General features: G+C 45.1%; 1 protein-coding gene across 1 annotated transcript; it reads left to right on the top strand.

Moving 5' to 3' along the window:
• Window positions 1-33998: 33998 nt before the first annotated feature.
• Window positions 33999-94198, top strand: LOC143987556 (sulfotransferase 6B1-like). The gene is made up of 7 exons (XM_077486358.1): window positions 33999-34246; window positions 60694-60803; window positions 65547-65636; window positions 72875-73001; window positions 74589-74683; window positions 87976-88132; window positions 92451-94198. The coding sequence occupies exons 1-7, from the start codon at window positions 34042-34044 to the stop codon at window positions 92579-92581; spliced, it is 915 nt and encodes a 304-aa protein (XP_077342484.1). The 5' UTR covers window positions 33999-34041; the 3' UTR covers window positions 92582-94198.
• Window positions 94199-144179: the final 49981 nt, after the last annotated feature.

The following is a 144179-nucleotide window of genomic DNA, read 5'->3' as shown; positions in this document are numbered from 1 at the left end:
ATGTGGCATTATAAAATGTGCGGTATAGAGGCAACAGAATGGGATCATTTTATTATTATGAGTGCAGAACCACTTTAAGCATCGTATATTCTATGAGGCATGGGCTGCAGATAGGTACTCGTCACTCTGATGCCCTGGTGACAGGTACTCGGGTACTCTGATGGCCTGGTGGCAGGTTTTGTTGCTATGGCCAATTTTGTATATTGTCTTGATAGCAATTATATAGTTACTTTAGCTAAGAGCATATGTTTACAGAGGCCCTTCCCCCTCCATTGATATGTAAATAACTGAGACAGGATGTTCTTTGCAGGAAGTTGGTTTATGCAGGAAATGGGTGGGAGGGGCTTGGGGAGTGGTTAAAAAAACATGTGTTTGGACAAGAGAGTGGTGTTTGGAAGTACAAAGAGGAAACATGGCTGCCAGAAGCTGGAGAACTTTGTGAGTTGGACTGAGCAAAAGGACCATGGAGGACATCTTGACCCCTAAGTTGAGTAATTGATTAGTTTACTTAATATGTACAAATTGTACATGCTTATATGTGTAGGCATATATTTTGTAAGCTATAAGTTGTGTTGTATTGTTCATCCTACAGTTTGTATGTGCAGATTTTTCCCTCTTTAGTAAAGCATTGATACACTTCAGAAGTCTAAGCTTCCTTGGTATTACCATAAGAACTAAATAGATAGACGAAAAGCTATCGGGTACTCTGATGGCCTGGTGACAGGTACTCGGGTACTCTGATGGGCTTGTGACAGGCACTCGGTTACTCTGATGGGCTTGGTGACAGGTACTCGAGTACTCTGATGGCCTGGTGACAGGCACTCGGGTACTCAGATGGGCTGTGATAGGTACTTGGGTACTTAGATGAACTGTGACAGGTACTCAGGTGGGCTGTGACAGGTACTTTGATGTCTGGTGACTGGAACTTTCATGGGTGGTGACAGGTCCTCTTTATTAGGGGGGCAATCAGTGTGGTTGGTGTACACTGTAAGCGGTAACGAAATGTTACTGCAATCTCCTTCTCACACACGATTGTTGTGTGAGGAGGAGAACCCGGTAACATCTCGTTAATCATGGTTTGTTGACATTCAGTGACCGGCTGTGATTGGACACAGCCAGTCACGTGGTAAAGAGCCAATTTAAATGGCTCTTTACTGTGATCGGGGTTGGGCTGTATCAGGATGACAAGCCTCATCCCCGATCGCCGCTCTGTGCACTCCCTAGGGACGTGCACGAGCATCGTTCACGTGGGCAGTACATGTGACCGGCTGTGATTGGACACAGTCTTCTCCCTTTGTTCTTCCTCTGATCTTCTCCCGTTACTCGCTCCCTTCACAGTCTTCTTTCTGCTGTCTTCTCCATCTGTTCTTCCTCCTATCTTCTCCCCATGCTTGCTCCCGCTTTAATGCTAGGTCCACCTTGTGCCATTACTTATATAGTCATGGGGTGTAGCCACCTGGTGACATCATCCAGAGGCCCTGCCCATTGTGGTTTAACTGCCCATCAAGCCTCAGGTGGTGATGTCACAAGGGGTGGGGCCTCCAGATCACATCACCAGGTGGCCACGCCCCATGGCTTTATAAGTAATGGCACATGGCATACCTAGCATTACAGTGGGAGCGAGTAACGGGAGAAGATCAGAAGAAGAACAAAGGGAGAAGACAGTGGAGGGGCGTGGCTTGCCTTGGATGAAGATAGCTGCTTAACTTCCGAGCTCCGTCTAGCCTGCGGCCTGAACTTCTGCTAACGGGGGACCCTGATAGCGTGATACCGCTCGGACCATGGGCACTTCATCCCGGAGTCGATCAACATCTCGCTCCCGCTCTCCGAGAGACCTGAGCGCCCGCACATCACCAACTATCCCGGAACTTTTCAGGAGCCAAGGATCAAACATGGCGGCGAATCCTCCCGCCCGCGGCCATGTCGGAATCACACTCACCCCTACAGATCCACCACCGATGTCAGGAACCACTCGCTCGCCACAACATCAACACCCTAGCTTACAAGATCTGAGGGCGGTAGCGACTGACATTAAGGACACGCTCACAGCCGCCATATCGGACCTCCGCCGGGAACTACAGGAGATATCGGGCCGAGTGAATGCAGTGGAAACTCAAGCCTTACAACACCAACAGGCTATCCATAGGACCGAACGTCGAGTGGACACCCACACTATGCAACTCCGTGCCCTTCAGCGACATGTCGAGGACATTGACAACAGAGGTCGCAGGCACAATCTCAGAGTGTGTGGCCTACCCGAAACGATTGATCAAGAACAGTTGATACCAGCGGTAACGTCTATGTTTAACCAACTCCTTGAGAGGCCTCAGCAGACTGTCATCGCTATGGAGCGTATATACAGAGCGCTTCGGCCCAAGGGCAAGGAGGCAGACCCACCAAGAGATGTCATATGCCACATCGATGATTTTTCGGTCAAAGAGGAAATCCTCAAGAAGGCCCGAGACCAACCGCGGCTAACGTATGAGGAACACCCTATACACATCTATCAAGATTTATCAGCGATAACACTGAGACATAGGAGGGACCTCCGACCATTGCTGGAAATCTTGAAGAATAGGGATATACGCTATCGGTGGAGGTTTCCGTTCGCCCTTCAAGCCATTCACCATGGACGCACTGCTACCTTAAGGGTTCCGGAAGAGCTGGATTCGTTCTGCCGTATGCTTGACATCCCATATGTTGATCTACCGAACTGGTATGCTGACTTCCAGATCCCGGTCCGTAGCGGCGGCTACCCGGGTTATGAGCACATGGAGATTCAGACCCCGATTTCGTGGAGGTGAAGGTCTCCATCTATGGACGGAACAGGAGGGGGATCCCGCGTTTGACACGTACCCGCGAGCCCAACAGCGGCACCACTACCGAGGAGAGCATGCAGGGATCGCTAAGCCGTTCCAACGGTCTTTGACCATCATCACTCCTTCCTGCTTTTATACTGAGACTCCCGACTATACCCTAATGCCCACGCCGAATACGTATTGTCTACTGGTTTATCATACCTTATCCCGGCTACATTGGATTACTTTTGGCAGGTACGTTTTCTTGCTATGTGAGACAGACAGCCCTCCTTAATGATCCAATACTCACCTACAGGGACCAAGATCCTCCCTATTGAGACCGTTCGTTTTTCCAACAACCCGTCGGTCTCTATAAAGGTTGCTCAACATCTGCAATCCCTTCGGATGATTCTCTTGTTACCTTTCTATGCAATCCTGAACGGGCTTGTGGACACACTAATGGGCTGATGACTTCAAACGGACCTCCTTTATACTTCAGAGGGAACGTTACAACGTTGGAGTTACCCCTGGTCCATCACTTAGGCAACTCCATGTTAGCACCCTACCTAATCCCGAGTGCTCCGATTAGGGGTCTCGGGCAGCAGAATGGACCGCATCCGACGGATTGGACAACATATCGGAACTGTGCTTACGGACAAGACACTCTTACAAATATTACCTCACACAGGAGGGCTTATATGTAGGTATAAGGTATAGCTATACATATGAGGTACCACTTTGTCTGGCTATGGACTGCTAGATTATGGGTGTACCTAGTCATGGATCCGGGATCTGCTCTGTCCTACCCCAACCCACCGGGTTGGAGGGGTCTGAGGTCTCTCCTCTCTTAGGGGGAGGGCCGAGACAAAACCCCCATGAGCTTATGCTGGGCTAACGAGAGGGACCAGAACAGTGGGGATGATGGTCGCCACCTCCTGGTGCCTCTTGGTTCCCACACTATGCCGCATGACAGACACTTCCGGGGGAAGTACACTTATTGACATAATAGGGATGTCTCTCGTAATATACCATTAAGCGTTTCTTTATATATGCTGCCCTATCCTTTGGTTTAGGCCGGGTTGAAACATAGTTATGCGGGAGGACTCTTACATTACCTGAGCTCATGGGAGTGATGAGGTAGTTTCTTTTTGTTCTACTTTGACATAGGTTATGTGCTGTGTTTCAAGTTTTTCGTTTCCTGTTCATAATGCACCAACTAGAGGGTGTTGTATGCACATACAAGGCTATCCTTGTACTGAGGTTATAGATGGCTGATATTTTTCAGGCTAATAGAGATGTTCAGTGTTGTTTATGACAATATATAAGTGAGCCGGGTGGATACTGTCTGAGCGACTAATATCTCTACGGTATTCCTCGCTCAGGATTGTCTCCCATGCCATGCCCTGGCTCGCATTCTAAGATACACTGACGCATAAACGACATCCCCCAAACTTTATAATCTTTTTTTATAACGGTTTCGGTTCTGGCAGCAGGCTAGACGGTTTGCAGTTGGTTTTGACACTTTACAGATCTAGTTCTAGACCACCGGTTTCCCTTATTGGTAGGTAGAGACCGTTGGCCTATCATAACATTAATAGCTACAATCAGGTGTCGATATCACTTGCATATTTCACTATATCCACAGTTGGGTCAACCCCACCGCAGTGGTACCTATAGAGCTCATAATACGATATTTTCTCCGACACCACTGACCTTACCTGGCTAATGTACATAGGTAGTCCCTTTGACCCTTAAGAGGTGCTAGGGGACTCCCCAACGCCAGTTGTACTTCAGTTCGACGTTGAACGGTCGACATCTTCCTAACCACCGAATCAGCTGTGCTCTATCTGCCTCCTATTTCCCAATTTAGACAGAGGCTTTCTCCAGAGTTACCAAGCTAAGTTACTAGTGTTTAATTATACTTTGATTAGGGATAGGTACGCACCCCACTGATACTGTTGATTGTATTAAAATTTGACTTGACAATGTCTTCTACCCCGAATCCAACAACCCCCCTCACGGCAAAAATTATCTCGCTTAATGCTAAAGGTCTGAATATCCCAGAGAAAAGGTCCAAACTCCTCCTCACAATGCATAGGAGTAAAGCAGATATTATTTTTCTGCAAGAAACCCACTTCAAGACAAACTCGGTCCCGAAACTCAGAGATAACCGCTACCCCATCGCCTTTCATGCAACATCTCCCTTAACGAAATCGAAAGGGGTATCTATATTATTTCATAAAAATTGTCCCTTTCAACTCACCGATCAACTGATAGATGCTAATGGCAGATTCATTTTCCTTAAAGGTCAATATGCTGGCACGACAATTACCTTAGTCAACCTATATGCCCCAAACACCCAACAGGTCCCTTTTTTTAAAGATATAACGACTTCACTAACCTCCTTCCAGGAAGGAATTGTAGTCCTGGGAGGAGATTTTAATGTCCCCCTTGTACCCCTCCTTGACACGTCCTCCGGGACATCCTCCCTCCCGTATAGAGCCTTGAAGACTATTAACTCCTCTTTGACTACTGTCCTACTTCATGATACCTGGCGCACTTTAAACCCCGACGGTAGAGATTATACATATTATTCGGCCCCTCACGATAGATATTCACGCATTGACTTTTTATTTCTAACGCAGAAAGATCTCCCGTTATTACAAAAGGCATCGATAGACCCGATGGTCCTATCGGACCACCACCCAATCTCGATCACACTACAATTCCCAATGATCAAATCTTCTGCCCCGATATGGAGACTTGACTCCTCTCTACTCACCGACCCATCCGTTATGCAAGAACTCACTACACAGCTGAAACATTTTTTCAACGAAAATAAAGCGGAGGACACTTCCCCTCTGAATAACTGGGCAGCGCACAAATGTACTATTAGGGGAATATTGATAGCAATAACGGCTAAGCGCAACCGAGACAGGAAAAAGCTGTATACTGACCTTACTGCCCGAATTAGGAGACTTGAGTCGGCCCACAAGCATTCCAGAGCTATAGCTACGCTTAAGGAACTTACAGAAGCTCGGGCGGAACTCCTAGAACTTCTAGATAAACAAACCAAACGCAAGTATATCCTTTACAAAAAATCATTTTATGAATTTGGCAATAAAACCAGCAGACTGCTGGCAAGAGCGATTCAAACCAGAAGGGCCTCCAACACTATCCATTCATTGACCGATACAAACGGTAACCGACTGCACAAATCTGAAGATATAGCCAATCAATTCGTTCAATATTATACTAAACTCTATAACCTCTCCAAAACGGCCCCGACTGCAGACCAATCAGCATTAAGACGAACTAAAATTAAGGAATTTTTGGGCCAATATAGCCCCACCCCCATTTCGGATGACATGGCTCAAGGCTTAGACTCCGCCTTAACGGCGGAAGAAATTGCTGTAGCACTAAAGCAGCTCAAACCGGGAAAAAGCCCTGGCCCTGATGGCCTCACAGTGGCCTATTATAAAACGTTTACGGATATCCTTTCGCCCCACTTTCTTTCGGCAGAACCTACTCCTCCCCCAGCAGAATTTTTACAAGCACATATTGCGGTCCTCCCAAAACCAGGCAGAGATCCCCTAGTAGTTACGAACTATAGACCCATCTCCCTATTAAATGTGGACCTTAAGTGGTACGCCAAAGCATTGGCCAATAGAATCTTACCACTCCTACCTCAGCTCATCAGTCTTGATCAGGTCGGGTTCATACCGGGCAGGGAGGCAAGGGATAACACCCTTAAAGCGCTTAACGTCGGCCACTGGCTATCAGTTTCTAAAACGCCTGGATTTATGCTGTCGTTGGATGCGGAGAAGGCGTTCGACAGAGTGAACTGGGACTATATGTTTGAAGTACTTACAGCTCTACATTTCCCTCCTAGATTGCTGAATTCGATTCTAGCTATTTATTCTGTCCCAATGGCAAAGGTTAGGGTAAATGGCCATCTGTCGGACGCCTTCTCCATATCGAATGGTACACGTCAGGGGTGTCCTTTATCCCCCTTGATTTTTATATTAACACTAGAACCCCTCCTACGAAGGCTCAGAGCTAACCCCAACATCAGAGGAAAAGACATTAAGAACCACACGTACAAGGTTGCTGCGTTTGCAGACGATATTCTCCTTTTCCTGTCAGCCCCCCTAACTACTATTCCCAACCTATTACAAGATTTTACTGAATTTAGGACCCTTTCAAATTTACAGATTAACTTTGACAAATCTAATGCCCTAAACATTTCCTTACCCAAACCATTATGCTCTTTATGCCGCACCAACTTCCCTTTCCAGTGGAAAGATACAGCAATTACTTACTTAGGAATCCAACTTCCAGCTTCCCTATCAGACCTGTACACCCAAAACTATGTCCCCTTGCTAAAGAAGATTAGTTCTGATCTTCAGAAATTGTCCCCGGAACGATTTTCATGGTTTGGTAGAATTGCCATACTCAAAATGAACATTCTCCCACGAATTCTGTACCTGATGCAGACTATCCCAATAAAACTTCCTCCCACCTTCTTTTCCACATATCGCAAATTATGTACACAATTCGTTTGGAACAAAAGCCGCCCCCGTATAAACTTCTCCAAACTAACTCTGCCTAAACTAAAGGGAGGAACTGGTCTCCCGGACATCCACAAATACCAGGTGGCTTGCCACCTTACTAGGATAATTGATTGGCATATTCATGCCCCATTTAAAGACTGGGTTCGTCTTGAACAGGCTTTATCCCCCGACCCACTGACCTCTCTTCCATGGCTCAACTATACGTACCAATCTCGAACATATAAGACCCACCCTCTGATAGCTCCAACACTGCATTCTTTCCGCTGGGCTAGTATTCACCACAATATTTCCTCTACGAACGGCCCAATGACCCCTCTTAGGGGCAATCCAGATTTTACTCCAGGCACCCATTTAACCTTCCCGACGTCGGGATGGCCATATGCTACAGCTAGAGCAACACATTTTTTCCGTAATGATACATTCCTCTCCAGGGAGGATCTGGCATCCATTGCAGCGCAGGAGACTTTTCCGATATGGACATACAGTGGTGTGAAAAAGTGTTTGCCCCCTTCCTCATTTCCTGTTCCTTTGCATGTTTGTCACACTTAAGTGTTTCGGAACATCAAACCAATTTAAACAATAGTCAAGGACAACACAAGTAAACACAAAATGCAATTTGTAAATGAAGGTGTTTATTATTAAAGGTGAAAAAAAATCCAAACCATCATGGCCCTGTGTGAAAAAGTGATTGCCCCCTAAACCTAATAACTGGTTGGGCCACCCTTAGCAGCAACAACTGCAACCAAGCGTTTGCGATAACGTGCAATGAGGCTTTTACAGCGTCCTGGAGGAATTTTGGCCCACTCATCTTTGCAGAATTGTCCTAATTCAGTTACATTAGAGGGTTTTCGAGCATGAACAGCCTTTTTAAGGTCATACCACAACATCTCAATAGGATTCAGGTCAGGACTTTGGCTAGGCCACTCCAAAGTCTTCATTTTGTTTTTCTTCAGCCATTAGGTGGTGGACTTGCTGGTGTGTTTAGGATCATTGTCCTGCTGCAGAACCCAAGTTCGTTTCAGCTTGAGTACACGAACAGATGGTCGGACATTCTCCTTCAGGATCTCTTGGTAGACAGCAGAATTCATAGTTCCTTTTATCACGGCAAGTCTTCCAGGTCCTGAAGCAGCAAAACAGCCCCAGACCATCACACTACCACCACCATATTTTACTGTTGGTATAATGTTCTTTTTATGAAATGCAGTGTTCCTTCTACGCCAGATATACTTGGACACACACCTTCCAAAGAGTTCCACTTTTGTCTCATCGGTCCACAGAATGTTGTCCCAAAAGTCTTGGGGATCATCAAGATGTGTTGTGGAGAAATTGAGACGAGCTTTGATGTTCTTTTTGTTCAGCAGTGGTTTTCTCCTTGGAACTCTGCCATGCAGGCCATTTTTGCCCAGTCTTTTCCTGAAGGTGGAGACATGAACGCTGACCTTAACTGAGGCAAGTGAGGCCTGCAGTTCCTTGGACGTTGTTGTGGGGTCTTTTGTGACCTCTTGGATGAGTCGTCGCTGCGCTCTTGGGGTAATTTTGGGCGGCCGGCCACTCCTGGGAAGGTTCACCACTGTTCCATGTCTTCGCCATTTGTGGATAATGGCTCTCACTGTGGTTCGCTGGATTCCCAAAGCTTTGGAAATGGCTTTATAACCCTTTCCAGACTGATAGATCTCAATTACTTTCTTTCTCAATTGTTCCTGAATTTCTTTGGGTCTCGGCATGATGTGTAGCTTTTAAGGATCTTCTGGTGGACCTTACTGTGTCAAGCAGCTCCTATTTAAGTGATGCCTTGATTGTGAACAGGTGTGGCAATAATCAGGCCTGGGTGTGGCTAGAGAAATTGAACTCAGGTGTGGACAACCACAGTTATAGTATGTTTTAACAAGGGGGGCAATCACTTTTTCACACAGGGCCATGATGGTTTGGATTTTTTTTCACCTTTAATAATAAACACCTTCATTTAAAAATTGCATTTTGTGTTTACTTGTGTTGTCCTTGACTATTGTTTAAATTGGTTTGATGTTCCGAAACACTTAAGTGTGACAAACATGCAAAGGAACAGGAAATGAGGAAGGGGGCAAACACTTTTTCACACCACTGTACCTACAGATCCGTCACTTTCTACTTAATCACAAACTTAAACCGCATTGGTCCAGAACCTTAACTTCCTTCGAAGAGCTATGCTCCAAGGAAGAACCCCAGCGCCATCTAATCTCCCACACTTACCCACTATTGTTTCAAGATAGTGATAAACAAAACCTCCAAATACAGCAAAAGTGGGCTAACGACCTCCAAGTGGAAGTTTCTGATATTGACTGGGATAATGTTCATAGGTATGTCCATAAGGGATCAGTCAACGCTAACACACAAGAGACTGCCTTCAAAATAGTATCAAGATGGTACCTTACACCCCATAAACTCCACATAATTAACCCCTCCATCTCCCAGATGTGCTGGAGATGTAACACGGCATCAGGGACATTTATTCATATTTGGTGGACATGCCCCATCATACAAACATATTGGTCGGAAGTGCACAAAATAATAGCAGAGGTCACTACCTATCATCTGGACAAAAGTCTGGCCCAATTTTTACTGCATCACTCCGATAAACCCGCCTGCTCTTATTATAAGTCTTTAGCTATGCACATGGTCAATGCTGCCAGAACATGTATCCCACGCAAATGGCGCTCTCCTGACCCCCCTTCACTCCAGGATTGGTTTAATCACATTAACACTATTATGACAATGGAAGATTTGATCCACCAAGCTAACGATACTCCTTCAAAATTTTCGACCACATGGGCTTGTTGGATTCATTTTAAGACTACTGATCCCTATAAACGACTCATGCAGGTTTGACTACATAGCTCCAAAAGCAGACTCCCCTTACAGGAAGATACCCAATGAATGGGAGCCTTTTTTCACCTCAGATTTCTCCGAATTCGTTAAATCTGCTCTAATGTTGAGTCTCACAAATTCCCCTGCATACCTCACAAATTTATGTAACTATGCGATCTCTTCATACTTAGAGATCAATGTCTCTATTAGTCATCCATCTCCTCTGTCTATACTTATGACTAATAACATGGCAGATATATTCATTCCAATCAAATAGCCTCTGAGATTCGGTGGATCCACTTGGCTGTTTAGATAATGAGATAGCTCACTAGACGATGGTTCATAGTTTCTTCTCTATGGTTTTTTTTTCAGGACATTTTTCCTTTTCTTTTTCTAGGAGTCGCATAATGTCTTAAAGGTTTTTATTCGTTTGTTGGCGGCTGCGTCCGCCTTTATACTATAGCAAATGTAACCGAACCATTGGTCCCCACTGACTATGTGCTATTTTGATCGTCTGTATTGATGTATAAACTTCAATAAAAATGTTTTGACAAAAAAAAAAAAAAAAAAGACAGTGGAGGGAGAAGACAGCAGAGAGAGGAGAACTGGCAGCAGAAGAAGACATCAGCAGAGGGAGAAGAACCAAACTGGAGGATGTCAAAGGAGGGAGAAGAAATCAGGAGGAAGAGACGCTGGAGCTGCTATAATAAATTATTTTGTCAAAACCTGTGTGCTGTTTTTATTTTTTTACACTTTTTTGGGGGTGAATGAGTAGGGGAACAATGTACCCAACGTACCCCTACCCTAAATCAACTACAAAATTAAAGACAAATACGTAAACCCAGAATAATAAAAACAAAAATAAGACACTGGGATTGTGAACCTTAAACACTCAAATATATAATATATTACCACATCTACTACAAAACAGAAATGATCCTGACATCTAAAACTATTTACCAAAAAGATCATCATAGAAAATGTCTACAAATGACATATCACTAACAGTGCACAGCCTATAAATATATGAGCCAGTATGTTGCCTTTACTGTCCTTCTTTCTACCACATGGAACATGAAAGCTGTAGCTGATTAGCACAGAAAGAACTAAAATTAATTGCTACTATTACAAAAATGGTTATAGTCCATCCCCAAGCACTTTGTAATCTACGTCTATTTGACAAAAAAAATGTTTAATGTCGAACCCCAAGTTCTTTGTGACCTCCCAGTCCCACCATTGGTCATTCACCCTGGAGGTGAGAGGGGTAGCAAAAGTGTCATTTTTTTCTTTTTTAAAAGTTAAGGGGAAATTCCCTGAAGCTGGATTTAGGCTATAATCCTGATTCAAACGTGTCCCTGTGTTTTGTTTTTTGCCAATTCACAGATGTGGAGTTAAGAAGGCCATAGCACAAGACTGATTCAGCACTGCGTCGCTTTAACTGACAATTGCGCAGTCGTGCGACCTGGCTCCCAAACAAAATTGACATATTTTTCCCCACAAATAGAGCTTTCTTTTGGTGGTATTTGATCACCTCTGCAGTTTTTATTTTTTGCGCTATAAACAAAAATAGAACGTCAATTTTGAAAAAAACACATTATTTTTTACTTTTTGTTATAATAAATATCCCCGAAAAATAGATAACATTTTTTCCCCCTCAGTTTAGGCCGATACCTATTCTTCTACATATTTTTGGTAAAAAAAAAAATCGCAATAAGCCATTATTGATTGGTTTGCAAAAAAGTTATAGCGTTTACAAAATAGGCGATAGTTTTATGGCATTTTAATTAATAATTTTTTTTTTTACTAGTAATGGCCGCAATCAGCAATTTTTATTGTGACTGCGACATTATGGCGGACACATCAGACATTTTTGACACATTTTTGGGACCATTGTCATTTATACAGCAATCACTGCTATACAAATGCCGTGATTCCTGTGTAAATGACACTGACAGTGAAGGGGTTAACCAGTCGGTAGTAGTGTAGGGGTTAAGTGTTCCTAGGGGCGTGTTACTAACTGTTGAGGGCTGGGCTTTCTTTTAGTGAACACTGATCTCTGCTCCAATCACATGGAGGAGAGATCAGTGTCACTTGTTGCTAGGCAGAACTGGGAGATGCTGTTTACAACAGCATCTCCTAGTTCAGCTGCCCCGTGAGACGATCGCAGGTTTGCCCGCGGCGATCGAGTCTGTTGGACCCGCGTCTGGACTCACGGGGGTCCCGACCGGCACGCGATGGCAGGGCGGCAAATTTAAAGGGATGTACAGGTATGCCCATTTGCCTGCCCGTGCCATTCTGCAGACGTTCATCGGCGTGCGCCGGTTGGGAAGTGGTTAAAGACTGGCTTGCTGTCATCCCTTCTCTCCTTATCCTGCTTGCTGTTCTTCTACTTGGATCCCTGACTTCTGGCCTGGCTGATTACCCGATTTGGTTACTGAACTCTGGCCTGGCTGACTACTCGATCCGGTTACTGGACTCTGGCTGTGCTTTGACTATGCTTACTCTAGTTACCTTTATTTTTCATTAATAAACAAGTGTGATTTAATTGTACTTCTGTCTCGGTCTGGTTCATGGTTTCTGACAGTAGGCGAAGGCCATGAATTCAGAATATACAGACAACCCACTTGTCGGTAATATTTTTTCCAGATTGGAAGATCACCACATGGATTAGTTTGCCATAGCATTACAAATGCTCCTGAGTCGCACGGCTCACCTGGAATCCCCCATTGTGGCTGCTCCGGTACAACCTGAGTTGCAGGCCATCCCTGCTGCTGCGCCAATCTCTGTGCAGGCACCCGCCTCCAGTATTACCTCTATAAGAGGTATGTCTAGTTCCGCTCTGCTTCCCCAGTGATTTGGGGGCGATCCAGTTCAATGCAGAGGGTTTCTCAACCAGGTTGAGATTTACTTTGAGATGCTTCCCCAGGCATTTCCCACAGACAGAAGCAAAGTAGGTTTTGTGATATCTTTGCTTTCTGAGAGAGCCTTGGCCTGGGCAAACCCTCTATGGGAGATGCAAAGACCTGTTGTTTTGAGTTACTCTGATTTTGTGGCCTCCTTTAAAAGGGTATTTGATGTTCCTGCACACTCCGCTTCTGCTGCCAAATACCTTATGTCCATCAAACAGAGTATGAGAACTGTTGCCAACTATGCCATTGAATTCCATACTCTGGCAGCAGAGGTTGCTTGGAACAATGAGGCCCTCGTGGCTGCTTTTTCTCATGGTCTCTCGGATTTCATCAAGGATGAGATAGCAGCCCGAGATATACCCACTGAGCTGGAGAGCTTGATCTCATTTGCCATCCTCATTGACTCCAGACTCATAGAAAGACTTTCCTTGAAAGAGCGCTTGCGGAAGCCTCCTGTAAATTTGCCTCCGAGCTTTGCAGCATGTTCCCTTAGTCCTTCCGACTAGGAAGCTGATATATTTGGTTGCTATATCCTCAAGGAGGGTTTCATAATTGGCTGCTCTTTCTTGTAAAGAGCCATATTTGATTATTCATGAGGACAGGGTGGTGTTACGCCGTCGTCCAGGCTTTTTGCCAAAAGTGGTTTCAGGCTTTCATCTGAATGAAGATATATATTGTCCTGCCATCGTTTTTCCCAAAACCATGTTCCAAGGAAGAAAAATCACTACATTGTCTTGATCTATTGAATCTATTTAAAGAAAACTGCTCAAATTCATAAGACTGAAGTCTTATTTATTCTGCCAAAAGGTCCTAAAAAAGTACAGGCAGCGTCGAAATCCACTGTTGCTAAGTTTCTTGGGCAGTGCATCACCAGGCCTCCTTTGCTCAGATCTGCAAGGCCGCAACTTGGTCTTCGGTCCATACATTCACAAAATTTTACCAAGTGGATGTAAGAAGGAATGAGGATATCGCCTTCGGGCGCAGTGTGCTGCAGGCAGCAGTATAAGTCCTCAAGGTCTGGGGATGACCTATGGGTTGTGACTTTCTCCCCTCAAGTAGCATTGCTATAGGACATCCCATTAAGTAAATACTTAAGGCTCTGTGTCCTATGATGTAAGATAAAGAAAATAGGATTTTTTATAACAGCTTAACTGTAAAATCCTTTTCTTGGAGTACATCATAGGACACAGAGGTCCCACCCCTCTTCTTTCATGGGGTTTAAGTATAGTGCTTGGCTACAAAAACTGAGGTACTCCTGGAAGGAGGAGGGGTTACATAGGGGAGTCAACTTCCTGTATTGGGTGTGCCAGTGTCAACACCTGAAGGTAGCTGTAACCCACTAAGTAAATACTTAAAGCTCTGTGTCCTACGATGTACTCCAAGAAAGGATTTTACAGTTGAATCCTATTTTGTGATGGGGGGGGGGGGGGGTGGATGTTGTGCCAGGAGGGGGGAATTTGAGGAAGAAGATTTGTGCTAGGATAGAACTAGATGCTCCGTGATTTCTAACAGCAGCCCTTCTCCTAGGACATATCACTGGTCCCAGGAGGCTGCATGTCTATTCAGAAAGTGCAGTGTGACTCACTCATGCACACTGGGGAGTCTGCTGTGAAGCCACAAGCAATCACAACTGGCTTCCCACAGTAAACATGGCGGCACTGGGGACCCGAAGTGTGGCGAAGAACAGGACTCAGTGCTGGATTCCTGGGATGGTAAGAGTCTTTTTTACTAAATGTCAGCATCTACAGTATTTGTAGCTGTTGACTTAAATTTTTTATTTAAAGAGACTGAATAACCTCTTTAAGTTACAGCTTTAAGTCTAATAGCATTACACCCAAGATGGAACCGCCTATCAGCAATTTCAAGGCTTTTAGATGTCTACACAAGGGAGAGTTTTAGAGGTAAATAAAGTACATTAAATACACATAAAATATTATGGGAAGATTGTTGTTGAATTTAATATTCTGGCTAGTGGCTACAGGCTATCTTTAAAGGTTTCAATGGTAAATTACACAGTCATGATATACTGTACAATCCTAAAATATTAATACTCTTAAAAGTATGAATACATATTGAAACTCTATATTATATATATTTTATATTAAAACTCTTGTGCACATTCTATAATTACAATATAGGAAGACTTCCCCTCTCCGTGCTTAGAAGCCACAATAAAAAATAAAATATATATAAATCAAACAAAAAACGAAAAGTGACCAATTCAGTGCATGTAAGATAACTAACACCTCAAATAGCCCAGCTCCAAGCTAATCGGCAGCCGCCCCCTGTATATATACGTCATTACATTGACATTATATTACTGTGGTTATGGCAGGAGCTAGCTGTCATAACCCTGGTATTTTTTTAAACAGCGGGAGATCCTCTTTCACATAAAAGTGGTCCCGGCAGTGGATTCGCCATGGGATCACTTTTAAAGGGCAGCGGGAGAGGTACCCTCCTTTCGCCGCTTTCCTATTGTTTCCCCCACTTACTGGAGCTGTCGGTAGTGGCAAAAATGTTCCGATCCTATGGAGCGATGGGCAGGAAGTCAAGTGAGGGCAAAATGGCCCTCACTCAACTCTATTCCCTTGGAGGACTGTAGCGACGTCTGATGTCACTTTTGTTGAGAAAAAATAGGTGGTACTTTAACCACTTCAGCCCTGGAAGAATTTACCCCCTTCCTGACCAGAGCACTTTTTGCGATTCGGCACTGCATCGCTTTAACTGACAATTGCATGGTGTGGCTCCCAAACAAAATTGACATCCTTTTTTTCCCACAAATAGAGCTTTCTTTTGGTATTATTCGATCACCCCTGCAGTTTTTATTTTTTGCGCTATAAACAAAAAAAGAGCGACAATTTTGAAAAAACGCATTATTTTTCACTTTTTCCTATAATAAATATCCCCCAAAAATATATAAAATTTGTATTTTTTTCCTCAGTTTAGGCCAATAGGTATTCTTCTACATATTTTTGGTAAAGAAAAAATTTCAAAAAGCGTTTATTGATTGGTTTGCGCAAAAGTTATAGCGTTTACAAAATAGGGGATAGCTTTATGGCATTTTTATTTATTTTATAAATTTTTTTTTTTACTAGTAATGGCAGCGATCAGCGATTTTTATCGTGACTGCGACTTTATGGAAGACACATCAGACATTTTTGACACATTTTTGGGACCATTGTTATTTATACAGCAATCAGTGCTATACAAATGCACAGATTCCTGTGTAAATGACACAGGCAGTGAAAGGGTTAACCACTAGGGGGCAGTGTATGGGTTAAGTGTGCCCTGGGGAGTGTTTATAACTGTGGGGGGGGGCGTGGCTATGTGTGACACGTCTCTGATCTCTGCTCCCGATCACAGGGAGCAGAGATCAGTGATACTGTCACTAGGCAGTTCGCAGGTATCCCCGCGGCGATCGAGTCTGCGGGACCCACGACCCGACTTACATTATTTTGCCTGTACGAGCCCTTCTGCCGACGTATATCGGCGTTCGACAAGCGGTTAAACACTTGCCGACTGCTGCATGCCAATATATGTCAGCACAATGGCAGCGGTGGGCAAAGGGGCGTACCTGTACATCCCCTTTAAGAGTCGGGGATAGCAGAGCGCACGACGCCGCATACATCGTGACCATGCCCATGGGACCGGCGGATTCACTGTCCGCCGGACTCTTGGCGATCATGTCACGGAGCCTCAGAACGGTAAAGTTCCTATGTAAACAAGGCATTTCCCCGTTCTTGCTTGTGTCATGACAGAGATCACCGCTCCCTGTCATCGGGAGCGGTGATCGCTGCCATGTGACTTGAAGCCCACCCCCCACAGTTAGAATCACTCCCTAGGACACAGTTTACCCCTTCATCGCCCCCTAGTGGTTAACCCCTTCACTGCCAGTGTCATTTACACAGTAAGCAGTGCATTTTTATAGCACTGATCGCTGTATAAATGGCAATGGTCCCAAAATACTGTCAAAAGTGTCCGCTATAATGTCACAGTCCTGATAAAAATCGCAGATCGCCGCCTTTACTAATAAAAAATAAAAATGCCACAAAACTATCCCATATTTTATAGACGCTATAATTTTTGCGAAAAACAAATCAATATACGCTTATTGCAATTTTTTTTTACCAAAAATATATAGAAGAATACATATTGGCCTAAACTGAGGAAAAATTATTTTTTGTAGATATTTTTGGGGGATATTTGTTATAGCAAAAAGTAAAAAATAATGCGTTTTTTTTTCAAAATTGTCGCTATTTTTTTGTTTATGGTGCAAAAAATAAAAACCGCAGAGGTGATCAAATACCACCAAAAGTAAGCTCTATTTGTGGGAAAAAAAGGACGTCAATTTTGTTTGGGTGCAACGTTGCACAACCACGCAATTGTTAGTTAAAGTGACACAGTGTTGAATCACAAAAAGTGCTCTGGTCAGGGAGGGGGTAGAATCTTCCTGGGGGGGTGAAGCTGTTAAATGACGTGTGAGTGTGCAGCAGCAGAAAAACAGTCAGTCTGAAAATACAATGTTTAGGCCTCATGCCCACAGACTTTTTACAGCCGCTTTTTTGAGTGTTTTTTGCAGCTTAAAAACTCCTCTCCATGTTAGCCTATGGCCTCATGCCCACCATTGCGTTTTTTGAGCTGTAAATGGCATAGCCATTTTTAAGCTGCAAAATAAACAGGACCAGTGTGTTCTGAGGCTCCAGCGCTAGAGCTGTAAAAATGTCACTCACCGGCAAAGGGTGTTAAACGTGATTTAACGAGGCTTAGGCCCCTTTCACACTACCGATCCGTTCAGGCCGGCCTGAACGGATGCTCCATAGAGCTCTATTGAGCGTCGGATGTAAGCGATAACATATCCGCTGAAATCCAACCCGCTCCGATCCGAAAAAGTGTGACGGAGGAAAAAGCTATTTTTCCATCCGTGATCGGATCGGGTGACGACGGACACTGCGGTCCGTCATCACCCGATCTCCCATAGGGGAGAGCGGCGCTGTGACAGGTCCGTCCCTGCGCAGTGTGCAGAGACGGACCTGTCATCTCCCTGCTCAGCGGAGATTGCTCCGGTGATCCCCGCTGAGCAAGCGGATATCCATGGGGCGGATCAGCACTGATCCGCCCCGTGTGAAAGGACCCTTAATGCTGTGTTAAGCCTCGTCCGGCATTTCTGTCTCTATTCAAAATCAATGTTTCCCTATGGGAGCCCATTGATTTGAATAGAGGTCGCAGCAGAAGTTGGATCAGGAGAATCTGACTTGCTGTGTGACTTGTGTGCTGAGAATCTTGAGGGAGGAACCCAGCAAAAATGTAAAAACAAATTTGCATGAGGTTCCCCCCTAAGACAAACGGTCTGGTATGGATGGGATTGTGACATCATAAGGGGCGGGGTCACTGTGACCCCGCCCCATGCCTATGTAAGTCATTGCGCACCGCGCACACAGCATTACAGCAGTAGAGCCCGTCGAGTCAACATCGGAAGAAGAGAAGAGGGAAGAAGACAACAGAAAAGACCAGGCAAGAGCTAGCAAAAGAGCAGAAGATAGAGTAGGAGACCAGCAGAAGACAGCGGAAGAATAGGCTGGAGAGAGAGCGGAGAAGTCGGAAGAGACTCTCGGAGCTGCCTAATAAATTAATTTAAAAACCTGTGCAGTGTGTATTTTTTATTGACACTTTTTTCCCCAGGTGAATAGGTAGGGGTATGAAGACCTATGCGTTTGGTGGATTTATTCCACTTTTCAGGGGAAAATGCCTCAAGTTTCTGTGAAAAAACACAAATATAAAAAATTTTATTATGTAAAATAGTCTATCAAGCGTGTGTGACAAAAAAGAGGAAAAATAGTAACCAAAGGGAGGAGATTGCGCCTTCTCCTTGGGTACTTACATGTGGTGAAATTGCAACCAAAGTTTGCTTTTAAGTGTAAGGCTGGGTTTACACCCCAGCATGGAGTGGCTCACAGCAGGGGTCCGGTGCGTCCCTGTTCACTATTTCAGGTCTAATTTCAGCCCAAGTTTTTGGCTGAATTCGGACCTGAAAATGACCTGAAGAAGCACAGGACTCCTTTTCGGAAATGTGTGAAATGGCTCCATAGAGAGCCGATCACAGTCTCCTGACATGCGAATTGGATGCAGAGAAACCCACATCCAATGTAAGAACAATCATAGTGGCTGTTCAGCTGCTTGATCATTCTTACAGGCAGCGGGAACCCCCCCTCTCCGCCTCCCCTTGGTGCTTCTAATGGCTCGTCCATGCGATCGGCAAGCCAGAGAAGGAATCTGCCCGATATAGGAAATGAGCCATAGAGGGTCAGATGGTCCCTGGCAGTCGCTATAACTCTTGGAGACCCAGGCACAATGTAATGACTTCATGTTCAGACTGGCGGCAGTAAACATTGTTGGGGACTTGGCTGGAAAGGCCGAGATCATTTTTCTTTTTTTATCTCTGGCTTTCCAGCCTGGAGGAAAGATCTTGGGTCTTATAGATCTCTCCATAAAGAGAACCTGTCATGCCCTATTCCTATTACAAAGGATGTTTACATTCCTTGTAATAGGAATAAAAGTGATACATTTTTTTTATTTTTTTAAGGTAAAGTGTAAAAAAAAAAAAGTAATAAAATAAACAATCAAATAAAAATAAGAATAATTAAAGTGCCCCCGTCCCCATGTGCTCGCACGCGGAAGTGAGCGCATACGTAAGTCACGTCTGCATATGTAAACGACATTCAAACCACACAAGTGCAGTACCACTGCAAATGTTAGTGCGAGAGCAATAATTCTAGCCCTAGACCTCCTCTGTAACTCTACAGGTAACCTGTAAAAAAAAAAATGTAAGCGTCGTCTATGAAGATTTTTAGTTACCGAAGTTTGGAGCCATTCCACAAGCATGCACAATTTTAAAGCTTGACATGTGAGGTATCAATTTATTAAAAAGCGGTCTGTTTTGTTTTTTTATTCATGAAAGTTTTTTTTTTCCACAAAAATTGCATTAAAAAAAATTGCTGCGCAAATACCATGTGACATAAAAAGTTGCAATGACTGTCATTTTATTCCCTAAAAAAAAGAAAAATAATAATAATAAATAAATATGTAATGTTTGGGGGTTCTGAGTATTTTTTTTGCACAAAAATTATGATTTTTACATGTAAGAGAGAAGTGCTGGTATTTGCGCAGTATGGAAGTGGTTAAACTTGTAAACAATAAATGTCAGAAAAAGGCCTGGCCCTTAACTGGTTACACAATTAATCATTTGTGCAAGCAAAGTTACAAAGTAAATGAATAACGGATACTGTTTCAAAACAGCTCCTGTATGAAAACTGTGTTCATCCAACCAGGTGCAAATGAAATTATAAACCGTGCTGTCCAACTACCCATGAGCACGCTGCACTCACGGAATTGAATTGTCTAACTTTATTCAAGAAAAGGAAAAAGAGACTGCAAAACGGTTATCCCAATAGTGTCATCTCAATGAGTTCCAGGAGGGTAGGAACCAGCTCTGTGAACTTGCATATTCACAACTCCTCTCTCTCAGATTAAATTGCCTAACTTTATTCAAGAAGGGTAACAGAGGCTCTGCAATAATTATATTTGCATCTGAGTGGATGAACACAGTTTGTTTTTCATGCAAGAGCTGCTTGCTTTTTCATCATGGACATTACATTCGTATTTGTGTTATATGGATACTCGTTTATATGTGTTATTCATGTTTTGAACCAGTATCTTTTATTCATTTACTTTATAACTTTGCTTGAACAAATGATTCAATGTGTTTAAACACATTGCTGATTAGCTTGATGCTTGGCTATGTAAGATGTTAGTTACTTTACATGCACTACCGTATGTGATGTTATCTTTTCTCTGAGGAGAACTGAGTAATCAAATTACCACCATTAAAGCCCTGTTCACACTGATCTGACACAAAAGTCACGTTCGATCTGACTTTGCTCTGTGACTCCGACTTCCATGCGACTTCCATGTGACTTTAATGAACAGGATCCAATTTTGATCCGACCTTGAGATGAGTGTGACTTGTCTTTTGACCAATCAAAACAATTCCTTTGGTTCTGGTATGGATGAAAACCTCAATCCACATTTATATAAAAAAAAATTATGTGGGACGCCTCCCCTAAATCTATACCAGGCCCTTTGGGTCTGGTATGGATCTTGAGGGTGAACCCCACACCAAAATTTAAAAGAAATGGCGTGGGGTCCCCCCAAGACCATACCAGACTCTTTGGTCTGGTATGGATTTTGAGGGCAAACCCCATGCCAAAATAAAAAAAGAGCATAGGGCCCCCCCCCCCAAAATCCATACCAGACCCTTATCCGAGCATGCAGCATGGCAGGTCAGGAAAGGGGGAGAGATGAGCGAGCCCCCCCTGAACCATACCAGGCCACATGCCCTCAACATGGATGGTGGGTGCTTTGGGGGGGCTCTGATGGGGACAAGGGCCTCTTCCCCACAACCCTGGGCTGTGGTTGTGGGGGTCTGCCGAATTTGGAAGCCCCATTTAACAAGGGGGCCCCCAGATCCTGCCCCCCATGTGAATGAGTTTACGGTACATAGTACTCCTACCCATTTACCCCCAAAAAAAGTGTATAGGTCATTCTGGAAAAATTGGTTGAAGATCAGTACTCACTATTAGTTATCACAACACTGGGTGTACAATATATCCGTGTGGTGTCCCAAGATTTGCACACCAATATTGGGTGTGGTCTCTGCAACTGCTAACCACCTGCTTTTTCTATCGAGGTTGTGTCTGAAAAACAAACAGATTAGCTCTGTGTGGTATGCAGGGCAAGAGAGTCTCAGCTACACATCCTGTGGCAGGCCTAACTGTAGTCTGAGGATGGGATGAACAACTTATTGCCCCAGGCACCGCATTCATGTGGGGGAGGGGGAAGTGCAGCACAACACCCCCTAGATCCAGCCATCGACTGCTTTAATGTCAGCTGTATGTAAGCCAAGTGAGGTGGGCGGAAACAGAGGCAGGCAGCCAATGAGGTGATCCCAGCTGTGCTCCCTCTCGCGTAGCCAGCTGCGACTGTGAATGCATGGGAGGTGAGTTCTCTCATGCCAGCATAAATGTGGCTGAGTGCCATATCTGGCATGCGTGCCAGGGGTTGCCGACCCCTGCTTTAAGTCATGGGAAACTGAACTTATCAAGGAAATCAAAAAGGCTGAACAAAGCTTTCTGACCAAATCCAAACTCAGACACACAGACTGTATGAATAGAAAAACAAAGGTTAGATGAAACTTTTGCATTAGCTACTGCTAAAAATACATTTTTTCCCCTTTTTTTACACAACGGGCCTACTCTGAAGAGAGGAATACACAGGCCACATTTTAGCACCTGTTGATTAGTCTCAACAGCCTCACACCTGCATCAGTGCTATATCAATTAGTGAGAACACCATAGTGACCTCCACCTTTGACATTCAAGCTGCTTTTTGGGTATTTTACAGACCTTTCCAGCAGCAAGGTCACATACAAACCAGATGCACTTACTTATTATATCCTATCATGCTCCTGAGAATCTGGGGAAGATAATGCCTTACCTCATTTATCAAATTGGAAGGACTTACTACAGCCTTAGAAGGCTCTCCCAGTTATAAAGCCCTAAGGGAAGATGGCCTGCCGGCATTCTAGCTGATAGTGCCAGGCCAGCTGATTGGCAATTCCATACTGCGCATGCGTGAGCACTTTTCAATGGCAAGCATTATCCGATAGAACACAAGCAGAGGGTTTTAAAGAATGTGGCAATGTTCCCCTCCCCTAGCTTCTCAAAATTCTTAATGAGTTATCCAATAAAGGTAATCTACCTCAGTCAATGAATGAAGCAATCATCATTGTTTTTCCAAAACCTGACAAGGGTCCCTTTCTCAGAATCACATCACTCAATTTTCCTTCTTATGACAACATTAAAGCATTAGTTAAATTTATGCCACACAGATTTTCCAAGTTGATTGGAAACCTAGTGCACAAAGACAACACAGGTTCCATTCCCAACAGGCCCACTGCCTCAAATATTAGAGACCATATCACTATTTACAAATTACTTTTGACAATTACTATTCTTGGGATTCCTCTGACTCTCTAACAGCTGCAATGTCAATGATTTCTAAGTTTGGGAAATTCTTAGGACTTGCCATTAATTGGAAGAAAGCAATATTGACCACCCCTCAGCAGCTATACAAATGGGGGGTATATAGGGATATAGATCTTTTACAATTAAATGATTGTCAACTTGAACAGAACACCTCAACTTAAAATAGAATAAAGTGAGTATATCACTATTACAAGTGCACATGTAAAAATCTGCTAAATACACAATAAAAACAAAAGTTCATTGCGCAAATAGCAGCTTCTAGAAAATCAGTCCATCATTATACATCTTGTGCTTTAAATCATGACTCATTCAAGCATTAGCAGCGCGCCTCAAGTGTAAATCACACTGCATGCCTTAGGAAAGTTCAAATAGTTTTACTGTTGTAAGTGTACAGATTATTATTATTATTATTATTATTATTATTCACGATTTATATAGAGCTAGCAGTTTACACAGTGCTTTACAATGTAGAGGGGGGACAGTACAATTACAGTACAGTTATACAGAAGGGCCCTGCTCATAGAGCTTGCATTCTAAAGGTAGAGGGTGGTGGTACAAAAGGTAATAGATGCGGGCAATGATTTGATGGGGGGTGGCTTGGGGACAGTTGTTTGGTGGGTGTGGGATAGGCTTCCCTGAAAAAGTGAGCTTTCAAGGATCTCCTAAAGGTGGACAGGTTAGGGGCGGATTGGATATACCGGGGCAGGGAATTCCAGAGGATGGGAGAGGCTCTGGAGAAGTCCTGAAGGCGAGCATGAGAGGCGGTAACAAGGGAGCTGGAGAGCAGGAGGTCCTGGGAGGAGCAGAGGGAACAATTTGGGCAATATCTGCAGATGAGGTTGGTGATGTAGCAGGGGGTAATATTGTGGATAGCCTTGTATGTTGTGGTTAGCATTTTGAATTTTATATAGTGGGGTAGGGGAAGCCAGTAAAGGGATTGGCAGAGAGCGGCATAGAGGTGTCTAACACAATCCGGTTCCCGAGATCATGCTGAGACTTCTTATTTCCATAAACACCTTCACCACACCTTGTGGGTTCCACTCCCTACTGATTGCACTCACCAGATCTCCAATATATTAAGCCTTATAAAATTGGACTCTCCATCTACGATAAACCCCACTCTGGATAGGATCCTCCTCCAAGTGCAATTCAGCTCACACAAGAAAAGAAACACACTCCATAGCGTAATTCTGTCAGATTTATTGCTAAAAACACCCCCTTTAATTTCACACTGACAAAGGCAATATAAAAGTAAGCATTAGCAAAAATAGTAAACACTGATCGAGTACACTGTTTTATCCGGGAATCAACACGAGCGTGGGAACATCAGCTAGCGGTAAGAGACAGCATTCAGGCTGATCAGCGTTTGCTATTTTTGCTAATGCTTACTTTTATACTGCCTTTGTAAGTGTGATTTTAAAGGGGGTGTTTTTTTTAGCAATAATCTATGAAGGAATTACACAATGGAATGTGTTTCTTTTCTTGTGTGAAATGAATTGCACTTGGAGGAGGATCCTATCTAGAATGGGGTTTATCCTGGATGGAGAGTCCAATGTTATAAGGCTTAAAGTGGATGTAAACCCTCACATATACCTAGTCAAGTGAAGTGAACAACCTCTGATGATACACAAAGATGAAACAAATCTCCCTACATAAGTTTTACATGTATATCTGCTGTCTTCAGCTTGCTATATTCTTTAGAACATGCACTTAAGCAAAGGAAGTAAGGAATGTGCAGAGCTGTGCTGTGAATAGACAAGCTCTCTGCTAATCTATTTATAGCACTCACCCCAACACAAATTCCAGGCTGGTTGTATATCAGTTGTATATCGGCTGTCAGAGAACTTGTCAGAAGTTATGCTGATAACAGAGGAACAGAACAGCAGAAAGACATGAGACTTAGGGCTTTGGAGAGAGATAAAAAAACACTGCAGATATATGTGCTTAGGTAAAATTGTATGGATCAGGCTTGCATCCACTTTAATATATTGGATATCTGGTAAGTGCAATATCAATAGAGAGTGAGGTGTGGTGATGGTGTTTATGGACATAAGAAGTTACAGCACGATCTCAGAGACTGGATTGTATTAGAAACCTGTACACTTACAACAGTGAAACTTTTTGAAATTTCCTAAGGCATGCAGTGTGGATTACACTTGAGTAGTGGTGCTAATGCCTACTGCTTAAATTTAAAACGAAGTGTGGGAGTTGGTTTAAACTACAACTGTCTATCATGGAAAGGGCAAACTTAGTCAAAATGATATGGATGCCCCAATTACTATACACCCTACATGATGTCCCTGTGAGGATCCCTCAAAATGTTTTAACCACTTCCCTACCTGCCCATTGTCATATGACGTCTGCAGATAGGATCTCCCATCCTGGGTGGGTGTCATATGACCTCCTCGGCTTCCCGGTGGTATAGGGGCCGTGCGAGCGCTGGCGCGTCTCCGAGCAGCCGATGCGAGTGCCTGGCGGCCTCAATGTCCGCCGGGCACTCTCAATCGCCTGTTACAGAGCAGGACCATGGATCTCTGTGTGTAAACACACAGATCCACGTCCTGTCAGGGGAGAGGGGGCAGATCATGTGTTCATACTAAGTATGGACACCGATCTCTCTTCTCCCCTAGTCAGTCCCCTCCCCCTCCAGTTAAAATCACTCCCTAGGTAACACATTTAACACCTTGATCGCCCCCTAGTGTTAACGTCTTCCCTGCCAGTGACATTTATACAGTAATCAGTGCATATTTATAGTCAGTAACTGTCAGTGGTCCAAAATAGTGTCAAAAGTGTCTGCTGCAATGTCGCAGTCACAATAAAAAAATCGAAGATCACTGCCATCACTAGAAAAAAATTATAAAAATGTCATAAATCTATCACCTATTTTGTAGGTGCTATAAAATTTGCGCAAACCTATCAATATATGATTATTGTGATTTTTTTTTACCAAAAATGTGTAGAGAATACATACACACAAAAAAAAATCGGATATTTATTATAGCAAAAAGTACAAAATATTGTGTTTTTTTTCAAACTTGTCGCTCTTTTTTTGTTTTATTGCAGGAATGGGCACTGCTGTGAAATATTAGATCAAGAATTGTAATTACATGTTCCTGTTGAACAGGGGCAGAAAAATTCTGCCTTAGACACTGGTACCACAACACTGCAACCCCTCACAGATACTCTAGTTGGAGTGCAGGAATGAGCCCTGCTGCAAAGTATTTCATCAAAAATTGTAATTACACGCCCCTGTTAACAGGAGCTGCAAAATTGGGCCTTAGCCACTGGTGCTTTTGCCACAACACTGCAACCCCTCACAGATATTGTAGTTGAGCGCAGCAACTAACCCTCCTGCAAAATATTGCATCAAAAATTGTAATTACATGCCCCTGTTAAACAGGGGCTGCAAAATTGGGCCTTAGCCACTGGTGGCGGCACCCAGAACCAAAAATGTTCTTACAAGCTATCAGCATGTTCATTGAGGAGGAAGAGGATAGTCACTCAGCATAACAGGGATCTGACATTTAAAAAAAATGAATCGGTTACATCAGCATCGGGTGCTTGGTAGCTGGTGGTGATCCAAGACTGATTAATTTTTATAAAAAAAAAAACATTAAGAAAACTGCACTATTTGCTAAAAACCAAGCTGCAACTCAAGACGTTATACAACGCCAAACAGAGATAAGAACAAAATGGAGCTGCGCTAAAAATAAACCAATTATTTACCAATATTGAGCAGTGAAGGTCACTCTAAATTAAGAAGGTAGGAATACCCCAATATTAATGGCATGTGAATCAAACCATACAAATAACTTATCCACACAAGTGAAATAAACAGAATATTAATTAACATGCATGTAAAAGGTCAATCCTTGAGAACGTCCCGTGCACCTCGGAATAGAAGGAATAGTCTCGTAGTTTTAGATGTTGAGTTCTCCACACATCCATCAGTTGATGTTGATGTAACTTCTTTTTTAATAATTTCCGCAATTCCTTCTCCGTCTGCTGTGTGTGGGACATGCTATCCATCGTGGGATCCATACTAAAATTAAAATCTCCTCCCATCAACACCATGCCCCTTTTAAACTTCATAAACTTGTCCACCACTCCCAGGAGAAATCCGATTGGGTTTCTATTGGAGCCATAAATATTAGCTATTGAGTAGTGGACTTCATTTATTCTGCCCTTTATAAATAGGTAGCGTCCCTCCAGATCTGCCATTATTTCCTCGGGATTAAACCTTACACCTCTCGCAAAGCCTATAGCGACTCCCCTAGCCAATTTGGTTGGGGCATCCCCATAGAACCAGGTCGGGTAATCACCAGACCTAATCTTAAAACTAGAGGCCTGTACGATATGCGTTTCTTGAAGGAGAACTATGTCGGCGTTTAAATGTTTCATTTCTCGTAAAATGTTGGCTCTTTTAATCTGGGTATTAAGCCCCCTAACGTTGTATGTTACTACCTTTAATGTGGCCATCTAAGCAAAATAATAACTCCCACCGACCCATCCTACCAATCTCAACATCCGATATTCCCAGGGCCCGTACCCCAAACTGATGGCTTCATGCCACTTCCCGACTCTGGCAGTTTCAGCCCTTGGTTGCCCCTTTTCCTGTACAGAGGAGAGACCACCCCCTACTCCTAAACACCCCATCACCCCCATTTCCCCCCCACCCTGTCCCCCATCACCAGAACAGGGGGAAATGCCTTGCCAAAGGCTCTGGGATCCATGGTTGCCCAATACCTTCACAGGATCCCTCCCCCCAAGATGGAGCTCTAATTGTGGTTCTCACAGCAGGCCTCTGCTACCCCCACCCATTCCACCCCCCCTCAGAGGGTGGTGTTCCCCCCTGCCCGTCCATTGCCCTTTTTCCTTCCCTTTTCTTTTTTTCTCTCTTTCTTTTCTCTTATTCTCTTTTTCCCTTTCCTTTCCTTCCCTTTTTTTTTTCTTTTTTCCCTTCCCTCTCCTCTTCCTTCCCCCCATTTCTGTCAGCAGCACTTTTAAGCCACATTTCTTATTAGTTCTTGGGGGGTTTCTTCCTTCTATCAATCAGATGCCATTGTTGGTGGACAGCACTACTTAAGGAGTTCACTTTAACTTCCCACTAGCCAGAAATATCTACCAACGCAATGTCTAATTTGCTGCAGAACGACTCCGTATCCTCCGGAAATCTCAAAGTTACCGTACGCCCCTTTTTCTTACCAATAAGGCAAGCTGGGAAACCCCAATAATACTGTATGTTGTTTTCAATGAGTGCTCCTAGAAGGGATTTCAGCAACTTTTTCCTCCTAAGTGTGAGCGGAGCTAGATCAGGAAAAATCTGTAAAAGTGACTCCTCATATTTCGCCGGTGTTACCTTTAAATTTGTCCAGATCCGATCTTTATCACTATAATTGTGAAATCTGACAATCACATCTCTGGGTGTTTCCCTTGCTATCTCTACCGGTTTACTAATCCTGTGGATTCTCTCATATTTGATTTTTGTTGGCTCCACTGTCCCCAACATCGGGCAAAAAATATTATCCATCTTCTGTTTTAAATCCTCACCTGCAATTTCTGGGAGTCTTCTAATCCTTAGATTTTTCCTTCTGCTGTGATTTACCTGGTCTTCCAATTTGTACCAGAGGAAATTTTGCTCCCTCTGCATCTCCTCCACCTGTTCTTTAAGCTCTGATATGGCCAGTGTCTGGGAATCAATTTTTGCCTCTACCTCCTCCACTCTTTTAAGCATGCCATGCATATCTTCATGAATAGAGACTAACTTCCCTTGTATAGATTCTTCCAACCTGGCGAACATCTCAGCCATCATGTCTTTAGATGATAAGTGCTTATCAAATCCTACTACGGGGTTTCCCTCCTCACCCTCTAACTCTACATTTTGTGATGAGGTGTGTATACCCACTAAAGATCTTCTTTCTCCTCCTGAGGTTTTACTTTTAGCCCCCAATAAAATTTATGATAGAAGGGGAACGAAAGGTGGCGAACAGGTGGAGACTGAATGAAGTCCTACTGGAAGACATGGAGGTTGTAGATAAGTTAAAAACAGAATTGGATTTTTTTTTTCCACAAACAGCGGTAGCATCACATCGGAAGCCACGGTACGGGAGGCACATAAGGCCTATATTAGGGGTATCTTGATCTCAATCGAAACTGCAAAGAAAAAGGCTAACGTACAGATCAGAGACGGGTTATATAAAGAAATCTATGTGTTGGAGCAGAGATATAAAAATGGTGGAGGAATTGGAGTAGAGCAGGAATTAATTATTAAGAAAGAGAGATTAAAATATGTTATTGAACAAGAAAACCGAACAATTTATTACCGGCTTAAGAAAGAGAGGTGCCAGTGGGGGGATATGTCAAGCAATTATCTCGCTAAAAGGTTAAAACAGAAAAATAATGTCAATTTTATAGAGAGTATACAAAATGGGAAAGGGGTGAAGGTCTTTTCTACCCCAGAGATTGCCCAGGCCTTCCAAGAATATTATGGGAACCTTTACTTATTAAATCCAAATGAATCCCCAGATACAGTTTAAAAATAGATCAGAGAACACTAGGGTCTTCTTAGAAGGTTGTACACTGAGGAAATTACATCCAGATAAAGCTGGCCCAATGGAGGAGCCGATAACAGAACCAGAACTATTTAGAATATTAAAAGATATCGCCTCTGGGAAAAGTCCAGGCCCAGATGGGTTCACGGCAGCCTATTACAAAAAATTTAGTGATATCCTGGTCCCAAAAATGGTATCCTATATGAATGGGATAGGTGGGGATTGGGAGATACGATGGGAAGCACTTGAGGCGGAGATCACCATTATCCCCAAGGAGGGGAAAGATCCCTCGCTGTATTCTAGTTACTGGCCCATCTCTTTGTTAAACGCCGACCTAAAATTATACGCAAAGATTTTAGCCAACCGAATGAAAACTGTATTGAATGATCTGGTGCACACAGACCAAGTGGGATTTGTCCCGGGCAGGGAGAGCAGGGACAATGGTATTAGAACCCTTTTGGTTACGCAGAAAATGCAAGAGAGTGGATCCCCAGGGCTGCTACTGTCTATAGACGCCCAGAAAGTATTTGACAGAGTAGACTGGGGATTCATGTTAAACTCTCTGGGGGCATTTGGGGTAGGCCCGAAGATGTTAGGCCAGATAAACGCTCTATATAAACACCCCACAGCAAGGGTCAAAATAAATGGGTCCCTATCACTGCTCTTTGAGATGTTCAATGGGACATGGCAGGGTTGCCCCCTATCCCCTTTATTATTTATTTTATCAATGGAACCACTGCTGACAAGGATTAGATCGAACTCCAAAATTAAAGGTCTGCAGATCGACAATAAGGCCCATAAAATAGCTGCGTACGCTGACGATGTCCTGTTTTATGTTACAAGCCCGGGGACAACCCTCCCGTGTTTATTGAACATCTTAAAACGGTACAGGGAAGTATCAAATTTTAAGATGAACCCTGCAAAATCGGAAATTTTGAATATAAATCTTACCCCACCGGAGGTTCAAGGGCTTAAACAAAAATTTCCTTTCATGTGGAGGGATAAGGAAATTAAGTATTTAGGGGTTAAAATAACTGCTTCACAAGACAAGTTATACCAACACAATTTCCATCCGTTAATGAATGATATCAAAACACAACTAAATATTATGGCCCCTAGACAGAGATCTTGGATTAATAGGATAAACTGTTTAAAGATGATAATACCCCCCAAAATACTATATAAAATCCAAATGTTACCAATCCCGATTCCCGATTCATACTTTATTAAACTAAATCTGCTATTTCGTAGGCTCTTCTGGTGGAATAAAAAAACGAATAAGTCTGGGGATACTCTCTAGAGATAAGACTCAAGGGGGCTTGGGGGCTCCAGATATTAAAATGTATTATCATGCAATATTATTGGCACGGGTGGTGGACTGGGTAAAGGATAATAAAGAAAAAAGGTGGGTTAAGTTAGAAATAGGGATAAGTAATACATTATTAGGCAGAGTGATTTGGATTCCGACACACTTAAGAGATTTAGATGCTCACACACATATAATCACTCGCACTTCTATGGTAATATGGGATAGGGTTCACGAAAAACAAAAATGGGATTACAATTTCCCGTTAATACCTTTATGTGATACTAACTATTTTGCACCTGGGAAAGACAGGGCATTTAGAGGGTGGATTAGTAAGAGGGAGGCACAAGTAAGGGATATTATGAATAATGGGAAGATTTGCACGTTACAGGAATTAAAGAAGCAAAAAGAGGTCGTAGAAATAAATTGGTGGAGGTACACTCAGTTGAAACATTTCATGGAGTCCCTCCCACATCCGATCAGACCCGCAAACGACCTACTCCCATTAAAGCAGCTGTATGCGGGGACGGATGGAAAGAGAGTGACCACAAAGATATATAAAATACTGATGGGTTTAAAAATATCGGAACCCCCCCACATACATGAAAAGGTGGGAGGAAGAGATGGGGATTAGAAGTTCAGAAAGAGAGATAAAGAAGATCCTACAGATGCCGCACGCAATTTCATGGGATTGCAGTATATTGGAAATGAATTATAAGTGCATGTCCCGGTGGTATATAACCCCGAATAAAATACACCACTTCCAAAAAGGGCTCTCAAATTTATGTTGGAGGGGATGCACAGAGAAGGGTTCTGTGGTCCACATCTGGTGGGCATGCCCTAAAATAAATGTTTTCTGGCAGACTGTATTATCAATAATCAAAGGAATTACCGGTCTAAAAATCTCAGAGGACCCTAGGGTATGCCTACTGCATGGGACCACTATGCCCATCAAACAATATAGGCAATCATTGATCCCAAGTTTATTAAATGCCGCAAAGAGTTTAATCCCCTGTTACTGGGGAAACCCCAAGACCCCCTCTGTGAAAAGATGGTTTAGTAAAATGAATAGAATTCACAATTTGGAGTACCTAAAGCACAGTGGAGAATTAGGGGAATCGGGATTTGTTAAGAGATAGAATGCTTGGGAAAAAGCATGGGTGGACCCGGTAGCTTACCTGATACAGAGGAGAGACCATGGGGGGGGGGGGATAGGGGATTGGGATGGGGGAGGGGGGAAGGGTGGGTACATTTTTTGTAAAAGAATGACCAAGGGACGTACATAAGTGGTGCCCATCGGATTGGAGAGATAAATGCTACAATGATGTTGAATAGAGTCGGGGCTACTATGAGCGGCAGAGTTGATTTGGGTCTCCCAAACGTGTTCACTGATGTGACAAAAAAATATAAAAAAATAAAATAAATAAAAATAAAAATATAAATGTTGAATCCCAGTGAAAAAATCAAAACACAAGAGGAGTCCATATAAATATGTATCCAATAGAGAACTGCGAGGTAGTCTGTGCACAATGTGTGAACTTGATCCCGGTGAGAAATTCAATCAAACACCCCAGAAGCGTGCAGTGAATTGAACAGATGCCTCCACTTACAGACACATTGCCGCTTACCGGAACTGTATGGTCCCTAGTGACAGAGGACCTAGGAGCGCAAATGGCTATCAACCCAACCTAGGGGTCTCAATCAGGGTTGGTGGAAAGATTTTTGACAGCCTAGGCGAAACCTAATTTTGCCGCCCCCATTGGCTCCACCCCCTTTGCCTTGTCCATGTGACAGAAGGGGACAGAAGGGGTCGCTATACAGAAAGCATCAGCTGGCTCCAGTGCTGTGCTGCATCTCTAATTACACTACCGCTCAGACTGAGATAGTTACATGTACCAGTGCTATCCTCTTGTGGACAACTGCGCTACTCACTGCCCAAGAGATTGCCAATCACTTCAAAGACAAGATTGATGCAATTCGTGAGGACACCTCCGCTGTGCGTACATCTTTCACCATCAAGGATAGTGTCTGTAATAACATATTATCCCCGATTATTTATACACACAATCACAACAGTTTCACTGGTATATTGTGTATCTGCTATTAAATTAAGGTGACCAGAAACCAGTGGCGACCTGTCAATTAGGGGCGCAGGCCCCTGATCCATGCACTTGACCCCTAATCTGCATGCCTGAGGCTCTAATTGGCTAAAAAATGGGTGGGCTCGGGGTGCAAAGCACTGTGCCATGAGCCCACCCAGTTGTGTGACAATAGCCAAATAATATTCGCTATTGTCTTCCTGATTCCCTTCCTGGCCAATCAGGAAGCGGCTCCTGTGACCCAATTGGCTGGGAAGTCTTAGGTCTCCTGGCCAATCGGGTCTCAGGGGGACCCACTTCCTATTCGGCCGCGAGAAAAAGCAATGGCCCAGGCTCTTCCCTGGAGCAAGGAGCAGCATCAGCATCGGCCTCCTAAAGTAAGGCCACTGATCGTCGCGTTCTGTCTCCCGTGGGGTGGGGTGGGGGGGTACACTGATCACCGCCGTCCCTCTCCCAGGGGGTTGTCAGGTTTGTTTGCTGCCCCCCAGAATATTTAGCACCAGCTGTCACTGCCAGAAACACTGTCTATAGAGTTTGATCTGTTTAATACCCCCCTCTTTTTTTTTTAAATGCCTATTTTCAAGTAAAATATGTATGTAAGTATGTAAAATAAACCATTTGTTCAAATAGAAAATACCTGATTAAAAATAACAAAATAAGATGTTGTAATGTATAATCATTTATGACAGATAATCTTTCATCAGTAATAGGGTATTTATTACCTTAGCAAAAAGACTAAGCATTTTTGGCACCTGACCCTGGATATTCTTGTCCACAATGTACAAACACACCCTTTGCCTGTATAAATAGGGAGAACCACAACTGCTGACTATTCCAGGTATTATTCACAACAGTAAAACATGGCTCAATCTAAGCAGAAAACAAATCGGGAAATGTTACTGGACACATTACAGTCAACCGAAAAAACATCGGCTGAGGATTTGCTGTTTAATTATAAAGGGATTCTATACCCCAGCACCATCTGCAGTAAGGAGATGTTTGAGGCGCTGGAAACATTTGAAGCCAGAGATGATGATTTATTGATTGTCACCTACCCCAAATGTGGTGAGTAGACTTTTTAAATAAAACAACATTACATTATAAAGGCTAAGTTCACCTTTAAAGCAGTATTAAACCCAAAAGCAAACATTTGTTATATTGCAGCTTACCAATTCTTAGATTCAGTGGCTTTATTCATTTCCTTTTTTAGGCTCAGTTCCCACCTATGCGTTTTTTTATGCATTTTGCTTTTTAGAGAAATTAACTACAGTCCATTTAACATGGTTTCCTATGAGGCATGTTCACACCCATGCTTTTTTCAGCCACTGTGTTTTTGGAAAGGGACATGGACTTTTTTAAAAGCAAAATGGTGCATTTTTGGTTCAATAGACTTCAATAGAGATGCTGTAGAAAAGCATGTAGTGTGTTTTTGCTGCGATTTTCCCACTATTTGTGTTTTTTAACCACCTTAATACAGGGCACCTACCCCCCTCCTGCCCAGGCAATTTTTCAGCTTTCAGAGCTGTCACACTTTGAATGACAATTGTGTGGCCAATGCTATACTGTAACCATGTGAAATTGTTATCATTTTCTTCACACAAATAGATCTTTCTTTTGGTGGTATTTATTCACTCCTGGGTTTTTTATTTTTTCCAAAAAAAAGACCAAACATTTTGAAAACATTTTTTTTTTCCACAATTTCTGTCAGTAAATTTTGTAAAGTAATTTTTCTCCTTCACTGATGGGCACTGATGAGGCGGCACTGATGGGCACTGATAGGCTGTACTGATGGTCAAGGATGAGATGGCACTTTTGGGCACTGATGAGGCAGCACTTATGGGCACTGATTAGGTGGCACTGATATGTGGCACTGATGAGCACTTATAATTGGCACTTATGGGTGGCACTGGTGGGCACTGGGCACAGATAGGCGGCACTGGTGGGCACAGATAAGCGGAACTGGGGGCACAGATAGGCGGTATGGATAGGCAGCACTTATGGGCATTGATGGGTGGCATTGATGGGCAGCAGTGATGAGCATTGATGGGCAGCAGTGATGGGCACTGATGGGCAACACTGATAGCCAGCACTGACTGGCATCGCTAATGGCCACTGATTGCTGGCACTTGGGGGCACAGATTGGTGGCAATTGTGGGCACTGGTTGGCACTGATTGCTGGCAGTGGTGGACAATCATTGCTGGCACTGGTGGGCACTAATTGTAATCAGGGCACTGATGATCAGTGCCCTGATTACATACCAACTGTCCCCTGTGAGGAGATGCCACTGATCGGCTCTCCTCTCCTCACACTCTGTCAGTATGAGGCGAGGAGCACTGATTACCGGCATCTCAGTGTTTACATGTGACCGGCTGTGATTGGACACAGACGATAACATGGTTAAAAAGCCGCGGTTCTTTACACAGATCGGGGTCGCGCCGTGTCCTAGCAATGCGCCGTGGCACCGATCACTGCGTTTCACACCCCTGGGGGTGTGCGAGCGATCGTTCTGGGAGACCATCATAAAACGTCCACCCAGAACGAGAGCCGCACTGCCCAGGCGTCATTTGACGGTGGGCAGACAGCAAGTGGTTAATCTGCCCAACAACAAATTGGCTAAAAAAAAGCATTAAAAATGCAAAATGCAGCAACAAATGCAAAACACACTGCAAAAAGCACTGCAGAAATGGATCAAAAACAAACTGCACAGGTGTGAACCATACCTTAGGCTTCTCTATTTTTTTCTGGTGATCCAGCCAGTAAGTCTATTGTTTTCATAGCACATTCTCTCCAGCTGAATGTATGAGTTTATAGATGAGAAAAACCGCTTAGGCTCCGTTCACATATCCGTGTGTGGGGGTGACAATCGCGGTAAAAACACGCAAATAGAATCAATTGAGGGACGCCCATCGCCAAAAAGAAGCTCCTGTATTTCCTTTGGGCAACAGGAAAATTGCGCTGCATTTGGGTGCTAAAAAAATCAACAGGCAACGCACAGGCAACACACGGGCATCCCGCGATTTTCCACGAATGTAAATTGCAGGCAGAATCGTGGCGATTCCACCCACAATTCGGAATGCAGAAATGTGAACGGAACCTTATAGAGGAGCTCCAGTCATTTCTATGTTTATTAAACGTCAGCAGCTACAAAAAAAAGTGTAGCTACTGAATTTTAATAAATACACGCTCACCTGCCCCACTATCCATTGCTTGTCTCCCTCTTCTCTCCCCGGCATCGGCATTTCAACTGTGGGCACCCGGCTGTGACAGCTTCACAGCCAGGTGCGCTCTGCACATTCACGAGTCGCGCTGCGTGTCTTGGATGGTCCGGCAGTCATCTGTGACCTATGACGTGTCCCAGATGACTGCAGGGAGGGAGGGTGGAGAGGAGAACTTCCGCTCAGATTGCCTAGGCGATCCGAACAAATGTGCCAATTGGTAGGTACCTGCTCCCCCTCATAAAAATGTCATGCCTGCAGAAGCCGGTGATGAGGGGTGCAGTGGCACTGCCCCCCCTAATTTACATGCAGGGTGCTGAACTCATAGGTTTTTATGATTTTTTTTTTTTTTTTTATTGAAGCACATATTTAGAGCCTGAGGCTCTAATTGGATTCAAAAGGGTTGGGCTCGGAGTGCTTGTGACATTAGCGAATCATTATTTGCTATTGTCCTTCGGCTTCTCCTTCCGGCCAATCAGGACAAGAGGCGGATCTTAAGACCAGATTAGCCGGGAGGAGAAGCCGCAACGGTGGATGGGGTGAGTGAGGATCTGGTGGGGGGGGGTTGTTTTACGCCACCCCCCCAAAAAAAATTTGAGCACCAGCCACCATCATTACATGCCAAAAGTGGCAGGGCAGGGAAGTAGTACTTAAAACGGAATTTCCCCTTTTGGGTGGACCTTCACTTTAACAATTGCAGGGGTGAATAAAATGATCATCTTTTATTTATTTATTCATGCAAACCTTTATCCCAAAAGGAAAAAAACATGTTGCTGTGACTGATTATAAGTGTGAGATAGAGTTTGGTTGCAGTTTTAGTGGTTCTAAATCTGCTAATCCATTAAACACTCCACTCCCCCTCAGACTGACAATGCTGCTGTCTGTTGTGCCTCCTGTCCTCACTCATCCAGAGATATGTCCAGGCCAGGATTGGGACAAAAAATAGGCCTGGGCATTTTAGACTGAGCAGCCCGGGGGGTGGGGGGGGCACTCATGGGAGTGGTTGATGATGGGATGTGGGGTTCCAGGATGTGTGGATTTTATTACTTTAACTCCGGTTTTGATGGAGTCCTGAAAATAGAAGGAGGCAGCACAAGATGAGGGTTACTCTAATGAAGGGGCAATCTTTTGGGCATAGTGTGGCGAAAAATGTTTTCAAAGAAATTGAGAGTGCCAGATACATAAAAAACAAAACAAAAAAAACCTGTCAACTGCACACGGAAATGAATCTTAAAAGTAAATGCTGTAAACCACTTGAATAATAGTAAGAAATCAACTGAGGATTGCACCCTCACACCTCAGATCAGCCCCAATTCCTGCACTTTCAGAATTCACAAAAGGCAGCGCAGCTAGCCACTCATAGGTGTCAAAAACAGCAGTAGGAATCAGCAGATACCTGCCCTTGCCATTTGCATTGTGCCCAAACACGTGTGCAAATGTAGCCTTAGAACAGGGTTGAGTAGTAGAACTACTACTTTAGAAAAAAACCCTGTTCTAAAGTGCAGTTCTCTTTTAAAACTTCTAAAGTAGTGGTTACAAAACCAGTTATAAAGCATGGCTCACAAAGCCAGATATAATGGAGTACTCACAAAGCCAGTCATTAACCACTTCAGCCCCGGACCAATTGTCAGCCTAAGAACCAGAGGTCTTTTTACAATTTTGCACTGCACTGCTTTAACTGGTAATTGCTTGGTCATGCAATGTTGTACCCAAACGAATTTGATTGCCTCTGCGATATTTATTTTTTACGATATAAAAGGAAAAAGACTGACATTTTTTCAAAAAAATATATTTTCTACTTTTTGTTATAAGAAAAATCGAATGAACTAAATTTTAGTCATACATTTAGGCTAAAATGTATTCAGCCACATGTCTTTAGTAAAAAAAATGTCAATAAGCGTACATTTATTGGTTTGCGCAAAAGTTATAGCGTCTACAAACTAGAGTACATTTTTTGGAATTTACACAGCTTTTAATTTATGACTGCCTATCTCATTTCTTGAGGTGCTAAAACGGCAGGGCAGTACAACCCCCCCCCCCCCAAATGACCCCATTTTGGAAAGTAGACACCCCAAGGAAATTGCTGAGGGGCATGTTGAGCCCATTGAATATTTTTTTTTTGTCCCAAGTGATTGAATAATGACACAAAAAAAAAAAAGTTTACAAAAAGTTGTCACTAAATGATATATTGCTCACACATGCCATAGTTATATGTGGAATTGCACCCCAAAATATATTCTGCTGCTTCTCCTGAGTACTGGGATACCACATATGTGGGACTTTTTGGGAGTCTAGCCGCGTACGGCACCCCGAAAACCAATCACTGCCTTCAGGATTTCTAAGGATGCAAATTTTTGATTTCACTCCTCACTACCTATCACAGTTTCGAAGGCCATAAAATGCCAAAATAACACAGCCCCCCCCCCAAATGACCCCATTTTGTAAAGTAGACACCCCAAGGAAATTGCTGAGGGGCATGTTGAGCCCATTGAATATTTTTTTTTTTGTCCCAAGTGATTGAATAATGACACACACAAAAAAAAAAAGTTTACAAAAAGTTGTCACTAAATGATATATTGCTCACACATGCCATGGTTATATGTGGAATTGCACCCCAAAATATATTCTGCTGCTTCTCCTGAGTACAGGGATACCACATATATGGGACTTTTTGGGAGTCTAGCCGTGTACAGGACCCCGAAAACCAATCACTGCCTTCAGGATTTCTAAGGGTGCAAATTTTTGATTTCACTGCTCACTACCTATTACAGTTTCGAAGGCCATAAAATGCCAAAATAGCACAACCCCCCCCCAAATGACCCCATTTTAGAAAGTAGACACCCCAAGCTATTTACTGAGAGGCATGTTGAGTCCATGAAATATTTTATATTTTGCCACAAGTTGCAGGAATATTACAAAATTTTTATTTTTTTGCACAAAGTTGTCACTAAATGATATATTGCTCACACATGCTATGGGCATAAGTGAAATTACACCCCAAAATAAATTCTGCTGCTTCTCCCGAGTATGGGGATACCACACGTGGGGGACTTTTTGGGAGTCTAGCCACGTACGGGACCCTGAAAACCAAGCACTGCCTTCAGGATTTAAATATAAAACGCTACCAAAAAAAACTGTTAGCGATCGCAGGGATCAGGCCTGACTCTGCGAACGCTGCAGTTATGTGTTTAGTGTTTTGTAAGTGACAGTGATCGATCGATACTGCACTTGGGTGGGCTGGGCAGAGGGGCAAAACGCAGGTGCTAGCAGGTATCTGGGCTGATCCTGCTAACAATGCGTTTTTTTGGAACCCTAAACTGCTGGGACGCTAGTATAGATCTGATCAGATCAGATATAGATCTGTTCAGATACTATGCCACTACGGGACATGTATGCTTTGCGCATGGGTGTTAGCGGTACTGGCACTAACCTAGCGCTGCCTGGGGTGGCGCAGACCCTTACCCTAAAACCTAATTGATATCACCCGCCGGGTGATCAGGGGGTTAAACCTTTATTGGGTAATAAATGGTGGGTGCCCTGATGCTATCAAAAGCGAACTAAGTAACCAGAGTCACCCGTAACACTTATACGGTGATCACTGGTGAAAGGGTTAACTAGGGGCAATCAGGGGGTTAAAATCTTTATTAGGTAGTATATGGGGGTCCCTGACGCTATATAAAAACCTGACGGGGAACCTAAATAACTAACTGGCTAACCAGCATCACCAGTGGCACTTATATGGTGATCGCTGGTGAAAGGGTTAACTAGGGGCAATCAGGGGGTTAAAACCATTATTGGGTAGTATACGGGGGTACTAACTACAAAATGTTAGTACAGCGATCACCCCTGCTGAGCTATTGTGTTCTAACATGGGGGATGCCTCCCGCCAGAACACTCCAGTCAGCGGTCTCAGCCATTGTCTAAGAATACGGCTCTTTTTCAGTCACGAGCCTTCGACAGAAGCCGGGTTGAATGACCGGCTTCTGTCGGACCGGTTGCCGTACACATGGGCCGATTGTCGGCTGACATTCAGCTCATGTGCATTAGGCTTTACTTACTGAGTGAGTTATTCAGCAAAACTCCTTTATAACTGGCTCTGTGAGTAATGCTTTATAACTGGCTTTGTTAGTACTGCACAGCCAGTTATAAAGCATTACTCACAGAGCCAGTTATAAATAATTACAGAGACAGCTATAAAGGAATATTTCTTTATAACTGTTTTTTAACCATTAGTTCTACTAGTGCTTCCAAGGCCTGTGAAATACTTCATCCAGTTAAGGGTAGAATTTTTTTTTCCCTTTCATCTTAAGCCTGGCACAAGAATGCTGAGGGAGAGGAGTGCCCAAAGACCGCGGGTGCACAAGGATTAATTACACTGCAGTTACTGAAGAGATAAAAATCATAGCTATTATTAGCAAAATCAATGCTCTCTGATCTGCAGCATCAGATCTGATCTCTTCACTGGCAGGAATGGAGACGGGTGTACACCAGCCAGCAGCCGCACTGCTTTCCCTATAGGCGGCCACAGGAACCTTGCTGGCTTTCATGTGCAGGAGGTGGGTCTCAGTAGGTGGTGGTGCATAAGGCCTCTTCCTCTGCTCTTCCTCTGCTTCTCCGTCCCTCCTCCTCTCCTGGCGTCCTGGTTGCCAGGTGACCATCGGCTCACCTGGCATGCGCGAACACGGGCTTCCTGTTCAGCAGTGGCCCGGGTTGCCATGGATCAGCTTGGTAATGAAGAGACTCTTTCCACTCCTCCCACCACCACCCAGCATATGTGGAAACATCAGCGGCCGGCCCTGCATGTTGAAACCTGTAACTGGATCTGCATATCACACCCAGACATGCAGCCCGTCAGCCCCCGGCTAACCAGGCAAATGCCCATGCTGCCCTATGGCCAGTCTGGGCCTGGATGTGTCTCACTAATATTGGAGGTGTATTAGTGGTCAGATAACCAGGTAAAAATAGAGGGAACAAAAGCCAAAGAAAAGAAAAGGAATGCAGCCACCGCAACTAATGATTGGTAACCTGCAATATATTACATTTTTGGTTTTGGGTTTAATACCACTTTAAGTAAAGAAATAATAAATGCACATATTTTTGCAGGTGAAAATGTGCATTTATGTATTTTTTTTTTTTACACAAGAGCCTGCAAAGTATTGCAACCGTGATCAGTGGATCCTGGGTGCAATGTCAGGCTTCTGCACCCTCTCCCTCCAGCTCTTTGCAGCTTAAGGGGGGGGGGGGGTGTTAAAATCACAGCATGACATCATCTCTCCTTCGTTTGCTCACAACTTCCCACTCCCAGAACATTAAAACGTTTGTTAGCTGGCATTCTCCTTAGTGCTGAATCATTGTTAGTAATCTTGGTTAGGGATGGCCTTGCGGTTCGCCCGTCGGTCGGTTCGTGGCGAATTTTGCTCGTTCGCGATTCGCCAAACCGACAGACTTCTGCCACTGTTTGCGTGGTGGACATATGTGTTTACATTGTGAAAGAACTTTGACCCATGATGACACATCCATCATGGGGTACAGGACAGCCAATTGAGACATTTCAGCACATGGACAATTGGACATACCCCCTACCTTATAAATAGACCTGATCTGGCGGCCATTTTACATTCTGTCTTTTGTCAGTGTAGGGACAGGATGCTGTGTGGAGCAGGGACAGTCAGTTTAATCACGAGTTATTACTATTAGGTCCACAAAGGTTCTTTTAAGGACTGGTATAGGTGTACAGTATATAGGGTTGTACACGTATAATATACTTTCTTTCAAACGTAGAAAGCATATTATACTTGACTGCTGAGCTGAATGCTGACTGATTCTGCAGCTGTCTTTTATCAGTGTAGGGACTGAGGGACAGTCTGCAAATCACTAGCTACTAGGTCCACAAAGGTCCTTTTATAGGTGTACAGTATATAGGGTTGTACACGTATAATATACTTTCTTTCAAATATAGAAAGCATATATAGTGCACTGCACTGCTGTGCTGCTGACCGATTCTGCAGCTGTCGTTTCTCAGTGTAGGGAGGGACAGTTTGGTTTTTGGAGCAGGGACAGTCTGCAATTCACTAGCTACTAGCTAGCTACAATTGGGTCCACAAAGGTCCTTTTAAGGACTGGTATAGGTGTACTATTTGGTGTGCAGTATATAGGGGTGTAATACACGTATAAAATACTTGCACATATAGAAAGCATAGTATAGTGCATTTCCACTGTGCAGCATTGTGACTGCTGAGCGGTTCTGCAGCGATACTACAAAGAGTGACAAACGCAATTAAAAAAAAAGTATTATACCGCCAGGATGCAGGATCGGTTGGAAGCGCATGATGTGGTTTGGAACCCCTGGAACCTCAGGGGCGATCGGCCCTGACAGACAAGCGGAATACTTAGGATGACTACCCACCTCTATTCTTTCCTTTTCCTTCTCTCCTTTTCTTTACATCCTCTCTTCGCTCCCTCTTGCCCTTTTTTTTTTTTTTCTTCTCTTTTTTTCCCCCCTCTCTTATTTCTGTCTTTCTTCCACACTCTCCCAAGGGAGGGTGTTTGAATAGGTTAGTTATTAGTACAAGTATATCACACATTTAGTTGATACCTGCAACCTCGGCATGCCACTCTTTACTAGAAATAGAGTTTTGAGGACTAGCTTACTATTGGTTGGACTTTATCTCTGACTTGCTTAAGTTGATGAACATACTGCCTGTGGATAGCTCTGTCTGGCCTGGTTTGTACCTGCTCCAAGTGGCTTTCCCCCGCAGGCCGATAAGCTCTTACTGTTCGTTTTCTTTTCACTTTTGGCTCCGCCACTGTTGCATTGAAGTGTATGATATGTATTGTTTGCCCCTATAATAATAAAAAAGTTACTTGCCAAAAAAAAAAAAAGTATTATAACTGGTGTGATAGACCAGGGGCCCCCGAAAACGACAGATTGAAGCGGGGTGTTATATATCTCCTTCCACATACATACTGCACTTCTCTAGAGACTTTTGTCACAGGGTAATTTAAAAAATGACAGGCAGAGGAAGAGGCAGGTCCTTCTGCAAGGGTGGTAGGGGTAGGGCAGGAGCAACAGGCTTGAGCCAAAGTGGCAAATTGCAGAAGGTGCGTGCGATTACGTCAAAGGACACACCAGACTTGGTTGAGTGGCTCACTCAGCCTTACTCTTCTGCACCCTCCTCATCCTCTCGATCTGCACCCTCTTCACTCTCTGCTGTGTGCACCCCAAAGACACTACCACCAACAACACCACCACCATATACCTTCCGCTTGAGTCACATGAATTATTTTCCGATCCATCACAAGACATTTCCAATGCGCAGCCATTCTTGGCATTGGATCAGGAAGAGGAGGTAGCAACAACCGCCACTCAGCAGTCTGACGACAGTACCCAGATCAGCCCAAGGAGGTTGGTCTCCGCTGTTGCTGCCTACTCCGAGATCTCTAATTATAGCGGTGGGGAAGGTGACGTCGATGATAACGTGTCTAGTGATGTCACATGGGTGCCCACAAGAGAGGAAGAGGAGGGGAGTTCAGAGGGTGATATGGACCAGCAGATAGGGGAGAGAAGCAGGGGGAACTTAGATTGCACAGGAGGGACAAAGCAGACTGCTATGTATCAGGAGCGAGGCATCAACCATGTACGGTCACATCTGGCGCTCCCAGGAGCAACGGAACCCACAAAGCCACACTCCAGGCTCTCACCGTTCAGCCTTGTCTTCTACTTCTCCTTCTCCTCTCTCCTCACAATTGTCCTCCACTCCACCTTCCATCATGCCATCCTCACGTTTTTCTGGAAAAAGGCAGCCTTCCGTGGGCCAAATGTTCGAGCGTAAAAAAATGATGATGCCGGATAACCCTCTTGCCCAACGGTTGACGGCTGGCTTGTCAGAACTGATAGCCCGTCAACTACTGCCATATAAACTGGTGGACTTGGAGGCCTTTCAAAAATTTGTGACCATTGGAACACCACAATGGAAGGTCCCAGGAAGGAAGTATTTCTCACAGAAGGCCATCCCAGAGCTATATGGCCATGTTCAGCGGCAAGTGAATGTATCTCTGGCACACAGTGTCGGTGCCAAGATACATCTGACTACAGACACGTGGTCTAGCAAACACGGGCAGGGAAGGTATATAACTTTACTGCCCACTGGGTGAACCTTCTGACGCCCGTCAAGCATGTAACCCATGGCACCCGTGTAGATTTGGTTTTACCGCCACGGATTGCATGCAGGCCTGCCTCTTCTTCTCCTCCTCCTACTCCATCCTCCTCCCTCTCCTCCTCGACTAACTCCACCTTTTCCGCTGCTAGTCTCTTCCGCTGTGCCGCCCAAGATCCCCAGAACCTATTCGACATGCCAGGTGAGACGTTGCCATGCTGTGCTGCGTCTGTTGTGCCTGGAAGCCAAGAGCCACACTGGCCCTGCACTCCTTTCAGCTTTGCGTTCACAGGCAGATCAGTGGCTAACACCGCTCAATTTGACAGTTGGTAAAGTGGTGTGTGACAACGGTGCATTGAAACAGGGCAAAATTACACACGTGCCATGCATGGCACACGTCTTAAACTTGGTCGTGTGGTGATTCGTTGTCAAATACCCTAGGGTCCAGGACATCTTGCGGCAGGCAAGGAAAATCTCGGCCCATTTCACAAGATCTTACATGGCCATGGCTCCCTTGCTGACATTCAGCGGTCACACAATCTGCCAGTCAGGCGTCTTATTTGCGATTGCCCGTCGCGATGGAACTCAACCTTCTATATGCTTGATAGGCTGCTCCAGCAGAAACGTGCAGTTAACGACTACCTGTACGAACTCTGCGGCAGAACAGGTTCTGGGGAGCTTGGTTTTTTTCACCGTGCCAGTGGCTGCTCATGCGTGACGCATGCAGACTTCTGTGGCCATTTGATGAGATCACCAAACTGGTCAGTCGCAGCCATGGCGCCATCAGTGACATGGTACATTATGCCTTCTTTATGGTGCGTGCATTGCGTCGTGTCATTGATCAAGCCGCGGAGGAGCAGGAGCAGGAAGATGAGGAAGTCACAATGTTGGATGAATTCCCAGGGGGGGCTACTCTATCTGAGACAAGTCAACAACAGGAGTCTGAAGAGGAGTCAGAGGAGGGTGGTGCCGGGGCGGATGAGGAGGAGCAAGAAGAGCATGCTTTAAACCTTTCTGGGATCCCTGTTGTTGTGCGTGGATGGGGAAAGGAGAACGAGGAGGACGACATTATCCTGGATGATGAGCAGGAGCCAGGCCACCACACCGCTTCCAGTTTAGTGCAAATGGGGGCTTTCATGCTCCAGTGTTTTAACAGGGACCCCCGTATAAAAAGCATAAAGATCAAGGACCAGTACTGGGTGGCAACGTACTTAGACCCCCGGTACAAACACAAAATAGCTGAAATGTTACCACCGTCACATAGGGCTGTCAGAATGGAGCACTTTCAGGCCTTGCTGTGAGTACTGCTGCAATCTGCTTTTGCGTGCGCTGGCAGAGGAGGAATTCCCACTCCCAGAGAAAGAGTTGCGGGTACCAATCCAACAGCTCCTGCAAGAAGACGGCAGTTTGAAGATGTGTTGGTGACTTCTGATATGAGGTCATTGTTTCAGCCGACCCATCGACAGGTCTCATCCGGATCCAACATCAGGGAACGCCTAGACCGACAGGTGTCCGACTACATCGGGTTAACGGCCGATGTGGAGGCTCTGAAAAATGATGAACCCCTGGACTACTGGGTGGGCAGGCTTGACCTCTGGCCAGAGCTTGCCCAATTTGCAATGGAACTGTTGGCTTGCCCCTTGTCCAGTGTCCTGTCCGAAAGGACGTTCAGCGCAGCAGGGGGGATCGTGACCGATAAGCGCACTCGCCTAGCTCACGACAGTGTTGACTACCTCACATTTATAAAAATGAATGAGGCATGGATCTCGGAGGAATTCAACACATGTGACTAGTAGACCATGTATATGCATAACTCTATAAACGATTTATTTAATCGAGCACACGGATCTTTTTTCTACCTTTGGCTCACTTCCTTGTACAAAAAATAGCACACCGTACTATATGCCCGTACCCTCCTGTTTGAAGAGGTTGAGCAGTGTCATATTTTTGGGTCCCGCAGCGAGTTGCTGGTATCAGTGCTGCTGTCAGTGCTCTCAATCTCGGTGCTGGTGTCAGTGCTCTCTTTCTATCTCGGTGCTGGTGTCAGTGCTCTCTATCAGGGTGAGGATCAGCACTGGACTGGCACCTCTGGACCACCGCAGTGGAGCCCTGCATAGGTGGGGGTAAGGGCCGGCCGGAGGGAGGGGCTCAAGCACAAGTTGGCACACTGGGACACTGGCACAGGACTGCGCTGCCCTGACTGTGTCACTGATTCTCTCCTGCATCCCCTTCATAGCCTGCCCTGACCTTGCCTCTCCTCCATGGCCTTCATGCGCTCCTGAATTGTCAAAATTTCACAGATAAAAAAAGAATGCTTGTCGTTGTCGATCCCAGATTCACTTAATACTTTTGTGATGTCAGTGTCCATGTTGTGGGACTATGTGTGCACGGCTAGTAAGTATTTTGTGGCTGAAAATATGACCTGGAGGTTTTTAAGGATCGCCTGCCATTACAGTCAATGGGGTCCGCCGCAAACTTTGCGGTTCGCAAACTTTTGGCCGCGTTCACGGTTCGCGTTCACGAAACGTCCTGTCGGAAGTTCGTCCATCACTAATCTTGGTCACCACCACTGAGATGCAGCATATACAAATATTCAGAAAGGGGCCACAATGCTTTAAATGTTAGATGTGGAGCGATATAGCTACTCAATTGTTAGGTATTTCAATAATGCTTGTGCTTATTCCATAACATCAAGGAACTTTAAAAAAAAAAAAGAGCAACTGTTTCTAGCATTAAATTAACCTCATCAGCAGGTATGTACAAAAAAAAGCCATTTATTGAAGGATATACCCTAGGGCCTAGGTGATATAAATGTGAAATAGATGCAGTATGTCAAATACAAAAAACTTTATTCCAGCATTAAATTTCTACTATATATATATATATATATATATATATATATATATATATATATATATATATGTATATGTGTGTGTGTATATACAATGTATATACATTTACTGACACCGTGCTGCTATTAATTACCACCTTTTTTTACCAGTGTGTGTCATTCATGAATAGAAACTTTTTTCCCAACAGTACACAATTACCGGCTTTCTATTGCTAAATATTGCTTCCTCACATTTCTTGCCCCATCACACCTCAGATCATCCCAATTCCTGCACCATCAGACCTCAGAAGATCCCAATTCCTTTACATTCACACCACTTCAGACCCAATTCCTGCATCTACACCCATCAGATCACCCTAATTACTGCCCCATCACTCCTTAGATCACCCTAATTACTGCCCCATCACACATCAGTTCACCTCAATTCCTGAACCTTCACAACTCAGATCAGCCCCAATTCCTTCACCTTTACACCTCAGATCACCCCAAATCCTACACCTTCCCACCTCAGATCAGTCCGAATTCCTACCCCATCACACCTCAGATAATCACAATTCTTGCACCTTCACACCTCAGATCAGTCCGAATTCCTTCACCATCAGACCTCAGATCAGCCCCAATTCCTGCACCTTTATGCCTCAAATCAGCTTAATTCCTGCACTTTAGACCTCAGAACACCCCAATTCCTGTACCTTTACACCTCAGATCAGCCCCAATTCCCGCACCTTCACACCTCAGATCATCCAAATTCTTGTACAATCACACCTCACATCACCCCTATTCCTGCACCTTCACACCTCTGATCAGTCCCAATTTTTGTAACTTCTTACCTCAGATTGGCCCCAATTCCTGCACTTTCACACTTCACATCACCCCAGTTCCTGTTCCTTCACTTTTCAGATCAGCCCCAATTCCTGAACCTTCACATCTCAGATCATCCCAAATCCCGCACCTTCCTACCTCAGATCAGTCCAAATTCCTTCACCATAAGACCTCAGATCAGCCCAACTCCTGCACCTTTCATTCATAAATAGAAACCTTTTTCCCTGCAGTACACAATTACTGGATTTCTATTGCTAAATATTGCTTCCTCTATTAGACGAACGTTGATACATTGCTGGATATTTTTTCTCTCTTTGATAATATAGTTTACTGATAGCATGTTGTGATCACTAGAATGTTGGGAATACCTAACATTATATTGCCTTAAATCCGACAACAATTAGAACTTTGCCCCCACCACTGAAGTCTATACAAAGATTCAGGAGAGTGCCATAATGTTTTAAATGTCAGATATATTTGAGGTTTGAGAGTTGGTTGAAAGAGTGCTGAAAATAATTATTCCACACAATAGTTTTTTATGTAAACATTGCTTCTTGAATAGCTAGCTACAAACTACGTTCATTTTGTTTGCAACATTTGTTCTGCTAGGTATGTTTGTGTACTTTGTTCATTACTTTGTATATTTAACTGTTGCACAATAGATATAGCCTGTTGCTCTTGTGATCCTGTTGTTGGAACAAACCAAGTTCATCAACTGGTTGTAAATGTAGCGCTTACCCCAGCAGAAACTGCTGGTGATGATGGTTTCTCTGCTCTGCCACAAAGTTACTTGGTCCCCACTGACACACCTGGTTATAAAGTGAAAGCCACTCACACCTGTGTAACAAAAAAGTGGTTATAAAGGCAAAAGGTTTTTTACCTTAATACATTTGATGCATTAAGATAAAAAGCCTTCTATGTGCAGAAGCCCCCCTCAGCCCCCCTAACGCTTACCCGAGTTCCATCTCAATCCAGTGATGTTGAACGATAGACTCGGCTGTCTGGGACTTCCCTCCTCATTGGCTGAGACAGCAGAGCAGCACCATTGGCTCCCACTGCTGTCAATCAAAGGCAGTGAGCCAATGAGAAGAAAGAGGGGGTGGGACGGGGCCAGGCCAAGGCTCCATGTCTGAATGTACACAGGGAGCTGTGGCTCGGCTCGGGTGCCCCCACAGCAAGCTGCAGGTGTTAGAGCTTTGGTAGTAGTTGCCCCTGCTTTGGTGATGTAGTGGGTGGGGTTAATGCTCCTTTATATGCCAGTTGTGGGTGGGGTCCAGTGGCTGAGAGAGCCCTCTGCAGGGCTGAACTGCTAGGGTGGTCAGTGCAGGACACATTGGGGACAGATGAAGAAGCCTTACCACCCATGGGCTTTATCTAACTGGTCCTGTGGCTAGATTTGGGATGGCCTCTGGGCCTAGATGAGGTCTCCCCATGTGTGGAGGTAACACCCAACAGTGAATTACCTGTGAAAGGTAATGTAGCATCTGGGAAGATGGCTGCATTTATACACTTTGATAGTATTAAGTGTTGTAACACTACCCCCATAGGAGCTGCTGGATATCTTGATTCCCCCTATCCCCCCTCTAGATTACTGCACAGCCAGGCAATATGCATTTCCAACTTGCATCCAGACACAAGTAATCAGTCCATGGGCTTGTTTTTGTTGTTTTATTGGGGAAGGGTATAGGGATTATGGGATGCCCAAGTTGACTTGAAAAACAACAGATGAGGACAGACATCCTTCTCTGTGTACAAAAACGAAGATCTCTCTATGTACAAAAATGAAGACCCTGAACTGTGCTCCCTCTGGAATAAATGATCAAGATCCTTTACGGACCAGGAACTCTCGGTTCCCTTTGGTAGAATAGCACAAAGTGGCAAACTGTATGTAGAGTTATCCTGTCTCCTCTGTAGAACTTTACCCAGTTTGACGCTTGCAGATACTACCAATCCACCTGGCTACTCTGAAGAACTCCCCAGGACAAGGGGTTATGATTTAGCACAACGCTGTCCTTATGCACCAGGTGCATACAATGAGAAAGACTGCTGCATCTGGCAGTTTTTCCCATTGTATGCACATGGGTATGCTGAGGTACACACACTGTCCTTTGCTCCCTGCTGCACTGGGCAGGACCCCGTTAAGGCCTCCAACTTATCAGATCTTCCCATGTCAGCCCGGATGTCCAAATGTAATGGAGACTCCTTTTTTAAGCTTCCTCTCCTTACTTTTTCGGCTTCTGCCTCCGAGATCAGAGATCTCCTCCTAGGCATGACATGGCATGACATCCACCTGGCCATTTCATCTTCCACCTGACCCCCTGCTGACCAGGCTCCATCATATTAAAGGATTACCCAGCCACCCTGTCAGACCCTCTGCCTGGTGAGATTCCCTCAAGTAGGCAGATCAGTACCTCCTGGCCTTCGCCCACTAACTTCTCCAAGCTTCTAGATCCAAGGGAAGGTACCAGAGACCCACCATGTAGAGCCATCCAGCCTGTCCTGCAGTAACCCAACCTAATTACAAACCCACACAGCTACCATGAGTCAGCAAAATAAATTAGCTACCTTAGGAAAAAGGAAAAACAGTGAATTAGGTTGGGAAATATGTTGGGAACCCTAATACTGAAAGATCTCAATACTGAATTAAACCTTCAAGTCTTTTTGGAATGATAAAGTATTTCCTACATGTTCCTCACCTTAGATACCCTGCCCCACTACACTCTGCGTGATAGGTGTTATGTTGTTAGGTATCTCTTTGTATATGGTCATTCCTTTTATCTTTTTCTTATATCCATTACTTACATCCTTTGTCTGCTGTCAGCTAAGGGTAGCACTACATCTAGGTAAGATTTGAACTTGGCGATGGAGGCTTATTCCCACCCAGTGCTCTAGTAAGCATCTGGGCTACTGGCCCGAGAACAAAACTTATTCAGATGCTTTTTCGATATTAGTCACAAACCCTTGAGCCCCTTACAATGTGTAACTAAGAACCCTAGATGACAAATATTCACATAGATGCCATCTGTTCCGAATTTTTTTATGGGACAATCCCACATCTTGGACCTTTCTCCCTTTGATGCTGTGTCCCAAGCAACATTCCAGGACCACAGTGTCACTCTTATTTAATGAGGAACAGGGTTTGAGTGGGCAACTTCAGGAAATGAGCAGGTATGAGTGGGACCACCCATGCAAAGCCCTCTAAGGTATGAATATGAGAAGATGAAGAAATTTTCTCTAGTCTTCAAACACACCCTGCTGTAAGGTTACAAAGCTATTATTCCAAAGATATTAGGCTTGTGCAATTCGTTTCGTAACAAATCAAAATTCGGCCGAATTTTGCATCTTTCGGACATTCGGATGCATCCGAATGTCCGAATAAAAAAATAACGAATTACAACGAATACAAAAGAAATATAACAAATGAATTTGAATGAATTCGACATGATTCAGTAATTATTTAAAGATCTAATGAAACAAAAGGTCAGCTCAAAGTAAATCTTATAGTCCAATCAGCTAATTAATTTTGTGCCAGAGGATGGCTTACTGGCAAAGTGCATTCCTGAGAACTGAGTTAGAAGGGTGTTGTATCGTATTTGAGCCGAGGAGACGTTGTCATTGTGTGTGTTAAAAGATTCAATAAACAAACGACTTTCCAAACTACGAATCATTATCACGAATGTCTATACATACATAAATAGCGAATTTCAACGAATAGGAACGAATTAATTCAACACTCTACGAATAATAACGAATTATGCAAAAACTTATTAACGTAACATAACGAATATAACAGAACGAAATGATGTATTTTACGAATGACAACGAACCGAACTAAGTGAAATTTTCCGTTATGCACAAGTCTAAAAGATATGAAATACTGAGTGAGTGTCGTCAGATACAAATTTAGGAAAAAAGCCTGAACAAAGAAAACAAATGCAACACAAAGCACTGGTAAGCTGTAAAATATACAGAAATAAAAAACTGCGCCAACCCTATACCTAATTAAATAACAAAAAAAAATAGTGTCAAAATATGTAGGTAATTATCATTAAATGATTATAGCAATCAAATAAACACCTTAAGTGCATAAAAAACACAGCAATACATAAAGAAATAAAAATATCACAAACAAAAATAAAAATCCAATCATAAAAAGTTCATATGTGAGTCCAGATAAGCGTTTGTGACACCACAGTGATTCAACACGATCCAAAAGCGCATAAAGTGCCCGTCACCGTATATTGAATGCGCTTACCAGAAAATATATAAATTAGGGCGTTTGTATATAGTCGATGGGTCCCATCAAAAGATATCCTCCTTTTTAGTGGGTCAGCTCTCCATCTCCTAATAGTACTCTCCAGATATTAATATACTCCGTGGTCCCAATAGGGAGCTTTTGGAGGATATTGTTATGGCAGCAGCTAGCTGGTATCCTCCTTTTCAGCGGGTGGTCCGGTTTAAGATAAAAGTGGTCTCTGCGGCTGATTCCTGTCCTCAGTCCCCTCCATCCACAGACTGAGATTCCTCCAGCTGTCAACGTTGTTGACTTGTTGGGGGAAGCAGTGCAGTGCTGGGTGTGGACTCCGGACTGAGTCCTGCATACTGAGTGTTGGAGTTTGGGAAGTTTTCTCTGCACGTCCATTACTGACAGCTGGAGGAATCTCAGCCTGTGGATGGAGGGGACTGAGGACAGGAATCAGCCGCAGAGACCACTTTTATCTTAAACCGGACCACCCGCTGAAAAGGAGGATACCAGCTAGCTGCTGCCATAACAATATCCTCCAAAAGCTCCCTATTGGGACCACGGAGTATATTAATATCTGGAGAGTACTATTAGGAGATGGAGAGCTGACCCACTAAAAAGGAGGATATCTTTTGATGGGACCCATCGACTATATACAAACGCCCTAATTTATATATTTTCTGGTAAGCGCATTCAATATACGGTGACGGGCACTTTATGCGCTTTTGGATCGTGTTGAATCACTGTGGTGTCACAAACGCTTATCTGGACTCACATATGAACTTTTTATGATTGGATTTTTATTTTTGTTTGTGATATTTTTATTTCTTTATGTATTGCTGTGTTTTTTATGCACTTAAGGTGTTTATTTGATTGCTATAATCATTTAATGATAATTACCTACATATTTTGACACTATTTTTTTTTGTTATTTAATTAGGTATAGGGTTGGCGCAGTTTTTTATTTCTGTATATCTGTTGGGTGTTATATCACATTTATTGCTGCTGCCTGTTTTATACATAGTTTATTTGTTCTCACGTTTTTCCCCAGCGCGGTATATTTTTTTCCATTTAAGCTGTAAAATATACATTTGTTGTGAGGAAACCTGTAATGAAAGAAGTATGCAGTCTGCTTTTGTCGAATACCCTTAAAAATATGATAGATGTCTTTCTTAACATCAACACAGTCTGCATTACAGCCTTATAACAACTGTGCATCTAGTCAGAGTAAAACTAGAACACATAATACATATTGTGGGTCAGTTACTCAATGTATTAAAACTGTTAAATCAGCACAAGACCAGGCAACTAGCATTCTCAGAAGCAAGATAGCAATGGCAGCCTGCATTACTTTAGGTTTCCCTAATGCAGCTGGATAGATAGGGTAAAATCTCGGTCATTGCTGCAGTGATGACCGAGATATCAGTTTTTTTAGCTGGCAATTATGAAGCCGGCAAAAGTTATCTAAGCAGCTAAACAGCCACGAGATTACTTTTACAGGCGGTAGAAGGGGGTCCCACTTTTCTGTCCCTGCCGTCTGGTGGCATCTGGGTACTCAGTAAGAGGAACTGATGTTCCTCCCACTGTGTGACGGCATAAACCAGAAATGATGAGGATCAGTGAAGCAGCCAATCAGACTGGTCTGTGTCTGGTTGGCTGCATTGGAGGCCAGAACAGGGATCTAAATGTTTGACTCAAAGTAGCCACCTTTGCAGACATAACAGCTGAACACACTTGTGACGTTCTTTCTACAACAGAAATCAAATATTGCTTGGAAAGTTCTTCCCAACACTGTTGCAGAAGTTCCCGCAAATGTGTTGCTTTTTCTTTTACCCAATCCAGCTCGATGGGTTTTAAGTCTGGAGACTAAGGTAGTTCTGACACAGCCTGGAGGTATGTTTTGGGTCATTATCTTGCTGTAGGATAAACCCCTGACCAACTATGCTTATTCCAGTGGGTATTGCATGGTGCTGAAAAATGCTGTGGTAGTAGTTTTGGTCCAGGGTGCTACTCTGTGTGAGGAAACATCCTTTTACCTATTCAACGGCGTAAAATAGGACCTTCTTACAGTCTTCAGTATTCCACTGGTGGAGCTTCATGGCCCAGGCAAGCCTCGTTTTCTTTTCTTACAAGATACAATAAGTACAATCTTCATGATTCTGGTTGTTTCAAAGCGTACTCAAATATTGTGAATCTTCTCTCAATAAATTATGCGTGTTCAGTTTAAATATCAAATCATTTGCAGATGAAATAAATAAATTGGAATTTTCTTTTTGCATGTTATGATACTTTAAGTAAATCCTCATTAAATTTATCAAGTGAAGATTCTCAACTCATCCAAGTTATTATAAAGGTTAGATATTTTAGGGTTGATTTACTAAAACTGGGGAGTGCAAAATCTGGTGCAGCTCTGCATAGAAACCAGATTCCAGATTTTATTGTCAACGCTTAACTGAACAAGCTTAAGTTAGAAGCTTATTGGCTACCATGCACAGCTGAACCAGAGTTTTCCCTCTTCAGTTTTAGTAAATCTATCCCTTTGCATCTTAATGCATTCCCTGCATTAAGGTAAAAAAAAAAATGTCCAGTAATAGTATTACCCCCTCATCCCCCTAAATACTTACTTACCTGAATCCTCACTTGAGCCAGAGGTGTACACATCTGTAGTGGTTCTCTCCTGAGATCTGTCAGTAAAGAGTACCTGTTAATGCACATGTTATCACAAGGGATGTTGTTCAACACTTGTGATAGCAATAAAGATCATAAAAAAGTAGAGACAGTGTAAAAAAATTATTAAAATAAAATTAATAATAAAATAAAAAAAATGGTAAAACACACATATCTAGGATTGCAGCACACTTATGAGGTATTTCTGTGAGTGTCAGAGCAAAATCAATAAGCCTAGCACCAGACCTCCTGTTTAACTCTAAACTGGTAACCTGCAAAAGCATCACCTATGGACATTTATTTGGTACTGTAGCTATGTAAGAAGGAAGTAGGAACAGTTGCTAAGGCTGTTTCCCACGGTAGAAAGAAGAATGGACTATCTCGATACTGATAAGCACAATACTCTTTGAATAAAAAAAAAGGTATTTTTTACATATAAAACACAGACATGATTGCGAAGAATCAATACATAAAAACAAAAACAAAAGTCGATACAGTATAAATATACTTGTAGACTTTGAGTTGGGGACAGGTTGAGTACAGGTATTTGGCAGTCCCTCACAGATTATATAATCCTCTACAAGTTTTGCAATTGAAGGACCGCTTTATCAGGAGAATAAATCTATAAGGTAAATAACATGTTTAAGGTACAGTATATAAGGAATGATGATAATTGAGTCGCAAGGGCAGCATAAGAAAATTACATATTTCAGACAGACATGTCAAGAAACATAGTTACATACCATCTAGTATAGCAGGTATAACAAAGGCCAAAGCACAGGCAATTACCTAGGAGTTCAAAACCAGGGACACACTCAAACTACCACAGTATCTCCCCTCGGCGTATATGTGGGATTTACATGGGGAGAGGGGGATTGGGGCAGGGGGTGGTCCTACTGGCTATAACCTCTCACACTGCATCCAGCAGCTCAGTTTTTTTCTGCCTAGTGTAGGAGAAGGACCTGGCTCCCGGTGGGACCATTGGTCCTGGGAATTTTTTTCTTTTTTCTGCATTTTTGATTCCTGTGATCTACAATCAACAGCCAGGCTGGGTGACAGGCTGAATAATATAGATCCTTGTAGTCTCCCAGCCTGGCCATCAAGTGTGAGCAGGCCCTAGCTACGCACTGGATCGGCAACTACATGCCCAGGTCCATGCTGATCCAGGGGCGGCCAGTGAGCTATATGCTCCGGGGCACACATATGACCGGGCTACTGCTGTCTGTGTCACAGTGTGGCATGGCCAACAGCCACCCCGTACTGCTCGGGTGATGGTTCTGTCTGTGGAATGCGTCCAGCAGTCCCTGCAGGAGGGGTAAGTATGGTTCCACCTGTGTCGGTAGGATGTAGCAGCTGGGCATTCCCTGGGAGGTAGACTAGTGGTCTCTCACTCTCCCTTTCTTCTCTCCCTGTCCCTTCCCTCCTCCCCATGCTATGGGCCGCTGTGTGACTGGGTATATGGTGGTGCGGTGCACATACCTGGCTGGGGGTCCTCCAGAGGGGGCTTTGGGTCCTGGCAGGGGGCTGTGCTGGGTGTTGGGGGTCTGCTTGTCCTTTTCCCTGTTTCTGGGCCATGGTGGGGTGTTTGTGCTGTGTTTGACATGTGGGAAGGCCACCGCATGCTCCTCTTTCCTGGGGCTGTGGACATTTTCTTGTAGCCACAGCCAGTTTTTGCCTTTCAGCCATTTTCTGGTAGTTTGGCGGCCATTTTCTCAGTGCCCTCAGACATTTTTGCTGAGGAATCCGGCGGCCAGAATTTCTTTCTTGTCCGCCAAACAGATTTTTTCCCTCCAACCTTCATCTTCTTCCAGCTCGTGGGAAGCCCTGTTTGGGGCAGTACAGGACCTGCTGCTGCGTGGGGTGATAGTACCTGTACCAATGCCGGAAACGTTTCAGGGATTCTACTCCAATCTGTTTGTAGTCCCAAAGAAGGAAGGGGTCCGTTCGGTCCTGGACCTCAAGGCCCTCAACAGCTTTGTGAAGGTACAAAGGTTCAGGATGAAATCAGTTCTCTCACTGGTCGCTGCACTCCATCAGTGGGATTTTCTGGCATCCCTGGACATACCTGCATGTCCCCATATGCATCAAGCACAAAGGTTTCTGCGATTTGCGGTCGGGGATGTACTACCAATTTGTAGCTCTCCCTTTTGGCCTAGCGTCACCACCAAGGGTCTTCACCAAGGTGCTAGCCCCTATTTTGGCTTTGCTAAGGCAGCGTGGGATTGCAATCGTGGGTTACCTGGATGACCTCCTTCAGAGAGCAGCTTCTGCCTCAAAATTAAGGGAGGATGTGGCAATCACTATACAAACTCTTTGGGAGTTTGGTTGGGTACTGAACTTACAGAAGTCGGAGTTGGTGCCGACTCAACGCCTGGAGTACCTGGGCCTGCTTCTGGACTACTCTGAGGCGAGAGTCTTTCTCCCTTCAGACAAGCTGCAGAGTCTTCAAGCTGCGGTGAGGTTGTTGGTGTCCCGCAGGTGGTCGTCGCTGCATTTTTTCATGCGAGTCCTGGGTCTCATGGTAGCCACTTTCGAGGCAGTACCGTATGCTCAATTCCACACTCGAGTCTTGCAAAAGGTGATCCTGTCCAAATGGGACAAATCTTCATTGTCCCTGGATTGTCAAATTCGGGTGAGCCAGCTAGTCAGGGATTCCCTGCTCTGGTGCCTGAGGTCGGTCGCCCTTCAGTCCATGAAGTCGTTCCTTCCTCTTCATTGGACGGTGATCACAACGGACGCCAGCCTAACTGGTTGGGGGGGAGTTTGGGGTGTACAGTCAGCCCAGGGTCACTGGACCCAGGAAGAATCCCGCCTCCCGATCAACATGCTGGAACTTCGGGCAATCAGGTGGTGCCTCTCCACATGGTCACAGAGGCTGCAGGGGCATCCGATCAGGATCCAGTCGGACAACGCCACAGCAGTGGCGTATGTCAATCATCAAGGAGGAACAAGAAGCTCGGATGCAGCACTGGAGGTCATTCACATCCTGCGGTGGGCAGAGCGGCACGTGATGGCTCTGTCGGCTGTGTACATTCCAGGCGTAGAAAACTGGCAAGCAGACTACCTAAGTCGTCAGATGCTGGACTAAGGGGAATGGTTGCTACATCCGGATGTATTTCGGCTCCTTTGCCTAAGGTGGGGCACGCCAAATGTGGATCTCCTGGCTTCTCGACTCATTCGGAAGGTACAGAGGTTTGTGGTCAGGTCAAAGGATCCCTGGGCGGACGCGGCAGACGCGTTGGTGGCTCCATGGGGGCATTATTGGCTGATTTATGCTTTTCCCCCACTCAAACTTCTACCAAGTCTGATTCACAGAGTGGAGGCCGAGGGGATTCCGTTAATTCTGTTTGGCCCAGATTGGCCTCGGCGTCCATGGTATGGCGACAAAGTACAAATGGTGGCGGATGTTCCTTGATTAATTCCGAATGGGAGAGGACCTTCTGTTGCAAGGTCCAAAACTTCGTCCTGCTTTACCGTCACTGACTTTAACGGCATGGCTGTTGAAAGCCAGGTGCTCAGGGACCGAGGTCTGTTGGATTCCATAATATCCACTATACTGCGGGCACGGAAGACATCTTCTTGGAAGATTTATCATCGTACGTGGAAGGCCTACATCTCCATTTGTGAGGAGATGGGGTGGCGTCCGTGCACATACACGATTTCCAGGATCCTGCTGTTTTTGCACCGAGGAGTGGATCAGAAACTTGCCTTAAGCACCATCAAAGGGCAGATATCATCTTTGGCTGTCTTTTTTCAGCGACTCATTCATTGGTGAGTAGGTTTGTTCAGGGGTTCGACATGTGGCCCCTTCGGTGCGACCACCACTACCTCCGTGGGATTTGAATCTGGTGCTCTTGGTGCTTCAGAAACCGCAGTTTGAAAACATTAGGGAGATTCCCTTATTGACACTCTCTCATAAAATATTTCTGAGTTGGAGGCCTTGTCTTGCAAGTCTCCCTAGTTGATCCTCCAAAAGGATAAAGCTTTGTTTATTATTTCCCACTTTGGGACTCTAAATTTGATTTAAACTTACCACTTTTAGGTACTGTAGCTAGACGCCATTCCATGGGCTGAGCCATTTTAAAGCGTGACATGTTTAGTATCTATTTACTCTGTGTAACATTATATTTTACTAAACAATTGGGTATTGTATTGTGTTTGTGTAAATTAAAATTCATCAAAGTATATTTTTTGGCAAACCCTACCCAAATATCGTGCAATATAAAAAATTGCAACAACCATTGTTTTTTCTCCAGGGCCTTTGATTTCAAATATATCATGTTTGGGGGTTCCAGGTAATTATCTAGTAAAAAAAAAAATCCAGCATGAGTCTGATCATTCAACTAATGGAAAAAAAAAACACTGAAAATACATTTTGGTATATGTACATTTCTACATAACAGAAAGAGAGCATGGAAGGGGATGAAAAAGGTGATATGCCTGGGAGCAGTTCAGTGTAAGAAGATAATCTTTATAATTACAGATGTCAAAAAACAGGATGAAGTTACTGTTTGATAATGGAATCAGGTACAGGTGCACTTGTAAAGCATGGAACGGTTATGTAATATTAATCCTTTTGTTATGTATTTTTATAAAATTTAGAGAGTACGGTTTCTAGTCAAAACATATGTTTTTAATTTTGGTTAGACTTTAGAAAAGGTTTTAATTTTTTACCGCCCTTTGTATCCTTCTTGGCAACATTTCACACCCATTTTCCAGTCCTGTACATCAAAAAGAAACACCTCCACTATAGCCGCACCACTAATATCGCAATTTTATTTGCAAGTAGATAATTACAAAAATCTGAATGCCCATAAACCCTAAGGCTAAAACATTTATAAAAGACGCAATGGAATTAATTTATTAAAAACAAATGAGCTGTTCACTCATATTTACTACAACCTCCTATCCCCATAGTAGGAATAAAATGTTACACTACTATATCCTCTACAGCATCTTTATTCTTGTAGTAAACACCTGCATGTACTCTTTGTCTCCAGTATATTCTAACAGATTCATCCTCATTAAAAATACTCTGATATAGGTGGGCCACTTTTACACTGCTGTATTATCTGCAATCTTGGAATTTGTTAGAAATTTGCCAGCAGTAAGAACAGAAAAAACCTTAAAAAAACTACTGGTCAATGTCTATCTGCCGGTAAAAGCAGGTATTACCATGTGATGACAAAGTATGTGTATTTTTTTGCATTGGTGCATGTTCCTCATATCAGTGCCCAGTTCCTTATGATTGTTTCTTTTTTGCAGTAGTCTGCCTAAAAATGTCCAGAACTTACTAACAAGATTCACCTCTAGTAGACGTCATTGGGATTCACTGCTAGACCTGATGACTACACAGGAATTAAGAAAAATCTTACCAACAGAGACCCCAACAACAATCTGAAAAAGCTTTTAATCCTTCTATATTCTACTTAAAAAATGTTTTTTTTTTGTCGTTTTTTTACAGAGACCACATAATATGTCCTCAATGGCTCCACAAAGGGTAATACAAATATCAATATATTTTAGTATTTTGATGTTGTTATTCCATTGACTTTAGGAACTAACTGGGTAATCCAAATACTACATGAAGTTGTGAGCATGATTCAAAATCAAGAAGTAGTCCTAGACCAACCAATGATTGAATTTGGAAATCCACAGATGTTAGAGGTTGGTATAAACTGGTGAGAAATCGAATTATTTAAATGTAGTTAGATGTAATGTAGAAATTAGTTGGAGGAGGTGTACCTAAAATATATTTTTTCCTATTAATTGGTTACATGAGAGATCTTTAAATTCTGCAACTGCTATTTTTGGCTTTTCAGTTTAAGAATTTAAAATATATCTATCTTTTTTATTTTTTATTTTGGATAGAGTGGGGAAAGTTAGAATCTCTGTCAGGATTTTATTACTGTCTGCATTTCTACTGGGGATATTCACACTTTTTTTATTTGCCCTGGTGCCAAAAATAAAGAATCAAGGTGATGGAGAATTTTTTGAATTTTGAATTGTCACTAGACCAGGAATAGAAAAGTAAAATCTTCCAATAAGGACACTTATTCTTGTGACAGTTGTCTAAAAGAGAGGATTTCTCTTGCTTCAGGGAGATCTCTCTGGAGAGAATGTATAGAAAATCATCCCAGTAGGACACAGACAGAAAAATGTATCATGGGTAGCAAGGGTTTTATTTTAACCTTTACCTTCTATGTCCAAAAAACATTAAAAAAATAATAAAAAAAGATTCATGTTAAGGCATACAGAAACATATTTGTGATGAAAACATAACCCTTATTTTATTCTATTATTATCCACACGATAAGGATAAGTAGCTTCTAACTAATTTATATGTATTAGAACTAAAATGATTTCATTATTTATTTATTATTACATAGAAAGGTGTCCACACAAATCTACAGTAAAGAGTGGGTACCTTGCAATGGGTTGTCACCTACTAAATTAAATGTAAAGCCCAATTCTGGGAAAGTAAGGCTCCTTTTGCACTGATGCGGCGCGATTTGACCGCACCATGGGAGTTTGTAAGCAGGAGTTTTAGTGCATTTTTGGAAAGTGCACCAAAACTTTGGGACATAATAGAACTCTATAGAAAAATGTAGCTAACCCTCATGAAACCTGCAGGTACACTGCACTACAACCATGGTGCAGTTAGGCTGCATATACAGTGCAAAGGTTAGGTGTTCATTTAGTCTTGGCAGCCTTCATTAAGTGGTTGACCATGGTTCAGACAAGGACCGAGTGAGGGTCCAGTCCAGACCGTAAGCTTGCCAGGGTTCAGCCAGATCCCCGCTGCACAACAGTCATTGGTTCCTTAGACCACCATTGTCCTAGTAGCCAATGATGCCATGTTTGTGTCCGGTCCCCTGCAGCAAGCCTCTCTGCCGAGCTCCCACCCCTTGCAGCAAGCTTCTCGGCTCATCTCCTACTCCCAGAATTCTGCTTCTTCTTCCAGCTCCCTCCCCCTGCCTGCCTGGCTACAGGAACATATGCGTTGATGGGTCACAACTGATCTATAACAATACTCTGAGGGGGAAACCTGATGTAAAGGGGCACTCTGATGGGGACGTCTGATATAAAGGGGTACTCTGATGGGGACCCTTGATGTAATGGGGCACTCTGATGGGCACACCTGAAAGGAGGATTCGGACCTTGGCGGGAACAAAAAATTTTAGTGACAGGTTTTCTAACTCAATACCCCTGGTATAGCAGATGATAAAAGCACTTTTACTAACTTGATCCTGTGCCCCCCTGAGAAACAGTGCTCTCTAAACTTAGGCACTGGACTGTCTGTCCAATACAGTGCGATTCTACATCAATCTTGATGACAGAGGAATCTGACTGTGAGTCTGTGAGGAAAATAGCCTGGGGGGGGGGCTGTTCTGGAAGTAGACCTGCAGGAGAGAAGGATCCAATAAATAAAACTGTTTTACACAACTAAACAGAAACATGCAGGTAACCTTTGCAGTGCAGGGGCAGAATTCACAGAGTTTCTTTTGCAACAGATAAACTTTATTAGGACACTTACAGCATTACAGTACATAGTAATATGGCCAATCATTACAGTACAAGTACATAGATCATAATTTGATAGCAAGTGAAATACCACCTGCAAGATATGGTTATACACAGAACATTTAAAAGATTTTCAGTAGTCCTTCACATGCAAGCTAAGAACAAGTAAAACTTAAATCTTTAGTATAGCGTCACAAGCTAAAATTCAGTATAACATACAGTATCTCAAATCTTTGAGTGTAGACTAGCACACGAGTGGGGTGGGGGTGAAAGAAGTAGGGTAGGAAAGTAGGAGGGTGAGAAGGAGGGCATGGGGGGGAGGCATTTGTAGGATAAGGGACACGGGGAAGGGAAAGGGGGGAAGAGTAGGGCACCCAGACCTCTGGTATTAAGAGTAGGATAATACTGGGGATACGATCAAAGGGATAGAGAGGGTATGTATAAGATTGGACTCCACTCCATTAAAAAATTGGGAACACCACTTATGCATCAAAAGTAAGACTTCTATCATCTACCCATGCTGACCAGATCTTGTCAAACTTCTTTGGAGACTTGTGCCCCGTGTAAGTGAGTCTGTTAAGAGGAAGCACTGCATTAATTATGGATCTCCATGATGCCACTGTCGGGAGATCTGCTAACTTCCATTTGGAGAGAATTGTTTTCCTGGTATAATAAACCGTATAGAATATAAACAATTTTTGGTGCACGAAAGCTTGGAGATCATCAGTTATACCCAACAAGAGAATTAAAGGGTCAAGTGTAATTTTAACCACACCATGGGTGTTTATGTCAGTGACCTCATCTTCTAGAAATGGTATATATAGGACAGTAGCCTATCCAATATTATGAGCCGTTACCAATTTTCCCACCAAGTGAGAATTCAGGGCAACCAAATCAGGAAACTGCACCTGTACTGCATGTCTTAGAACCTGAAGAGCCCCCAGGAGGGTAATTGAAACTGACGCTTCATCTCATTAAACATTAAGAGATGACGCGCAGGCATAAAATGACATAGGGTCCTGATGATCTGAAATGGGGTAGAGTTGGATTACCCCATAGTGGGGTATGAGGAGAGATAGTATGGGCCTCTCTCAATGCCTTAGTCACTTGCCTCCAGACAAAAATGGTAGCCTTCATAGGGGGGAGTAATATTAGGATTAGATCGGGGGCCCTATAGACAAGATTACTGAGCTCTGAATAGGAACCCAACAAAGCCGCCTCCAGGTTAACCACCAGGTTGGATTCGACTTGCTCAAACCACCACCAAACAGTTACTAAGACTGCCGGTCCGGAAATATCTCTTAAAACAAGGCAGGGCCAAACCTGCCTCAGTCAAAGTTAACTGTAAAGTAATTTTGGCTATCCTAGGGACATTACCTGTCCAGAGAAAATATAGGATGACTTTGTCCAGTTTCTGGAAAAAAGCACCAGGCACTATTACACATACATGTCAAAAGATATATAGTAATTTAGGAAGATAGGGCATCTGGGCCAGATTCACCTTACCGACCAATTTAAGAGGTATAGACTTCCAGATAACGCATTTCTGTATAAATTGATTTAAAATAGGGTATATATTGTCAGAGTTCACAGAGTTTAGCCTCATCTAGGCCACAAATGTACAGGTGATCATGCTATAAGCAAATAATTATTCAGGCTATACAATACCACAATAGAGAACATAATGCATATACAACACTACAGTCCATAGCAATCAATCGCTACATGCAAACTGCACTAATCCATGGTAACAGATTATTAGTTTACTGTATTCATAGTAGTTAAGAAGAAAGTTGATGAGTTTCAGTGTTACATAGTAGGTGCGGTTGAAAAAAGACACAAGTCCATCAAGTCCAACCTATGTGTGTGATTATATGTCAGTATTACATTGTATATACCTGTATGTTGTGGTCGTTCAGATGCTTATTTAATAGTTTTTTTTAAACTAACGATGCTCTTTGGTGAAACCCTCGCCTGTGGAAGGGAATTCAACATTCTTGCCGCTCTTACAGTAAAGAACCCTCTACTCAGTTTTTTGTTCTAATTTTAATGAGTGGCCACATGTCTTATTAAGCTCCCTTCAGCAGATAATTTTTATCCCTATTGTGGGGTCACCAGTATGGTATTTGTAAATTGAAATCATATCCCCTCTCAAGCATCTCTTCTCCAGAGAGAATAAGTTCAGTGCTCATAATCTTTCTTCATAACTAATATCCTCCAGTCCCTTTATTAGCTTTGTTGCCCTTCTCTGTATTCACTCCATTTCCAGTACATCCTTCTGAACTGGACAGCCAGACCAGAGTCTTGTAGAGTGGGAGAATTACCACTTTATCTCTTGAGTAAATCTCCTTCTTAATGCATGCCAATATTCTGTTTGCTTTGTTAGCAGCAGCTTGCTGAGCCTGTCATCTACTAGAACCCCCAGATCCTTTTCCATCCTTGATTCCCTCAGAGGTTCTGCCTCCCAGTGAGTAGACTGCATTCATATTTTTGCCACCAAAATGCATTATTTTACATTTTTCCACATCTTTCCACCTCATTTGCCATGTAGTTGCCCAACCCATTAATTTGTTCAGATCTTCTTGCAAGGTTTCCACATGTGGAGAAGTTATTGCGCTACTAAGTATCATCCACAAATACAGAGAATGAACTGCTTACCCCACCCTCCAGGTTGTTTATGAACAAATTAAATAAGATTGGTCTTAGCACAGAACCCTCTGTGTTACAGAAGTTAAGATGACTACTAATGTACTGTATTTCCATGTAGTATGGCAGTTTAGACAAGGTCAGTGGACTTTGTGCTGCTTTAATGAACAATCCTTTACATTTGTAAGCCAGAATATTTCAGATTACACCTAAAACATTTACTTTTTATTATCTTGTTAGAGACTTAAAGAACGACCTTCACCAAGGATCATGTCGTCACATTTGAAGTTTCAAGTGATACCAAAGTCTTTCATTGAAAAGAAAACAAAAGTACGTGCTATTTTTCGTGATTAGCTGCTTCCTGAATTCATGAAGAGAGGCACAATATATTACTTTCACTTAAATACAATTGTACTGGACTGCTTGACTAATAGTGCCTTGAAAAAGTATTCATACCCCTTTAAATTTTCCACATTTTGTCATGTTAAAACCAAAAACGTAAATGTATTTTATTGGAATTGTATGCGATAGACATGAGACAAAGTGGTACATAATTGTGAATGGGAAGGAAAATTATAAATGGTTTCCAACATTTTTTACAAATATCTGAAAAGTGTTGCATGCATTTGTATTCAGCCCCCTAAGCCAATAATTTGTAGATCCACCTTTTGCTTCAATTACAGCTGCAAGTCTTTTTTGGGTATGTCTTTATCAGCTTTGCACATGTAGAGAGTGACATTTTTGCCCATTCTTCTTTGCAAAATAGATCAAGCTCTGTTAGATTGGATGAAGAACCTGAGAGCAGCAATTTTTATATCTTGCCACAGAATATCAATTGGATTTAGAATGGCCCAGTCAAGGTCCAGACTTAACATATGCTTTGATCTAAACAATTTCACTGTAGATCGGGGTATATGTTTAGGGTTGTTGCCCTGCTGGAAGGTGGACCTCCACCCCAGCCTCAAGTCTTTTGCAGACTTTTTTTTTTTTTTAAAGATGTTTATTGGGTTTTCAGCAATGCAAAACAGAATAAAACATTAAAGCGTCTTACATGGAGATTACACATGTACATAATGGAAAAGTATACATATTTCCTACCGTTTAAGCAGAAAAGGTTTTGCTAAAATTCTTAAAAGGGTGGAAACAATATCACCCAATCTCCCCATAACCAAAATAGCTGTATCAGGGGAGAGGATTCAGAATAAGCCATACCCAAAAGAGGTGTATTTCAATGAACCAATGAAAACCGGAACAACAAACATTCAAATCACTCATTCATCCTCTCATACCCATCTCCACCCCACCAATACCTTGAGGTGCCTTGGGCCTCGTCTCCACCATGGAACTTTAACATTCCTCATAGCTTATGGAACATTTTCTTATCACTACGTTAAATGTTTCTCTCCAGGTCATTCGATCCCCAGTTGATCAGGATCGATCAAAATCAATCTCTATCAGCTCAGCTGGGAGGATAGAACTACACCCCGGAAGGAGCTGGAAACATCCAACCATGGTTGCCATACTTTAGCAAATTTTTTTGAGCATCTTCTACTCTTATAGATAAGCTTGAATTAGGGGAGTTCCCCATTAATAATACGGAACAAAGATTGTATTGTTGTAGGGTTGTCATTTTCCATCGTAATAATATGACTTTTCTTGCATAGAATAAGACTGTTCAAAGTAGAATCTGGGCAGACGTTCTGTGTATTAAGTCATTTAAAATGCCCAACAATCCCACATCTGGAGTCTGGGATAACGGAAGAGCAAGTTAATTTTCAAAAAAATTAAACAAGACCCTCCAATAAGAGACCAGTCCAGCACAACTCCAAAACATGTGAAATAGATCAGCATTGTCTAAATTACATCTAGGACAGGCGACAGTAATTCCTAAACACCTTACACATTAACTTTTCTGGGGTATAATGTAAATGATGAATAAACTTGAATTGTATATATTGATCAGCTGTACTTATGCTGTCCTGAAAGCAAACCTCAGTGGCTTCTTCCCACCCCTCTTCTGTAAGTTCAGGCATTAACAATCGCCATTTTTTATAAGAATTTTGAAATGGGCCCACCCTTGCCCCAGAGAGACGACAAAAGGTTGTAACTAGCTTATTAATATCAGGATAATATAATAGATCTTCCATCTGATATTTCTCTAGCTCTATGGTCAGAGACCCAAACTGAGCCTTGATAGCATGCTGAAGGAGCAAATATTTGTAAAAGAATTTGTGCCTGATATCATAGCTTCCCCTAAGATTTTCAAAGGACTCAAAGGTATTCCCCTTCACTATGTGTGAAAGGCGAGTAATTCATAGACGGGTCCACCATTGTGAGTCTGGGTATCCATAGAGCTCAGGAAGACTATGGTTATTACAGAGAGGAGTTTGTGGTGTACTCTCCAGAACCATGGTCGAAAGCAGTTTTTCCCCCTCCCTCCATGCTAACAAACCCACATCTATGGGGGAGTATTGGAAACACTTAGATTTGAGTGCCCTATGCAATTCATCTTTAAAAGAAACAGAGGGACAAAAAAAAGTCGACATGAGAGCAGTGGAAGGAGTCTGGGGGTCCGAGTATAGCCATTCATATACATAGGTAAGTTGGGAGGCTATTTAATAATCATGTAGATTTGGGTAGGCTAGACCCCCCCTTTTAATTTAGATGCTCGCAAAGACGATTTTTCAATCCGTGGTTGGGTATTGCTCCATATAAATGAAAACAGGGTAGATTCGATTTTATGAAATCGTTTTTGGGGAGAAAAATTGGAGCAGCTCTAAAACAATATAGAAATTTAGGCAAGTAAATAATTAAAAAAAGTTTGGTTTAGGGGTAGTGTTGAACATGTTGTTTAATTATGGGGGTAATATTTAGGTCCTCATATTTCGGGAGTTCATTAAGGATCAGAATACCCAGGTATTTAAAAGATTGGGTCGTCTGGAGATTAGATTTACTCAGGTAGTCATATGCAAGAGGGGGACCAACTGGAAAGGCTATAGATTTGTCCCACCCGACCTTTAGACCGGACACTTCCCCAAACTCTTCCACCATGCCCATCAGACAGGTAAAGGAGCTCTCTCTGCCATCAAGATAAATCAGCGCATCATCTGCGTACAGAGATATTCTCTCTTCCTGTGCAACATAACAGATGCCCCCTATCCCAGACGTCTGCCGCACCGCCAGAGCCAAGGGCTCAATGGCGAGAGCAAACAGAAGTGGGGAGAGGGGGCATCCCTGCCTAGTACCTCTTTTTAGAGAGAATGATGAGGAGACATCCCTGTTATTGCGAACCTTAACCCTCGGATTTGCATATAGTAGGCGGACCCATTTCATATAATGTGAACCATGTCAACCATCCTTGACATGGTTTCCCACAGAAATGTCCAACGAGCAGTGTCGCATGCCTTCAACACATCTAATGACAGTATCAGTCCACTTTGTTTTTCGCTAGATGCTCTATGGATATGTAGATACAGCCTTCAGATATTGTCAAAAGTAATTTGTCCAGGAATAAATCCCGACTGATCGGGTGATATAGGGGATAGTATTACTTTCTGTAGGCGGAGCGCTGGTATTTTTGCAAGAATTTTGGCATCATTATTTAACAGTGAAATAGGTCGGTATGACCCACATAGTAACTTATCTTTGCCAGGTTTATGTAAAACTACAATTAGGGCTTTGTTTATCGATTCTGGAAGGATTCCCTGTTCTAGTGACTCTCGATAGGTGGCCAGAAGTTTGGGGGCAATCGTTTCAGTGTATGTCTGATACCACACAGATGGAATTCCGTATAAGCCTGGAGTTCTTGAGGGTGGTAGAGAGCAAATAGCAGTTTCAACTTCCTCAATTGTTGTCTTGATCTAAAAGCTTCTTGTGTGAGTCGCTTAGTGTGGGAAAGTCTAGAGAAGAGAAAAAAACGTAAAGGTGGTCTCCAAAGGGGATATTACATCATCATAGAGCTTCCTGTAAAAAGCTGTAAACTCCTGGTTGATAAAGGATCCGAAGTAGTAGATCCGTCAGTTAACTGTATGGCGGGAATCGAACTGTCAATGTATTCAGTATGTGCAAGAAACGCAAGCAATCTACCGTTCTTCACCCCATGTTCATGTAATCTAGCTGACAGGTGTAATTGCTGCTTTTGTGTCATGTCAACCAGATGTAGTTGTAATTCCTTGTGGGCTTCCGTTAGGTTCCCCCGAGATGTGGAGGACAGGTTTGCAATATGTTAGGATTTTGCTACATCTAGGGACTGCTCAATAGCTTGTCCAGTTATTTCATAGTGTTTAATACGGGAGATGTATGAGCCTCGTAATACAGCCTTAAAGGCATCCCATACAGGTCCTATTTTAAGCGTGTTTGAGTTAAAAGCCCAATAATTAGCCATATCTGTCGGAATAGATTCCTATATTTCAGGTGTGGAGATACAGAGAGGACTGAGCCTCCAGACCCAAAACGAAGAGCTATGACCCACGGTGAGAATAACCTGTATCAATGAATGATCTGATACAGTTTGGGAAATATAAGAAATTGACCGGGCAAATAGTAAAAGATCTTTAGTGGCAAGTGCATAGTGATCTTTTGCAGACTCTAACCAGTTTTCTTCTAAGATTGCCCTCTATTTGGTTCCATCCATCTTTCCTTCAGCTCTAAACAGCTTCCCTGTCCCTGCTGAAGAAAAGCATCCCCACAACATGATGCTGCCACCACCATGTTTCACAGTGGGGATAGTGTGTTGAGGGTGATGTGCAGTGTTAGTTTTCCTTCACACATAGGGGTTTGCTTTTTAGGCCAAAAAGTACAATTTTGGTCTTATCTGATGAAAGCACCTTCTTCCACATGTTTGCTTTGCAAACGGGAATTTTTATGGGTTTCTTTCAATGTTAGCTTTCTCCTTGCCACTCTTCCATAAAGGTTAGATTTGTGGCGTGCACAACTAATAGTTGTCCTGTCAACAGATTCTCCCACCTGAGATATGGATCTCTGCAGCTCCTCCAGAGTTACCATGGGCCTCTTGTTTTCTTCTCTGATTAATGCTCTCCTTGCCCGGCCTGTCAGTTTAGGTGGACGGCCATGTCTTGGTAGGTTTACAGTTGTGCCATACTCCTTCCATTTTTCAGATGATGAATTGAACAGTGCTCCATGAGATGTTCAAAGCTTGGGATATTTTTTCTAACCTAACCCTGCTTTAAACTTCATAGAACAGCTGTATTTGTACTGAGATTAAATTACACACCAGTGGACTCTATTTACTAATTAGGTGACTTCTGAAGGCAATTGGTTCCACTAGAGTTTAGTTAAGGGCATTAGAGTAAAGGGGCTGAATACAAATGCATGCCACCTTTTTCAGATATTTGTGAAAACATTTTGAAAACCATTTATTGTTTTCCTTCCACTTTACAATTCTGTGTCACGTTCTGTTGGTACATCACATAAAATCCCAATAAAATACATTTACAAAATGTGGAAAATTTCAAGGGGTATGAATACTTTTTCAAGACACTGTACTGCATACCTCGTTTTTACTAGTACAGATGTGGCATGTATGTACAAAGTACAGTGTTCCATATTTAATTTTACTATATTCATTAAATAGTTTCTGATTTTCTGCTCTGGGCTGTAATTAGCTCATTGTTGTTGTTATTGTGTTTCTTCTGGCCATACTAGCCCCTGTTCCCTTAAAAGTAGAAGGCAACTAAAAAACCTAAATACTAAACTTGGGGCTGGGTTCACATATTTCCGGCCGTGGTTCACAGCATGGGGTCCGGTGCGTCCCTGTTCACCGGTTCAGGTGCGATTCAAGTCTGAATTTTTGCCTGAATTGAAACCTGAACCGGACCAAAAGACGCACAGGACCATTTTGCAATCCGGGCTCCATTGAGAGCCAGTCACACTTGCCTGTCATGCGAATTGGATGTGGGGGAAACCCGCATTCAATTTGCATATATAAGTACCTTAAATGATAATAATATATGCAAACTCAGCCTGAATCTACTTCCACCCCATTCTAATGCCACGTACATATGACCGGAATTCTCGTCGGAAAAAGATCTGATGTTTTTTTCCCGTCAGAATTCCGACGGAATTCCGCTCAAACTGTCTTGCCTAAAGACGGTCACACCAAATTCCGACCACCAAGAACGCGGTGACGTACAACACATACGAGGGGACTGGAAAAGGGAAGTTCAATACCTAGTAGCCAATAGCTTCCATCTCTTAGTTGAATCTGAGCATGCGTGAGTTTTTGCGTGTCGGAATTGCATACAATAATTTTTAATTTGCGATTTTTCCGAAAAGTTGCGAAAGTTTTTCCATCTGGAAAATTGAGAACATGCTATCAAATTTTTGCTGGCAGGAATTTGGCCAGCTAAATTCCGATGGAGCATACACACGGTCGCATTTTCCGATGAAAAGCTCTCATCGGTCTTTTGCTGGCCGAACTTCAGATCGTGTGTACGCAGCATAAGCCTATTCTACCCTGTAAAAGGAAAAATGCCTATGCTTACCTATTCTGAAGTCTCTCTGGTCCTATCAGCACCGCCTTCAGTGAACAGGACAGATCACTGACAATGGCTGCAGAGCCTGGTTGATGACATCACCCAAAGGCTTACTTTGAGGTTGTCTCTCCTCTACACTGAAGCCAGTGCTGGAAGTATAGACATCTTTCCTTTTACAGGGTTTATAGAATAGGCTTAAAATGTGAGTGGGAGTGGATTTAAGCTTAGTTAGATTTTTGTCTTGCCTTCCATTTTAAGGCAAGCAAGCCTTAAAGTACTTGGTTGCTGTCAGGTCTTAGTACACACTGCTATGCTTCCTGGGCACATGACAATGAACCTGGGCAACATTAATGGAAAAGGGTACCTGTAGTCTGGAGGCAGGTTGGGCCTGGGAATATAGCACTACACTCAGGGCAGACTGCGGGCAAGCATAATCTAGCACACAGTACTAAGGTCAGGGCTGGCAGTGGGTAGGCATACTCCAGAACATAGTTCCAAGGTCAGGGCAGGTGGCATTTAAGCATAGACCAGTATACATGTCTGAGGTCAAGGCAGGTGGCAATCTAAAAGTACAGATAATAATGCGAGAATTACAGTCATCACAGTGTGGGTGCTGTCCTCGCTGTCTAGCAACAAGGACGTGAGTGCTGCCAAGAGTGGCTAAGCTATGGTGGCCTAAATACACCCATAATATGGGCATTATAAGAATTCAGAACTGTTGCAAACTATAAGCTGTTAGAAGTCATCATTTCCTTTTAGCGCCCTTGAGACGTTGGGGGAGCATGGAATCTATCGTCTAAAGCCCATTGACACTAATCAAGTGTTAATAAATCAAAATCAGTTGAGTTAATGACAATATACCAGTTAAAGTGGATCCATAGTGGGTAAATTGAATGTGATTTCTGAACAGTAGAAAACATATAATACATAATTGACAAATGTTTATTTACTGTTTGGGCTGTGAAAGCTGAATATTCTAAAGCTAAAGATTTTTTGCCATTACTGACTGAGGAAAAGTTTGTGGTAATGATAAAATACAAGTTAATTTACGTTATTTCTTTTTTTTTTCTACAGATATTGATGGTTATTCGCAACCCAAAAGATGCAGCCATCTCCTTTTTCAACTTTTATAAAAGCATGCCTGCACTTCCCACTTATGAATCTTGGAACTTATTTTTCAAGGACTTCATCCATGGGAATGGTAATTTATTAGTCTTAACATATTTAAAGTCATTTTTTTAATATAAAATAAAATTAAAGGCAAATCACCTTTTTCTTTTCAAAATCAGTGGAAATTGAAACTGAATTTAGTTATTGCTGGTCGTACTCGGAGAGATGGTAAAAACTTAGGTCTTCTTTTAAGTTTAGTCTTTTACAATGGGAACTCTTTTATTTCTTGGTAACAGTAAATATGAGAAATATAATAATGTATAGCTTCAGCACAATACATTTAGTTAGAAAATGAAGTTCTGCTAGATCACTTCAGGCTGGCCCCTTCTGTAGGTATAGCTATGTAAAACATTCAAAATAAGTGTTACTGTTTAAAATTCAGTAATACGCCATTTCACTCTGCTCTGCACATGCTCAGCTGCCCTCCATTTGTCGGCACTGTGCCGAATTTGTAGAGGACAATCTTCTGATTTACTGCTGTTCAGGGGCTCTGGGCTCCAACAAAATGGCAGCATCTAGCAAGAAGAAACAGTAACGATGCTGGAGCACACATTAATTATGATAGCATAAATATTAACCACTACAATACAGGGTACTTTCACCCCCTTCCTTCCCAGCCCAATTTTCAGCTTTCAGCGCTGTCACACTTTCAATGACAATTGCGCGGTCATGCTACGCTGTACCCAAATTAAATTTTTATCATTTTGTTCGCACAAATAGAGCTTTATTTTGGTGGTATTTATTCACGACTCCGTTTTTTATTTTTTGTGATATAGACGCAAAAAAGCAGGAATTTGGAAAAAAAAACAATATTTTCTTTTTTCTATTTTAAAAGAAATCCAATAAAATCTAATTTTGTCATAAATGTAAGCCAAAATGTATTCTGCTACATGTTTATGGTAAAAAAAATTCCGTTAAGTGTATAATAATTGGTTTGTGTGATCACGGACATATGTACACAAATGATCATGTACATATGTGTGCAGGTGATCACGTACATATGTGTGCAGATAATCATTGGGACATGTGATTTTAGTGGGACATATGTGGGGAACATGTGTTTTTATTTTTTGGGGACATGTCTTTTTATTATTTGGGGACATGTGTGTTTTGGGGACATGTGTGTTTACAATGTAGGTTTACACTAGACTAGTGATCAGTGAGTAAAAAGCTGTAAAAACAGCTCATACTCACTGATCACCAGCCGGCTGCAGCGATCTGCTCTCCGCTCCTCAGTGACGACTTCCGTGTGAGGAGAGGAGAGCCGATTGCCTAGCAACTGGCTGTTTGTTTAGATCACATGACGGCTGTGATTGGACATGGCCGTCATGTGATCAGGAGGGCCAATCACAAAGCCCTCCTGCCGATCCGAGATGTGCCATGTCCGGGTGGCATGAGCGCACGTGCGCGTGTGATCCCCCTCCTTCTGAAGGACGTTCCTGAACGTCCAGTCAGAAGGAGGCGGCTCCCACCCGGCTGTATATGTACATTGGCCGGGTGGGAAGTAGTTAAAGTAAAATGTATCTTCCTTGCTAAATGACATTATTTTTATTAAGTGGTTAAAGTTCTACTTTATGATTTTATGATAAACTTATCACAATTTTTCTATGCTTTTTAGTGTGTTATGGATCATATTTTGATTATATAGTTGAATGGAACAAACACGTTGATGATAAAAAAGTGATGGCAGTTTCATTTGAAGATATGAAAACTGTAAGTTCAGTTTTTACACTTTTTTTGTTCTGGAGAAAATTTTGGATCATTGTTTATAATTCTTTTTTTGGCTTCCACTGGATCAACTGTGGGTATAGGATTGTAAATACGGAGGATTTTGATTGTGTATTTTATTTCTCTGTAGGTTGAACTGAATGGACTTGTGTCTTTTTTCAACCAGATTAGCTTTGTAACGATGTTCTCTCAAACCAATTCACTTCCTCACAACAAATTTGCGTCCTTATGTAAATGTGATCATTGTTTGGGATAAAGAGATTAATGTACTAGGCATATAGGCTAATCACTTTGCAAAGGAATTTTCACTTAGCTTAGTGAATAAGACAAAGCTCTATTGATTTTCATCATACAATCAGGTGAAAGCAAAAATATATTTTCCTGGTGCCTCCATGGCAGCATACCTGTGACAAGCTCCGCCTTGGCTCCTCCCTCAGGACTAGTGAATATTATAAAAGAAAAGGTTAGTACAGCCCCCGCATTCTCCTTTTTTTCCTCATACCTCATGGCAGTGAATTCTGGTCGACGTCCTTACCTTCTGCATTCGGCAGCTTCCGTCCGGGTTCAAGCCTCTCCCGGACGCAGTTCCTTCTCTTGGGCAGCTAAACGCGCTTATAAGGTTGGAAGTCCCTTCTGTAGGATCTTTTGGGACAAGCAGTTTGTCTCTTAAGTAAGAGCTTTACCTGCAAGTTAATCAGGCACCAGCTCATTCATGGTAACGGAGGCAGCAGCTATTTCTACATTTCTTTTTTTTTTCCCCCTTCTCTCTTTTCTTCATTCCTTTCCTTTCCCTTTTAGGTTTTATATCTTTATCTTTTCCCTTTTCTCTTCCCTCTCTCTTTTGCTCTCTTCCCCTGCCCAACCTTCCATTTCTTTCTTTCTTTTCTTTTGACCTCCCATTTGTTTGTTTCTCTCAGAGAAAAAAAAAATCTCCCTCTTAGCCCCTGCCGCCATTCCCGGCTCCATAGGAGCCGCGCGCGCTCAGCGCCGGCGTTTTATTTAACTTCGGCGTTCCCCGCCGTGCTCTGCGCATGCGCCGGCGGTGTGAGGCTTCTAGCTTACTGTTCCGCCGATCGGCGCATGCGCAGTGGATTCGGAGGCCGCGGCGGCCATCTTTGATAAGGGCACAGTGACGTCTATGCCCTCAAAATGTCAAAGACAGGATAGAGGCGTGCCCTGCCTCTCCTGTTCTACTGTTTATCTCCCTGATGGCCTCAGTGGGACGCCTGTGGCTGCAGGGAGAACTGCAACTCTGAGCTTTTAAAAAAAAAAAAAAGAGAAGATGGATCAATTAATTAATTAAATAGTATAAATGAAATAAACATATTAAATTATTAAATAAAATTAATAAAAGATAATTAAATAAATTATATTTTATTTACAAAAAAAAAATAATTAAAATATATATATATATATATAATTTTACCCCCCCCCCCCCCCCCAAAAAAAAAAAAAAAAAAAAAAAGGGACAAGAAGACAGAATGTAGATTTAGACATATTTTAGATGTATTTATCGAAGTCCCTTTTTCCAGTCAAGGACACGGTTGGTTGATTTTTCTCCTCTAAAAACTCTTTTCTTAGCTGCTGCTTCTGCTAATCCGTTTAGTATGAGCCATTCGCCACCCGCACAAGATCCTACTCTACACCTGAGGTAAGGACCTACGTCCAGGTAAGTTGATACACTTTAAAAAAAAAAAAAAAAAGAGTGCACTCAGGCTGGTACTTTATGTATTTCAGTCCTGTACGCCAGAAGATGTCTAAGAGGACCTCAAGGCGACATGTAGACGATGATGACTCTAGTCACAGCAGAGACAGGTCGTCCTGGCATGGGGATTATAGAAGTGGCAGAACGGCCAAAAAGGCGCTATCACTCATGCTCCCCGAGACCTAGATCTCCAAGATGTCAGGCGTGTGGAGCTGCCCCACTTTCAGACAAACTGATCTGTTTGAGATTGCCTCAGGGACGATGCAGCGGACAGAGAATCTGAAGGTCTGCAAATGGCGGACCTACTTAAGAAAGCAGTAAAGGACTCCCTTGCGGAATTGGTAGCCACAATGATGACGCAACAACCAGCGTCTCCTCCTCAGGAGCAAACGGCTGAGGCTGAGGCTTCCATCCCGGGGCTGTCCACAAGTGGAATTTTTCGTCTGACGCCGGCATCCTCCTCTAAACATCAGGAAGAGAATGCCATCTCAGGGGAATCATCTGATGACCTAGATGCCTCTGGCTTTGCTTTCGCCATGGTCCAGCCTTATGTACAGGCAGCTAAACAAGCGATCGGCTGGGAGAGACCAACACCGAGGTTTAAGAAGTCTAAATCGTACTTCCCCTTTGTCAAACGCCAGATCTCCGTTTTTCCTCTCATGGACGAGATCAGGGATGTGATTGAGGAAGAGTGGGAAAAAGACAGAGAAAATGTTCTCTATTAATCAGTTGGGAAAGTTATTCCCTCTCTCATAGCCTGATTCCGCAATGCTGGAGGGTTCTCCAGTGGTCGATGCAGCAGTGGTAAGGTTGGCAAAGAATGTCACGTTGCCCCTGGAAGACTTAACTTCTTTTAAGGCTCCACTGGACAGAAGGATGGATCTCGATCTCAAGAAAGCGTACCAGAGGGCAGACAACGCCTGTAAACCTGTCATAGCCCTGACATCATTGTCCAATGTGCTACGCGTCTGGACAGGTAATATAGAGTCAGCAATCCAACAGGACATCCCAGAGGAGGATATAATCAAGGCCTTGGATGAGCTGAAGTTCTCAGCAGACTTTATTGGTGAAGCCGCCATCGATTCAATTCGTTGCTCCGCAAGGGCAATGCTCCACACAGTTATGGCCAAATGGGCCTTGTGGCTGGAACCATGGGCAGCAGATATCGCCTCCAAACAGAACTGGTGCAAGATACCATTTGATGGTGAAGCCTTGTTTGGGGGAAAAACTGGACAAGGACATCTCTCGAGTCACTGGTGGAAAATCAGGCCTGCTACCCCAAGACAGGTGATCTAGGCGCTCCAGGACAATCGCACCCAGATTCCAATACTCCAAAAATAAGGATTACCGATAGTCCAGGCAGAGAAAAGGCTTCAGGCATAATTGGGAAAGCACACAGTCCACGTTCCTCAAAACCCGAAGACAGAGACCAATGCCTACCCCACAGGATTCTACTAAATCCTTTTGACACCTGGCCAGCCCAAGCGATTCCTGTGTGGGCCAAGCTAAAACACTTCTCAAAGATCTGGGAATAAAAGTGCAGGGATTCTTGGGTAGTCTCCACAGTCAAATACGGCCATTTCTGGTCGTTCCTAGACAAACCTCCCAATGTCTTCTTCTCCCTGACAAGAGTGTCAAGGTTCCCCCCTAAAAAACGGAAGTGCTACAGCAATTTCTTCTCTCCTTGCAGTAACAGCAAGCGGTAGTTCCAGTGCCTCCATCAGAGAGATTTTCGGGTTTTTACTCAACCCTGTTTCCAGTCCCCAAGAGAAATGGAGGGTGGAGACCCGTGATAGACCTAAAAAGTCTAAATCGTTATTTCTTCCTAGTAAGATTCAAAATGGAGTCACTACAAACGATTATTTGTGTAGACCAACCAGGGGGCTGGATGTTGTCAATAGACTTGCAGGACGCTTACCTGCATATACCCATACTCCCTCCTTTCCAGAAGTATCTGAGATTGGCGGTGGGGCAGGTACATCTCTAATTCCAGAGTCTTCCATTGGGCCTCTGCACATCGCCAAGAGTCTTCACAAAGACCCCAATTGCCATCATAGCCCCTCTGAGAGAATTGGGGCTTCGGGTATGCCACTACTTGGACGACCTTCTACTCCTGGCAAAAGACTGTGGAACAGGTGGTATCTATCCCAACCCATACACTTGACGACCTTGATGCTCAGGAGTCTGCATTGGTGGATAAAGAAACAGACACTTCAGAAATCACGCCCGTTAGGGCATGTCGACTGGATCACAATTACTACCAATGCCAGTGCAGCAGGTTGGGGAGCACACTGCAACCGGATCTCAGTGCAGCGTAGATGGTCCTTCCATACAACAGGCCTGGTGTCGAATGTCCTGCAGGTCAGAGCGGCCTACCTTGCGCTACTAGCCCTAAGGTTCGAGATTACAGGGAAACCTGTTCTCCTCCGAATGGACAACAGGGCTGCAGTATCCTATGTACACCGGCAAGGGGGGACACGCAGCAGGTCCCTCCTGAAGGAGGTGGAACCCATAATACTCTGGGCAGAAAGGAATCTAAAGGACCTGAGGGCAGTTTATCTGCCCGGCCATCTCAACTTGAGGGCCGACCGCCTTTCCCGCAAGTTTGCGGATGCCATCGAATGGTCTCTACACCCGGAGATTTTCGACTGGATAGTGAACCAGTGGGGTCCCCTCGAGCTAGACCTATTTGCAACAGCATTCAATACCAAGCTTCTAAGGTGCATCTCAAGGCTTCCTCAACCCCAAGCGGAGGCATTAGATGCCCTCTCAGCCCCCTGGGCATGCAATCGGGCCTATGCCTTCCCTCCACGGCCTTTCATTCCAAGATTCCTGTCAAGGCTTATGATAGAAACCTCGACAGTGATAACGGTCCTACTGTACTGGCCAACACGTCCTTGGTTCCCCACAGCAATGTATCTAAGTACCCGACTTCCAGTCAAGGTTCCAATAATACCTCTTTGCCTCTCGCAAGGATGTCACACCCTTCCAGATCCCCGCAGGCTGGATCTTCACATCTGGCAGCTGAAAGGGAAAGGTTCCAATCTCTAGGGTGTTCCAACAAAGTGATCGCAACCCCGCTCAAGGCAAGAAAACCATCCACAAACAAAAGTTCAGGGCCTTCATGATTGGCAGAAGCTGTGATCCAGATTCCCCATCATCCTCTCAAATTCTTGAGTTTTTGCAGGCAGGCCTAGACCTAGGTCTTGCACTAGGTACACTAAAAGTACAGGTATCAGCAATTTCATTGGCAAACCAGTAGAAGATGGGCCGAGGACTCATTAATAATACAATTCTTCAAAGCTGTCAAAAAGATCCGCCCGCCAACTAAACAATCTTTTCCCACTTGGGACCTTGCTATTTTCCTAGAGTCCTTAGCCAGTCCACCTTTTTGCCCCTTCGGAGTCAGCATCGCTTTGGAATCTAGCCTAGAAGCTAGCCTTCCTGATAGCTATAACCTCTGGCAGACGGGTTTCAGAGCTCCAAGCTTTAGGAGCAGATCATAATCATATCATATTCTATCCGGACAGAGTAGAACTCAGAACAGTGCGAGGATTTATTCCCAAAGTCGCATCATCCTTAAACATGTCAGAACCTTGGGCACTCCCAACATTTTCAGAACAGGACTCTGGTTCTCTTCATGAGCTAGACATTGCCTCCACTTTGAAATGCTATCTGCAGGCCACAGCATCATTCAGGGATTCCATCAGGCTGTTTATAATTCCCTGGGGCAAACACCAAGGCAAGGAGGCGTCAGCAAAGAACGATTGCCTCATGGATCGTTAGACTCATCCACAAGGTGTACAGGACAAAGGGGCTGGAACCCCCTTTGGCGGTCAGGGCGCTCTCCACCAGAGCAGTTTCTGCCTTTTGGGCGGCAAGAGCGAATGTGTTAATTGAAACTATTTGTAGGGCAGCGACTTGGTCATCCCGACATACGTTTCTGAAACATTGCAGGGTGGACCCAGGAGCTCTTGCATCGGTGGAGTTTGGCAGACAGGCAGTCACATCAGCCCTAGCTTCTTCTAAATAATAATTTCTTTAAAATAGACTTCTAAGCATCCCAACCCATCTCAGCTAGTTATTTGTCACAGGTATGCTGCCATGGAGGCACCAGGAAAACAGAAAATTGTACCATACTTACCGTAATTTTCTTTTCCTGGTGCCTATCCATGGCAGCATACAATCCCACCCTCGGTATTCTATATTACGGAGAATGCGGGGGCTGTACTAACCTTTTCTTTTATAATATTCACTAGTCCTGAGGGAGGAGCCAAGGCGGAGCTTGTCACAGGTATGCTGCCATGGATAGGCACCAGGAAAAGAAAATTACGGTAAGTATGGTACAATTTTCTGTTTTTTTCCTTGCATGTCATAGGGTATACTTTGCAGAATAAATTTTCACTGTGTTCACTAAGCTAAGGGAAAATTCACTAATGAGAAGCCTGTTTGCCTTTAGTAAATCAGCTTCACTGTCCCTACCATGCTTTGTGCAGGACTGCGTGTATTAACTTTATGTTTAAAAAGAGTACCTGTGAAAAAAAAAAATGTAATGTTGTATTTTTACTTTTAGTTTATGACAATCCCAAAATCCCTTCTGGGGATTGAAAGCAGTCAGTTTATGCCTACATTTGACAATGGAAAATGAATGGCTTCTCCCTGCATAATTATAAGCCACACATTTTTTCCCTACAAAAAAGCTAATCCTAGCAGACGAGTGTTTCTTATCCACTTACAGACCGGACCATTTTGCTGGTCAAAGACCAGACCACTTTTTGCGATTCGGCACTGCGTCGCTTTAACTGACAATTGCGCGGTCGTGCGACGTGGCTCCCAAACAAAATTGGTGTTCTTTTTTTCCCACAAATAGAGCTTTCTTTTGGTGGTATTTGATCACCCCTGTGGTTTTTATTTTCTGCGCTATAAACAAAAATAGAGTGACAATTTTGAAAAAAATGCATTATTTTCTACTTTTTGTTTTAATAAATATCCCCCAAAAATATATAAAAAAAAAATTTTTCCCTCAGTTTAGGCTGATACGTATTCTTCTACATATTTTTGGTAAAAAAAATCGCAATAAGCGATTATTGATTGGTTTGCGCAAAAGTTATAGCGTTTACAAAATAGGAGATAGTTTTATGGCATTTTTATTAATAATTTTTTTTTTTTACTAGTAATGGGGGCGATCAGCGATTTTTATTGTGACTGCGACATTGCGGCGGACACATCGGACATTTTTGACACATTTTTGGGACCATTGTCATTTATACAGTAACCACTGCTATATAAATGCAGTGATTCCTGTGTAAATGACACTGGCAGTGAAGGGGTTAACCAGTGGGTGGCAGTGTAGGGGTTAAGTGTTCCTAGGGGTGTGTTACTAACTGTGGGGGGTTGGGCTTTCATTTAGTGAACACTGATCTCTGCTCCAATCACATGGAGCAGAGATCAGCGTCACTAGTTGCTAGGCAGAATGGGGAAATGCTGTTTACACTGCATTTCCTCCATTCAGTCGTCCCGTGAGACGATCGAGTCCGCAAGACCCGCGACCGGACTCACGGGGGTCCCAACCGGCAGGCGGCATTGAAGATTGGATGTACTGTATGCCAATATGCCTGACCGTGCCATTCTGCCGACGTACATCGGCGTGCGCTGGTCGGGAACCATTTATGCTGCATACACGCGACCGGACTTTTTGACAGACTAGGTCCGGCGGTCTTCCCGACTGACTTTTGGCTCAGGTCCAATGGACTTTCCAAACGAACAGACTTGGCCACACACAAAGGGATTAAGTCCGGTCGAAAGTCCATTAGTTTTGAACGTCATGACGGAAACGGGACTAAACAAGGAAGTTCAATAGCCAATAGCTGCCATTGAGTCGTATTTGGTCCGTCGGACTAGCACACAGAGGATCGGTTTACCTGATTTTTAGTCCGTCGGACTTGAGTCCGTCGGATAGATTTGAAACAGGTTCTATTTCTAGGTCCGTCTGATTTTTTTTTAATAAAAAGTGGTCGAAACCTAGTCTGCCGGAAAGACCGGTCGTGTGTACGCGGCATTAGAGAAGTGATAGAAATCTAGCTCTGGTTATGTAAATAATATTTCCCTGAATGCTTTGGGATACAACAAATCTACTGCAACTAATATATTCCTGGCTTACTTGGGGCACCCCCAATTCTACCCTTTCAAAATCAGTACAGGTGTATCTTTGATGAACTCATTTACAAAATTGCTGTATGACTGGGGCCTGCTCAATCACTGGCCGCTTTTATAATGCATTCACCAATATTTGTTTTTCTTTGAGAAATGCTGGTTACTCTGATATTCAATTTTTTTTATAACACAGTGAATGTCAGATTCACTGAACATTGGCCAAAATGTGTGCAAAATAAATTAAAATTGTGCTGTGCGCTGCCAACGAGATATATAAAATACAGTGACCTTATTTAAATTGTGTTCCCATAATGGTAAGTGCTTATTGAAAAAGGGTGTGTATTTGCACTGCAAATGTATTTGCTGTATTTGCATTGATATACGTCCTAACTTTGATGGGGGATATCGCTGTTATGGCAGCAGCTAGCTGCCATAACCCCGGTATCCTCATGTTCGGCTGGCGGTCAGCCATTTCTGATAAGAGTGGTCTCTGCGGAGGATTCGCCTCAAGATTGCTTTTACCGACGTCAGGAGAGGGCCCCCCTCCCGCTGTGCTCTGGTGCCCTCTGCCACTTACCAAATCCATCGGCAGCGGCGGAGGCAATCGATCTTTACCCTGGCTGGGCATGGAGATGAGTCAGGGAAAGATGGCCCTCACCCGTCTCCATCATAATGCAGGGTGGAAGCAACGTCAAAATGTCACTTCTGCCCACAGTTTTTCAAGGGCCATTTTTTAAAATAAAATATATATATATTTTTTTTTATTGCATTTAAGTGTAAATATGAGATCTGAGGTCTTTTTGACCCCAGATCTCATATTTAAGAGGTCCTGTCATGCTATTTTTTTTATTATAAGGGATGTTTACATTTTTTGTAATAGGAATAAAAGTGATACAATTGTTATGTTTTGAACCGGGTAAAAATAAAAAGTAAAATAAATAAGAAGAAAAAATGTTTTAAACGTGCCCCATCTCGCCGAGCTCGCGTGCAGAAGCGAACGCATACCTGAGTATCGTCCACATATGAAAACGGTGTTCAAATCACACATGTGAGGTATTGCCGCGATCAGTAGAGTGAGAGCAATAATTCTAGCCCTAGACCTCCTCTGTAACTTAAAACATGCAACCTGTAGAATTTTTTTAAACTTCGCCTATGGAGATTTTTAAGGGTAAAAGTTTGTCGCTAATTCCACGAATCGGCATAATTTTGAAGTGTGACATGTTTGGTATCAATTTAATCGGCATAACATCATCTTTCACAATATAAAAAAAAAAATTGGGCTAACTTTACTGTTGTCTTATTTTTTTTAATTAAAAAAAGTGTATTTTTCCCCCCAAAAAATGCGCTTATAAGACCGCTGCACAAATACAGTGTGACAGTATTGCAAGGGCTGCCATTTTATTCTCTGGGGTATTAGAAAAAAAAAGTATAATGTTTGGGGGTTCTAAGTAATTTTCTAGCTTCTGGTTAAAACAGATTGCCTAATTATATGACCAACCTAGGACCAAAATGTACTTCTGTCTGGAGAGTTGATTCTCTATTTTATAAAGATATGTTTAAATTATGAAAGTGCAATAACTGGTAATTTGGCTTTTGTATTGTCTATAGTGATGTCACATTATTTACCTGTAATTTTCTGCATGGATTTTGTTAGGTTAGTTGTTTGTGCTCGTTTCAGTGCTTTACAATTTGCAAGCAATGCCACATTCAGCATCCATTGCACAATTTATTGAGCCAGATCAGCTTTTTCAGGGCTCTGATGAAGTTATTAGAGGCGAATGCAAAAGCAGAAGTGTACCCTTAATATTTATTGTAACACTTAGGGGTCTTTTTATAGAAAACATTTGTTGGCCAAATGTTAAATGCTACTGTGCAAGCTGAACAAAATTTTCCCTTTTTTTTCTACTACAGTAATTCCTGTATTATCAGCTCCACCGAGTGGCTTTTTAGGGTTGAATGTGGTATGTCTTTATTATGCGATATACAGTATGTGTTGTTTTTATGATGACAGTGTTTTTATGTTGTGAGATATGTGATGTCTTTTATTATGAGGGGGCTGCATCAGCATTTCATTTTAGATATTTTATTGATTCTGAAAATGATGTATATGTTACTGCACTTTGGTCACGGGTGTAACTGATGATAAAGGAATTATTCTATTAGAAAACAGATGGTGAAATTTAACATTGTTGGCACAAATATTTCTGACATTCCTGCAACTAAGGTTTTATAAAGAGATTCCTAAATCCTGCCCCGAAACCTAAAGCCCCATACATATATCAGATTGTCTGTTGATTTTTTCCTTCAGGTTTACCAAAACCATGTAGTACAAGGGCCTGCCTTATTGCATACACATTGAAACCCCTAAGGTTTGACCTCATATTATATGGTTTTGGTAAATCTGATGGAAAAAATCAGCAGACAATCTGATAGTGTGTATGGGGCTTTACCCTAACCGACCCTTATGAAACACTTTACAAGAAGCACTTTATTCGTTCTGCAAGAATTATTTGTTTATCTGGGATCCATTCTGGCTATATTTGTTTGGACTTCCAATTTTGAACGTTCAGCACTTTGCACTTTATTTTAGTGTTTTAATATTTTGGAGCGTTGTGTTCACTTTCTTTTTAATACATACATGGAAAACTAAGCTAAAGGGACTGTATGTCAAAAACTAAAGCACAATATATATATATATATATATATATATATATATATATATACAGTGGTGTGAAAAAGTGTTTGCCCCCTTCCTCATTTCCTGTTCCTTTGCATGTTTGTCACACTTAAGTGTTTCGGAACATCAAACCAATTTAAACAATAGTCAAGGACAACACACGTAAACACAAAATGCAATTTGTAAATGAAGGTGTTTATTATTAAAGGTGAAAAAAAATCCAAACCATCATTGCCCTGTGTGAAAACGTGATTGCCCCCCTTGTTAAAACATACTATAACTGTGGTTGTCCACACCTGAGTTCAATTTCTCTAGCCACACCCAGGCCTGATTATTGCCACACCTGTTCACAATCAAGGCATCACTTAAATAGGAGCTGCTTGACACAGTAAGGTCCACCAGAAGATCCTTAAAAGCTACACCATGCCAAGACCCAAAGAAATTCAGGAACAATTGAGAAAGAAAGTAATTGAGATCTATCAGTCTGGAAAGGGTTATAAAGTCATTTCCAAAGCTTTGAGAATCCAGCGAACCACAGTGAGAGCCATTATCCACAAATGGCGAAGACATGGAACAGTTGTGAACCTTCCCAGGAGTGGCCGGCCGCCCAAAATTACCCCAAGAGCGCAGCGACGACTCATCCAAGAGGTCACAAAAGACCCCACAACAACGTCCAAGGAACTGCAGGCCTCACTTGCCTCAGTTAAGGTCAGCTTTCATGCCTCCACCATCAGGAAAAGACTGGGCAAAAATGGCCTGCATGGCAGAGTTCCAAGGAGAAAACCACTGCTGAGCAAAAACAACATCAAAGCTCATCTCAATTTCTCCACAACACATCTTGATGATCCCCAAGACTTTTGGGACAACATTCTGTGGACCGATGAGACAAAAGTGGAACTCTTTGGAAGATGTGTGTCCAAGTATATCTGGCGTAGAAGGAACACTGCATTTCATAAAAAGAACATTATACCAACAGTAAAATATGGTGGTGGTAGTGTGATGGTCTGGGGCTGTTTTGCTGCTTCAGGACCTGGAAGACTTGCCGTGATAAAAGGAACTATGAATTCTGCTGTCTACCAAGAGATCCTGAAGGAGAATGTCCGACCATCTGTTCGTGTACTCAAGCTGAAACGAACTTGGGTTCTGCAGCAGGACAATGATCCTAAACACACCAGCAAGTCCACCACTGAATGGCTGAAGAAAAACAAAATGAAGACTTTGGAGTGGCCTAGCCAAAGTCCTGACCTGAATCCTATTGAGATGTTGTGGTATGACCTTAAAAAGGCCGTTCATGCTCGAAAACCCTCTAATGTAACTGAATTAGGACAATTCTGCAAAGATGAGTGGGCCAAAATTCCTCCAGGACGCTGTAAAAGCCTCATTGCACATTATCGCAAACGCTTGGTTGCAGTTGTTGCTGCTAAGGGTGGCCCAACCAGTTATTAGGTTTAGGGGGCAATCACTTTTTCACACAGGGCCATGATGGTTTGGATTTTTTTTCACCTTTAATAATAAACACCTTCATTGCATTTTGTGTTTACTTGTGTTGTCCTTGACTATTGTTTAAATTGGTTTGATGTTCCGAAACACTTAAGTGTGACAAACATGCAAAGGAACAGGAAATGAGGAAGGGGGCAAACACTTTTTCACACCACTGTATATATATATGGCTGAAATTGCAGCTCAATCTATAAAGTGTACAAGTGCACTAAAAAATGAATAAGCAAAATGATAAGCGCAACCTCTAAAGTGATAATGCAAATAGCAAGTAAACACGTGACTTGCTATTTGCATTATCACTTTAGAGGTTGCGCTTATCATTATTTTGCTTATTCATTTTTTAGTGCACTTGTACACTTTATAGATTGAGCTGCAATTTCAGCCATATATATATATATATATATATATATATATATATATATATATTGTGCTTTCGTTTTTGACATACAGTCCCTTTAGCTTAGTTTTCCACTATTGACACCAGGCACGCGCTAGAGATTCACTATTTTAAATATAAAATATGCATATGTGAACAGACACATAGAAAAAAAAAATATTTAAGGTTACAATAATCTTCAATAATCGAATATAAACATTAAAGGGTCATTCCACTTTTGTGTGAAAAAAAATAGCAAATAAAGAAAAAATAATATAACATATTCAATTGCGACACAAGTCATATTGTAATTGAATGTTATTAAACATGTTATTAAAAAAGTTTCCTTTTCAATCTGCAGCCGCTGTAAATTTCTGAAAATGCAATACAAAATGGCTACCTGGAGTTGTTCTGTACACAGAATGTGTACTGATCGCCCCCCAGAAACATAATTTCCTACTTGTGTAATTGGCTCACCAATTTTCCCAGAAGTCTGACTAAGATACAAGTCAAATTTGAGGCCTCCCCTGCACCAAAAATATCATTTTTGGTAAGATACTCCCAATAGGAACACGTCTAAAGGGATACAGGCCCTGCAGATTTCCTCACTAGTGCCCAGAAGGTGCACAGCTGTCTGATAATTATGAAACCACTCCCATTAGACCCACTCAGCACAGAGGAACAAGGGGATTTCTTCAGAATAACAAAAGGTGGGAATCTGCAACAAAGGTTGTTATAATCCTTGCAATGTACATAGATCACCCAGAGGGGAATGTTTTTTTTCTCAACAAAAGTGGAGTTACACTTTAAGAATTCTCATCATTCTATCATAAAAATATATATAATTTGTTTCTTTTCACTTTAAGGATTTTCCAACACAACTGAAAAAAATATCAGAATTTTTTGAACTTCCTTTGACAGAGGAGCAAATTTGCACAGTACAAAGTCGAACTTCTTTTACATCGATGAAAGAGAAATCTGAAGACACACATGGGAAGCTTGGCGATGCTTTCTTCAGAAAAGGTAGCAACAATTCTAAAATTGGCAGAGAATAGAATAATACATGGGCTGAGTTCCTAGATTTCAGTCTTTGCATCAGAGGATCTTTAACCGAATGTAAGGCTGGGTTCACACTGCTGCGGGGGGAGATCCGGATGTGATTCGCACAGCAAATCACATCCGATCTCCGTAGCACTGCGAGTTCAGCCATACAGATAGTATGGCTGAACTCGCAGCTGTCCCGCAGCAAACTCGCACAGGACCCTTTTTTGGGTCCGCAACGGAATCGGATCGCATGGGGGTTCACACCATGCGATCCGATTCCTGTGCGAGTCGGCAGATCGCACTGCGATATGCCGACGGATCTGGGGGTGTCATTAACATAACATTGACACCCCCAGCCGTCCGCATAGGGCAGTGTGAACTGCCGGCGGGAGGTGAGCGATGCGGGAAAACGCCGCGGATTCGCGGCGTTCCCTCATCGCAATAGTGTGAACCTAGCCTAAATGAGATAACATTTTTTGTTGTTATTAAATATGCAGGTGATGGTGATAATGTTACAGCTGAACTCCAAGCAGATATAAGCAACACAATTTAAGGCTAGGTTCACACTATTGCGATGCGGGAACGCCGCGAATCCGCGGCGTTTTCCCGCATCGCTCACCTCCCGCCGGCAGTTCACACTGCCCTATGCGGACGGCTGGGGGTGTCAATGTTATGTTAATGACACCCCCAGATCCGTCGGCATATCGCAGTGCGATCTGCCGACTCGCACAGGAATCGGATCGCATGGTGTGAACCCCCATGCGATCCGATTCCGTTGCGGACCCAAAAAAGGGTCCTGTGCGAGTTTGCTGCGGGACAGCTGCGAGTTCAGCCATACTATCTGTATGGCTGAACTCGCAGTGCTACGGAGATCGGATGTGATTTGCTGTGCGAATCACATCCGGTTCTCCCCCCGCAGCGGTGTGAACCCAGCCTAAAGCAGTTCTGTAGCATGGCCGGATCTAGGGGGGTGCTGGGGTGGGCTACACCTCTCCCCAGATTTCAGTTGTGCCCTCCCAACAGCGAACTGCACCCTCCCCCTTTCCTGTCTCCACCCCAGCCACTGTGCCCACCTGCTGAACCCCTCCCAGGGCTAGGGCACAGCTGGTGTAATGTGGAGGGGAAAGGGCATTAGTATCATCGCTAGCACTGGGCATCCAGGTACTGCCTGGCTGCAATCTCTGGCTCCTGCCTGATCTCTTCCCACCTGTCACACTGGTCAAACCGAGCCATGGAAACATCCCGAAGGCTTCTGCATATAATGGCCAGTGAAGAAAATGGAGGTGGATAAAAGTAGAGTGAATTAAAGAGGAGAGTAGCAAGGATGGGGATAAAGAATTTTCAGGGTGGATCAGCATGCACTTGTAGAGGAGGATCACAGAAGTAAAGAACAGTTACAGAGGATATGATGAGAGTGTCTGTGGATGGAGGATTGGGAGGGGGGGGGGGGGGGGTGGCTATAGGAGGATTTATGATGGTATTTGTACAAAAAGGGAGCAGGGATTGGGTGAAGAGGATAGGATCCATGCTTATGGGGGGTGGGGGGCTTGTAAGAGGATTTGTGCTAGAAGGAGGGGTTGTGGGTGCAGGGTATATGCTGGAAGGGAGGAGAAGAGGATGGATGTGGCAGTTGCACTAGAAAGGAGGGGGAGGATTTGTGTTGCGGTGCATAGGATCTGTGCTTGGAGGGGAATTTTGGGAAGGATGGTGTAAGTGGATTTGTGCTAGAGGTAGTGGGGGGGGTAGAAGGATTTATGGTCCCTCCCACTGTGCAGTTCACATCACACAGCACATTCCTGTGGGATTCATGTGCGTGCATGGTGTGAACCAGCCCTTAGGCACAATCTGTCCTCTGCGTCGCCTACTACAGACCTCTGACTCCTGCCTCACTACTCAACCTTTGCCTCACTTACTAATGAACCACTGCACTCTGTGTATCTTTAAGCTGTGGCCAATATTAAGCATAATGAAGGCCACACCCAATATTAGCAGCGGCACTTTCTTTTTCACAGGCAGTAGAGTCTAATGTGTTACCTTGCACACAGGCCTACTGTGTTCAGAAAACACCCTGATAGCCAACCTTACTTAGCAGGTGCAAAAGACATCATCTTGTGTCACTCTTGTTATCTGAGAATGGTGACCCCCCCTAGGAAAAAATACATTTACAGTGCCAAGTGTGTAGCTGGCTGCTATGTTGTAGTTCTGACATGTGGAATTCCCAGATCCAGAATCACAGCACAGTTGTAGTTGCTAGTTATACACTGTGCTGTGGCTGTGTGTAAGAGAATGCAATCTCAGCTATGTGCTGTAAGGGAAGAAGGAGATCTGCTACCCATGTCTAGGCTGTGTGCGGTGCAGGGATGAGAGATGGAGCTGTGCTGAGTGCCCTGCCCTTCTGATCCCATCCTCCTCCCTGTTGACCCCTGTCTTCCAGCCTGTGGACCCTATACACTGCCCCTCTGACCCCTGTCCTCCACCCTGCTGACCCCTGCCCTTCACCCTACTGACCCCATGTACACTGCCCTACAAATTAATGGCTTCTGCACACTGCCCTACAAACTGCTGACTTTCAAAACTCTGCCCTTCTGACATTTTTTACTGCACCCCCACATCAGACAGGCTAGATCCGTTCCTGTTCTGTAGACATCAATATATCCTCAAACTTTTATTTTAAAATACAATCAGTGTAGGCACCTGAATTTGAAGGGAGGAGTAGCACAAGATGGCAATCAGGTTTGTAGCAGTGCAAGGTGCATGTTGAAAAAAAAAAGGATAGAACAGAGTGACAGGGAGATAAGCTCATTGGCATGCTGCTTCTAATTTCACTGACAAGTCTTAGCCCCTGTACACACGGTCGGAGATTTCGACAACCAAATCCGTCGGATTTTGTCCGTCGGATCTTGTCCGAAACTGTTGCATACACACGGTCGGACTAAGTTGTTGAAAAATCCGATCTTTCAGAACGTGATGACGTAATTTTGTTACAATGGGACTACATTCAGGCTAGTAGCCAATAGCTTTGATGTAGGAATTTGATCTGAGCATGCGTGGCACTTGGTCCGATCAAAATTCTCTACACATGATCGGAGTATGTCCGATCGAACCAGTTGGTCGGAAAATATTTCCAACAAGTTGGAAAATTGGGTCCGACGGATATTCCGACGGAATCAGTCAGATGCATACCACAGATAGTCGGATTATCCGACGACACGGTCCGATAGGACACATTCTGACGGATTCTCCGATCGTGTGTACAAGGGCTTATAGTAGGTGTAGGGGTGTAGAGGAGACCTGTACATGAATATGAACCTGTAGCAGGAGGAGGATCAAGTCTCTTTTCCCGGCCAGGCAGGACTGTGCTGTACAAATGAGCTGCATAAATCTCACAAGTGGCTGGACAGAATTGCATCCAACAAGCCAGACACTTGGTAACATCCAAGAGTATAAATCCTCATTGGCTACATGGTCATATCAAGTTAAAAACATACTAGCACGTTTCGACTATTCTGAAAACGCGTTTGCCTGGATATTACCATATGGCCAATAAAAATTAATTCATAATTCAATCATTTGGAGGAGTTTGGAACCATTCACACATGAGCACTGTTGCTCTCCATATAGGTGAGCATCACGTCTCCGTTTTTTATGGCAGGTAAAACATCCATCTATCCATCCATCCATCTATCCATCCATCTATCCATCTATCTATCTATATATATATATTTCATCTCTATACTTAGCTGTTTACCTAGAGTTTAGTTTCAAAGTGACACTTTACCATCTTAAACAGGTTTCTTGCAAAAGAAAAGGTATTATACTTACAATTCTGGTGGCGCATTCCAATAAAATAATGTTTCATGTGCTGAATGCAAGGAGCCTTTATAGAATATTGAGCAGCTATAGTGATTTTAGAAAAATTGAAAAGTGATTTTTTTTTTCTGTAAAAAAAAAAAAGTGAAAGTAGTATCATAAATCAAAATGTATTTTTCTACACTGGGATCAAAACAGATAACGTATAAAAACAGAAGGGCAGAATAGGAAGACATTTTGATCAATACATTACATTACAATGTACATCAATACATTATAGCACACCACAGGTGCCCACGAGATACAGAACTAGGTACTGTATAGTGTTCACTGAGATGGTTTTACCTTGCCCCAATATCATTAGTACTATCACTGCAAATGACTTAAATAACACAGACAGCCCCGTTCCTACATAGGAATCGCCTCTCTCTCTCCTGTTTCATGATAATAAATCTACGAATCGTTTTTTTTTTCTTTTTTTAAAAAGGACAAATTGGAGACTGGAAGAACCTCTTCACTGAAGAACAGAGCAAAGAAGTGGATGCAAAATTCCAACAATATCTTGCAGGGACAAAATTGGGAGAATTGCTGAACTATACAAAATACTGCAAAATGTAGATATTCTAGAAAATGAATGATGTGTAAAGCTGAACCACGGGAATTAATTAAATAAAACACCAATGAATGCAGTTCTACTTGCTATCAGTCTCTTTAAATTAAATTACCTGAACAGCAGCACTAAGATTGAAAAGGGGGGGGGGGGGTTGTGACTAGGAGCCAATCAAGCCATTTTAGCTGGCAAGGAATACTCTGACAGGAGGAGAGAGCAAAGTGAATAGAGGAATGACTTATCGCTGTGCTCTGGTTCTTCCTTGTTCAATCACATGATGGGGACAGAGGGGTGACCAAACTGTAAAGCCTAAAGTGTTAGTAAAGAATAACTGTAACTATTTTAAAAAATGTTTTCTCTCCTACCCTCCTACCTAACCTGCACACCCTGATTTATTAAAAAATCTGTGTTCCTCTGTTTTTAAGTTTTTAGGGCCGGTTCACACTATTGCGATGAGAGAACCCTGAAAATCAACTGCTGGTTCCCACATAGCACCCGACATGCATGGCAGTTCACACTGACATATGCGAACTGCTGGGTAGTGTCATTATATGTTAACGACACCCCCATTTCAGCTTGCATATCGCACTGCGACCTGACAGATCGGACATGAATCGGATCGCATATGTGTGAACACACATGCGATCCGATTCTGGTCCGAACTGAAAAAAAGGTCCTATGCCTGTTTGCACCGAATGCGGTGTGATATCAGCCATACTATCTGTATGGCTGACATCACACCCGCACAGACATCGCATGTAATGTGAACAGCAGTGCGCTGCACATTACATGCAATGTCTGGCATCACAATAGTGTGAACTGGGGCTTAAAGAGGAAGTAAACCCTGATGGGTTTACTTCCTCTTTGTTTCCCTGCAAAGGTAAAGCATAATGGGCTACTATGCATGGCATAGTAGCCCCTTATGTGTCACTTACCTGACACATAAGCCAGCGATGTCACTGCTGTCCCCTCTTCCACGGAGCATCCATCTTCTTTTTGGGTATCGTGGCTCCGGCTCTGTGATTGGCCAGAGCCGCGATGACGTCAATCCCACGCATGCGCATGGGAGCCGCCACTAACAGCATATTGCTGTTAGCAGCGGCATGCTCAGTGCGCCTGCACACCACTGTCTGCGGCGCATGCGCTGTAGACAGCGGTGCCTGTCTTTTTGCAAATATCTTCTAAACTGTGTAGGTTTAGGAGATATTTCTTGCACCTACAGGTGAGCCTTAATCTAGGCTTATCTGTAGGTCAAAGTGGTCTGTAAGTGTTTACAACCACTTTAAGAATAGTTACAGTTAGCCTTATCTTCCACTTTAACTCCAGTAGAGAAAATCTAGTCCCAAACCAATCTGGCTGTGCTGTCTGGAAGCACTCTCTATATCTTAGGACTAGCTGCATAGATATACAAAGTCTTATGCAGGTAAATTTTTTTCATAACTCTATTTAATTGTGTATTTAACTTTTTACCTGGAGTTCAGCTTTAATCAATGTGTAACTACAATGATATATGATTCAGCAGGTTCCATATCTAATTTGAAGTATTCATTGATGAACTATAGTAAATGTATTTTAACATATCTGGATTGTTAACTGAAATTAAAAAAAATTAGAGAGATGTAAAATTAGTTGCGTTTTGCTTCAGTTTGGAAAATCAATATTAGAAACAATTTTACATAGAAATGTCTTGGCAATGTATTTTGTGGACATGCACCCTTTTCCCATGCCTAATCTCTATATTCTGCCCGAAGATCTTTATACCCAATAAGTGGTTTACTATAACCCACTGAATATATTAAAGTGGTTGTAAACCTTTACAAACCACTTTGACCTACAGGTAAGCCCAGGGCCGTTTTTAAGGCAGGGCAAACGGGGCAGCTGCCCTGGGCCCTGTCATTGTTATGGGGCTCAAAGCAGCTGCCTTATACTTGCCAACTATCCCTGTTTAAATTTCCTTGTCTCTTGCTGTGTCCAGATATCTCAGTGTGAAGTGCTGCTACTAATGCTGCCCAGCTCTGCCCTATTGTTGTGAACAGATGACTCACCTGCAGACCTGTGTTTACATGTAAATAACCTGCATTCATATGTAAATAGCAGCATAGATATGTCAGTAAAGGCGGCATCCATATGTATAGCATGACCCCTGGAGTGAGGAGATGATGTGCTGTAACCTCTAGCAACTAATCAGTGAGCTGTAATGTGTGCTGTAACCTCTAGCAACCAGTCATTGAGCGGTAATGATACACTGTAACCTCTAGCAACCAATCGCAATAGCTGTCTGATCTGATTCAGTAAACAGATTTTGAGTCTAGCTGTTATTTATTGTATGTCTCAGAGCAGATGGAGAGCAAAACTGCATGGGGGGGGGGGGGCCCAAGAAAAGTTTTGCCCAGGGTCCAATCAATATTAAAGACGGCCCTGGGTAAGCCTAGATTAAGGCTTACCTGTAGGTCCAAGAAAAATCTTCTAAACCTACACTGTTTAGCAGATATTTGCCAAAAGACAGGCACCGCTGTCTACGGCGCGCACTGAGCGCGCTGCTGTTAAAGGCGATATGCCGCGAGTGGCGGCTTCCGTGCGCATGCAAGGGAGTGACATCATCGTGGCTCTGTCGAATGACAGCGCCGGAGCAGTGAGACCCACCAAGAAGTTGGAGGCTCCGTACACAAGGGGACAGCAGTGACTTCGCTGGCTCCTGTGTCAGGTAAGTGACACATAATGGACTACTATGCGATACATAGTAGTCCATTATGCTTTACCTTTGCAGGGAATCAAAGAGGAAGTAAACCCATTAGGGTTTACTTCCCCTTTAAAGACCAAGTTCACCTTCTGGGAAAAATGATAAAGGAACATATTTTTGCAGAAAGAAAAATGCGCATTTATAATTTTTTCCTGAAGGATCCTGCAAAACATTAAACCAGTGATCAGTGGATAGTGGGTGCAATGTCAGGTTCCTGCAGACAAGCCCTAAAGCTTTCAGCGCCCTTCCAGTTCATTAAAGGAGAAGTATAGCAGACCATGGAGTCGGGAACCTCCAGATCCCTGCACCAACACCCTGCTCAGCCTCAGCCGCTGAGTGTCTGAACCGGCTGCCCCCACCCCCCTTAACAGCTAAGTGCTCCAATGAGCAAGGAGGGAGCAGAAAAGAGAGCTGTGACTGACAGTCTCCAGCTCTCTGCCCAAGGACCTCTGAGAACTGAGCGATTGGCAGTGTTCGATTGCTCGATTTCCAGGGTAGAGGCGGCAGGGGACAGGTAAAGCATCAGACCCATGCTGCATCCACCTACTTAAGTATAATTCAAGAAAAAAAAAAAAAAACATGCTTCTCTTTTAAAAACTACAAGCCACAGTGGAAGATGGGACTTGTAGTTTTTCCATTAACATGTTCCTGTGAATAGATGACACGGCTGTGCGGGTCAAGCTGTTTTCATCCAATGTCATGTGACAATGGGTGCAGAGAGAGGATCCTGTCAAGGAAAGGAGGGAGGATTGTGTGTGTGTGTGTGTGTGTATGTGTGTGTGTGTGGGGGGGGGGTGTTAAGGAGGACTTCTAAGAGCATGTTAGAGCATGTGTCCTTCACTCTAGGAACAAAAAATTAAATACAAATACTGTAGCTGCTGACTTTTAATAAAAAGGCACTTACCTGTTCCAGTTCCTCGCTAGTCTGGTATCTTAATGTGGGAGGGGAGCTGTGACCCCTTGCAGCTTCCCACTGCACATGTGCGAGCCACTCTGTGCTTTGTGAAAGGTCCCACAGCCTACTGAGACCTGTGACATGTCCCAAGATGCTGCGACCTGTATACTTAACTATTCTGAAGGCGCTTTGGTCCAGTCACAAGATTGGTTCCCAGCGCTGGCTTCAGCATAAAGTAAGGACAGCCGGCAAAAGATGCCTCAAAATAAGCCTATGAGTGGTGTTACCATCCAGGCTCTGCAATTGCTGGTGGAGATCTTTCTTCTTCACTGAAGCCGGAGCTGGGACCAGATCGTGTGACCGCACCGGAGCACCCTCAGCAAAGGTAAGTAGACAGATCTTTCCTTTATTGGGGAGATATAACTGGGTTGGGAGTAGATTTAAATATAGTTAGTGTTTGGCTGAACTTTCACTTTACCAAATGAGAATAAAATTAAATCTTTAGCTGATGGCACACAATTGGATTATCCAAGGTACTCAGTAATTAACACATATTGCAATATGATCTCTTCATGACAAATGCAAAAGAAATCTTAACTCCTGAAACCAGTTTTAAAACTTTGACATGGGTTAGTAAAACTATACAGTAGATATCATTGCCAACTATGTAATTTATCCAGGTGAATTATACCTGTTTTCTTTCCCAAGATATATATATATATATATATATATATATATATATATATATATATATATATATATATATATATATATATATATATATATTATTTATTTCAGGTACTTACTTTATCAGCACTTTCAGAATTCAGAAGTACTGTATGTGGGGGGCACTTATTAAACCTTTGCTGCCAGCGTCTGCTGGACTTTATAGAGTTACTGAATGCCGGATGTTTCCTGTAGATTTTCTGATCATGTGATCACTGTGATTGGCTGTGTCAAGAAGGTCAGCCCAGCCATCTGTCCGCTCCTGAAGGTTCGGGCCGCAAAGCCCCTGTTATGAGTGTCTGTCGGCGCACGCGGGTGCGCGCTAACGCAGGTGGGCGCACGCGGGTGCGCGCTAACGTAGGTGGGCGCGCGCGGGAGCGCGCCGTGACGGCTCTTGGCGCTAAAGGGGTTACTTAAAGGGATCTGTTGCCTTGCCTCCTTGCTGTCCGGTCTACAGCGTTCCTGTCGTGACCCCTCTGCTCCTGCTTACTACTTGTTCGTTCCTGTGACCCGGCTTGCCCTGACGACCACTTGTTTGCTGCCTGCCTCCGACCCCGGCTTGTCTGACGATTCTTCTGCCTGCTGATTCGGTACCTACCTGCCTGCCTGTTCCTGACCCGGCTTGTTCACCACTTCGTCCAGTCTGCTGTCTGCTGTCCCTCTACGGTGCCAGTCTTCCAGTATCCTGCCTTACCTGCTTACGGGTCTGTCGTGAGAAGCCGTACTACAGAACACCTTCCCGGCTGCTCCAGCGTGTGCATCTTCTGCTGATCTCATCGCCTGCTGGTCGCTGTTCCTGCTGCATCTGCTCCTCTCCAGTACCCGGAGCTTGACACCTGTGTCCTGCTCGGCACTTGTGCCCCTTCCGCGCTCTAGAACCTCTGTCTCCTCTACCAGGAGTTCCTGAGCCGGAGGAATACAAGTAGCCGCTCCCAGCATCCGTGGGCTCAACCACCAGGTACGTGACAGGCTGTCACAGTGAGCATATGATCAAGAGCTCACCCCACCAAATATAAACAGTAACTTGGCAGCTTGGTCAATGTGGTGGGAGCACAAAGTGAGCATGTACATTTTTGGAAAAATATCAAAGCTTTCCATTAATTCCACAGACACTTACCTTACTGTCCTCATCAATGTTTCCAAACGTATCCATTGCTTCTGCTTTACTTCCTGGTCAGACTTTAGGTCATGACACAGGAAGGAGTTGACCAGCTGACCTCATTAGCACACACCCTGCATCATCTTCCCTCCTACCTACCCAGCCTCAGCTGCATGTTTTTTAAATGAAATGCATTCAATCAGTGATCACCCTTCTCACTAAATACACAATCTACAATCAGATTGCATAGTGTATGGCCATCTTCACACAAGTACATAGGAAGGAGAGGACAGAAACACTCAACTGTCAAGCCCTATTCACATCTTTGCATAGCATGAACTCGCATTCCCACATGCGTTTTTTTGGAGGGGGTTTAAGTGCGGGGTAGACGTTTTGGAGCGTTTTCTTGCTAAATATATTTATTGAGTTTTCACAAAGGAAAATAAAAGAATATCATGCATGGATACATAACATACATTCAAAATGTTTTACATTATAATAGTAAGTTTAGAACTATCTTACAACTGTGTATATTATATACACACTGTAAATTAACGACGTAAGAATGAAGATATTGATTAAAAAATCTGACTAAATATCATTGTGAAGTTGTAAGATAAGCAGCATAAAAAAGAGAGATATAGAATGAGTATCCCTATATTATATATTGTATATAAAAAGAAAAGGATAAATGCCTGGTATATCACATCGTAACATACCAGCCTAATGAGAGAGAAGCTTAAAATAAATGTAGCGCACTACTCCCTTGGGAGCTGCAAATTTGTTAATTTTCCCACTGACCATCCCAGACATTTGGGGCTACCCTTACCTCTGAAACTTCGAGTTCCATGCTTGCAATAAGACAACCCACTGTTTTGTAAGTAAATATAAGAATACGTTTACTGAATTAAGCACAAGCACAAGAATTTTACTAGAACAGGTATAAACAGTGGTTACAATAATTACACTGCCACACAAACATAATGCAGCAATGCAATGAATATTCACAATTTCTTCAGTATAAAAGGTTTGTTTGACCAACCCCGGTACCTGCATCTCTAAGTGGGACCAATGCTCAGAGTAGCAATGCCTTGACTCTGGGCACCTTCCCACTTCCAGCGCACCATAATAGACACAGAAATGCAAAGTTATCTACACCACACAATACAATGGCTAAGGAGCTCCCCCTGCTTTATAATGCAGTCCTTCTTATTGTGACTGAACGTAAGGCCTTACAATAAAAGATGTAGTCTTTGGTCTTCTGTCTTTTGCTAGCTATTGTATTGAGGTGATTGTAATCCAAAGGTTTTTTCAAACAAAGAATAGTAATGAGTATTGAAATTGTTCCTATGATGTAGCCCACTTATAACTGCCTCCTGTGTAGTTGTCTCCATATCACACAGTATCAGTTCTCAGTGGAGTACAGGCTTCAGGCCTGCTTGAACTCAGTCTAATAGTGTGAGACCTCCTCTGCGGGACTACAGGTCCCAGCGACACTGTGGTCTGAGTCTAAGTGTGTAAAAGTGCTTTAAGAATTATGGGTGGCAGCCCTCTCACCAAACCAGGCCTGGAAGAATAGGAAGCTCCAGTTGTCTCAGTCCTGCTTCAAGCCAGCACCGTCACGTTGCTTCTGTTCCACAAGATGACCGAGACCCTCCGAATGGCTCCGTTAGATGTCTCTGCATCCTTCCCAATCCGGAAACCCTGTCTCTTCAGCACACAGGTATGAGGAAGAGTCGCTGGTTGTTTCGCTCCGCAATTGTTGTCGGCCACTCTCTCTGGAACACCTCCTCACAGATCCTTGTAGGCAGGCCACGCATCCAGAAGAGAAAGAATATGGCCACCCAGGGCTTTTTATATCCTACCCAGCATGCAATTCAGTACTTAGTGTTCATGGGTAGGTTAGTTAGCATTGTGGGTAGTCAGTCCCTGTATGATGTAAACAATTGATTCACTTCCTGTAATGTTTCTCTTATGTTCATCAACAGAAATAGACAAAGTCCCTTCCACCTTTAGACCACTAGATGGTGCCAAATAGCAATTTAAAGCATTGTCCATAATTTAACATTGCCTGGCAGAAATATCAGCGCTACATAAACAAAAAGAAAATAATAAATCATCATCAAAAGAAAATAACATAACAAAGAAGGGGTGGTATCCTGGCTTATGGTAGATATACTCATTTAATTGATAAATATACTATGTAGCCTAGTGTGGTAGCAACAAAGATTGGTCAAAATCAGTGGGGAAGTAGTGTTTAACCCTTGGTTGTCAAATCTTGCAGAATGTATTGATCTTATTCTCATCAATGTTTTGGAACGTTTTCACTCATCACACATAAATCCTGAATGGGCTGCCCTACACGCAACAATAGCACCAAGGAAGCCTCAGAACTTTTTTTTAGAGCGCAGCATGGTGTGTTTTTTACTGTGATTCTTGGTGCAGTGCATTTATGAAATGCAAGAAAATGCACAGATATGACTGGAGCCTCATTGTTCTTGTATAAACATACCAATTTCACTTTCAGGCCCCATTCAAACCTAACATAGTCACACTTTGTGGCTCGTTTTTCCTGTGACACGTATAGAGCAGCCTGTTGATTTCAATTGGCTGCGCTACATGTGCCTTATGGACATTTTGGCATTTTGTGGGTTGCGTACTCGTTTTCCCACATGGCAAAATGTGTGGTTGCTTCTGTGTTTGGAGCGGCCTTAATGATTAATGGCACTGAAAGCGCAACTAGTAATTTTAGGTGTATAAAGGTGGCCATACACTATACAATATTATTGCTGCACCAAAAATCACAGTAAAAAAAAGCTCCACTCTAAAAAAAGTTCTGAAGCTTCTCTGGGGCGATTGTTACATGTAGCCCATTCAGGCGGATGGGCTGCCCTATGTGTGATGAGTGAAAATGCTCCGAAACACCCCCCACCCCCCTAAAAAAAACAAAAACAAAAAACGCATGTGGGAATGCGAGTTCCTGCTATGCAGAAATGTGAATGGGGCTTGACAGCTGAGTGTTTCTGTCCACTCTTTCCTATATATACTTGTATAAAGATGGCCATACACTGTGCAATCTGATTGTAGATTGGGAATTTAGTGAGAAAGGAGATCACTGATTGATTGCATCTCATGTAAAAGATGTGCAGCTGAGAGTGGGTGGATAGGTAGGAGGGTAGATGATGCAGAGTGTGTGCTAATGAGGTCAGCTGGTCAACTCCTTCCTGTGTCATGACCTAAAGTCTGATCAGGAAGTAAGGCAGAAGCAAAGGATACGTGATGAGGACAAGTGAAGTAATTGTCTGTAGAATTAATGGAAAGCTTTGATATGTTTGCAACAAAAGTACAGTAATGCAACATTGGTACATAGGGGAGCTGAAATTTAGAAGGAAAAAAATTGAACAAAGTTGAACGTGTCCTTTAAAGCCCACTCATTGCACTGCCAAATATATGCATTACACCGTTGAGAAATTGATAAAGTAGTTACATACCAAATAAGGTGTAATTTGCATGCAAAAATGTTAACAGCAATATTTGAGTCTGTTTTGTGACCAAAGTGGCAATATTAACTCTATATTGTAGTGTGGCCAAATAGTGAATAGCTGTCTCTTTTCTCTGTTGTGAGCACTAATTTAATGATAAAATATAACCTCAGAACTGTGGCAGAATTAAGCAGCACTTTATATATATATATCTATATATCTATCTATATATATATATATATATATATATATATATATATATATATATATATATATATATATATATATATATATATATATATATATTTATTTATTATTATTTATTTCAGGTACTTATATAGCGGCGTTAACTTACGCAGCAATTTACATATACATTGTACATTCACATCAGTCCTATATATATATATATATATATATATATATATATATATATATATATATATATATATATATATATTGTGTATTTATATAGTAGTCATTTTCATAGCAGCTAAAATATTACCCAAATTGCATACATGAAACAAATCTGTCCCAAACTTGCATGATCAGCGAGCCTTCTGATGAGGTCACACAAGAAGATGGTCTCCTGGGACCAAGCAGAGGCAGAATTCTGCAAGGATTCTACAGGACAACTCTGGATCTGCTGGGAGGTAATTAACTGAAATGTTCAGAACCTGCAACAAGGTAGGTGGGAGTTTTGAAAAAAAATGGGGGGAAGGTGGAGATTCACTTTAAAGTGGTTTTAAAGTTAGTGTTTTGTTACCTTAAAGTGATACTAAAGGATCGTTTTGTATTTTTTTTAAAATAATAAACATGTCATACTTACCCCCACTGTGCAGCTCGTTGTGCACAGAGTGGACCAGAACATCCATTTCTGGGGTCCCTCACTGGCTCTTGCGGCTCCTCCCCACGTTAGATAACCCCCTTGGAGAAGCACTCTCCCAAGGGGGTTACCTTGCAGTCAGGCTCCCGAGTCCAGCATTCAGCATCCACAGAGGCCAAATGCAGGACTCGGCCCCACCTCCTGGCGCCTGCGTCATTGGATTTGATTGACAGCAGCAGGAGCCAATGGCTGCGCTGCTATCAATCTATCTGGTCATGAGCTGGAAACCCGTGGAGAGAGGGATGGCAGGGTCAATGGAAACTCAGGGCTCAGGTAATTAAAACAGGGGGCTAGTGGGCCGGTGACTGCAAGGTGTTTTTCCACCTTAACCGCTTGCCAAGCGCCACACTAACATTTATGTCGGCAGAATGGCACGGACAGGCAAATGGCCGCACATGTAGGCCCCTTTAAATTCGCCACCATGTGGTCACACATGCCGCAAGCTCCATGAGTGGGATCAATATACCCGCGATTGTCGCACGGAGAGGAAGAATGGGGAAATGCTGATGTAAACAAGCATTTCCCCGTCCTGCCTAGTGACACTGATCACCGCTCCCTGTAATCAGGAGCGGTGATCAGTGTTGTGTCACATGTAAACCCCTCCCTCCTACAGTTAGAATCACTCCCTAGGACACACTTAACCCCTGCAGCGCCCCTCCTGGTTAACCCCTTCACTGCCAGTCACATTTATACAGTAATCAATGGTCCCAAAATAGCATCAAAAGTCTCTGATTTGTCCGTCATAATGTCGCAGTCACGAAAAAAAATAGATGTTCGTTGCCATTACTAGTAAAAAAAAATTATTAGGAAAAATGCCATAAAGCTAACCCCTATTTTGTAGACGCTATAACTTTTGCACACACCAATCAATTATTTTACCAAAAATATGTAGAAGAATACGTATCAGTCTAAATTTATATATATATATATATATATATATATATATATATATATATATATATATATATATTATTTTTTTTTGGGGGGGGGAATATTTATTATAGCAAATAGTAAAAAAGAATGTGTTTTTTTCAAAACTGTCGCTCTTTTTTTGGTTATAGCGCAAAAAATCAAAACCACAGAGGTGATCAAATGCCTCCAAAAGAAAACTCTATTTGTGGGGAAAAAAGGACATCAATTTTGTTTGGGAGCCATGTCGCACGACCGCACAATTGTCAGTTAAAGCGACGCAGTGCTGAATAGCAAAAAAAGTGCTCTAGTCTTTGGCCAGCCACATGGTCCGGGGATTAAGTGGTTAATGCATAGGATGCATTAAGGTGAAAAAACACAAGCCTTTACAACCCCCTTAATGCAATAACTGCATCAAGGTAAAAAAAAAGAAAAAAACCTTGCCTCTAACTGTCCCTTCCCCTCACCTCTTTCCGGAACACTTGTGCCGCGTACACATGACCGGACTTTCCAGCAGACTAGGTCCGATGGTCTTCCCGATGGACTTTTCAGCGGAGTTCTGACGGACTTGCTCACACATGAACGGATTAAGTCTGTTCGAAAGTCCGTTTGTTTTGAACATGATAAGGTAAGACGGGACTAAAAAAGGAAGTTTAATAGCCAGTAGCCAATAGCTTCCCTTGCATTGTATTTGGTCCGTCGGTCCAGCATACAGAGGAAAGGTTTTCCCGATAGGAATTGAGTCCGTCGGACAGATTTGAAACATGTTCTATTTCTAGGTCCGTCTGATTTTTTTCATGGAAAACGATCGGATTAGCCCACACACGATCGGAATGTCCAACGGAATGATTCCGTCGGACCTAGTCTGCTGGAAAGTCAGGCCGTGTGTACACGGCATTACCTGACTTTCAGGCTCCAGCACTGTTTTGTCTGCAGTGCTGCTGCTCTCTGTTTCTTGTTTCACAGGACACATTAAGAGTAGCAGAAGCTATAGGCTCTTGCTGCTGTTAGTCAAATCCTGTGAAGAGGGAGTGGGGAGCATAGCGGAGTCATGCTGTGTGTGTCTATGGATGCACACAGCCCAGCTCAGGAGCGCACCAGCACGGGCGCCCCTCTCGGAACATGGCTTACTGAGGAAAGGAGGAGCAGACCATCTCCCCTCTGTTTTCACTGCGAATTTCACATATGGTTCAGATGCTAATTTACGGAGCCGGTGGCCACTGGTGTCTTTGACAAGTGCTGGTCGTGAAGGAGCGGACCAGGAAGCTGGTCACCACGTCCTTAACAACGGATGACTCATCAACTCCCCACTGACAGCCGAATGTAAAAAAAAAATCATTGCCGGTGATGTTTCGAATAGTGTCCCCCATCGGATAGTGTCCGCCCTGTACTGTGTTTGCGCAGTATGGAGAACAAGGAGAGTCCAGGTTCAAGCCCCACCATCCAAGTGGACATAAAAAAATTGCTGAGCAAAGCGAGGCCGTCCCCGAAGTGTGGCGAGGGAAGTGAGCCCGCAAGGGGCCCGGTTACCATGTGCTACCGTATGTCCACTTGGATGGTGGGGCTTGCACCTGGACTTTTCTTCTGAGACTTTCAGAGTCTCCTTCTCCTCCGTACTGCGCAAGCGCTGAGCATGCGTAGTATGGGGCGGTCACTATCCAATGGCCGGACAGTTTTTGACAGAACACCGGCAATAAAAATTTGAGGAAAAATGAGGGCCCCCCCCCAATACAGACCACCAGGTCATTTCAGGCCTGATACAGATTGTAAGGGAAACTAGCACCAATTTTTTTTTTTAAATGGCGTGAGGTCCCCCCAAATCCATAACAGTCCCATAGGTAGGGATGAGCCGAACACCCCCCGGTTCGGTTCGCACCAGAACTTGCGAACGACCCCCGCGTTCGAAACGAACGTTAGAACCCCATTGAAGTCTATGGGACTCGAACGTTCGAAATGGAAAGTGCTAATTTTAACGGCTAATATGCAAGATAGTGTCCTAAAAAGGGTTTGGGGACCTGCCTCCTGCCTCAGGGGACATGGGTCACTGCAAAAAAAAGTTTTAAAAACTGCCGTTTTGGCGGGAGCACTGATTTTAATGACGATTAAAGTGAAAAAAAAAGGTGAAATATTCCTTTAAATATGGTGCCTGGGGGGTGTCTGTAGTATGCCTGTGAAGTGCCACGTGTTTCCCGTGTTTGGAACAGTCCCTGCACAAAATGACATTAAACGGAAATAACACCATTTAAAACTGCTTGCGGTTTTAATGTTATATCTGGTTCCTGCAATATGGTTGAAAATCATTCAGAAAAATGGCATGGGTAGCCCTCTCTGCCCATTACCAGCCTATTTGGGTCTTGTACGCATATTAAGGGGAACCCCGTACCCATATTAAAAAAAGGAAATGCATGTGGCCCCCAGGCTCTATATACTCAGAACAGCAGTATACAGGCGGTGCAAACAAGACAGGGACTGTGTAGGTTTGTTTTGTTAAGTTGAATCTGTTTGTAATTTTCAACCGGTACATTTTTAAAGTGTAGCTCCAGTCAAACAAACTATTTTTAAGCTTTTTGGAAAACATAGGGAAGGGTTATCACCCCTGTATAATTTGTTTTGTCGTCCATCTTTTTTCATCTCACTTGCTGCTGTCTCCTTGCGTTTGCAAGTAGGAGATGTTTGTAAGTTGGATGTTTGAAAGTAGGAGCCTGCCCTATATTATAGCGGTATGTACTGGGTACAGAGCACGCAGACAGCACGCACTCTCCTAACACTACTGACTGCAAGCTCTATTATTAACCACTTGACCACTGGGCACTTAAACACCCTTAATAACCAGACCAATTTTCAGCTTTCGGTGCCCTCACATTTTGAATGACAATTACTCAGTCATGCAACACTGGACCTATAGGAAATGTTTGTCCTTTTTTTCACACAAATAGAGCTTTCTTTTGGTGGTATTTAATCACCTCTCAGTTTTTTATTTTTTGTGCTATAAAAGAAAAAAGACCGAAAATTCTGCGAAAAAATGAATTTTTCTTCGTTTCTGTTATAAAATTTAGCAGATTAGTAATTTTTTCTTCATAAATTTTGGCCAAAATTCATACTACTACATATCTTTGGTAAAAATAAGTACAAATTGGTGGATATTATTTGGTCTTTGTGAAAGTTATAGAGTCCACAAGCTATGGTGCCAATATCTGAAAATTGATCACACCTGAAGTACTGACGGCCTATTTCCTTTTTTTTTTTTTTTTTTTCCACAAAATTGTCATATTATCAGGTTATTTCACACACACAGCATATGCATACCAAAAGACCCTGGAGAATACAATGGTGGTCGTTGCAAATTTTTATCTCACACGGTATTTGCACAGCAATTTTTCAAACGTGTTTTTTGGGGGGAAAAAACTGTTTTGTGCTTAAAAAACAAACAAAAAAAACAGTAAAGTTAGCCCAATGTTTGCATAAAGTGAAAGATGAAGTTATGCTGAGTAAATAGATATCAAACATGTCACTCTTCAAAATTGCACATGCCCGTGGAATGGCGCCAAACGTCGCTACTTAAAAAATCCCCATAGGCGACGCTTAAATTTTTTTTTACTGGTTACATGTTTTGAGTTGCAGAGGAGGTCTAGGACTAGAATTATTGCTCTCGCTCTAACGTTCTCGGCGATACCTCACATGTGTGGTTTGAACACCGTTTTCATATGTGGGCGGGGCTTACGCATGCGTTCGCTTCTGCATGCGAGCACATGGGGACATGGGCGCTTTAAATTTCTTTTTTTTTTTTTTTATTGTTCATTTTACTTTATTTATTTTAGTTTGACATTTTTTCCCCCAAAAATATATTTTTGATCACTTTTATTCCTATTACAAGGAATGTAAACATCCCTTGTAATAGGAATATGGGGTGACAGGTCCTGTTTACAGTGAAATCTGGGGGTCAATATGACCCCACATCTCACCTCTAGGCTGGGAAGCCTGAAATAAAAAATAAAAAAAAGATTCTGGCTTTGATCGTACTGGCGAGTTGGTAGAAGCACCGGAGGGCGGTGAGGGGTGGGGGGCGTCTATGGCTGGGTATTTCAGGGTATCACCGAGTATGGCTGGGTATCTCCGAGTATGGCTGGGTATGGCAATTTATGGCAGGGTATTGCAGAGTATTGGCGGGGTATTGGCGGGCTACTACAGAGTAATAGCAGGGTACTGCAGAGTATTGGGGGGTACTCCAGAGTAATGGTAGGGTACTGCAGAGTAATGGGGGTTACTGCAGAGTAATGGGGGGTACTGCAGAGTAATGGCAGGGTACTCCAGAGTAATGGCAGGGTACTGCACTGCAGAGTAATGGCGGGGTACTGCAGAGTAATGGCGGGGTACTGCAGAGTATTGGGGGGTACTGCAGAGTAATGGGGGGTACTGCAGAGTATTGGGGGGTACTGCAGAGTAATGGGGGGTACTGCAGAGTAATGGCAGGGTACTGCACTGCAGAGTAATGGCGGGGTACTGCAGAGTAATGGCGGGTACTGCAGAGTATTGGGGGGTACTGCAGAGTATTGGGGGGTACTGCAGAGTAATGGGGGGTACTGCAGAGTAATGGCAGGGTACTGCACTGCAGAGTAATGGCGGGGTACTGCAGAGTAATGGCGGGTACTGCAGAGTATTGGGGGGTACTGCAGAGTATTGGGGGGTACTGCAGAGTAATGGGGGGTACTGCAGAGTAATGGCAGGGTACTGCACTGCAGAGTAATGGCGGGGTACTGCAGAGTAATGGCGGGTACTGCAGAGTATTGGGGGGTACTGCAGAGTATTGGGGGGTACTGCAGAGTAATGGGGGGTACTGCAGAGTAATGGCAGGGTACTGCAGAGTAATGGCAGGGTACTGCACTGCAGAGTAATGGCGGGGTACTGCAGAGTAATGGCGGGGTACTGCAGAGTAATGGCAGGGTACTGCAGAGTATGCACTGGTATTGCAGAGTATTGGCAGGGAATTGAGGGGTTAAATTCGGTGAGCAGCGATGTGGGCACTGCAGATGCAGCCCACATCGCTGTTGACACCGATCTCTTTCCCCTCCGCTGTACCAATCGGTACAGAGAGGGGAGGGAGGAACCGGCGTCATAACATGACGCCGGTTTGTTTACAAGTGATCACTCCGTCATTTGACGGAGCGATCACGTGGTAAACGGCCGCGACGAGCGGCCGTTTACCGTGATCCGTGATGCGCCGGGTCCTGTGGACCCGGCGGTCACGGATGCTCTCGAGTGCGCGCCCCAGGGGGCGCGCGAGAGCAGAATTCTGGGAGGCCGTTAATTAACGGCCTCTCAGAGTTAAACAACCGCCCTGAAGCCGTTAATCGGCAATGGGCAGTTGTTAAGTGGTTAAAGCTAGATCACTAGCTATATAGGTGAGGTGAATATAGTGGTGTATACTGCGGTCAGGGCACAGACAACAACCACTACACAGCAGCAAGATAGGAAATCAGCCAAAAACGATTGGTGTGTACTGTGTTGAAAGTACACAGAACACCCACTGCTTCAGATGCTAACACACTACACGAGGCCGCCTCAAAGGCGGCCTTATATAGTGTGGGGCGTGCACTACACAGCCTGAGCTATGATTGGCCACAGGCAGGATGCCTGTGGCCAATCATGGCTCTCCTCGCTGCTGGCGCTATGATTGGCCAAGCATGCGGGGTCACAGTGCATGCTTGGCCAATCATGAGCCAGCAATGCACTGCGCCACCGCAGTGCATTGTGGTCCGCGCACGCCACTCGAATTTTGACGCGAACGGCCCAAACGTTTGGAATTCGCCGAACGGCCGAACAGCCAATGTTCGAGTCGAACGTACGTTCGACTCGAACACGAAGCTCATCCCTACCCATAGGTATGAACCCCACACCCCAATAGCACGACTAGGGCTAGCTGGGTCAGTGACATCACAAGGGGGCAATACCACCAGGTGATGTTGCCAGTTGGCCCCACCCCTTAACTATTTAGGAATTGTCAAATGGTGGAGCAGGGCCATCTTAATAGCATCATGGGCCCCTGGGCAAAGTAATGCTATGGGGCCCCTACAAGCCTGCCCAATTTACGCACCTACTCCTAAGAATTAAATGAAATGCCACCCTTCACACCTGTACGCTCGCAGCCCCCCTCACACCTGTATGCTCGCAGACCCCTCACACCTGTGCACTCGCAGACCCCCTTCACACTTCTATGTTCTCAGCCCCCCTAACACCTGTACACTCGCCGCCCCCTTCCCACCTGTACGTTCGCAGCCCCCCTAACAGCTGTACGCTCTCAGCCCCCCTCACACCTGTACACTCGCAGCCCCATCACACGTGTACGATCGCAGACCCCCCCCCCCCATTGCGCTCGCAGCCCCCCTTCACACTTGTATGTTCTCAGCCCCCCTAACACCTGTATGCTCGCCGCCCCCTTCACACCTGTATGTTCACAGCCCCCCTCACAGCTGTATGCTCTCAGCCCACCTCACACCTGTACACTCGCAGTCCCCTTCACACCTGTACACTCGCAGCCCCCTCACACCTGTGCACTCACAGCCCCCTTCACACTTGTATGCTCTCAGCCCCCCAACACCTGTACGCTCGCCGCCACCCCTCACACCTGTATGCCCGCAGCCCCCCTCACACATGTACGCTCACAGCCCCCCTCACACCTGTACGCTCTCAGTCCCCCTCACACCTGTACGCTCGCAGCCCCCTCACACCTGTACACTCATAGCCCCTCACACCTGTACACTTGCAGCCCCCCTCTCAAAAATAGATACCTACTCAGCAAATCCCCTCCTCCCTATATGATCTGCTGTTGTGTGACCTTCAGAAACCATCATTTACCACTGAACATATAACTTACATATATTTTCAGAAACCCTTATCACTTTAAAATATTAATTACCTCAAAAACTTCTAACACTCGCAGCCCCCTCATACCTGTACACTCGCAGCCCCCCTCACACCTGTGCGCTCTCAGCTCTCCTCCTCACACCTGTACGCTCATAGCCACCCTCATATATGCATATATGACACACACGTACACAGACACATGTACACAGTCACACATACACATGTACACAGACACACACATGTGTACACAGGCACACACATGTACACAGACAGACGCACACACATGTACACAGGCACACACATGTACACAGGCACACACATGTACACAGACAGACACACATGTACACAGGCAGACACACACACATGTACACAGACACACATGTAAACAGACACACACATGTAAGCAGCCACACACATATACATAGACATATACACACAAGCGTACACAGACACACACACACATTTAAACACACACACACTTGTACACAGACACACACATGTACACAGACACACACATGTACACAGACACACACACACAGGCACACACATGTTCAGACACACACACACACATGTACACAGACACACAACCCCCCCCCCCCCTTACTTGTTAGCTGGTTCCTTGTCCCAGCTCTTGTACACACGAGTGTTGCACCTGCAGGAATTTACCAGAGAGGACAGCAAAGAGCCCGATGTCAATGAATGACAGTCACAAACATTCCAAAATCCAGCGCAGCGGCAGAGCTCTCCAGCTTTCTCCGATCCCTGTCAGACACTCAGGCCTTTCTAGATGCTGGGTCCCCGGGGCAGTGCCCAGGGGTGCCTGCTCAGTAAGACGGCCCTGCGGTGGAGCAGGCAGGTGGCAGAGCCTTCGGCACGACTGGAGCTTGTTTCTTTTTCGTTTTATGGGTTGGTGGTCATTGTGACTGATGAGGAATCTACAGTGGAAGACAATGTTTTTGTTTTTTAATAAAGGCGTTGTCAAAAACTGTCTCTATGTTTTTATTTATTTTTTACTCTTTTTTTGGTGAATGAGTAGGGGTACAACATACCCCTACTCATTCACATGGGGGGGTGGAATCTGGGGACCCCTTTTAGACCCTCACAACCGCCAGCCAGGGTTGTGGAGAAGAGGCCCTTATCCCCATCAACATGGGGGGACAAGGTGCTATGTTGAGGGCATGTGGCCTGGTATGGTTTTTTGATGTCACAATGTAGAGAATAAGATTTCCTATCATTTGAGCCCAGTCTTGCCACACAGAGTTACTCAAGCCCTGAGCAATCGTCTTTTATTGTTCAGTTAGAGAAATCTTGACAAAGTCTCTAAAACATTGTCAAATCCTCCCCCTTGCTGTGAGTGACAGGTGATTTACATATCTCATGCTCTAGCCTGAGATAGGCACTTCCTGTATAAAAAGTTCACAATTCACACCCCCTCCCTTCCCCTCCCCTCCTCTCCAGCTCTCCCAGGATTGGCTGCCTTTACTGTGTAATGTAGACAGACAAGTGATTTAGGGGAGCTGTATGTAGTCAGAGCTGGGCAGAGTAGAACATCCAGTGATCTGATGATTGCAGTGTCTGAGGTCACCTGATCACAGTTGCAACATTCCTTTCCATCACCAGGATTTGTTATGTGGGGGAGGGGTGGATTTCTCACTTTTTATAATTACGCCCAGTAAGGCTGAATGAGCTTAGGGCCAGTTCACACCAGTGTGATGTGCAAGATCGCATGTGATTACCACCACACTGCAGTGCAAATCACATGTGATGTCCATGCAGTGCGATTTCAGCCTTCCGGATAGTATGGATGATATTGCACCGCATTCTGACCAAACTCGCACAGGACCCTTATTTTGGTCTGCACCAGAATCGCATGGATGTTCGCACCTATGCAGTCGGATTCATGACCTAACTGTCAGTTTGCGGTGCGATATACAGTTTTTATGGCTGAAATCACATCGCACAGACATCCCATGTGATCTCAACAGCAATGCGGTGAAAATCACAGGGATGCGGAGTTTACAGTGGTGGGTAGTACATGCAGGATGGTGTCAGGATAGTGGACAGTGTCAGATTCTTTTTTTATTTTACAATTTAATTTTTTTTCAAAAGTTTTTTTTGGGACCAGTTGATTTTATTTTATTTTTTACATTTTTACAATTTATTTTTGTACTATTCTAACAATAATGGGAGGGTGGGGTTTTATTTTAAAAATATATTTTTTCACAGTGCTTTTGGGAAAGGGGGTGGTCGTTGTCAGTGGGTCAGTGGTCGTTGTCCGTGGGGCAGTGGACGGTGTCAGTTGGGCAGTGGATGGAGTCAGTGTCAGTGGGGCAGTGGACGGAGTCAGTGTCAGTGGGGCAGTGGACGTTGTCAGTGGGGCAGTGGTTGGTGTCAGTGGGGCAGTGGTCAGTGTCAGTGGACGGTGTCAGGGGGGCAGTGGTTGGTGGCAGTGGCAGTGGACGGTGTCAGTGGGTAAGTGGGGCAGTGGTCGGTGGCAGTGGACGGTGTCAGTGAGGCAGTGGTCATTGTCAGTGGCAGTGGACGGTGTCAGTGGAGCAGTGGTCAGTGTCAATGGTCAGTGTCAGTGGGGCAGTGGTCAGTGTCAGTGGGGCAGTGGTAGATGTCAGTGGGGCAATGGACGGTGTCAGTGGGGAAGTGGTCGGTGTCAGTGGGGCAGTGGTCGGTGTCAGCGGGGCAGTGGTCAGTGTAAGTAGGGCAGTGGTCGGTGTCAGTGGGGCAGTGGTCGGTGGCAATGGCAGTTTACCGTGTCAGTGGGGCAGTAGTCAGTGTCAGTGGACGGTGTCAGGGGGCAGTGGTCGGTGTCAAGGGGGCAGTGGTCAGTGTCAGGGGGGCAGTGGATGGTGTCAGTGGGGCAGTGGTCAGTGTCAGTGGCAGTGGACGGTGTTAGTGGGTCAGTGGGGCAGTGGTCAGTGGCAGTGGACGGTGTCAGTGAGGCAGTAATCAGTGTCAATGGCAGTGGATGGTGTAAGTCGGGCAGTGGACGGTGTCAGTGTGGCAGTGCTTAGTGTCAGTGGGGCAGTGGTCAGTGCAGTGAGGCAGTGGTCGGTGTCAGTGGGGCAGTGGGTGGTGGCAGTGGATGGTGTCAGTGGTTCAGTGGACGGTGTCAGTGGGGCAGTGGACGGTGTCAGGGAGCAGTGGTCAGTGTCAGTGGATGGTGTCAGTGGGGCAGTGGTCGTGTCAATGGCAGTGGACGGTGGCAGTGGGGCAGTGGTCGGTGTCAGTGGGGCATTGGATGGTGGCAGTGGTCGGTCTCAGTGGGGCAGTGGATGGTGTCAGTGGCAGTGGACGGTGTTAGTGGGGCAGTGGTCGGTGTCAGTGGGGCAGTGGTCGGTGTCAGTGGCAGTGGATGGTGGCAGTGGTCGGTGGCAGTGGGGCAGTGGTCAGTGTCAGTGGACGGTGTCAGGGGGCAGTGGTCGGTGTCAAGGGGGCAGTGGTCAGTGTCAGGGGGGCAGTGGATGGTGTCAGTGGGGCAGTGGTCAGTGTCAGTGGCAGTGGACGGTGTTAGTGGGTCAGTGGGGCAGTGGTCAGTGGCAGTGGACGGTGTCAGTGAGGCAGTAATCAGTGTCAATGGCAGTGGATGGTGTAAGTCGGGCAGTGGACGGTGTCAGTGTGGCAGTGCTTAGTGTCAGTGGGGCAGTGGTCAGTGCAGTGAGGCAGTGGTCGGTGTCAGTGGGGCAGTGGGTGGTGGCAGTGGATGGTGTCAGTGGTTCAGTGGACGGTGTCAGTGGGGCAGTGGACGGTGTCAGGGAGCAGTGGTCAGTGTCAGTGGATGGTGTCAGTGGGGCAGTGGTCGTGTCAATGGCAGTGGACGGTGGCAGTGGGGCAGTGGTCGGTGTCAGTGGGGCATTGGATGGTGGCAGTGGTCGGTCTCAGTGGGGCAGTGGATGGTGTCAGTGGCAGTGGACGGTGTTAGTGGGGCAGTGGTCGGTGTCAGTGGGGCAGTGGTCGGTGTCAGTGGCAGTGGATGGTGGCAGTGGTCGGTGGCAGTGGGGCAGTGGACGGTGGCAGTGGTCGGTGTCAGTGGGGCAGTGGTTGGTGTCAGTGAGTCAGTGGATGGTATCAGTGGGTCAGTGGACGGTGTCAGTGGGAAAGTGGATGGTGTTGGGGCAGTGGACGGTGTCAGTGGGGCAGTGGTCAGTGTCAGTGGATGGTGTCAGTGGGGCAGTGGTCAGTGTCAGTGGGGCAGTGGACGGTGTCAGTGGGCCAGTTTTCGGTGTCAGTAGGGCAGTGGTTGGTGTCAGTGGTTGGTGTCAGTGGCAGTGGACGGTGTCAGCAGGGCAGTGGTCGGTGTCAGTGGTCGGTGTCAGTGGGGCAGTGGTCGGTGTCAGTGGGGCAGTGGTCAGTGTAAGTAGGGCAGTGGTCGGTGTAAGTGGGGCAGTGGTCGGTGTCAATGGGGCAGTGGTCGGTGGCAATGGCAGTGGACTATGTCAGTGGGCCAGTTTTCGGTGTCAGTGGGGCAGTGGTTGGTGTCAGTGGCAGTGGACTGTGTCAGCGGGGCAGTGGACGGTGCCAGAGGGGCAGTGGTCGGTGTCGGTGTCAGTGGGGCAGTGGTCGGTGTCAGCGGGGCAGTGGTCAGTGTAAGTAGGGCAGTGGTCGGTGTAAGTGGGGCAGTGGTCGGTGGCAATGGCAGTGGACTATGTCAGTGGGGCAGTGGTCGGTGTCAGTGGGCCAGTGGACGGTGTCAGGGGGCAGTGGTCAGTGTCAGGGGGGCAGTGCACAGTGTCAGCGGGGCAGTGGTCGGTGTCAGTGGTAGTGGACGGTGTTAGTGGGTCAGTGGGGCAGTGGTTAGTGGCAGTGGATGGTGTCAGTGGGGCAGTGGTTAGTGGCAGTGGACGGTGGCAGTGGTGAATGGTGTCAGCGGTCAGTGTGGCAGTGGTTAGTGTCAGTGGGGCAGTGGTCAGTGCAGTGGGGCAGTGGTCGGTGTCAGTGGGGCAGTGGACAGTGGCAGTGGATGGTGTCAGGGGGGCAGTGGTCGGTTGTCAGGTGGGCAGTGGACGGTGTCAGTGGGGCAGTGGTGGTGTCAGTGGGGCAGTATTCGGTGTCAGTGGGGCAGTGGTCAGTGGCAGTGGCAGTGGACGGTGTCAGTGGTCAGTGTCAGTGGGGCAGTGGTCGGTGTCAGTGGTTCAGTGGATGGTGTCAGTGGGGCAGTGGTCGGTGGCAATGGCAGTGGACCGTGTCAGCGGGGCAGTGGTCAGTGTCAGTGGGCCAGTGGATGGTGTCAGGGGGCAGTGGTCGGTGTCAGGGGGGCAGTGTACGGTGTCAGTGGGGCAGTGGTCGGTGTCAGTGGCAGTGGACGGTGTTAGTGGGGCAGTGGTTAGTGGCAGTGGACGGTGTCATGGGGCAGTGGTCAGTGTCAATGGCAGTGGATGGTGTCAGTCGCTCAGTGGACGGTGTCAGCGGTCAGTGTGGCAGTGGTTAGTGTCAGTGGGGCAGTGGTCAGCGCAGTGGGGCAGTGGTCGGTGTCAGTGAGGCAATGGGCGGTGGCAGTGGACAGTGTCAGGGGGCAGTTGGTTGTCAGGTGGGCAGTGGACGGTGTCAGTGTGGCAGTAGTCGGTGTCAGTGGGGCAGTGGTCAGTGGCAATGGCAGTGGTCGGTGTCAGTGGGGCAGTGGTCAGTGTCAGTGGGGCAGTGGTCAGTGTCAGTGGTTCAGTGGACGGTGTCAGGGGGCAGTGGACGGTGTCAGGGGGGCAGTGGTCGGTGTCAGTGTGGCAGTGGGCGGTGTCAATGGCAGTGGACGGTGGCAGTGGGGCAGTGGTTGGTGTCAGTGGGGCATTGGACGATGGCAGTGGCCGGTGTCAGTGGGGCAGTGGATGGTGTCAATGGCAGTGGATGGTGTCAGTCGGGCAGTGGACAGTGTGGCAGTGGTTAGTGTCAGTGGGGCAGTGGTCAGCGCAGTGGGGCAGTGGTCGGTGTCCGTGGGGTAGTGGACGGTGGCAGTGGATGGTGTCAGGGGGGCAGTGGTCGGTTGTCAGGTGGGCAGTGGAAGGTGTCAGTGGGGCAGTAGTCGGTGTCAGTGGGGCAGTGGTCAGTGGTAGTGGACGGTGTCAGTGGGGCAGTGGTCAGTGTCAGTGGGGCAGTGGTCGGTGTCAGTGGTTCAGTGGATGGTGTCAGTGGGGCAGTGGTCGGTGGCAATCGCAGTGGTCCATGTCAGTGGGGCAGTGGTCAGTGTCAGTGGGGCAATGGTCGGTGTCAGTGGTTCAGTGGATGGTGTCAGTGGGGCAGTGGTCGGTGGCAATGGCAGTGGACCATGTCAGTGGGGCAGTGGTCAGTGTCAGTGGGCTAGTGGACGGTGTCAGGGGGAAGTGGTCGGTGTCAGGGGGGCAGTGTACGGTGTCAGTGGGGCAGTGGTCGGTGTCAGTGGCAGTGGACGGTGTTAGTGGGTCAGTGGGGCAGTGGTTTGTGGCAGTGGACGGTGTCAGTGGGGCAGTGGTCAGTGTCAATGGCAGTGGATGGTGTCAGTCAGGCAGTGGACGGTGTCAGCGGTCAGTGTGGCAGTGGTTAGTGTCAGTGGGGCAGTGGTCAGTGCAGTGGGGCAGTGGTCGGTGTCAGTGGGGGAGTGGACGGTGGCAGTGGATGGTGGCAGGGGGGCAGTGGTCGGTTGTCAGGTGGGCAGTGGACGGTGTCAGTGGGGCAGTAGTCGGTGTCAGTGGGGCAGTGGTCAGTGGCAGTGGACGGTGTCAGTGGGGCAGTGGTCAGTGTCAGTGGGGCAGTGGTCGGTGTCAGTAGTTCAGTGGATGGTGTCAGTGGGGCAGTGGTCGGTGGCAATGGCAGTGGACCATGTCAGTGGGGCATTGGTCAGTGTCAGTGGGCCAGTGGACGGTGTCAGGGGGAAGTGGTCGGTGTCAGGGGGGCAGTGTACGGTGTCAGTGGGGCAGTGGTCGGTGTCAGTGGCAGTGGACGGTGTTAGTGGGTCAGTGGTTTGTGGCAGTGGACGGTATCAGTGGGGCAGTGGTCAGTGTCAATGGCAGTGGATGGTGTCAGTCGGGCAGTGGACGGTGTCAGCGGTCAGTGTGGCAGTGGTTAGTGTCAGTGGGGCAGTGGTCAGCGCAGTTTGGCAGTGGTCGGTGTCAGTGGGGCAGTGGGCGGTGGCAGTGGACGGTGTCAGGGGGGCAGTCGGTTGTCAGGTGGGCAGTGGACGGTGTCAGTGGGGCAGTGGTGGTGTCAGTGGGGCAGTGGTGGTGTCAGTGGGGCAGTAGTCGGTGTCAGTGGGGCAGTGGTCAGTGGCAATGACAGTGGTCAGTGTCAGTGGGGCAGTGGTCAGTGTCAGTGGTTCAGTGGACGGTGTCAGTGGGGCAGTGGACGGTGTCAGGGGCAGTGGACGGTGTCAGGGGGGCAGTGGATGGTGTCAGGGGGCAGTGGTCGGTGTCAGTGGATGGTGTCAGTGGGGCAGTGGTCGGTGTCAATGGCAGTGGACGGTGGCAGTGGTCGGTGTCAGTGGGGCATTGGACGGTGGCAGTGGCCGGTGTCAGTGGGGCAGTGGATGGTGTCAGTGGCAGTGGATGGAGTCAGTGGGGCAGTGGTCGGTGTCAGTGGCAGTGGACGGTGGCAGTGGGGTAGTGGTCGGTGTCAGTGGGGCAGTTGACGGTGGCAATGGTCGGTGTCAGTGGGACAGTGGATGTTGTTGGGGCAGTGGACAGTGTCAGTGGGGCAGTGGTCAGTGTCAGTGGGGCAGTGGTCAGTGTCAGTGGCAGTGGTTGGTTTCACTGGCAGTGGACGGTGTCAATGGGGCAGTGGTCGGTGTCAGCGGGGGAGTGGACAGTGCCAGTGGGGCAGTGGTCAGTGGCAGTGGCAGTGGACGGTGTCAGTGGGGCAGTGGTCGGTGTCAGTGGGGCAGTGGACAGTGGCAGTGGGGCAGTGGTCAGTGGCAGTGGGGCAGTGAACAGTGGCAGTGGTCGGTGTCAGTGGGGCAGTGGTTGGTGTCAGTGAGTCAGTGGATGGTATCAGTGGATCAGTGGACAGTGTCAGTGGGACAGTGGATGGTGTTGGGGCAGTGGACGGTGTCAGTGGGGCAGTGGTCAGTGTCATTGGGGCAGTGGTCAGTGGCAGTGGCAGTGGATGGTGTAAGTGGGCCAGTTTTCGGTGTCAGTGGGGAAGTGGTTGGTGTCAGTGGCAGTGGACGGTGTCAATGGGGCAGTGGTCAGTGTCAGCGGGGCAGTGGACGGTGTCATTGGGGCAGTGGTCAGTGGCAGTGGCAGTGGATGGTGTCAGTGGGGCAGTGGACGGTGTCAGTGGGCCAGTTTTCGGTGTCAGTGGGGAAGTGGTTGGTGTCAGTGGCAGTGGACGGTGTCAATGGGGCAGTGGTCAGTGTCAGCGGGGCAGTGGACGGTGTCAGTGGGGCAGTGGTCAGTGGCAGTGGCAGTGGCAGTGGACGGTGTCAGTGGGGCAGTGGTCGGTGTCAGAGGGGCAGTGGTCGGTATCAGTGGTTCAGTGGACGGTGTCAGTGGGGCAGTGGACGGTGTCAGGGGGCAGTGGACGGTGTCAGGGGGGCAGTGGTCGGTGTCAGTGGATGGTGTCAGTGGGGCAGTGGGGCAGTGGTCGGTGTCAATGGCAGTGGACGGTGTCAGTGGGGCAGTGGTCGGTTTCAGTGGGGCATTGGACGGTGGCAGTGGCCGGTGTCAGTGGGGCAGTGGATGGTGTCAGTGGGGTAGTGGTTGGTGGCAGTGGGGTAGTGGTTGGTGGCAGTGGGGCAGTGGTCAGTGTCAGTGTGGCAGTGGTCAGTGTCAGTGGGGCAGTGGTTGGTGTCAGTGGATGGTATCAGTGGGTCAGTGGACGGTGTCAGTGGGACAGTGGATGGTGTTGGGGTAGTGGACGGTGTCAGTGGGTCAGTGGTCAGTGTCAGTGGGGCAGTGGTCAGTGTCAGTGGCAATGGATGGTGTCAGTGGGGCAGTGTCAGTGGGGCAGTGGATGGTGTCAGTGGGCCAGTTTTCAGTGTCAGTGGGGCAGTGGTTGGTGTCAGTGGCAGTGGTTGGTGTCAGTGGCAGTGGACGGTGTCAATGGGGCAGTGGTCAGTGTCATTGGGACAGTGGACAGTGTCAGTGGGGCAGTGGTCGTGTCAGTGGACGGTGACAGTGGGGCAGTGGATGGTGTCAGTGGGGCAGTGGTCGGTGTCAGTGGGGCAGTGGACGATGTCAGTGGGGCAGTGGACGGTGTCAGTGGGGCAGTGAACGGTGTCAGTGGCAGTGGAATGTGTCAGTGGCAGTGGAAGGTGTCAGTGGGGCAGGGGTCGGTGTCAGTGGATGGTGTCAGTATAGCAGTGGTCGGTGTCACTGGGGCAGTGGACGGTATCAGTGGGGCAGTGGACGGTGGCAGAGACCCCTTACATCTCCCATTTGAAACAGAGAAAGGGACAGAGGACACAGATTCCCCAGTCCCTTTCTCTGCATTGAAATTGAATGGAGAGGAGACAGCAGCTCCTCTCCATTCATACACTGAAGCACAGTAACACACAGGCTACTCTGCTCAGTTATCACAGGACACAGAGCGATCGGTAACGAATGCTCTGTCTCCCATTCAGAAAAGAAAGGGGCCGGTAATTGACATACCGTCCCTTTTCTCTGCTCTCCATCCTGACAGATTTCCCCCTCCCCCTTGCAGCTCGTGGTAGAGGAGAGTGTCCCCCATCGGATAGTGTCCACCTTGTACTGCGCTTGCGCAGTACGGAGGACAAGGAGATTCCGAAACTCTCCGAAGATGAACGGCGCCTGCGCCGTGAGTCCAGGTTAAAGCCCCACCATCCAAGTGGACATAGAGTTAGAATAAAAAATAGCCGAGCAAAGCAAGGCCGTGCCCGTAGCGTGGGGGATGATTGGTGCGATGGAACAGCTGTGAGCACCGATTCCCCCCTGCATGGCTTTTCAGGTGAAAGCCATGGGAGGGAGTGAAACAGATAATGAAAAATGTGGGGGGGGGGGGGTCGGTGCTCACAGCTGTCCCATCACACTGATCATCCCCCACTGTCACTGGACATTGTGTAGTTGTGACAGGGGGCCGTAAGCACACTCTGCTTTTACCCAGAACGCGCTATGCCTCTCCTGCACGCTATGGCCAAGGGGAGTCTGCTGACATCATGACTCCACCCGCCGAGCGCCGAATAACAGACCTGCCCACTGAATCTGGACTTTTTTGGGGTTTCAAACAGCTAAAGGGGGGACATTTGACAGGTAAGGATAGATAGCAGGAGGCATGTATAATTATCCTTATAGATCACCACTATGGCAGTCGTTTAGAATTGATGAGAGCGAGTTTACATCCACTTTAACCTTGATCAAGGTTCACCCCAAAGACTTCAGTTGGGTTAAACCTACCTAAATTAAATATTGCTTTGAAGATAGGGAGGGTGCCAGAGGCAGTATATGTGACAGGGCTGCACAGGTGTCTTGTCACAAGCAGAATTTGAAACTGTGAAATTCAGAGCACTCATGCCCTCTGACATTTAAATACATCTACAGTGCAAGTTGGTGTGTAGACATGTTGCCTACTGTGTGTATTTTGGTATTCAGCTGCTCAGATCAGGGGGAAAGGATTAATGTTTTGCTGCCCCCTGCCCGGCATGTTCGTGGTCTTTCTTTGGGGTTCAGCCTCCCTCATGTGTACTGTAAAAGAGGAGAGCTCCGGATCCTGGTGGGGCTCCGTGGAACACTTGGGAGACGCATGGGGAATCTACGCTAAAGACTTGCCGGGTCCTATGGTCTGCCTGGAATGCATGTTGCCAAAAGAACCCTGCAACATGGACTTCTCTACCACCAAGTTAGGACTTTCCCCTAAAACACTTCTCCTGTGCAGGTAAACCGGGGCAGCCGTAGTTAAGTTTAGTTAGGGAAAAGGCATTAATTACTGCATGTTATACTGTACATGTTGTGCCAAAAGTTCAGCAAAAATGTTTCAACTGCTCAAGGCCTGCTCTGAAGTTACTTAAGGGTTTTATGTGGGGTCCTGACGTCTCTCTAAGGAACCAGGGTCTGTAATAACATTCTGAGGTAGGTATAACAGCATTACCACAAAAGGTTAACCTGTAAGGCTAATGCCGCATACAAATGATCAAACAATCTGGTGGAAAAGTCTGGCGGACTCGAGTCCGCCGGACAATCCCACGTGTGTGGGCTCCGGCGGACTTTTTTTACCCAAAAGTCTGGCGGACTAAGAAAGTAGTTTTGCACCAAAATATGTCCGCCGGACTCGCAGTCCGGTGGACAATATGGCCGTGTGTGTTCTAGTCTGCCGTACTTTTGAAATGAACAAACTTTTCCCGCACGGATTTTGAGCGCGCCTCCAGGTAGCCGGGACCAGCAAAGGAAACGTCACTGGCCCCGTCACCTGGTATGGAATTAAAGGGGAAGCCCTACGCCGAAAAAACGGCGTGGGGGTCCTCCCCGGGCCCATATCAGACCCTTATCCGAGCACGCTACCTGGCCGGTCAGGAAAGGGGGTGGGGACCAGGGTTGTTGGGAAGAGGCCCTTGTCCTCATCAACATGTGGACAAGGTGCTTTTGGGTGGGGGGCGCTCGGCCCCCCTTCCCCAAAGCACCCCCCTATGTTGAGGGCATGCGGCCTGGTACGTTTCAGGAGGGGGGGCGCTCGCTCATCCCCACCCCCTTTCCTGACCGGCCGGGTAGCGTGCGCAGATAAAGGTCTGATATAGACCTAGGGGGAACCCCACGCCGTTTTTTCGGCGTAGGGCTTCCCCTTTAACTCCATACCAGGTGACGGGGCCAGCGACGCTTCCTTCACTAGTCCTGGTTACCTGGAGCCGCGTTCAAAATGAACAGACTTTCCTCTGTGTGTGGGCAAGTCCGTTCATTTCAAAAGTACGGCAGATAGTCCGGCGGATCTAGTCCGCCGCAAAATTACTGTGCGTGGGCAGGTACGCTCATTCGGACAGTCCGGCGGACAGTCCGGCGGTTTGTCCGCCAGACTAAGTCCGCCGGATAGTCTGACCGTGTGTATAAGAAGAAGTTGCTATGAACAAATGGAATGAAGAATAGCAATCAGTCGGCGTTGTACCTGGTTAGGTGACAGGTCTTCAAGTAGAGAGGGTGTTCGGTGTTCCTACGCCCTCCCTAGCTCTCCGTCTTTGCTGGTCACCGGGAGCAGATTAGCATTATGGAGCTCTACGGCCTGATCACTAGATACCGAAAGGCAAGAATTAAGCAACATTATGTGCTTGATGGGACTACATTCTGTTACTGGGAGTGAGGTAACAGAGCCACGCTGACAGGTGGAGTGTGCATAGGCTCTGCATGTCCCTCCTAATGAAAAACATACAACTGCCTTAATGCTTGATTCTTCACATGACCGTGTCCACTGCCTGGTGTCGGGCACATGGTTTCCCCTCTTTGCAGTGAGCACAACTTTGGGCAAGGTGGTACCCCTGTGCAAGGATGAGTGACCCCATGCATCACCTGGCGTAGCCCAAAGAACCCACCTGGGGGGGGGGGGGGTGTAGTTCTCTCATGTAATCCAAATTTGGCGCCAACAAGTTAATGGGGAGCTTAAAGGAAGAGTCACCTGCTAACCACCACCACCACCCCCTTCGTACAGGCGTCTTCAGTTTAATCAAATATGACCTGCAGTTGCTGTTTACCTTCCCCCAGTCTGGAGTCATTTAAACTGAAGAATAAAATAAATCTAACATGGAAAACAAATGTTTATAGGGTACAATAAAAAAAAAAAAAAAAACTAAATTTATTTTATTAGCGGGGGAATGGTTGCTGATCAAACATTTTCATGGAAGATACGCTTTTGGCCTACTGACATGTTCTTTTGAATTTAATGACAGGTAATAACAATAAAAATTGACTGTGATAAAATTTATAGTAAGTTATTTCAGAATTAGTATGATCATATATATGCCACGCCCAACTCTCTAACCTGATGTTTAAAAGTCACTCTGTACTGAGTTCACTGGTGGAAGTGCCAACAAGTGCCAACGTGTTCATTAAACAAATACTATAAATCTGAAATGCATGGGAAATCTATGCTAAAGACTGGGACTATGGTCTGCATGGAACGAGAATCGCTGGAAGAACGTCTCTACTAGAGCACCACCAAGTTTGGACTTTCCCCTAAAAGACGTCTCCTGTGCAGATAGCCTGGGGCAGCCATAGTTAGGTTTAGTCAGGGAAACAACGTTACCACATGTTATACATGTTCTGCTAAAAGTTCAGTAAGGTTGTTTCAACTGCTCAAAACTTGGTCTGAAGTTACTGAAGGGATGCATGTGGGGCCCGTGTATTTGTATTTAGCCCCACTGAGTCAATACTTTGTAGAACCACCTTTCGCTTCAATTACAGCTGCAAGTCTTTTTGGGGATGTCTCTGCCAGCTTTGCACATCTAGAGAATTAAATTTTTGCCCATTCTTCTTTGCAAAATAGCTCAAGCTCTGTCAGATTGGATGGAGAGCTTCTGTGAACAGCAATTTTTAAGTCTTGCCATAGATTCTCAATTGGATTTAGGTCTGGACTTTGACTGGTCCTTTCTAACACATGAATAGGGATGAGTTTCGTGTTCGAGTCGAACGTACGTTCGACTCGAACATTGGCTGTTCGTCCGTTCGGCGAAATGCGAACATTTTGGTCCGTTCGCGTCAAATTCGTGTGCGATGGCGCAGTGCATTGCTGGCTCATGATTGGCCAAGCATGCACTGTGACCCCGCATGCTTGGCAAATCGCAGCGCCAGCAGCGAGGAGAGCCATGATTGGCCACAGGCAGGATGCCTGTGGCCAATCATAGCTCAGGCTGTGTAGTGCACGCCCCACACTATATAAGGCCGCCATCGAGGCGGCCTCGTGTAGTGTGTTGGCGTCTGAAGCAGTGGGTGTTCTGTGTACCTTCAACACAGTACACACCGATCGTTTTCGGCCGATTTTCTATCTTGCTGTTGTGTAGTGGTTATTGTCTGTGTGCCCTGACCGCAGTATACACCGCTATATTAACCTCACCTATATAGCTAGTGATCTATCTTTTATAATAGAGCTTGCAGTCAGTAGTAGGGATGAGCTTCGTGTTCGAGTCGAACGCATGTTCGACTCGAACATCGGTCGTTCGTGCGTTCGCCGAATTCCGAACGTTTGGGCCGTTCGCGGCAAAATTCGTGTGGCCCACAATGCACTGCGATGGCGCAATGCATTGCTGTCTCACGATTGGCCAAGCATGCACTGTGACCCCGCATGCTTGGCCAATCGCAGCGCCAGTAGCGGGAAGAGCAATGGTTGGCCACAGGCATCCTGCCTGTGGCCAATCATAGCTCAGACTGTGTAGTGCACGCCCCACACTATATAAAGCTGCCTTTCAGGCGGCCTTGTGTAGTGTTTGTTAGCATCTGAAGCAGTGGGTGTTCTGTGTACCTTCAACACAGTTACACACCAATCGTTTTTGGCTGATTTACTATTTTGCTCTTGTGTAGTGGTTACTGTCTGTGCCCTGACCGCAGTATACACCACTATATTCACCTCACCTATATAGCTAGTGATCTAGCTTTAATAATAGAGCTTGCAGTCAGTAGTGTTAGTGCGTGCTGTCTGCGTGCTCTGTACCCAGTACATACCACTATATACACCTACATAGCTGTTCTCTATTTGAGCCCGATTGTCATTTGCTGGAGTTATTGGAAGTTGTGTGTGCCTCCAGCACAGCACAGTATACATCTGTATATACCCCTTTAACTCTGCTGTTTTCTTGTTATTGTCTGCGTGCCCTGACCGCAGTATACACCGTCATATTCACCTCACCTATATAGCTAGTGGTCCATCTTTAACAATAGAGCTTGCAGTCAGCAGTGTCACTCAGGAGATAGTGCGTGCTGTGTGCCTGCTCTGTACCCAGTACATACCGCTATTATCCACCTACATAGCTGTTCTCTATTTGGGCCCGATTGACATCTGCTGGAGTTATTGGAAGTTGTGTGTGCTTCCAGCACAGCACAGTATACATCTGTATATACCCCTTTAACTCTGCTGTTTTCTTGTTATTGTCTGCGTGCCCTGACCGCAGTATACACCGTGATATTCACCTCACCTATATAGCTAGTGGTCCATCTTTAACAATAGAGCTTGCAGTCAGTAGTGTCACTCAGGAGATAGTGCGTGCTGTGTGCCTGCTCTGTACCCAGTACATACCGCTATTATCCACCTACATAGCTGTTCTCTATTTGGGCCCGATTGACATCTGCTGGAGTTATTGGAAGTTGTGTGTGCTTCCAGCACAGCACAGTATACATCTGTATATACCCCTTTAACTCTGCTGTTCTCTTGTTATTGTCTGCGTGCCCTGACCGCAGTATACACCCTCATATTCACCTCACCTATATAGCTAGTGGTCCATCTTTAACAATAGAGCTTGCAGTCAGTAGTGTCACTCAGGAGATAGTGCGTGCTGTGTGCCTGCTCTGTACCCAGTACATACCGCTATTATCCACCTACATAGCTGTTCTCTATTTGGGCCCGATTGACATCTGCTGGAGTTATTGGAAGTTGTGTGTGCTTCCAGCACAGCACAGTATACATCTGTATATACCCCTTTAACTCTGCTGTTCTATAAAAAAGGCATCTGCAGAAGTTAGTGGGTGTTGTGTGCCTCCAGCACAATATAAACTACCCAACTACTGTTTTACCCAACTCCCTTCAGGCCATTACCATGTCTGGAAGGCCAGCAAGGAGAGGCAGACAGGCGCGAGCCGATAAAAGAGGGCAAGCAGGCTCTGTGTCTAGAGACAACAGTGCTGGTCGTGGACGCGGTGCATTGTCATCAGCACGTGGCCATGGGACATGCTTGTCCTTCTTTTCTGCAGCTGGACATGTTGAACCGCAACATGCCAACGACTTGGTAGAGTGGATGACCAAGCCCTCTTCATCCTCCTCATCCTCTCTCACCCAGTCTCAGGGTAGTAGAAAAGCAGCTGCCAACACATCGTCGTCCCTCCTCTCAATGTCATCATCAGTGACTCCTTCCCTAGACCCACCACGTCCTCCTGAGGAGTCTCCTGAACTCTTTGAGCACAGTGTTGGGTACATGCTCCAGGAGGATGCCCAGTGTTTGGTGGGCTCTGATGATGACACTCAGCTAGAGGAAGGCAGTAGCGTGAGCACAGAGAGAGGGGATGCTCAAGAAGGACAGCAATCTGGCAGTCATGTTCCACAAGCTGCAGCATACTGCCAGGTTTGCTACAGCGATGAAGAGGGAGGGGATGATGAGGGCACTGACTCCACGTGGGTGCCTGGAAGGAGGGAGGAGGAGGAGGAGGAGGAGGAGGCACATGTCCAACGAGGCAGGATGCCCTCCGGGGGCCAGCTTAGGGGCAGCACACCGACTGAATCACACCGCAGAGCTCCGCCTGCGCAGATCGCTTCCTCTGCGCAGAGCGCTTCCTCTGCGCGTTATTCTAAAAGTTCTTTGGTGTGGGCCTTTTTTGAGACGAGTGCATCAGATCGCACCGCTGCTATTTGCAACATATGTCTCAAGCGTATCTCACGTGGCCAAAACATCAGCCGCTTGGGCACCACATGCTTGACCAGACATATGTTGACCTGCCATGCAGCTCGTTGGCAAGCATACCTCAAAGACCCACACCAAAGAACAAAGCGGACCTCTCCATGCTCCTCATCAGCTGGCATCTCCAACCCCACTAGACCTTCAGTCCTCTCTGAAACCTGCTCTGAGAGGAATGAAGGTGTAGAATTAGGTGTGTCACAGCCAAGTGCTTCCGGGAACTCTGCTAGTGGTACATCCACGTCCGATTATAGCAGACAAATGTCCCTGCCCCAGCTGCTGGACCGGCGGAAGAAATTTACTCCCACCCATCCACATGCCCAGCGGTTGAATGCTAGCTTGGCTAAATTGCTAGCACTTCAACTGCTGCCTTTTCAGTTGGTAGACTCGGCCCCCTTCCGTGAGTTTGTACAATGTGCGGTTCCTCAGTGGCAGGTCCCCAAACGCCACTTTTTCTCATGGAAGGCAATTCCGGCTCTCTACCGGCATGTGGAAGGCAATGTCCTTGCCTCGCTGGACAGGGCGGTCAGCGGTAAGGTGCATATTACCGCTGACTCATGGTCCAGCAGGCATGGACAGGGACGTTACCTGTCTTTCACGGCCCATTGGGTCACTCTTCTGGCTGCTGGGAAGGATGCAGGACAAGGTGCAGTAGTATTGGAGGTTGTTCCGCCACCACGCCTCCAAAATGCTACTATTGGTTGTGACACACCTCTCTCCTCCACCCCCTCCTCTTCTTCTTTCTCCATGGCCTCTTCCAGTGCTCTGTCCTCAGAACCAGCGGTGCTCCGTAGGCGTTGCAGGGGCTACGCAAGTACGCAGGCAAAACGATGCCATGCCGTGCTTGCGCTGGTTTGTTTGGGGGACAGGAGCCACACTGGGGCGGATGTTTTGTCAGCTCTGCAGGGGCAGGCCGAGAGGTGGTTGACGCCACGCCAGCTTAAGCCAGGAATGGTGGTTTGCGACAATGGCACCAACCTCCTCTCCGCCCTCCGACAGGGACAACTGACCCATGTGCCCTGTGTAGCTCACGTCCTTAACCTGGTGGTGCAGCGGTTCTTGGGCAGGTACCCCGGCTTACAGGATGTCCTGAAACAGGCCAGGAGAGTCTGTGTGCATTTCCGCCGATCATTTAATGCCTGTGCTCGGCTGGCTGAGCTCCAAAAGGAGTTGAACCTGCCCAAGAACCGCCTTATATGTGACATGCCCACCAGATGGAACTCAACATTGGCCATGCTGCAGCGGCTGCACACGCAGCAGAGGGCCATCAATGAGTACCTGTGCGACTACGGCACCAGGACAGGGTCAGGAGAGCTTGGTTTTTTCTCACCACGCCAGTGGGGCATGATCAGGGATGCATGCACTGTCCTGTCACCGTTTGAGGAGGCCACAAGGATGGTGAGCAGTGACAGTGCATGCATCAGTGACACTATACCTCTTGTCCACCTCTTGGAGCATACGCTGCGTGGAATAATGGACAGGGCACTTGAGGCAGAACAGAGGCAGGAAGAGGAGGACTTCCTTGCCTCTCAAGGCCCCCTTTATCCAGACAGTGTTCCTGCTGTGCCACCCATCACACAGGAAGAGGGTGAGGAGGAGGAAGAGGAGGAGGAGGATGATTGTGTCAGCATGGAGGTGGAGGCTGGCACTCAGCATCAGCAGCAGCAGTCTTATAGGGATGATTTACAGTCCCAAGAAACACGTGGACTTGTACGTGGCTGGGAGGAGGTAGCTGCGGATCATGTTGTCCTTAGTGACCCAGAGGACTCCGGACCGAATGCCTCAGCTAACCTACGCTGCATGGCCTCCCTGATCCTGCAAAGCCTGCGGAAGGATCCTCGTATTCTTCGGATCAAGGAGAGGGACCATTACTGGCTGGCCACTCTCCTTGATCCACGGTACAAGGGTAAGGTTGCCGACCTTATCTTGCCATCGCAGAGGGAGCAGAGGATGAGACATCTCCGGGAGGCCTTGCAGAAAGCTCTGTGCAACGCGTTCCCAGAGACTGGGAGGTCACAAACTCCTGGTCCTGGACAACGTGTTGCTGAGGCATCAGTCAGAAGGAGCGGTGGAGAAGGTGGCCGTCTGACTGATGCTTTCAGACAATTTTTTAGTCCGCAGCCCCAAGGTATGATTGGTTCCAGCACCCATCGCCAGCGTCTAATTTACATGGTGCAGGAATACCTAGGGGCAAGGTCAGACTTGGACACCTTTCCCACTGAAAATCCTCTGGCTTACTGGGTCTTGAGGATGGATCACTGGCCAGAGCTTGCACAGTATGCAATTGAGCTACTGGCCTGTCCTGCATCCAGCGTTCTTTCGGAACGCACCTTCAGTGCTGCTGGTGGCTTCGTTACCGATCACAGGGTGCGCCTGTCCACCGAATCAGTTGATCGACTGACCTTCATCAAGATGAATCAGTCTTGGATCACCCACAGCTACCAAGCACCTGAAGCTGATGTAACCGAATAATTTTTTTTGAAATACCACATCCCTTCAAGACTGCCTATGCTGATGCTGAGTGACTGTCCTGTTATGTTGATTGTCTATCCTCTTCCTCCTCCGCTGATATGTTGGAAGAACATTTTTGGTTCTGGGTGATGCCAGCAGCCCAATTTTTCTGCCCCTGTTTAACAGGGGCGTTTAAGTAAAATTTTTGATGCAATGCTTTGCAGCAGGGCTAATTCCTGCAAAAAAACTAGAGTATATGGCAGAGGTTGCAGTGTGATGGCACCAGTGCCTAAGGCCCAATTTTTCTGCCCCTGTTTAACAGGGGCGTTTAAGTACAATTTTTGATGCAATGCTTTGCAGCAGGGCTAATTCCTGCAAAAAAACTAGAGTATATGGCAGAGGTTGCAGTGTGATGGCACCAGTGCCTAAGGCCCAATTTTTCTGCCCCTGTTTAACAGGGGCGTTTAAGTACAATTTTTGATGCAATGCTTTGCAGCAGGGCTAATTCCTGCAAAAAAACTAGAGTATATGGCAGAGGTTGCAGTGTGATGGCACCAGTGCCTAAGGCCCAATTTTTCTGCCCCTGTTTAACAGGGGCGTTTAAGTACAATTTTTGATGCAATGCTTTGCAGCAGGGCTAATTCCTGCAAAAAAACTAGAGTATATGGCAGAGGTTGCAGTGTGATGGCACCAGTGCCTAAGGCCCAATTTTTCTGCCCCTGTTTAACAGGGGCGTTTAAGTACAATTTTTGATGCAATGCTTTGCAGCAGGGCTAATTCCTGCAAAAAAACTAGAGTATATGGCAGAGGTTGCAGTGTGATGGCACCAGTGCCTAAGGCCCAATTTTTCTGCCCCTGTTTAACAGGGGCGTTTAAGTACAATTTTTGATGCAATGCTTTGCAGCAGGGCTAATTCCTGCAAAAAAACTAGAGTATATGGCAGAGGTTGCAGTGTGATGGCACCAGTGCCTAAGGCCCAATTTTTCTGCCCCTGTTTAACAGGGGCGTTTAAGTACAATTTTTGATGCAATGCTTTGCAGCAGGGCTAATTCCTGCAAAAAAACTAGAGTATATGGCAGAGGTTGCAGTGTGATGGCACCAGTGCCTAAGGCCCAATTTTTCTGCCCCTGTTTAACAGGGGCGTTTAAGTACAATTTTTGATGCAATGCTTTGCAGCAGGGCTAATTCCTGCAAAAAAACTAGAGTATATGGCAGAGGTTGCAGTGTGATGGCACCAGTGCCTAAGGCCCAATTTTTCTGCCCCTGTTTAACAGGGGCGTTTAAGTACAATTTTTGATGCAATGCTTTGCAGCAGGGCTAATTCCTGCAAAAAAACTAGAGTATATGGCAGAGGTTGCAGTGTGATGGCACCAGTGCCTAAGGCCCAATTTTTCTGCCCCTGTTTAACAGGGGTGTTTAAGTACAATTTTTGATGCAATGCTTTGCAGCAGGGCTAATTCCTGCAAAAAAACTAGAGTATATGGCAGAGGTTGCAGTGTGATGGCACCAGTGCCTAAGGCCCAATTTTTCTGCCCCTGTTTAACAGGGGTGTTTAAGTACAATTTTTGATGCAATGCTTTGCAGCAGGGCTAATTCCTGCAAAAAAACTAGAGTATATGGCAGAGGTTGCAGTGTGATGGCACCAGTGCCTAAGGCCCAATTTTTCTGCCCCTGTTTAACAGGGGCGTTTAAGTACAATTTTTGATGCAATGCTTTGCAGCAGGGCTAATTCCTGCAAAAAAACTAGAGTATATGGCAGAGGTTGCAGTGTGATGGCACCAGTGCCTAAGGCCCAATTTTTCTGCCCCTGTTTAACAGGGGCGTTTAAGTACAATTTTTGATGCAATGCTTTGCAGCAGGGCTAATTCCTGCAATAAAACTAGAGTGTATGGCAGAGGTTGCAGTGTGATGGCACCAGTGCCTAAGGCCCAATTTTTCTGCCCCTGTTTAACAGGGGCGTTTAAGTACAATTTTTGATGCAATGCTTTGCAGCAGGGCTAATTCCTGCAAAAAAACTAGAGTATATGGCAGAGGTTGCCGTGTGATGGCACCAGTGCCTAAGGCCCAATTTTTCTGCCCCTGTTTAACAGGGACATGTAATTACAATTCTTGATATAATATTTCACAGGAGGGCCCCTTCCTGTGCCCACCCAGAGTAACTGTGAGGACTTATAGTGTTGTGGCACCAGCACCACAACCACCAAAGGTCAATTTTTCTACCACTGTTCAACAATGGCATGTAATTACAATTCTTGATATAATCGTTCACAGCAGGGTGCTCCAGCGGCCACCAAGAGTCACTTTGAGGGCTTACAATGTTGTTGCAAAACCAACACCTTGTTCCGCCATTTCTGCAGAGCATATAGGGCAGGCCCCTACTTTCAAACATCCAATTTACAAACATCTCCTACTTGCAAACGGAAGGAGACAACAGCAAGTGAGATGAAAAAAGATGGACGACAAAACAAATTATACAGGGGTGATAACCCTTCCCTATGTTTTCCAAAAAGCTTAAAAATAGTTTTTTTGACTGTAGCTACACTTTAAAAATGTACCAGTTGAAAATTACAAACAGATTCAACTTAACACAACAAACCTACACAGTCCCTGTCTTGTTTGCACCGCCTGTATACTGCTGTTCTGAGTATATAGGGCCTGGGGGCAACACGTATTTCCTTTTTTTAATATGGGTACAGGGTTCCCCTTAATATGCGTACAAGACCCAAATAGGCTGGTAATGGGCAGGGAGGGCTACCCATGCCATTTTTCTGAATGATTTTCAACCATATTGCAGGAACCAGATATAACATTAAAACCGCAAGCAGTTTTAAATGGTGTTATTTCCGCTTAATGTCATTTTGTGCAGGGACTGTTGTAAACACGGGAAACACGTGGCACTTCACAGGCATACTACAGACACCCCCCAGGCACCATATTTAAAGGAATATTTCACTTTTTTTTTTCACTTTAATCGTCATTAAAATCAGTGCTCCCGCTAAAACGGTAGTTTTTAAAACTTTTTTTTGCAGTGACCCATGTCCCCTGAGGCAGGAGGCAGGTCGCCAAACCCTTTTTAGGACACTATCTTGCATATTAGCCATTAAAATTAGCACTTTCCAATTCGAACGTTCGAGTCCCATAGACTTCAATGGGGTTCTAACGTTCGTACCGAACGCGGGGGTCGTTCGCAAGTTCTGGTGCGAACCGAACCGGGGGGTGTTCGGCTCATCCCTAGTCAGTAGTGTTAGGAGATAGTGCGTGCTGAGTTAGAGTAGGATTTTGCAATATCAATCAATTGGATCGCTCTGCAAATGCTGTCTCATGTACCCCTTAAATGGACAAAGCCTACTTGATCTTTATGCGCAGCCACTGCGCCCATCAAGCGCAGCCACTGTGCCTATCAAGCGCAGCCACTGTGCCCATCAAACGCAAGTACTGTGCTCATTAAACGCAGCTACTGGTGCCACTAGCGGCTGGTGCTCAAAATTTTTGGGGAGGCGCAAACAAACTGAAAAAAGAAAATCAATTGCGGCCATTGTGCCATCAAACTAAGCCACTGTGCCCATCAAGCCCAACCACTGTGTCTATCAAACGCAGCCACTGTGCCCATCAAGCGTAGCCCCTGTGCCCAGCAAGTTCAGCCACTGTGCCCATCAAATGCAACCACTGTGCCCATCAACCACAGCCACTGTGCCCATCAATTGCCACCACCGTGCACATCAAATGCAACCACTGTGTCTATCAAACGCAGCCACTGTGCTCATCAAGCGCAGCCACTGTGCTTATCAAATGCAACCAATGTGCCCATCAAACGCCGCCACTGTGCCCATCAAATGCAGACACTGTGCCATCAAACGCAAGCCACTGTGCCCATCAAATGCTGCCATTATGCCCATGAAACGCAGCCACTGTGCCCATCAAAGGCAGCTACTGTGCCCATCAAGAGCAGCCATTGTGCCAACTACCATACCTATCAATTGCTGCCAGTATGCCCATCAATTTCTGCCAGTGTACCCATCAATTGCCGCTCCTGTGCCCCATCAAATGCTGCCAGTGTGCCCATCATTTGCCGCTGCAACTGTGCCCCATCAAATGCTGGCAGTGTGTATCACCCCGGCACTTGCCTGTCTCGCAGCGGGTCAGTGGCGGTGTCCTGCGTGCTCCTTGATGTCTTCTTCCGTCCTCTCTATCAGGCGTCCAATAACAGCGTCTGATGTTTCAGCCAATCAGGTGACAGATAACAGACCCGAGCACCTGATTGGCTGAAAGGTGGTTCAGTGTTAGCAAAGTGAATTCCTTCGCTTTGCTAACAAACAATTGAGTGAGCAGCAAACACACAGCATTGCACCCGCTGTTCACCTTTTTGGGTGCCTATTAGAGTCTACGGCTCTAATCAGGTGCTTCCAAAAAAAAAAAACCATCACTATAATTCAGGTGCCCAGCGCCAGAAAAGGGGCCAGACACCTGAATAGGGGGTGTCAGCGGGGACTATAAATAGATTCATAGAACAATATGATAACCAGGGTAATTGGCGCTACCTACAAGTAAAACTCCTTATATATATGTATATCAATATATAATTCCGAATATATCATGTATTCATCTAGAAGAATATATATATAATAGAAGGAGGCATACCCCAAAGGACTGCCAATCTGCGATTTAAAATTTACAAGCTACTCAAAAGTCCCAAAAAACAACAAAGTTCCTACTAAAGATTAGTTCCTGGGGTTAACAAATAATTCCAATAAGCAAAAGAAAAGGAAAAACCGAAAACCAAACAACAAAACTAGAAACCAAAAGAATTTTTTGTATCTGTATCGCTAAGAGACAGTATTCCCTAAAATCGCATTAATGCCAAAGTATGGTTTGAGTAGGCAAATTCCCAGTAAGAGGCGTACGTAAATGTGCTAGTGAACTTATTATCCCAAGTATGCAAACTATAAGTGTAAAACGCTAATATAGGTACACATGAAAGAATTTTTTGCCTAAAATCGCATTAACGCCAAGATGTGCAAAGAAACAAGTAGAAGGTGTATATAAATGGGCTTAATGAGATTAAAATTCACAATGCAAAATTCAAATTATACAGCCTATACATGCAATGTGCTAATATAAGCATATATATATGAAAAAACAAAAATATTAATAATATATAGAAATTATGTCAAAAATGTATATCAAAAAAGTGAAGGTGAAAAAAAAAAAAAAAAGGACAAAAAAATGTGTACAAAAAAGAAGAAAGAATATATATATAAAAAATATATATATATAAAAAAGCAAAGGGTCTCTTAAATAAACAATCAATAACAAAAAATACAAAAATAGTGTCCAAATTTCCAAAAAATCTCTTCAACAGTGCAATTACAGAAAGTTCAAAAGATGTGACTAAAGTGCTTCTCGTGCAATCTCCAACGTGACTTCTGTGTTCCCCCACAAGGTCCCCCACTCACCAGAAGAATACACCCCTGCAGGGGTAATTCGCCTTGGAATCAAAGTCTACCGATAACCAGCTCTTCATTCGCATCCAGAGAGAGTTTTTTCAGTCCCTGCTGATGTCCAGCTCCTCAATCGCAACCAAGGGGGAGATTTCCTCATAGGAAAAAAATTGTAGTCTCCATAGTGTGATTTGTATAAAAAATCAATTTATTGCCACAAAAATATAGACAAATGAAAACATAAAAAATGATAAAACGGAAAAAACAATTCTCATATATTGAGACAAGATGTGGGACCACAGTCCATTAAAAGAACCTTTCAGCCTCCATATATAAATGATAACGTTCCAGGAAAAAAGATAAAAAATCCTAGAACAGGGCTGAGAGAAAGGTAATAACCATACGCTAAAGGCACTTTATCCCAGATAACACAAAGGACTAGACACCAAAAAATAATAGTAATGTCCCAGGATATAACCTGTTGTCTAGAGTCACTCCAGTGTTTGTAAGTCCCCCAGGGATAGAGCCCTTCTAGCGCGAAAAATTAATCCGAACGTGGAAGCCGCCCGGTGGACACGCAGCTACGGCTTGCACTCCAACTGCGCTCCAACGAACGGAACTGACGTATTAGGCGTAACTCCGTCGAACGCGTTTCGTCATTGACGTCTTCAGCGGCGGTCAACCTTTGCTTTTTTATATATATATTTTTTTTATATATATATTCTTTCTTCTTTTTTGTACACATTTTTTTGTCCTTTTTTTTATTTATTTTTTTTTTTTTCACCTGCACTTTTTTGATATACATTTTTGACATAATTTCTCAATATTATTAATATTTTTGTTTTTTCATATATATATGCTTATATTAGCACATTGCATGTATAGGCTGTATAATTTGAATTTTGCATTGTGAATTTTAATCTCATTAAGCACATTTATATACACCTTCTACTTGTTTCTTTGCACATCTTGGCGTTAATGCGATTTTAGGCAAAAAATTCTTTCATGTGTACCTATATTAGCGTTTTACACTTATAGTTTGCATACTTGGGATAATAAGTTCACTAGCACATTTACGTACGCCTCTTACTGGGAATTTGCCTACTCAAACCATACTTTGGCATTAATGCGATTTTAGGGAATACTGTCTCTTAGCGATACAGATACAAAAATTCTTTTGGTTTCTAGTTTGTTGTTGTTAAACTCCCACTTAAATTAATATTTTATTGCTTCTTAGGCAGAACAAATGTCATTTGTAATTATATGGCAGAGGTTGCAGTGTGGTGGCACCAGCAGCAGTGCCTAAGGCCAAATTTTTCTGCCCCTGTTTAACAGGGACATGTAATTACAATTCTTGATATAATATTTCACAGGAGGGCCCCTTTCTGTGCCCACCCAGAGTAACGGTGAGGACCACAACCACCAAAGGTCAATTTTTCTACCACTGTTCAACAATGGCATGTAATTACAATTCTTGATATAATCGTTCACAGCAGGGCGCTCCAGCGCCCACCAAGAGTCACTTTGAGGGCTTACAATGTTGTGGCAAAATCAACACCTTGTTCCGCCATTTCTGCAGAGCATATAGGGCAGGCCCCTACTTTCAAACATCCAACTTACAAACATCTCCTACTTGCAAACGGAAGGAGACAACAGCAAGTGAGATGAAAAAAGATGGACGACAAAACAAATTATACAGGGGTGATAACCCTTCCCTATGTTTTCCAAAAAGCTTAAAAATAGTTTTTTGGACTGGAGCTACACTTTAAAAATGTACCAGTTGAAAATTACAAACAGATTCAACTTAACACAACAAACCTACACAGTCCCTGTCTTGTTTGCACCGCCTGCATACTGCTGTTCTGAGTATATAGGGCCTGGGGGCCACACGCATTTCCTTTTTTAAATATGGGTACAGGGTTCCCCTTAATATGCGTACAAGACCCAAATAGGCTGGTAATGGGCAGGGAGGGCTACCCATGCCATTTTTCTCAATGATTTTCAACCATATTGCAGGAACCAGATATAACATTAAAACCGCAAGCAGTTTTAAATGGTGTTATTTCCGTTAAATGTCATTTTGTGCAGGGACTGTTCTAAACACGGGAAAGACGTGGCACTTCACAGGCATACTACAGACACCCCCCAGGCACGATATTTAAAGGAATATTTCACTTTTTTTTTTTCACTTTAATCATCATTAAAATCAGTGCTCCCGCCAAAACGGCCGTTTTTAAAACTTTTTTTTGCATTGACCCATGTCCCCTGGGGCAGGAGTCAGGTCCCCAAACCCTTTTTAGAACAGTATCTTGCATATTAGCCGTTAAAATTAGCACTTTTCGGGCGCATGCGCGGCGCGGAACGAGGCAGCAGCTAAGTCTCTGAGCTCCCGGGGCAGGGGAGAATAAACAACACTCCCCAGGACGATTTGGACCGTCTACCGGCCCATAAATAACATTAATCTCCTGCGGGACCACTTGTGCATGCCGACATCTAAGAAAGGCAAGCGGAAAACCGCTCAACGCTCTCTTACGGCCTACCTTCTGCGGACCACGGACAGACCAGACATGTCCCAAGATGGCGCCCAATCCCCCAAGGCCGATGCAGCCTCGCGGCCGGCGGGCCCGCTCAAAGGTATGGGCGACACTCACCTCACTAAGGCTGACCTGGAGGACAGCCTGTCCTCTATGTATGACAAGCTGGCGAAGAAATTCCAAGCGGAGCTGCACAAATCCACGAGCATGCTATCGCAGGAAATGGCGGCCCTTGGCAATAGGACTGACCTCCTGGAAGTTAAGCACGACAAACTGCACCTTGCCTATTTGGACTTACGAAGGGATCATGAGCTGCTCGGTGACACGGTCGTTCAACTTCAAAACCACTTGGAGGACCTCGACAACCGCAACAGGAGGAATAACGTTTGTGTGCGAGGTATCCCCGAGGCGGTGATGGACCTCCCAGCCACGATCGTCCGTCTGTTTCAATTACTACTTCCGAACCAACCTAACGAAGCCTTTACATGCGATCGTTTACATCGCGCTCTGAGACCTAAACCTCCTCCCGAGAAGCCGCCCAGAGATATCGTATTGTGTCTCAAGGACTACCTTATAAAGGAGGAAATCCTTCGTGCCTCACGAAACATGCCTCGTATCCAACTGGACGGTGCTTCTGTGCAGATCTACCCGGATATTTCACCGGCAACGCTGGAGAAGCGAAGGAAAATGAAGGAGATTACCTCCTCCTTGCAGACGGCCCACATACGGTACCGCTGGGGTTTCCCATTTAAACTGATCGTGCCTCACAACGGTTCTACTTACATCGCCTCTACGGTATCCGAGGGCAAAGATATTTTGGTGAAGCTGGGTCTCCTGGAACGACAACGTTCACCCCGTCACCCACCGACCCCACGACCATCCCCCATCTGGGCTACACCATCGCCTCAAAGAGACTGAAGGTCCCGCAGACTTCAGCCACTACCGGACGTTTGAGGTCTTGTTCTCCGGACCGTAACCTTTTAAGAAGTCCTCCCTTCGTCTGTCCTTGGACCTTCCAGAGTCCCCATTTCCTAACGCCCAGCACGTACTCGGCTACTCTATCTTCTGTTTTCTCCACGTCCCGGGAGGCTGAAGGAGGTGATTTTGTTTTTACGTTACTTCTCCTGTGTCTCTCCCTCTCTGACATTCGTAGCTGCGCTCCCCCCCTTCCATACCTGCACACCATTCCCCACGTATCCTTAGTCCCAGAGACCTGGGTACCAGGTTATTTGAATACGCTCATCACCGATTAGTCCCTCAGTTGGCTAACGATCTTCACCCACTGTGGGACATGTGTGGAGCAGGTGGCAGTTGGGCCGCAAGGCCTGGTATTTACACAATTTTCTTGATCTGGCTGGACTTTCCACCCAGACCCCATAGAGTGTTAAGTTTTCTTTTCACGTTTTTGTTTATTTGTTTTGCTGACTTCACGACGGAATGTGTTTTCTGTGACTGTAATCCCGGGGCTGATGGATCTCCGTTTCATATCGGACCTCCTGATGGCCTTATATGTACTAGATTTGGCCTGATGTTGGCCGCTGCGAGCTCCTCTGGTTCTGGACCCAGTCATAGTGATCTCAGTTCTCCCTGCGGACCAACCGCACATCTGCGGTTAAACACTGGCTGATATGGGTCTCCATGTTATCTCACATAATGTGAGGGGCTTTAACTCCCCCCACAAACGGAGGAAAGCCTTTCGATACTATAAGCGGATTGGGGCGGATATCATTTTACTACAGGAGACGCACTTCTCCTCGGGGGCCTGCCCCACATTTTTTGATAAGTCATATAAATTACATTACACTACTACGTTTGGCTCCAGGACCAGAGGAGTGGCAATTTATATTCGTAATACTGTTCCATTTGAACCCTCGCATGTGTTTAAAGATCAGGATAGCAGATTCTTAATTGTTCAGGGTAAATTACAGGGCAAGGAGGTTACGATTGCTAATCTGTACGCTCCGAATACTGCACAGAGTGCCTTCTATCACCTTTTCCTGCGTACTCTTGACAGATACATCTCCCCTCACCTGATAGTGGGTGGAGATTTCAATTTAGTGGCTAATCCCGTGGAGGATAGGAGTAGAACATCACATAGCGCTAGGGTTTTCCCTAAATTCCTCTCTAAAGCATTTGATGGTTTGCAGCTCATCGACACCTGGAGGGCCCTTAACATTGGAGTTCGAGAATATACACACTACTCTCATCCTCATGATAGTTACGCTAGATTAGATTATATCTTTGCTTCTCCGGTTCTATTGGCCAATTCCACACACACTACTATCCACCCGTGCCCATGGTCTGACCATCAGGTTGTGGCCTTCCATACCTCCCACGTAGGCCTCTCCCCCTCTCTCGCCTCCTGGCGATTGAATGATTCCCTACTCTCTGACCCCACTACCTATACTCAGATTGAGAACCACCTAGCAGACTACTTCGCTATTAATGACACCCCTGACATCTCACCCCAGGTTCTTTGGACCGCTCATAAAGCGGTTCTTTGTGGCCGTTTAATTGAAATAGCAGTCACTAGGAAGAAACAAAGTAATGCTAGGATCCAGGTCCTCACACGGGACCTGCGCGTCCTCTACCAGTCCCACGCACAGGCACATTCCCCAGATACCCTTCTCTTGATTAATCAAAAGCGGACCAAACTGGACACTATCCTCTCGGAGCGTACCGAGAAATCGCTTCGGTGGTCAAAAGCTAGATTTTTGCTACACAGTAACACAGCTTCCAGGATGTTCTCCCGGAAATTACACCAATCCTTACAACCTACTCATGTTTATAAATTGAAAAATGACAAGGGTAATCTGGTTTCACACCCTAACGAAGTACTGAAAATTTTCTCCTCCTTTTACCGAGACCTATTATCCCCTCCCTCACAACCCCTGCCGAACACTGTAGATCAGTGGTTGGACTCGCTCCCTCTTCCATCCCTCTCCGATTCACAGCGGACCGCACTTAACGCCCCCTGCACTGACCAGGAGGTGTTGGACACTATTAAGACACTCAAATCCTCTACAGCCCCCGGCCCGGATGGCTACACCTCCTCATATTACAAGAAATTTTCACAGATCCTGGCCCCTAAATTGTCCAGACTTATTAACCAGACGCTACAAGGACAGACTCTCCCTGACGAGATGTTGCGTGCTAATATGACCCTGATCCCCAAACCCCATAAAGACCACTCCCTGCCCCAGAATTTTAGGCCCATCTCGGTGTTAAATAATGATATTAAAATCCTAGGAAAGATATTGGCAAACAGATTAGCCCCTATTGTGGGTGCCCTGGTGGGCCCGGAGCAGACTGGTTTTATCCCCAATAGGCAGATCACTGATAACATCCGTTTGGCAACGAATATCATTCAAGATGCGAACCTTTTCTCCCGTAGAGTCCTGATTTTAGGGTTGGATATCCAAAAAGCATTCGACAGTGTCCTCTGGCCCTAATTAGATCGGGTTTTGGCCAGGCTTGGGTTCGGGGGCGAATTTATTAATGGTTTTAAAGCACTGTATCATAGACACCAAACTAGGATCAAACTCCCCGGTAGTTCCTCAGAATTTTTTCCTATAGGTCGGGGCACCCGCCAGGGCTGCCCCCTATCCCAGCTAATATTTGCCTTGGCCCTGGAGCCCCTTGCCAGGGCCATTATTACTAATCCGAGCATAGGGGGGTACTTGAAAGAGGAAGGGGAGTACAAGCTTAGCCTTTACGCGGACGATGTCCTTTTGTTTTTACCCAATCCTTTGATAGCTCTTCCCAATCTTCTTGAGCTTTTGGGCACTTTTCACAAGCTTTCGGGCCTGGGGGTGAATCTAGCTAAGTGTACTGCCCTTCCTATCAACTTTACCCCCGCAGACGTATCTAATATTCGCTCCTATTTTGGACTCTCTCTCTCTAAAAGCACCATATTATACCTAGGGGTCCATCTAGCTCCTTCCTTACCAGAAATCTATAGCGCCAACTATCCGCCGACCTTTACAATGGTTCGGAGGTGGCTGCGTTTGTGGTCGACCTATCGCATCCCCTTGATAGGGAGGGTTGTAGCTATTAAAATGTCTATTTTGCCGAAACTACTGTATTACTTCAGGGCTCTCCCTATTTATGTGTCACGCCAAGCCCTCACCGCATTACAACGCAATATTAACACTTTTCTCTGGCAGGGCAAGAGGCCCAGGCTGGGGAGACACCTAATACATCGACCACTTCTACAGGGCGGCTTGGGACTCCCAGATGTATGGCTATATTACTTAGCGGCCAGGTTGGTCCAGACGGCTCAATGGCATGCCCCTACGGTTGGTATACCGTGGTTGCAATTTGAAACTCAGTCTTTGCGGCCTTATTTCCTCCCGGGCGTCCTGTGGCAGGAGAGTCTCCGTCCAAGGGACTTAGCCCCTCTTAATAACATAGTGAGTAGCTCCTTCTACCTCTGGTCACTGTATAGGATTAAATTTAAACTGCGGCCTAATAGACCCACTTTGGCATCATTTTTGGGCGATAGGAGATTCCCTCTGGCGTTTGGGTCTCCTGCTGCCTTCAGATGGTGGATCCAGAAGTCCTTGGTCACTCTGCGGGCCTTATCTGGTAGACGAGGTGTCCTCACCTCCTTCTCACAACTCCAATCACAGCATGAGGTACCTAGGGCGGAATTTTACAAATATCTTCAGATTCGACACTTTTTTCAAACACATTATAGTTCTTTAGACACCATCTCCAATACTCAATTTGAATCTTTATGCTATGGACACTCCAGAGACAGGGGTATTATCTCTACAGTGTACAAACATCTTCTGGAATCCCAGATGCCAGAGAAGACTAGGGCGATGTGCCTCTGGGAAACTGATCTAGACACAGAGTTCTCGCCTGATGAGTGGAGTACGATGCTCGGGAATATGCATAGGTGTGCCAGATCTATGGCGGTGAAGGACACCGTGGTGAAGCTTCACACTCGTTGGTACCTCACCCCGGATAGGATTCACAGGTTTTACCCCACGGTTCCTGATCACTGTTTTAGGGGTTGCCCGGAAACGGGCTCTCTGGTCCATATTTTCTGGAGCTGTCCCCAGCTCCAGGGGGTATGGGATCGAGTACGCACCATGGTGTCCTCGATTGTTGGATCCGTGGTCAACTTGTCACCTGCACACTGTTTATTGTTCGCTCCTATAGCAGGGGTTTCCCGTCCCACCCAAAGGTTGATCAACACACTGTTCTGCGCTGTTCACTGGACGATTGCGCTACATTGGCGCTCGCAGATCACCTCCTGGTCAGGGGTTCTTAGTAGGATGGACGCTATCCGTCTAATGGAACGGGTACACCACACCATTATGGACACCATGCATGTCCATACCGCCAAATGGTCCGAATGGCCGGTGTGTTCCGGTCCCACGGGGGGACCTTCCCCCTAACACCCCCAGTAGGGGATGCAGCAGAGTCCAGGCGGTTCCACTGAATCCTTCTATTTTTACTATTGATGGTTTATTCTCCCATATCTTTGACCCAGGCCTAAGACTAGCACCAGCTTGGAGACAATACTGTGGAATATTCGCTATCTGTTCGTGAAGTCAACTGTAATAATTATTGCACGGTTACATTTTTATTTGTGTTTCGTTTATTTTCCCTTGTTTTACTAACCTTCTATTATATACATATTTGAACTTGATAAGCATCATCTGGTGCATACGGTCTAGGCTGTGTACGTTAATCACTTTTGTAAAAGTTCCTTTTTGTGCCTGGTCCGCTGCTGTGCCAGCAACATTTGTATGTTGTGTATTTCTTTTATGCTTTCCATTGATGCAGTCATGTACTTGTGTCTGTTGATCTACTTATTTTTCTTTTACCACCAATAAAAACGTTTGTAAAAAAAAATAAAAAAAAAATTAGCACTTTTCATTTCGAACGTTCGAGTCCCATAGACTTCAATGGGGTTCTAACGTTCGTTCGAATTTGGGGTCCTTTCGAAAGTTCTGGTGCGAACCGAACCGGGGGGTGTTCAGCTCATCCCTACACATGAATATACTTTGATCAAAATCATTACATTGTAGCTCTGGCTGTATTTTTAGGGTCATTGTCCTGCTGCCCCAGTCTCAAGTCTTTTGCAGACTCTAATGCTGCATACACACAATCAAAAATTCGGCCAGCAAAAGACAGATGAGAGCTTTTGGTCGGAAAATGCGACCGTGTGTATGCTCCATCGCACTTTTGCTGGCCACATTCCCACATGCAAAAGATTGCGAGCAGGTTCTCTATTTTTCGGTCAGAAAAAATTTCCAATTGGAAATTCCGATCGTTTGTACAAATTCCGACACGCAAAATTCCTACGCATGCTCGGAAACAATTCACTGCATGCTTGGAAGCATTGAACTTCATGTTATACGTCACTGCATTCTTGACGGTCGAAAGTTCAGTGAACTTTTGTGTGACTGTGTGTATGCAAGCCAAGCTTCAGTGGAATTCCGTCGGAAAAATCATCCAAGATTTTTCTGACAGAAAATCCGCTTGTGTGTACGTGGCACAGCAGGTTTTCTTCTAAGATTGCCCTGTATTTGGCTCCATCCATCTTCCTATCAACTCTGAACAGCTTCCCTGTCCCTGCTGAAGAAAAGCATTCCCTCAACATATGATGCTGCCACCACCATGTTTCACAGTGGAGATAACGTGTTCAGGGTGATGTGCAGTGTTAGTTCTCCACCACACATAGCGTTTTGCTTTTAGGCCAAAAAGTTCACCAGAGCACATTCTTCCACATGTTTGCTGTGTTCCCCACATGACTTCTCACAAACCTCGAATGGGACTTCTTATAGTGTTCTTTCAACAATAGCTTTCGTCTTGCCACTCTTCCATACAGGCCAGATTTCTGGAGTGCACGACTAATAGTTGTCCTTTGAACAGATTTCATGGGACTCTTGGCTTCTTCTCTGATTAATGCTCTCCTTGTCCGGCCTGTCAGTTTGGGTGGACGGCCATGTCTTTGTAGGTTTGCAGTTGTGCAATACTCTTTCCATTTTTTGGATGATGGATTGAACAGTGCTCCGTGAGATGTTCAAAGCTTGGGATATTTTTCTATAACCTAACCCTGCTTTGA

This window comes from Lithobates pipiens, unplaced genomic scaffold (genome assembly GCF_037356315.1).
Source record: "Lithobates pipiens isolate NorthernLeopardFrog02 unplaced genomic scaffold, aLitPip1_a1.2 Scaffold_18, whole genome shotgun sequence".
Taxonomy (NCBI): Eukaryota; Metazoa; Chordata; class Amphibia; order Anura; family Ranidae; genus Lithobates; species Lithobates pipiens.
Note: the sequence above shows the minus strand (reverse complement) of the source record. Positions and strands in the feature narration are given on the sequence as shown.

Bases quoted from the DNA above. Each gene is read 5' to 3' on its own strand.
- LOC143987556 (XM_077486358.1), top strand. From the start codon at position 34,042: ATGGCTCAATCTAAGCAGAAAACAAATCGGGAAATGTTACTGGACACA. The intron at 65,637-72,874 runs GTACGTGCTATT...TTTTTTCTACAG, and splicing joins TCATTGAAAAGAAAACAAAA to ATATTGATGGTTATTCGCAA. The intron at 88,133-92,450 runs GTAGCAACAATT...TTTTTTAAAAAG, and splicing joins CGATGCTTTCTTCAGAAAAG to GACAAATTGGAGACTGGAAG.